We start from the raw sequence: 134,234 nt of genomic DNA, 5'->3' as shown, positions 1-134,234 counted from the left end.
AGGAGGGTGTGAGGCAGGTGAAGCAGCAAGAGGAGCTTGAAGTTTCAACAGGCTTAATTGCCATAGGCCCAGAGGCCATCACCGAAGTCAAAGTTTGATTGTGTTCATATGTTGAAGTGAAACATCATGATAGGGATCATGGGTCCAGGGCTTGCCAAGCTGCCATGACATCATTTCCAAGTGTTGGGTGGTCTCTGCCATGAAGTCAAAGGGCAGTTCCTGGGGAGACCAGATCATCTAATTGGGCGAAGACTACATGACTAGGATGCCATCACTCAGTGCTGAAGGCTCACTGTCAGGCACCCTGACCCTTGACCAGTTGTAGAAGGTGGAAGCTTATGCACCTTCAAGGCTGGGAAGACTGAGCACATGGCTCCTGTCTCTCTTGTCTGTGGTTCTCCCCTGTGGTAAGCATGGGGTGCAAGAAGGAGATGAAGCTGGATGTGACATCAGCGGGCAGAATGTCTGTGAGCTTCTGGGGACCATAGAAATGAGGGGTGGCTCCAACCAGGAAGATGCAGTGCTGCCACTCAGCAGGGCCCTCTGCCCCAGTGGCACCAGGACTCTATAAGCAGGGCAGGCATCAAGGCTGTGGCTTCCCATGGAGGCTGGTGTGGGAGCATGGAAGCTGGAGTCCTCCACAGGGTCCTCCACAGGGTCCATCACAGGATTCCTCTGTGGGCGCCTGTGCCCTAGGCTCCAGGTTCTCCTGCCAGCTGGGTGGGAACCTTGAGGTTAGAGCAGGAAGATGGTGCTTTGACCCTGATGCCTTTGTGCTCCCATGGGTAAGAGGAAAGTGGGGAGTTGAAGGAGTCCTGAAGACCTGGGTCCTCCTCTAGCTTGCAGGGTGGAGGTTCCTTATGTCCTGGATGTTTGGTTGCTTCTGCAGTTTGTGGATAAAGTGTCCAGTGGAAAGAGAAGGGCAGGGTGCCTGCAAACCTGGACACCTATGTTTGTCAGCCATTTGTGGAAGTAAAGTCCAGGAGTTAAAGCAGGGAACAAGTCCTAATGCCTTGGTGGCCTGCATTCTCCCCAGGGCTCTGGATATCTGGGTCCTCTTCTAGCCAATCAGCAAGTCGCACCTCCCTCTGAGAAAGGCATACTCTGATTAGCATCGTAAGAGTAGGGGCTAATAGGGCATTTGAGGAGATCCTGAGGAGAAGCATGCCGTTATTATATAGAAGTGTTGGGAATCCCCTGCCATAGCAGAGAGGATGCCTGTGAGAGCACACTCACCTGAAAATCCAGTTGCTGCTCCTCTTGGCTGCTCTCTGGGGACAGTGTTCCCTTTCCCTTCTCTCCTTCTCCCTCTCCCTCTCCTTCTTCTTCTCCCTCTCCCTGTCCTTTTGTTCTGGTTTCCCACCCCCAACATAACTTTTGCTTAAATTTACAGCCAATGTCTGACATCAGCTGTAGATATCAGCTGCAGGTCACTATTTCTGAAGGTGATTTTGAAATCAGCTCTTACAAAAAAAAAACCAAAACAACCAAACATTCTCCACCACCCACCCATCTTTAAAACGCCGTTCCCAATATCTTTTTTCACCACACCCTTTTTTTTTTTTTTTTTTTGCTTTTAACAATTGCAAACTATAGGTTTAGGTTTTGTTTGCAATGAGTAAACTTTCCTTCTGCTCTCCCTTTTCTTCTTCATTGAATTTATAGTGTGGAGACTCAAACAGAGTTTAAAGTTTTAACCAGACAGGAAGTATCTCGTTACCAGGAAATGAAACTGCTGATTCTGTCCTAAAAGGACAGTTTATTCAAACCTCAGAATAGCCAAACAGGAAGCAGCTGTACTCAAGACAAAGACAGAGTGTGACCTTTGTCTCGACTGTTCTTGAGACTTCCCAAGAACTTTTTAGACTCTGATGTGTAAAACAGATCTACACTGAATTGCTTGATGGGAGAAGAAGCCCTGTTGGCTAATGGAAAGGACCACGGGAAGCCCTCTACCTGGGAAGAGGCCTTCTAGTAAGGCTTCACTGAGCACTTCTTCAGGGTCAGTCTTCTAATTGATTGTCCTTTTAATAAGTGATTTATACATTCACATCAGCTCTGGAAAGAAGAGAGAATGCCTTTATTACAAAAACATAAAAGTAGCCTGCTGACCAAATAGGAAGTCAGCAGTGCCAGGAAAAAAGAGCATAAAGAATTTGGATTATCATTAAGATAATTGCAAAAAAACCTCTCATTTGCACAATCCAGGGAAAGTCATTAATAGTGTTTGTGTTCCCAGCAAAAGCCAGGAAGGAAAGATAACATGTTAGAGAGTGCTGGGTGCTGTAACTCTGACAGTCTCTCTCTCCAATGGGAGAGGAGGGGGCTTTTGTAGGCTTAAGATAGGTGGTTGAGAGTAAGGATTCCTGGCACCCCTTAGTCCAGCCCATTTCTCCAGCCTGTTAAGGTCCGTCTGAATTGTAGCCCTGCCCTTTGGTGTACTGACCAGTCCCTCCCCTTTTTCATGCTGACTGTGACTTTGGTGAGCGTGTGATCTGTCCTGTCATCCACATCATTAATAAACAGCAATATTGGCTCCAGTGCTGAACCCTGAAGGCTGCCACTAGGGACTGGGCCACTTCATACAACTGATCCACCAGTACTGAGCCCGCTGGTTCAGTCAGTGTTCCACTCACTTCACCATTCACTTGTTCAGTCCGTATCTCACCAGCCTGGCTATAAGGAGACTATGTGGCTGTTGAATGTTTTGCTAATGTCAGCTAAACAGCATCACTGACCTCCCATTATTCACAGAGCCATTCATTTCATTGCAGAAGTCAATCAGGTTGGTCAGCCATGATTTCCGCTTGGTAAATCTATGCTGGCTGTTCCCAATCCCCTTCCCTCGTAGGTGCCTGAAAGTCTGTTCCAGGAGGATTTGTTCCATCACCCTCCCAGGGACTGCAATGGAGTTGACTAGCCTGTAGTTCCTCAGACTCTCCTTTGTCCCCATCTTGAAGACTGGTATAATGCTCTTTCCAGTTCTCAGGAGCCACCCTCTATTGCCATGATTTTTCAAAGGTGATTGTCGTGGTTTAGCTTCAGTCAGCAACTAAGCACTACACAGCTGCTCGCTCACCCTCCCCCACCCCCAACGGGGGGAGAGAGACGGGATGGGTGAGAGAATCGGAAGAGCAAAAGTAAGAAACCTCGTGGGCTGAGATAAGAACAGCTTAATAAATTAAATAAAATATTAATAAAAATAATAATAAATTGTAATGAAAAGGAAAATAATAAGAGAGGGAGAGAGGGAGGATCAAAACCCAGGGGAAAACAAAAAAACCCCCAAGTGATGCAGCCACTCACCCCCCACCCACCGACGCCCAGCCAGGCCCCGAGCAGCGATCGCTGCCCCCCGGCCAACTCCCCCCAGTTTCTGTACTGAGCATGACGCCCTATGGGGTGGAATAGCCCTTTGGCCAGCTTGGATCAACTATCCTGGCTGTGCCCCCTCCCAGGTCTTGTGCGCCCGGCAGAGCATGGGGAGCTGAAAAGTCCTTGACCAGTGTAAACACCACTTAGCAACAGCCAAAACATCAGCGTGTTATCAATATTATTCTCATACTAAAAGCCAAACTGCAGCACTCTACCAGCTGCTAGGAAGAAAATTAACTCTGTCCCAGCCGAAACCAGGGCAGCGGGGCAAGAGAGTGGGGTTTTTTTCCTTCCTTCCTTCCTTCCTTCCACACTTCAGCACAAAAAGCGCTGGTACTCTCCCGAGATGCTTTGCTTTCCACTTTGTTGCTGCCACAGCCAGCCTGAGGGACAGCTTGGTTGTTCTCAAAAGGGCCTTAGTACCAAGCTCCAGCCCTGTCAAAGACGGAGGCATCGGATGGGACGGGGAGGATGTCGAACCGAGTGAAAACTGCTCTCTACCAGCAGCTTGGCCTTGGTATCAAGCCCTTTCCAGCTAACCGATCTGGGCACAGCCAGCGTCTCTCGGGTGCCCTTCAGAGGCCCGGGGCCGTTGGCAGGGGGGGTGAGAAGAGGGCGAGGCGGCAGCGAGGCCCTTCGGGCCCCGGAGGAGACCGGGAGCCCCAGCCCCTCCCCGCCAGCCCCCTCGGCCGGCTTCGAGCCGCGCTGCCCGGCGGGCCGGGGCCTTCCCCAAGACCCGGGAAGACTTTCGGGTCAAGACGTGCGGGGGCGCGCTGGGTGAGCGGGCGGGGTGAGGGCGGCCGGGGGCCGGCGGGCGGGCCGGCGCTCGGCGGCGCTCGGCGGCGGCTCGGGGCGGCGGCTCGGGGCGGCGGCGGGCGGGCTGAGGCGGGGCCGAGGCGGGGCTGAGGGGGAGCTGAGGCGGGGCTGAGGCGGGGCCGAGGGGGAGCTGAGGCGGGGCTGAGGCGGGGCCGAGGGGGAGCTGAGGCGGGGCCGAGGCGTGGCTGAGGCGGGGCCGAGGGGGAGCTGAGGCGGGGCTGAGGCGGGGCCGAGGCGGGGCTGAGGCGGGGCCGAGGGGGAGCCGAGGCGGGGCCGAGGGGGAGCCGAGGCGGGGCTGAGGCGGGGCCGAGGCGCGGCTGAGGCGGGGCCGAGGGGGAGCTGAGGCGGGGCCGAGGCGCGGCTGAGGCGGGGCCGAGGGGGAGCTGAGGCGGGGCCGAGGCGGGGCTGGGGCGGGGCCGAGGGGGAGCTGAGGCGGGGCCGAGGCGGGGCCGAGGCGGGGCGGGCGGGCGCGACCGTCGGGGCTGGCGGCGGTTCTCGGCTCCCCGGCAGTGACGGCTGTCAGCGGGCTCATCATGGGGCTGCTTTTCTTCTCGGAGCTGCAGTACTACCTCACCAAGGAGGTGCCTGGTGCTTCCGAGTGCTGCGCTGCTGCTTGGGCCACGGACAGGGAGGAGTTGGTGATCCCGTGTGGTTACGCAGGGATTCCAGCCAGGCCCGCTGGGCGCTTAAACCAGCGCTTCCAGTCAGGCAGTCTTGTTTTTCTAGATTATAAATGAAGCTAAAGAGTAAATCCACTTGCACTCCTGTGCGGTGGTGCGCTTTGTCAGAGACCTCGGTGATACTGAAAAAGCCGGCACAGAGTTCCTTGGGACTCGAGGTTTGACCGTAGTGTTGTTGACAAACTGCAGAGTCTCCTTCGGAAGTTACTTGAGAAGGGAGGGCTTTTCTGTGGTTTTTGTACTTACGTTCTGACTGTAATGCCAATGCCGCGCGATAGCCTTTCTCCGAAATGTTGAAAATCGGAAGGATTACCTTTTAACCAAATTCAACATAAAGTTGCAGGATGAAGCGATGGAAGCGATTGTGCAAGTCTTACTGGGCATTACTGCTGTGCACGTTATCCGACTGCCCACTAATCTTCCCTGCCTCTTGTTCCCTTGTAGTCATTCCTTTGGGTAATGCATTGGGCTCTAAATGTAGCGAATCTGGCTTCTTTCTGGCCACCCAAGTAGAGTTAATTCCTCCTTCTTCCCATTTTTATGTCCACTAAAATAATTTGCATAGAAGGGTTATTATCAACATCAGTATGTAACTATGGCTTTCCACATGACCGCCTGCGAGGATCAGGGAAATTCATACGTCTTTTAGGACAACATCTGCTTCCATTGTGACCCTTCCTTCCTGTTGCTGATCTCTGGAGCTTAGCAGGCTCTGTGCTTTCCGTGCCTGCAGCAGTCCTTGCCTCCTCAGCCGCAGGACTTAGGTTCTATTGCCTTCCTACTGCCCTTCGCTCTGTTACCTGGCGCTCTCAGCCTCTCTCTCAGCTTACGCCCAATTGCCAACTGCCTGTTCTTTCCACCTGCCCTACTAGTCCGATTTACCTGCCCATTCTCTTGCTGCTCTTTCACCTCCTGCCTGAGCTGCTCTAGCTGCTGCCAGGCTTCTCTTAGCTCTCCCTGAGTTTGCAGTAGCGTCTCTCATAAAGCAGCCTTCTCACTCTCCTTTTCCAGCGGGACCTGCACAGCAATAGAGAGAAGACAGCTTTAAGCTTCCCATAGAGAATTAGCGTGACAAGACTCAAAGACCGATGGGCTCACACGTGCCCAAAGCACTGTGCTGCTGGTCTCCTAGGTCCTCATCTGCCCACTTGGAGGCACAGGTTCCTAAGTGAGACTGGCTTCAGGATGAACATGCTCCATCCCCGGTCCATCCGTGATTGACTCTCCAACAAACTCTTAGTCATCTAACAGGAAAAGGTGTGGCATTTCTCAAGTGTCTCGCCTTGCTGGGGAGGGTACGTGTCCCTCGTCTTCTGCTGTGTCCTGTTTGTCTTTCAGTAGCGACTCTTGCGCCTAGTTAGCAGTTGAGATGTCTGTGTTTATCGCTTACCTGGCCGTGTTGAAAGCATGCAGGACCAAGCGTTACCTGATTACGAACCGTGAAGCCGGACTTCAGTGAAAGTGCTCAAAACCTTCCCCTACCCTCACCCCTGGCGAGGCAAGAGGAGTAACAGTACCGCCACTCACCAAGGCAATGGCTTTGCTCGATGTTTGGTCTAGCCAAGGTCTAGAACAAGGTCTACACCAAGGGGTGGGTGTGACGGTTCACTCAGCTCCTGCTCACGTTTTGGCTAACCCAGCTCATGCTAAGGCCTGATGTATGCTGGGAGCAGCACCACAAGGTTGAAGCGAGAGCACCAGCTAGGCAGCACAGGTGGCCAGAAAGAGCTAAAGGGCCATGATGCAGCCATCGTCACCTGCAGCTGGCTGTCTCCTGCAGCCATCATCTTTGTCTGGCAGTATTGTCAGAATCTGCTGGCTTTTGGAAATGGTATAGACCAGACTTCCAAGCTGGAAGGTATAAAACATCCGCTTACCCAAAAGCCTTTGAAGCGGATCCAACAGCAGCTGGACTGCTGAGGCTTTCGTGCTTCCCAGAGTGATACAGGGGACACCCGCACCGTGATGGAGGAGGAAGGATGAGCATTCTCACCAGGGAACTAATATTTCTTTTTGCTCATAAGTGCATGAATTAAGTGTTACAGGTTGTAAGTTATGAAACCTCATGACCTGAGTGGTGAGTCAGTGAATTCATGTGAGAGCCTAGTCTGGGCAAAGGGGACTGAGCCCTGTTTGTTTGTTGTGTTTCTTCACGCGCTCAGGAAATAAAGCTTAATTGGCAGAGTACGCTGTCCTGTAGATTTGAAGTTCTCTCTCCCATACCGGTTTTTCTCCACCTGCTCGCAGTCTGTCCCGTTCATGCTGCAAAACAGGGAGAAAAAGATTCAGTAATTCCATCTAGGTCTGTTTGCTTTTCGTACTCGATGGGAACTCCTGCTGCAGTGGCAGTCAAGGGCTGAAGTCTGAGCTTTTAGTAGAAAGCTCTAGCTGTTCGGTTGCCTTCCCCGTGCGATGGACCTTTCCTACTGTCGCTGGGGTCCCCCCCTTCTCGCCCCAGTGTCCCCATAGCCCCCACCCGACGCTGTGGTGTCAGGGACCGTTTCCTCCCGCTCCTTCTCTCCCAGATTCCACGGGGAGCGGTTTTTGCCCCCAGCGTTCTGCGGGGCCGTTAACGGTCTCTGAGCAGAACTCGCTGGAGCAAACGGCTGCCGGGCGGCCTCTCCGCCGCGGCAGCACCGCAGCCCGGCGCGGCACCGTCAGCGAGGAGCGAGAAGGGACCCGCTGCCACAGAGCGGCCCCGAGCGAGCCCGGCTCTCCCGCCCCGCGGCCCGGCTCCCGGTCGCGCCCGGCGGGCAGGGGGAGCCGCTCCGCCCGCCCCGGCAGGCGCCAGGCCGCGGCCCGGGGCCGCCTGAGCGCGGTCCGCCGGGGCAGGCCGCGGGGCAGCCCCCGCCGCGGGGCCCGTCAGGCGGCGGAGCCCCGCGGGCGGCGGGCCCGGCTGGCGAGCGGGGGCATGGCGGCGGCGAGCCAGGCCTCCCTGCGGCGCCGGCTGCAGAGCTCGCAGGAGGCGCAGCACCGGCAAGCGGTGCTGGTGCGGAAGCTACAGGCGAAGGTGAGGAGCGGGGGCGCCTGCCCGGGGGGAGCTGCCCGGGGACGGGCCGCGGTGGCGGGGCGCCCGGGCCGCCCGCGCCGCGCTGAGGGGGACTCGGCGGCGGAGATCCCGGGGGGCGAACGAGGGGCCCTCCCCGGCGCTGCCGCGGGCGGGACGGCGCCGAGGCCAGAGCTCGGGGGAGGCCCCGGCACCCGCCCTGCTCCGCCCGGCCCGGCCCGGCCCGGCCCCGCCCAGCGAGGTGTGCTAGGCGCCGAGCCCTGCCGCCGTCCCCCTCCCGCGCCCCTCTCTCGGTCGCTCCTTTCCGTGCTTAAACCGAGATGCCGGGCTTGCAAACGCCTTTGTTTGGCCACGGGAGCGGGGGGCTGTCCCAGAGGCAGGAGTCGAGCCGGCGGGGGGGTTCGGGCGGCCCCGGGCAGAGGCAGGCAGCTCTGGCCGGGTTCGCCCGGAGCGCTGGCAGCGGGGAGGGTGCCAGGCCTGGGCGGAGGGTCGGGGCAGGCCGTGCCCTGCCCGGCCCCGTGCCCGACGGTGGTCGCGGCGCTGCTGGCGGTAAGGCCGTCCTGCTTTTCTTGCCGTGCTTGTCTTCTGCAGCGGCACCGAAATCCGCAGTCTGCAGGGGCTGAGCAGGCCTGCGGTCAGAACCGACTTGACGCGCTAAATGCTGCAAAGCAATTCTGAAGGCTCGTTTCTCTGACTTCAGGGACCCGCTGGGCTTTGAGCCCGTTGGCCATACTGATTTGGGGCACGTGGTGGCCATGGGCCAGGCATGGCTGTCTCGGTCTGTCCCATCCTTCTGCTTGCCAAGGCTGCCTCAGGATGAGCAGACAGCACTACGTGTGAAAGAAACCCCGTCTCACTTCCTTTAATGTTAGATAAAGTGAAGCTTCCCTGGTATTGTAACGACGTCTTGTTGACTGTATCGGCAGCACTGTGAAACGTGCTGTGCTTGGACGTAGAGAAAAGCTAATGCAGGAGGAGCCGAGCCTCTCCCAAGCTGCATTCGCTCATCTTCCTTCTGTGTATCCACCCAGGTACTGCAGTACCGGACCTGGTGCCGAGAGCTGCAGCAGCAACTGGAAGCAGGAGGGGTGAGTGTGCAGGTTGCTAACTAAAGATTGTGGACGTAGCATTTGTTAACGCAGACCAAACAAGCCCCCCAAAGCAACGACAGAGGAAATGACGGAGTTTGCTGCCTGAGGGTTTCAAGAAGCGCTGTAAGTTTGCCCCTCAGTGTTTTGTCCGGTTGCCATTCTCAGAGCAGCCAGTAGTCCCAGAAATGCCAGTCCAGAAATCCCTGTCGGGAAGGAGTTTAGGTTTGTGACAGAGTGCTTTATTGCCGGAGTAACATGTGTCCTAGGTCTCAGGAGAGGGCTAGACCGCCCGTTACATTAGATGGCTGTCTCGGAAAAAGAATCGGTAGAAACAACAGCGTTTTGGAGGGCAAGAACGCTGGCGCTCAACATACAGAGCTGGCTCTGTGCTTTTCTTTCTGCTTCGCGGCTGAAGTAAACCTCGGAAACGAAGGGTAGGAGGGTGGGAGAGCGTTCCCAGGCTTCAAGTCGAAGTGAGCGCTCGCCGTCGGGAGCTGAGGGTACCTAGCTGTGAGAGTGCAACAGTGGGAGACTGAGGAGAGCTACTCGCATTGAGCAACGCCCTTCCCCTCCCTTCCTCTCCGTAGTCACGACACTGTCGTGCCTGGAAGAAGGCACGAGCTCCTGAGATACCCAGCAAATGGAGGGGAAAGCGATGGATGCCACAGTAGTGAAGGGAGCACGAGAATTTGACTAAGCATTTCCTTTCTTCTGAAGGGACCCCTTCCAGGCAGGTGGGAAGCCGCAGAAGACCACAGCCTGGAGAAAGCACTGCTTCAGTTGGAAGAGGAACAGCAAAGGTAAAAGGAAGAAGCGTTCCCTCATACTTGGTATCCTGGGTGCTCATGGAAGTGAGGGAAAACCTGTCAGTGCTGCCTAGTGTCCCCAGGGGAAGCGGTTCGGCAAGCCGCTTTGAAAGGAGAAAGGTCCACAGTCTGTTTTCCGTGGTGCAGTAATAGCGTTGTGTGCTGAATGGCTCTGTTTTGAGCGGGGGGTTATTCCGGGTGACCTCCCGCCTAAAGGCCCCTTTCCCGCCTAAATGATTCTGTGGTTGAGGAGGTGAGGGACTCGGGAGAATGCTAGAGAAAGATGATGCATCCAGGGATCAGACAGCACGAAGGGGAGGCAAGACGTTAACTGTGGGCATCATCGAAGTTGAGGAGGAAGGGGAAACCGCAACTGTAGATGGAAATTGAAGGCTTAAAGCAAGGAGAAGCAAATGAGTTTGCCACCACAGAGAGATCTTAGGTAATCCTAGAAAGCACTCGTACTGCCCCTCCGTTTGACAGCAAAGTCAGTGTTGAGGGAGCTGGAAAATCACGGGGATGCTGCTTGCGGACAGCAGTTGTTCAGTGAGCTCATTGCTGTTTCTCCCTTTCCAAGGTGTGAGAATCTGGCAGAAGTGAACAGCCTCCTGCGGGAGCAGCTCGGTAAAGCGAATGAGGTTAATTCAGCCCTTAAAGAAGATGTTGGAAAACTGACGGCGGATTGGATGAGGGCCCGGGAGGAGCTGGAATTGAAGGAGAGTGAGTGGCGCAATGAACGTGAGGTAAGGGTAGGCTACGGGAATGTCAGATGTGATGCCAGAGTGGAATGAGAATGCATTTTATTCCTGTCAGAGAGAACTTGCTGTGTGAAAGTTGTGGCTACGTTGAGGGTGTGTTGGTGTTGACTAGCAGAAGACAGGGGTGTGAGATGGAGGAGTGTCAGCAAATTGTGGTGATGGAAGATGCCCGCCTGCTGTGACCATAGTACTCGGGCTTATGGGCAAAGGCTTGCCGTTGCTGGGCACTGCAGGGCAGTCACACATGAACGCTCGTCTTTTTAAGAGTTCTTACCTCTCCGCCTGGGGCAGTGGAGACCAGAGAGGTCTGTGTGTTTTCACATGCAGAGTAGCCAACAGAAGAACAAGACAGGCCTCCCTTACCAGTAGCCTGTTGTGAGCAAATCTGACACTGCTCTTGGAGGGGCTTGGTTTTGTCTTCCTCCACCAAGACCGCTAGACACCTCTGCAAGGCGAGATGATGAATCGGGATCAGTTTGCTTTGCTGATATCCACTCCTGCGGGGAGAAGCGTGGACGTTCCCTTCTTTGAAGTCAGGTGGCAGGTCTACGGAGGATGCTTCCGTGGTGGCTCTTCAGCCCTTGATGCCCCTGTTGCAACAGTTATTAAAGGAGACCTGGTGATGGTGGTTGTACTCTCTCCTATCTGAAAGACTTGTACGGTGACAGCGAAGGCTGAATTGGCATTTCTTTTTGTCTTTGCACGTTTAGCTTTATGACAGCTACGTAAGGGGTGAACATAACAGTCTACTCAGCCTATGGCGCCAGGTGGTAACCTTCCGCCGTCATTTCCTGGAAATGAAGACTGCCACTGACCGGTGAGTAGAAGTGAAGGCTGGATCTCTTGCAGAGAAAATGTAGCTTCCCTTCACACCTGCTTTTGGAGCCTCGATGTTACGTTAGTTGCAGCTAAAGATACGATTTCTCCTTTGAGAGTCTGAAGCAATGCCGTTAAGCATGCTTTAGGCTATTTTCAGAATCATGTTGTGTGATGCTGGTTTTCAGGTAAAACTGAGGGGCTCGGCTATAAGCAATGCCGAGGCCCCGAACAGATAACTTGACTGTGGTGATGTTTGGGCGTATTGACACAGACACAGGCATACGTGGACTCATTGGAAGAGACTCACCAAAGCTATGCCTGCAGCATGTAGAGCAGTCCATTTCATAGAATGATGAAAGTCTGCCTGAAATCTCCCTGAGTTTCTTTTCCCACTGCTCCTGATGGAAAGATCATTCATGAATATATACATATATATATATATATGTATATATATATACTTTTTCCTTCTCATTTCCCGCTTACGTTTATTGCGGTCAGTTTGTATCCGCTCGTTTATTCCGGTCAGTTGGTACCCGCTTATTCCTGTACCAACGTTGCTGAGAGAAAGAATAGCTTCTCCACCCTGTTACTGCACTTATCCAATGTATTTTGCTTAGTTCGATACCTCTTTTTATGATTGTTGTCTTGTTCTTGGACTCCCCGAGGTTTCTTTCTCACAGTTGCCTTCTAGACAAACAAAAATAGTGTAGCCTTAATAGTACATTCTTCTGGTGCCAGCATGCAATTTCTGACAGCAACAGCTGGGTTGCTGTCAGCCATTTATCTGCTTGGATTAGAAGCTTTCCTTGATGTGAGAGTATGCCTGGCGTACTATTTAATTCTTGTATTATTTGTGCTTTTTTGTTACAACATTCTAGGCTTATTCTCACACCACCTTGCTGAAACGTTTCTTATGTAGATATTGCCACGAGCCTCTTAGCAGTCCAAGTGCTGATAATAATAGGTCGCTTAAGGCCGATCCCCGAGGTGTAAAAGCTGGGGACCTTGGTAAAATTCCTGACATCTGTTACTGATAATTAGAGTCCGTTAATAGGATAGAGCAGGAGCAACCATTCATAAGAGTAATTAGAGGTCCTTGAAGCCTTCTGGCTGTGCCATACGTTTCTTCTTCTCTCTGAGGAGAGAACAGACTCATTCCTCAGCTGTCCAGTAGACTCCTTGCTCAACTCTCCAGGTGTGTCCTGATCCCAAAGTGTCAGGTGAACGACTCGTCCCCAAGGGAGATGTCGTCTTTCCTGCCAGCTTTTAGTGTTGCGCAATTACGCGCTTCAGAAGCGAGTCAGCGGATAAAGGTGGTGGTGTGAACATTAGCTCCTTCTGTATTCTTCTTCAGAGATTTGTCAGAGCTGAAGGCAGAGCAAATGAGGCTTTCTGGGTCTATACTTGTAAACTGCTCCCACCTACACTCCCGTGGACAGCTCTGGGAGTCCGTCGCTCTGGGTAGCCCTGTCCTGAAGGATCTGGCACAGCAGCAGGCGGAACAGGAAACAAACCAGAAGGCTCGGGAAGCGATGTGCTTACAAGCCAAGGGGGACCTGGAGAAGAAGGAGCTTCAAGACAGGTAAAGGTGTTTTAAACTTTGCTAGTACCAACATTATGGCTTTTGTGGCTGCTTCTGGGATTCCTAGATGAGCGGCTGTGTTCACGTTTAAAACACACCCCTTGTGCACAGCCTTGTTTCTGTCCCTAGTGAAACTCTTGCCTTCAACAGAAAGGACAGAAAAAAGAGACTGACTGACAGAAGCTCTTCTGAGTAAGACAAGGCTGGAAAAGAGATTGCATATGACGATGTTTTTGCTGTTAACTGATTCTTGGTGAGAAACTGAGAGCAGCATAAAGAGAGCTCCGTCTCTTGGACGGCCCTTTTGCTACCCAGGCCTGTGCTAAAGGACTTGGCAGGAATTTGCCCAGGGCCATCATAAGCAACGTAGCACCTCTGTCCTGACAATTCCTTGCAAGACTGGGCGCAGGAGGCCTTTGGGGCAAGAAGTGCCATTTTGCAACGTCAAGCACGTTAACCTGTAGAGGTGAACGCTGCCTTTGCTGTATTTTCTGGGTTGAACTTTCTCTGCTATGCTTCTGGGAGCTGCTCAGCTCTTTAACAGGTGATGGTGTGCAATGCTTTTGGAATGGCACGTGGACCTTCTCTTCTCAGGGTGATGGAGCTCTCAGCCTTGCTCGTAGAGTCTCAGAGGCAGAACGAGGAGAAGGAGAAGACCGTGAAAACGCTTAACGACACCGTGGAGATTCTAGTATGTTTTACCTTTAGAGCTGGGCGATAGCCCAGTGTCTGCTCCCCGGCCTTAGCACAAAGAGGTGTGGCTTCCTCAAGAGAAGGAGCGGTCAAGATGCTAACTGTATGGGAACATCAGGCACATTGCCAAAATATTCCTTGTGTGTTCGGCACGTGTGGAGTCAGTCCAGGTGCAGGCAGTGGCAGGGGAGCTGCAGACAACTCGGGTGTCTTCCTCAGGGGGGTTGCACCAATGCTGTTCTGCCTGTGACTTTAAGTCTCTAGGGGTCAAAGTTCCTTGGAATTGGCAGCTTCATAGCAGTCTATAAAAACTAGCTGTTGGTCTTTCTCTTCTTAGTTTTAGCAAAGAAGAAGTGGAATAGATAGGGGAAGGAAGATACTGGAATCACTAGGGCTGAGGCTTATCGGCATGACAGTGCCACTGAGGATGGGACTGGTACAGAGGGGAGCAGCTCTTCCCTGCCCAGCCTTTCCTTATTCTGTGTACCTAATTCCTCCTCAATTCTGTTCTCAGGAAGCAAGTCGGTTAGAGAAAGAATATGAAGCTTCCTTGACTAAAAGCACCAAAGAAGAGAATCTTTCTCTCCAAAAGCTGATAAAAGATATAACGGAGGTGAGTACAAAGTTGGGACCACATCCCTGTAAATTGGATTTAACTGTACTTGAGGAAGGCAACAGGCTAGCCCAGGGAACAGACAGGTATGTTGTGTACTGTCCACGTTAGCTGCTACTGGCTGTTTAATTTTTATACCGCTTTTCTGACATAAAACCTGTTATGACTTCCGAGTTGGCTGTCCTGTGACACTGCAGCTGAGTCGCTAGAAGTTTCAGTACCTTTGCCTTCACCGTCTCGCTAAGGTCTCTCTTGGACTGTGCTTTCTGAGTTGGCCACTTGACATCTGTATTGCAGTGTTGCTTGGAGGCTTCCCCCACCCTCCTTGAGCAATGACTCTGTTGTTCTTCAGATTTTTATAAAAGGTCACTGACTCAGTCGATGCACTTGCCAACTCTGCTCCTTCACTCTACCTTCAGTGACCATTATTATTTCCCCAGAATCAGAACTGGTCCAAGTGTTTTGGGGCAGCTTTAACTTACTCCTAAACTTCACTCTATGGAGGGGGGGTTTAATCATCAGATCTTTTACACAGCCTCTCACAAAGTCAGTTCTTTCCCCTTATGTAGTCATTTTTACCCTCTGGTGCTGCTGCTCAGAGTCATTACAAACAGTAGGTTTTTGATGGCCGTTTTCCAGTGTTCCTCAGCTTCCTTCTTCCCTGGGCAGTGTTAATGTTTCCTTCTGTTGCTGTTTCCAGTGTTGGTCTGGGGCTCGTGTACGTGGCTCTGAGAAGCTGAAGGAGACCAAAATAATTCCTGAGAGCTTCAAGACACTGAGCGTTCAGGCAGCCTCCAGGCACTGCACGCTTGTTTCGTCTTGTTTCTAGTAGCTGTATTCAGAAATCCCTGGAGTCCTTGTGGCCACAGGGACAAAACTTCTTTGCCGACTGAAGAAATGAGAGGCTTGAGTTTTTAATGACTCGAGGGTGAAGTCGGGGGGGGGGAAGGAGAAATAGGTAAAGAAAACCAAGCAGCGTGAGCAAGGAGTAACAGCTTGATGTGGGCTTTCAGGTGGTGTTAGATGACAGTGACAGCACGGTCAGCATTATCTGCACCGACAGTTCCCAGCATGCAGAGTCTAGCAACATCCTCTCTTGCCTGAGCTCCGTTGACGCAGAGCATGCCTTTGTATTGGTTCAGGAAGCACTGGCAAGGAGGCGAGGAGCAACACAGGTGAGAATTGCTGCTTGTCTTCACCACTGGCCACAGGCTCAGCTGCTGATGCCTTCCTTAGCTTGAAACCTTTCCATTTCCTGAGCCAGTTTAGCCAGTTTCTTTCTAGCCTTCCCGCTCTTGGTACCGTATTGCCTTGCCAGTCTCACCAGCTCTGTGTTCTACTGCTTTTCTCTCCTTGATCTCCACCCCCTCATCACAGCTTTTGCCTTCAGGTGAGCTGTGTCTCTGCTGGCTGCTTCTCCCAGCTACCTGGAGCCGTCTTCCCTGCTCCTTATTGCTTGTTTGTGCTCTTTCCCTGCCCATTGCTTGCAGGCCCTAAAAGAAGAGCTTTCTGCCAGGCAGGACTCTCTTGATTTCCTGCAGCACCAGCACAGACAGCAAGAAGAGAAGTGCAGCAAGCTGCAGCAAAGGCTTGAGCAACTGGAGGAGGAATGCAAGACGTCCAGCAGCCACCGGCAGCACCTCCAGTCTCTGGTAGAAGCACTCAGAAGGTGCGTGTTTCCTCCTTCTCCTGCGTCCTAGAGGCAATCTGCTTCCAGTTCTGGGAGTTCAGAGGTGTTACGGGCAAAGACTTTGCCTGCCCTACTGCGGGTATGCCTCTGTTGGGCACTTTGGCATCCTCCTGTCCCTGCTTTTTGTGCTCTGCTGTGAATCCTGAGGCTGTCTTGGAGATCGGGAGCGATGTTGGAATAGAAGGTGCCTCCCTCTCGACATGCTGCTTCTCTGAATTCTGTTCTTTGGGTGCCCTTTCCTAGCCACTGCTTCTCACTGAATGAAGGCAAAAGCCTGCCTTCCTTTCTCCTTCCCTCTTCAGTCACTTTGTGAGGGGAAGAGCAAGTTCTTCCTTACCGTGCTCCCCACAGCTCCGTCCTGGAATGATGAAACTGGGCTCCGTGACTCTTCAGGCCGCTTCATTCTTCTAACCGAGCCTTGTCTCTGCAGCGACTGTGCAAGCCTCGAGAAGACCAGGGAAGAGCTACAGCAACAGCTGGAAGTAACGCAGCAAGAAGCCTCGCGCCTGCGTCAAAGTAACACTGAGCTGCAGCTGAAGGCAGATTCAGCCCAGGGGGAAAAGGTGGAGCAGCAACAGACGATGGAGAGAGCGCGTCGTGACCAGGAGCTCCTGTGAGTGTTCAAGCTTTCTCTGGGCAGGGGTGGGCGTTGCTGGACTTTAGGAGGCCCACCGTAAAAGAATGAATTTTGCATGCTCATCGTTTGTAGCATAGAAGGGCGCAGGGAGCACGTGGGCAGCTCTGGCTGCCTACTGACATACAGCGTAGCTGCCTCCTTGTACTTTCTTTATGACCCTTTAAAAAAGTCATTCCAAACCTGCCCAGAGTAGTTGATGACAGGCTTAAGCTGAAACAAGAGAGGCTCAGCCCGGATTTAAGGAGAACAAAAATTGAACCGTGAAGGCAATCGTGCAGCAGAACAGGTTGCTCCGAGAGGTTGCGTAGAGTCCATCCCTGGAAAGCTGGAAGCCCCAACTGGACAGAGCCTTGAGCAACCTGGACTGATCCCATAGCTGAGCCCAGCTGCTTTGAGCTGAAGATTGGGCTGGAGGCCTCCTGGGGTCCCTGCCAGCCTGATTCATCCGGTGACCCTCTGATTATTGGACTGGAAATTCATACACATCTCCTCCCCAGCTAGATTGCAGGCTCTTTCATCGTTTCACTGCTGAAGGCAAGAGTAATTGTGGGAATATTAATCTGGGCTTCAAAAGTCTGTCTGACCCAAAGAAGAACTTTGGGAAGTCTTGTATGCAATGTATGAAAAAGGAGAGAGAGAACTAACAGGCAGGAAGCTGTTAAGTTGAGAGCACCTGAGCTTTTTGGAAACCTTCTGCGGTTTCTGGAAGCTTGTTTGACCTTCCCGACGACGCACGTTTCACCTACATCGATGACGTAGTGAGTGATGCAGCCCTAGCCAGGAAATTCCAGCATTCGTTAGGTGTCAACAGAAAGCTGTTGGAAAGCATGCAAACTGCCGTACCTGGGACATAGTCTGTAGTCTTGGCTTTGGAAATGAGGATGTTTTTACATTAAAAACTTGTTTGTCCTTCCTTCCCCTTCTCACAGACTGCAGGACTTAGCTGCACTTGAAGGAAAACACTCATTATTACAGAGCGAGTTGGTAGTCGCGAGAGAGACACTGGAGGAATCGCAGCTTCAGAGGGGTCTGCTGAAGCAAGAGAAACAGGCGCTTACCATGGCACTGGAGAAGGTACGGTCACCTTATTGCTAGGTAGCACTTGTGGGAGAGGGAGTAGTGATAGCAAGACCACCACAGATGCTGTTTCTGGCAGTAGAAGACAGGGACAACGTTGTCCTCCTCCTTCTTGGAAAATGGCGATCAGACCACACAGGCTCTTTGGGGTAGTTAGTCCCCACGTGCTTATTGGGAGCGCTGAACTGGGAGTATGTCAGAGACACACAGGGGATGTGGAGTTGCTGCTTGGAGTCAGGGATTTTCCTGCCTTTGTTGTCACGTTGTTCTTTTGTCTCTTCAGGCAGAGCAGTCAGTAGCAGAGTTGGCAGGGGCTCAGAATAAGCTGAGTGCTGAAATAGCGGATCTACGTGTTGCAGCAGCGAACATGAGCAGTATCAATGAAGCTCTTGGCTTGGATAAAGTGCAACTGAACAAACTTGTGCTGCAGGTGAGCAGGGTTGCCAAAGATCTTGCCAGGCGTTGGTCTCCAGCTGCTGCTGCTTCTCAGACTTCTTGCCTTCTGACAGTATGACTGACCAAAGATGGAAATGTTGTTCCTTTTTCTGTCCAAGCCAAACCTCCTACAGAGTAAATCTTACTGTACGTTATTTCCTCTGTGCTTCTGTGATTGTAGCTGGAGCAAGAGAATGAAGTTCTGTCAGGTAAAGTGGACGAGATGGAGAGAGCAAAGATCTCTGAGCAGGAGGAGCGGAACTTGTATAAAAGAACAAATGAAGAGCTCTGCGCAGAGAAAGCCCACCTGGAGCAGCTGCTGAAGAAGGCAGAGGAGCAGCAGGAGGGGCTGCGGGTAGAGCTGACGATACTGGCCGAGGAGAAGGAAGAAACCCAAGAGAAACTTAGTCAGGTGAGGCCAAAAACCTGGTGCTTCTGGGTGGGCTTTTGGCTGCTTGGCTCAGGGAAGCTGTGACCTGTGGGATTCTGCAGTGTTGTTGCCAAGGAGACACTTGGTAGTGCTGGAGGTCAGAAGGCTTGGTTTGCTCGTTTTTGGAAGCGTGTGGATGGCTTGCAGAGCCGTTCTGCAATTCTCTGAGTTGTCTTCTGCTTCTACAGATTCTTTGAATCCGCCTGTCTGTGTTGGCCTCTTTTCTGGCTTTGGATAAGCTGCAGAGAGATGATTGTGTTGTCCGTGAATCTGAGTGGGGCTGCTGCTCTCACATGTGGCAAAGGAAACAAACTGTGTAGCTCCGAATCCTTTTTCTGAGGCAAAAACCAGGGCTGCTTGTTTCTACTTATGCTTCTTGGTGTGAAGTCTGCAACTTTCAAAACTCCGTTTGTTTGAGCCTAGAGAGAGGGACAAAGCGGCAAGTCAATGTCTGCTGTCTTGTATTGCTAAGAATGGGAATGACATCTTGAAACTGTTGACATTGTATTTTAAGACATACAGGCAAGTTTGTGGCTGGAAGGCTGCCTGGGGGAAAAGGACCTGAATATCAGCCAGCAGTGTGCCCAGGTAGCCAAGGCAGCCAGGAGCATCCTGGCTTGTGCCAGAAATAGCGTGGCCAGCAGGAGGAGGGCAGTGATCGTGCCCCTGTACTCGGCGCTGGTGAGGCCGCACCTCGAATACTGTGTTCAGTGTTGGGTCCCTCGCTACAAGAAAGACATTGAGGTGCTGGAGCGTGTCCAGAGAAGGGCAAGGAAGCTGGTGAAGGGTCTGGAGCACAAGTCTGATGAGGAGCGGCTGAGGGAACTGGGGTTGTTTAGCCTGGAGAAAAGGAGCCTGAGGGGAGACCTTCTCGCTCTCTACAGCTCCCTGAAAGGAGGGTGTAGGGAGGTGGGTGGTGGTCTCTTTTCCCAAGTAACAAGTGATAGGACGAGAGGAAGCGGCCTCAAGTTGCGCCAGGGGAGGCTTAGGTTGGGTATTGGGCAAAATTTCTTCACCGGAAGGGTTGTCAAGCGTTGGAACAGGCTGCCCAGGGAAGTGGTTGAGTCACCGTCCCTGGAGGTATTTAAAAGACGTGTAGATGTGGCGCTTAGGGACACGGTGTAGTGATGGACTTGGCAGTGTTAAGTTTATGGTTGGACTTGATGGTCTTAAAGGTCTTTTCCAACCTCAGTGATGTGATGATTCTATGAATTGTTAGAGCCTCTTTAGGCTTTGAGGAAGAAGGTGAGAAACAGGGGATCACACAAGACTCTTCACTCTGGACGAACTGATTTTGGTACCCTGGCAAAAGAGCTTGGGAGAATCGTGTCGCTGGAGGAGACTGGGGAGTTTGTCATCATTTAACTGTCAGTTACATAATGTACAATCTTGGGTGTTGTGGGATAACTTTGAGAGAATTGTTTGTTTCTGATGGTCTGTTCTCCGTTGGAGAGTCTTAGTTTTGGAGTACGTGGTATGTTTGGCAAGTAGCCAGCAGAGGTGTTGCACTGAAGAAAAAAACTAAAAATCACGGTGAAGCTTCAAGCTTGAATACCGGCAAGGTCTAGTAGGCAACTTCTTTGTGTCAGACAAGTAAACAGTGTTGTTGACATGAAGTACCGTACAAACAGAGTCTACCATCTCTTTGGCCACATCAGCCAGGCTTTCATCACTCACTAAATGGCACCGCTCACCACAAGGGCTAAGCATCCCCTCATTGCATCCAACTGCTTTACACACTGAAGTAGGTGAGACTTTGATCTTTTTTTTTTCCTAGAAGGAGAAACCACGTGTATTTTCACTCTCTTCAGCGAGCAAAGTTGCTTTTGCTCACCCTTCCCTGAAAATTTCCAGCACTGGACTAGATTCTGATAGAATTTTAGTTGGCAAGGTGGCAGTTCTGGCAAATGCAGTGTTTTTGCATGAAAACACGGAGTCCGGGGTATGTGTGTTTGTCGTGAAGGAGCCGTCTGGTCCCAGGCAACCCAGCAGGGCCTTACACATCCCTTGCAAGTTAACAGTGCCAGTGCCTTTGGGCAGCCCAGGGCATGAGTGTGGTATACAGCAGATGCTCTTAAACTTTCAGCCCACAGCACGGGAGCTCTTTCTCCTCTAGCTGATTCAGAAGTGGCACTGTCTGGCTCTGCACAGAACTCCAGAGAAAGGACTCTAACTGCATTTTGTCCCGCTTTCAGGTTTCCCGCCAGCAAGAGTCGGCTAGCAGTGGCCTGGAGCAGTTGCGCCAGGAGTCCTCTCGCCAAGGGCACGCACTGGCCGAGGCGTCCAAAGAGAAGGAACTGCTGGCGCATGAGAAGGCTGCCCTGGAGGTGCGACTGGCAGCCACGGAGCGGGACAGACAAGGCCTTTCAGAGCAGCTGGCAGAGGCCAGGTAAAGGCAGGGAGGAGACCCTAGGCAGGACATTATTTAAGGTCTGTAATTATAAAGGTGGTAATGGTTACACGAGGATGTATTGCATCCTGTGTGCTTTTCAGATGTTTTCACCTTCCATGGACAGAAAAGGGAAGAATCTCGAGCAAAAAAAAAACCCCAGTATACCATGATTTGAATGTTATTTTTCTGACAGCTAAAGCTAGCAAAGCTCTCCTGAGCCTTGGGCTCATGTTTATGCCCCCTTGCACATTCCTGTGTGAAGTCCAAAGCAAGCCAACTTGGCTCTGAACTGAGTAATAATTAAACCATGCAGATGTTTACTGAAATCTGGAGTTTCTCTCTGGTTTTGGTTCTGCTTTGGACAAGTTCTGCTTTTCCCGGAAAAAAAAAAAAAAAAGGGAAAAAAAAAAGAAAAGAAAAAAAAGTATCGAGATGTTTGTCCTCCTCTTAGGTGTTTTTTAGAAGACTCCTGAACTTGCAGAGCTCTACAAATGGTATTTTGGAGATTGTTTGTCATGCTTCTTGACTTTTACCCTTTACCACTCCAGAGGATGGTGTTAGCAAGGCTGATGAACACCAGTTTGACTCGGTGTGTTTCTTGAGAGCTGCTGCTTCTTCTGAGCTCCAGCTTCTCTGATGTGATCCAGCTGAATTATGTTTGGTCAGCTGTTGGGCTGTTATTAAATTATTAAATGTTCAGCTCCTTTTTTTTTTTCTACATATTTACTTTGGACTGCCAGAGATTGGCGTAATTAGAAAGATGTGCTTGTTCTCCATCTTGAAGATACATCCTCCATTGTCCATCGAAGTAGGGAAGTCCTTCTGTTGTGGGTTTTATTGCTGTACCACTCAGGTGCCCCTTTACCTTGAAGGATGTTATCCTGATTGCATCCCTGCACTAGTGAGGCAGTGCTGTGTATTGTAGGCACCTGGCACACCGGACGCTGTGCTGGGTCAGGGAGGTAACTGCAGCTCCTGGTTCCAGAAGCCTGTGTGTCATACGCAGCAGCAGTTGGTTGAAGTCTACGGATGCAACAATTTGCCTCTGCGGTACTACAACTTCCCTTTTCAAGAGCGACGAGTCATTTGGCTCCTGCCTACTTAGTTAGCAGCACTGAAATAAAGGTAGCAAGTTTTTCTCTTGAACTTCCAACAGTTTAAACTGAAGGATACCTGTCTCTCCTTTCAGGCAGGGCTTGTTCAGATAAAATCTACTTCTGATTTCTTACAAATGCTGCTACAAGCATGAGATTTTGCTGTATCATCTGCTGTCTTTCTTTAGTCCCTTTGAAACGTAGGGAGTCTGGAAAATGACCTACCTATACCTGCACTAGGAACAGCATTAAAAAGTCACAAGTCAGCCAGGGAAATACTCTTACTCTGTCCCCCTGCAGAGCAACTTGGAAGTGCTGATGAGATACGGGCTGTGAGCAGAGGCTGGGCTTTTGCTTGCTGGCACAGGCTTTGTGGGCACAGCTACCTGCACGTCATAGATCAGACAACAGCGATTTAAGATGTGGCTACTGAGATCAAATTTGGCTGGCCTTCCTGTGTTAGGCTAGGTCATAAGGAAAGCCGGGGCATTCCCTCGGAGGGGCCTGCGTTGCTATTTTAAATGGCAGAAATACATTTTCTGTATACGCGTTTCCATGCAACCCATTTTCCATACTCAGGTGTAGGGATCTTGAACGACTCCTTACCGGAATAGCTCCCTGTGGGTGTCAGGAGCAAGAAACTAATTTCTCTCCGTATTCACAACTTGCAGGTCAGCGAAGGAGACCCTGGAATCCAGCCTGTTTGAGGCTCAGCAGCACGTATCTCAGCTGGAGATCACCAGGAGTCAGCTTGAAATCCGACTTCACACAGTTACGCAGGCCAAGGAGGTGATACGAGGTGAGAGCCTCGTGTGCTTTGTTTCCGGTGATCCCCCTACCTAGAGAAGGTGGCATAAAAACAGCTCTCTGTCCGCAGTGCTTCTGAGGAGCGAAGGAGCTGGAGGCAGATCCCTCCTACACTGAAATTCAAATGGCTTAAGGTCAGTAAGTCAGAAGCACTGTTTGCGTAGACTCTGAAGCTTGCCATTTGTCGTGTTTGCAGCGGAAGCGAAGTGCCTTCAATGTGAGCTGGAAGCAGAGAGATCTCTCATGAAGCAGGAACGGGAAAACATGGCGCAACAGCTCTCGCGGACAGAACAGCAGCATAACACCACCCTCAAACTTCGGGAAAGTGATCATGAAGTGGAAATAAACAAGCTCCTGCAAGACCTGGTAGGAAACATTATGCTTCGGAATTCTTCAAGCAAGCTTTGTGGGCTGGCTTTAGAAGAATAATAGCCTGAGCGTGTGAAATGGCAGCAATCGTCTGTCATAGGCCACACATTGCTAGGCCAGGCAGCAGAGCCGATGGCTCGTACTTGAAGGCACGTGAAGACCCCCAGGACTGTGCTGGGACGGTAAATGCAGGCACGGATTCAGTGTGGGCGTAAGACGAGGTCAACAGAGGGTTGGGTGGTCCCCACCCAAAGCATGGCAGCAAAGGGCTGGGATCTTACCAGACTCCCGTCTACCATGAAGTAGACTCCGGCCATTGCTGGCAACTGCAGTCACAGAAACTTTGTTCCTTCCTTTCCGCCCTTTCACGGTTGACAGAGGTATTCCCTTTGGGCTTGGCGCATATGGAACAGGCCCCTTGTTCCTGGTACTTGAGTTGGTGGCCTGTCTCGTGCCTAGGGCATGAGGGTACTGGTCTCTTCCTCACCCTGCAGTCCATCTGCAGCTTTTCAGTGATGAAAAGGGAGGTGAGCTTTGAACCTAGAGCCTCTGAGAATAGAGAGAAACCCTGAGGAGGGAGGTGCTAGGAAACGGGCAGCCATCAGAGAGGGGAAGGTAACATCTCCTTTTCTTCCACCTGCTGACCCTCCTTTTAAGTTCCTTGACAGGACATGATTTATGGAGGGCACAAAGCCACTGCTGTGCCCTCTTGGGGTGGGGGGTTGTGGGAGGGATGAAGCTTCACATTTCTTTGAGGAGCTTGGCTGGGACGTCATCTTGAAGTCTCTTCCTCCCCTCATCAGGCAAGCGAGCGGGAAGGGCACCATTCAGAGCTGCAGAGGATGCTGGAGCAATGGGAAAAGGAGAAGGCAGAGACCGAAGGGGAGCACGAGAAGCAGCTGTTTGATATGAAGCAGACAGTTGCTACCATGCAAGCTCAACAAGAGGAGGAACGAACCAGAGTCGAAAACGCCAAGCAAGAGGTAAAGACTGTGAAAGGAGAATTTGTGCGGTTTTCTTCAAGGCTAGAGCTGTGGGAGTTGGCTGGATATCGGGCTGCGTGGAGCGTGCCCTACCTGTTTTCTACGTGGAATGTGGTGAGGTGAAAGGCGTGCAGGGCTATCTTTGGGACTAGGAATGAGACCTCTCATAGGAAGCCAGGCAGAAACGTCACCTTTCGTTTTCGATTTTCGTGCTGCTATTGTATTGTGGTTTTTGTAAGACTTACCTCAGAGTATCTTCACTGTTCTCTTAGTGGTCCTCTTTTGATGTTTCCTGATATGCGTTTATAGCCTTAACTCCATGAAAGACCAAACTGAGTCTGCAGGACCGAATCCCCACGAGGATGGGGTTTTTGTCTGGGGGGGGACAGGGAGGGGCGCAGCAGGATTGTCGGCAAAAGAAAAATCTTATTAAAGACTCCTCTGAAGTATTTCTGAGCAGTAACGCAGAGGTGTCTTCTGGGCTGTGTTTTAAGTCACTTGCCGGTAAGCTGTTTTGTGCCCAGATCTCCTGTGCCAAAGCAACCCTGTCCCACACTGAGAGTCCTCCTTGTGTCCTACGCAAAGTCCTCTTTATGCAGACTGCCTAGGGACAGCAGTACCCCCAGCTGTGTCTACGGGTATTGAAATGACAGGGCAGCGCTCAGAGATGACAGTGTGTCCCTGTCATGCCAGTACTTTCCCAAAGTCTACTGAATACCTGAACACTGAAGTAATTTTCACCAAACCCCACTTAGAATACTTGAGTTTTCTGAAGGAGCTGCTAGCTTCAGCCCTCTGGCAGCCTTGCACTTTCTCAACTGCTAACTAGGCGCAAGAGTCGCTACTGAAAGACAAACAGGACACAGCAGAAGACGAGGGACACGTACCCTCCCCAGCAAGGCGAGACACTTGAGAAATGCCACACCTTTTCCTGTTAGATGACTAAGAGTTTGTTGGAGAGTCAATCACGGATGGACCGGGGATGGAGCATGTTCATCCTGAAGCCAGTCTCACTTAGGAACCTGTGCCTCCAAGTGGGCAGATGAGGACCTAGGAGACCAGCAGCACAGTGCTTTGGGCACGTGTGAGCCCATCGGTCTTTGAGTCTTGTCACGCTAATTCTCTATGGGAAGCTTAAAGCCGTCTTCTCTCTATTGCTGTGCAGGTCCTGCTGGAAAAGGAGAGTGAGAAGGCTGCTTTATTAGAGACGCTACTGCAAACTCAGGGAGAGCTAAGAGAAGCCTGGCAGCAGCTAGAGCAGCTCAGGCAGGAGGTGAAAGAGCAGCAAGAGAATGGGCAGGTAAATCGGACTAGTAGGGCAGGTGGAAAGAACAGGCAGTTGGCAATTGGGCGTAAGCTGAGAGAGAGGCTGAGAGCGCCAGGTAACAGAGCGAAGGGCAGTAGGAAGGCAATAGAACCTAAGTCCTGCGGCTGAGGAGGCAAGGACTGCTGCAGGCACGGAAAGCACAGAGCCTGCTAAGCTCCAGAGATCAGCAACAGGAAGGAAGGGTCACAATGGAAGCAGAGCTGGGTAGAAAAGCAGCAAGAAGTGGCTGAATGAATGTGATTTTGAGACAGACAGTGGAAAAGGCTGGGCCTGATGGCAGGTGCCAGTAACTTGCTCTCCATTTGCGTCTGCAGAACATCACAGAAAAGCTGCAAGCAGAGCTGCAGGAAACTCAGAGTAAGATGAAGGCAGTGGAGAAGAGGCACAAGGGAGAAATCAAAACCATCAAAGAGGAACTGAATATCCTTCTTCAGCAGAGGGATGCTCTACAGAAGCAGGTGACTGAAACAGCAGTAGCTACTCCAGCCGTCAACCAGGTGGTCTCTTCCCCTTCTTGCCTTTCCCTTGCAGAGCAGCAGGCTGATGGGCTAATCCCTCTGACTGCCGTCATACTGTGGCCTCCAGCTCAGCTGGTCTGAAGGAGACTTACTGGTCAGCTGAATCTCAGCTGCTGCCCTGGCCAGATGGGCTAGTCCTTTTGCTTGTTTGCCAGCAATCATCAGAATGGGCTTCTGCTGGCCTGTTACTGCTAGCCTTGTTTTTTAAGGTGGTTTTTCAGATGAACATGGTGACCCACTTAGATTTTTAAACAAGTCCGCTGTATCCATTGTGAACCTGCTACTCTCATGAGGGGGTGAAATTTAAAGTGGTTCTTTCCCTTTCCTGACAGTATATGAAATGGCTGACAGTGACAAGCTGTAGTCTTTGACTGCTTTGCTATGTTTTACTTGAGGTGGAAGAGTTGACGTCTCAGCTAGCAGCCTCCAAAGAGTCTCTAAAGGAGGAGGCTATGACTCTGCATCAGGAGGTGGCGTCTTTGGAAAGGAAACTCGAGAGCACCGAGGAGCAAAGAAAGGATGTCCTGGTGAGGCTGGCAGATGCCGTGAAGGGCCATTTCTTACATATTTTTTTGGCCTTCTGTTAATAAGTCTAAGGAGCAACTTGGTTTTTGGTTTAACTTTTCCAGTTGCATTCTTCCAAATAAGTAGGAAAAGATGCCATAGCCACATAAAACTCCGTTATGATTCAGGGTGCTTATTTTCCTTAGCTCCGAAGATTTCTGCCCGTGAAGCTTCAGTCCAAGTAATTGTCAACCTTGTCTCTATTTACATTGCATGGTTTTGGCAATTAATTGTGTCCGAATCCATAGTTAGATTTCTAAATACCTGGGTCTGGAAAAAGGGGTGAGAAGAAAAGGTTTGCTAAGGATAGAAAGCTGTTCACCATTGCCCATCTGTGAGCAGACAGTGGGGAAAGAAGAGAGACATTTGCGAAACAAAAGTGCTGATCCAGCTAAATATGTATGTCTGCAAGGGGAAAACTAGTCCTGATTTGAAACACAGAATGACAGGCTGTCATCTGACCGTGACTCCTTCAAGAGGGGATGTGGGGTTCTAGAGGATGGTACCATGAAAATTCTACACAGTAGGGCTCCAAAAAAGAAAGAAAAAAGGTAAATGAAATGTTGGCTTTGTTCTCAAAAAAAAAAGGGGGGGGGTGGCAGGGGGGGCTGATCCAATGTCGGGGTTGTTCTCTCTTCCCTTCCTCCCTACTAGAGAGAACATCATCATGCCACTGCCTAAATCGTGCTTAGTCTGGACTTGAAATCCTGGCTGCAGTTCTGGCAGCTCCTCCCCAAAAGCACACACCAGAGCCAGAAGGGGTTCAGAGAAGGGCAAAAAGGAAGATGGGACTGGCTGAGTAAGCTGGGAAAGGCGCAACCTAAAGGGTGGCGCAGGAAAGGTCTACAGCATCCCGAGAGGCAGGGAGAGAGGGGGCAGCGGCCGGTCACTCTCTTTTCCAAGAGATGAAGAGGAGCCATCTGACAAAGGCAGCGAGAGCCACGCTGCAAGCAAATGACAGGAGGTGCTATACTTACAGCAGAGCAGACCTGTTGAACTCCTTGACAACGGGTGTTTTAAATACAGCAGGTCTATATGGGGTCAGGAGGAGGCTGTGAAAGTTCTCACAAGCTGGAACAGCGCTGGGGTTGGGGAGGGGAGGTATCGTGTACATCTACCCCCCGCTCTTCGGCTTTCTTCCCTGCCTATGCGCTTACAGGCACCGTTACATACAGGATACTAGCCTAGACATTTGAGCCAGAGCAGCTCTCCTTACGTGATCAATATTTTCCCACTTTTGGAGTCATTTACAATGCCTCCAAAAATCAGTTATGGACACGGTTTGATAAATACAGGACAGTTCTCAAATCTTTTTCGAGGGACAGTAGAAAATTTACATCGAACGGGAAAACCAACTGAATAGCTCGAATTTTCTACTAAAAGCTCAAACTTCAGCCCTTGACTGCCACCGGAGCAGGAGTTCCAATCTAGTACGAAAAGCAAGCATACCTAGATGGAATTACTGAATCTTTTCCTCCCTGTTTTGCAGCGTGAACGGGACGGACTGCAAGCACTTAATGAAAAACTGGTAGGGGAGATAAAACTTCTTCAGGAATCTGTCACAGCCTCTGAAACCCGAGCAAACACAGCAACAGATATGAATCACTGCCTTGAACAAGAACTGCAAACTACATTGTCTATCTTAAAAATTAAAAGTGAGGAAGTGGAAACGCAGTGGGAGAAAATGCAGATGCTACAGAAGGAGGCAGCAGAGGTAAAAGCTTTGCAGGAGAATCTCACTCATATGACTGCCATCCTGTCAGAGAGGGAGGGAGAAATGAAGTTATACCAGGAACAGATGAGAATGTTGGAAAAGCAGAAAGAAATGCATAAAACTCCTCTCAATCAGGGTATTAAGGACATAAGAGAGAAAAAACAGGAGACGGAATCCCAGCAAGAACACATCCAGGAGCTGGAGAAGCAGCAAGAAAAACAAAGGATTGCTGTCAGCAAAATGAACACAGAGCTGGAAGAGAGAGACTGGGAGATCAGATGCCAGCAAGAACACATACGGGAGCAAGAGGAGCTCCTGGAAGAAGCCTTGCCTGAGAGGGAACGAGAGACCAAGGCTCAAAGTGAGCAAAAAGAGCTAGAAGAGGAAATCGGAGGTCTTCGGGAAGATCTCCAGCATGTTCGGCAGACTCTGACAAAGAAGGATGAAGAGATCAAGCACCAGAGAGACAGAGTCGGGTATTTAGAGAAGACTCTGGCAGGGAGAGAACAGGAGCTGAGGAGGCAGAGTGGGCTCCTGAAACAATTAACATCAGCTTTGCGATGGAAAGATGAAGAGACCCTAAAGAAACAAATCCAGAGACTCCAAAAATGGGAGGAAGAGGAAGCAGAGAAGAGGAAAGTTCTCCAGGAGAGGGACCGTCTCTTGAAAAGGCAGGGGGAGCTAACCCAACGGCTGGAAGATGAGAGGAAAGCAAAGGCGGAAGAATTGGAGCGTGTGATTGCTATTTTGAAGCAGACCGAAAGCAGAGAAATCGAATGGAAAGCGAAGGCACAAGCACTGACTCTTGCCCTTACCAAGAGTGAAACGGCCAATGGGACTCTGAGGGAAGCGATAGCCGTCCTGCAGGGTGTGGTTCCAGAGAGGGACAAGGACCGGTTTCATCTTCCGGTAAGCACCGTGATCGATCATCAGTCAACTCACATGTCTATAAAGGCTCCTAAAGATGTTTCCCGTAAAGATATGGGAATATACATTCCCATAAACAGATGACCTGCTTGGCCAAAGAAACCGTGACTGCAGCCAGCAGGCTTGCCTGTCTGTGTAGCTCTGGCCAGAGACCATTCACCTGCTAGAATGTTTTCTGTCAAGCCCAGAACTACTGAAAGAATACCCAGCTTGCCGTTAAAATTACATCAAGTCCAAAATTTGGGGGTGGGTAACGGGTTCTCTCCTATCTAGGCAAGCTTAGCCAACGTGTCGTGGTTAGGCGTTGGCATGGAAAGGAAAAAGGGCGCAGGTGACCAGACTAAAGTACTAAACTTAGTTGAATTTTGTAACGATGGCTGAACAGCAGCCACACTGATGGTGCTTAGAGGATGCTTTCAGAGATGTAGATTTGTGAGGTACAGCTTTTCCAGTGGACTAAAAAGAACGGAATTCGCACCGTTGCCTGATCAGGTTGAAGGCTTTGTTGCACATTCAGGATGTACTTGTGCCGCAGTCCAAAAAGCGCAAAGGCAAATTTGTGTGGATTTCTCCAAGGCGACCTGACTCAGGTACTGCTAGTGGAACAGCTGCGACAGCCTGTGCTGCAAACTTGCCTGGGGCTCTGCCAGCACTTTCAGCATTCCGTTAGTCTACAGGCATATAAAAAATGCTGCTAATAAAAGACTGTGTTTATGCATTATACATTTATACCTTACTTGAGAAATATTACTACCAGCCCGATGGGGATGGTGACAGGTATTGTGATCTGTTGATGGGAAGCAGAGAAGTGACAAGGGCAGGCAACGTGAAAACAATGGGAGATTTCAGTTGCATCCATGTAGATCAGGTGTGCGACAGCATTAGAGCAGGTAATGCAGGTGCATCCGTAGAGATCGGTATAGTGCTGATATCAAGACTACGTGTACAGATGCTGTCCGAGCTTGCTTCAAGGAGCAGTTCATCAAGAAACCCACGAGGGGGGGTGGCTCTGGACTCGGTTCAGAGCAGTGCACAGGGCTTGGGTGATAATGTGTATTTTTTCAAAGAGCAGTTCTGTAACGATGATGTAACAGTAGAGGGAATAGAGAACGAAACCGTAGTGTCTTATCACTGCAGAACTACATGCTTCACCCACATGTTGCGTATTGTTTGGTTGTCCAAGGACAGGGAGTAGCACTATAGATAGGAGAATATACAGTGAAGGTCAAAGAGGATGACCAAAGATGTGAAGAAGCTTCCCTAAGAGGAAGACGTCAATGTGGAAGTCTTCCTGATGGGCAAGAAATGGCTGAGCGAGAGGGAGCGGGAAATGCTACAGACCTTTGTAAAACCGTTCAGTGGCTGAATAGGAAAGGAATGTTTCCAGTCTCTCTCAAAAGCAGAACGGGGCACGCTGAACAAAACTAGCAGGAAGCATGTCCAGAACAAACAGGTCCGTTTCTCCAAGGTGATCTGGAGGAGGGCCCCTAGGAAAAAAGTGTGTTGTTTGGGCCTGTGGACCAGGAGGAGAAGAAGGGCCTTGGCACTGTCCATTCCTGAGTCCGGTCACTCTCCCCCACGTGTTGATTCTGGCCCTCCTAACCTTTGTGCGGCACCAGCTCACATCATCTCCTCTCTGAATACCCAGCAGGCTATTGCAGAAGGGGAGCAGCTATCGTGGCTCTCGGAGAAGAGACTCCTGTTGCAGCGGCTGGAATCTCTGCAGCGAGCAGTTGCAAGGCTGGAACTGGAGAAGACTGAGCTGAAGCAACTCAATGCTGAGCTCAGGAGGACTCTTGAGCAGGTAAAAGAGGCGTTCGCTGCCTCTGCACAGCCTTGCGGTCCTCTGGAATGCAACACAGACAGCACTTTGGAGTCCTCTGCTTGTTTCCTTCCCTCTCCCACTTTCCCCCGTGGACACACACGTTTGTATTTTCTCTCTCTTCTGGCACCTCATTGCCTTCACAAATGCAATTCACTCCGGTACCACCCTTCTTGCCCCAGGGTCCCCAGACACACGCATTTGACTCCCTTGTGTCAGGAACTCTTTCCTCTTGCTCTTTCCCTTCCACAGCCTACATGGCGTGCTTTTTGCCCCCAACGTTCTCTGGGGCCATTAACGGTCTCTGAGCAGACATCTCCTTGCCGTGATGTCCAGCGGTCCTTTTGCTCCTTGTTTGGTGGCCGGTTTCTGTGACCCTTTCTCCTGTCCAACGTGCAGGTGGAACGTGAACGGAGGAGACTGAAGAGACAGTGTCGTGGTCGGTCACTGCCAGATGCACGTGGATTTTCTCTCTCTGAGTCCGACCAGCACAAGATGCCTGCTTCTAGCCAGGTGAGAACAGAATCCTACTTGGTGGGAGGAGGCTCTGGCCATACGGAGGAACGATGGCAAATCCCAGTGGCAGCAGCCCCTCAGTATAAACCTAATCCAAGTCCCATATAGACCATGGCCCTGACCAAACTGGAGACTAAAAAGAAATCCTTGCGTTTTCTTCACAGGAGGAGCCTCACACTCGCTGCAGTCGATTAGCTGAGTTGCAGAAGCAGGTGAGGAGTAGGAAAGCTCTCATCAAAAGCCGCCGTGGCTGTACTGATGGGCGCAACTTTGCACGATGCTACAGCCCGAGTTTGGTTTGGCTGTCAGGAAGCGAGTACACCGGGCAGTGTCGGAGACACCTGTTGGCCACGGCCTAACAACATCATTCACCTAGGTCTAGTCTCTGACTTGCCTAGAGGTCAGGCAGGGTGGGAGAGGGATTGGAGGAAGTTCAGAAAACTGGAACTTGCCTGAAAATAGAGACTATTCTAAGGATGCTCCCCTTGAGTCTTACTCATCGTGTTGACTGTTTCCATTTTCCCTTGACTCTGTTAGCAGTGGAGCTTGCGTCGTATCAGAGCGCCAGGGGTGTCAGGCAGTGCCAGAGCTTATAGCCTTCAGGCAAGCGTTAGTCTCATATTGCTATGCTGTGCTAATCGTGATCCCAGCATCAGACCGAGTCAGAGACCTAAGCACTGTATGGCCATTTGTTTTATCAGAGTAAGAATGTACATTCCAGCTGCTGAACCCTGTTGCGTCCTTTGACAGTGGTATTGGCGGTAGCAGCGGTCGGCAGACTTCTCTTCCGTGTACGTGTATGGGTCTGGTACACCCTGGCCTCCCTGAGGAGGCGAATCTTCACAGGCGTTCAGGGCAAAATGCATACAATATTTATGTCAGTCAAGTACGTGATGCTTGGCTCTGGCAAGCGAGCCAGGGATTCTGCTGAAGCCATCGAGGTGAATCTTAAGGGTGTTTTCACCAGGAAGCCTCCGTGTCTGAAGGTCTCTTGCTACAGATAACTCACTGAACCCCTTCCCCTTGTGACTGTTGTGTCTGCCTGCACTGTGGACCTGCTTCCGCAGTTCAGCAGGAAAAGAGAGGTGCTCTGCTCAAAGCATAGTCCTCGGCTGGCTAGTTAGGGCACTCCTCCGGGTCTGGGCAACAGCGGACCTGGAACTCCATCTCCCACTTCCTGGCAGATGCTCCCAGATGGCCGCTTCTCCCACTCGTACCTCTGGGTTACCTACCAGAGCGTGGGAGGGTTTTTCAGGCTTCCAAGCCCAGTTTCACACAGGTGCCCTTATTATTTCAGAGAGGAGGTCAGCTCTGTCCCTCTCTTCAGCGGTGGTGGTCCCTAGCCTATGCACAGTGTTTGCTGTGAAGTGCCTTTGACGTCTTCCTTTCCGTGTGCGTCTCCTCCACTCCAGAGCAGGCAGAGGGCAACCTGCCAGAGCTGCTGTGGCTGCACTGCACTGCAGACCTAACAGGAGGTGAGAGCAGCTGGGTCTCTCCCACCAAAAAGCCCAGCAGGCCCAACTCCGTGTTGCCAGGAAAGAGTAGAGTTGGAGGAGTTTCGAGGCCTCGGCAGTCCTTTAAGGCTCATTTTCCCCCCTGGGCGTTGTTCAGCAAAGTATGCTCTGCTCAGTTGTGAAATGCTCCAAAGTTAGGAAAAAGGAGAGTTTGCTCCCTTTTCAGGTGCTGGCTGTCAAGTTTTTAAACCAGATCGTAACAGAACAGCTCTTCAGTACCTTGTGTAACCAGTAGTCCTCCTGCTGAGGAAAAAGCATGTGCAACTGAGGTGTCAGTAGCCCAACTCTCTCTCTGGAAAAAAAGAGTTGGGCTACCAAATCCTGTAGGAACCTCTCTCTTTAAGATACCTGTCACGTCTCGGTGCTGTAGGTGTGAGTGGTATGCCAGCAAGCAACTCAAATTGTTGCTGATGCGAGTTCAGGTCAGGGCGACTCTGGGAACCTGTTCCTTCCCATTGCACGAGGACAAAGAGTTTGTCAGGGCTGGAGCTAGAGGGTGCGTCTTCCCTGACAGCCGGTGCCGTGGAGCTACGGATGGTCCTAAGAGCGTGGGCTTGTCTGAGCTCGGCCTTTTGCCTCTTTCAGGTGTCCCTTCTGCAGACGCAGCTGGCACGAGAACGGAAGGACAAGCAGGACTATATAGAGTGCTGTGCAAAGACCAGCCAGGAGCTGTCAGCCCTTCACCAAGAGCTGTCTCCCTCCTTAGCAGCTGTGGTCAGGGAGCCCAAAGCTGCTGTTCTGGAGGCAGAGACCCGGAAGCTGGATCGGTCTCTGAACCTTCTTTTCCTGTAGAAGAACAGCTGCAGCGTCACGGAGTTCCCGTCTTGTGCCCTTCCCAGAAATGTACATGTTTTGCTGTGGGAAATGGGGGTGCCTTTGTTCTGTTTGCATTGGGAAGCAGCTCCTGGTGCCAGTGATTTTTTAGGGTTTTTTTAATAAAAGAAATCTTGCAGAACTGCACTCTTGTAGGAAGAAAAGCAAGTGGTAGGTAAATATGTGGCTTAGGAAAAGATTATGCTAGTTCTTTACTTGCACAAGTAAGCTATGACAAGCTGTTGTCTGATTTAGCCTCTTGAGTTCATAGCCGTTCCCTGTGTCGAGGGAGGGCAAGGGAGGCGTTATTCAAATGAGGGGTGAAGAGTACACGCCAGGGATGGAAGGTGGTGTTGGGGTTTAGCCCCAGTCAGTAATTGAGTACCACCCAGCCCCTCGCTCCCCCTCCCCCCCCCCGGCGGGATGGGGGAGAGAATCGGAAGAGCAAAAGTAAGAAAACTCGTGGGTTGAGATAAGAACAGGTTAATAATTGGAACAAAATAATCATAATGATAATAAATTGTAATGAGAAGGAAAACAACAAGAGAATGAGACAGGAACAAAACCCAGGGGAAACAAACAAGCAGTGATGCAGCCGCTCACCCCCCACCCACCGACGCCCAGCCAGGCCCCGAGCAGCGATCGCTGCCCCCCGGCCAACTCCCCCCAGTTTCTGTACTGAGCATGACGCCCTATGGGGTGGAATAGCCCTTTGGCCAGCTTGGATCAACTATCCTGGCTGTGCCCCCTCCCAGGTCTTGTGCGCCCGGCAGAGCATGGGGAGCTGAAAAGTCCTTGACCAGTGTAAACACCACTTAGCAACAGCCAAAACATCAGCGTGTTATCAATATTATTCTCATACTAAAAGCCAAACTGCAGCACTCTACCAGCTGCTAGGAAGAAAATTAACTCTGTCCCAGCCGAAACCAGGGCAGCGGGGCAAGAGAGTGGGGTTTTTTTCCTTCCTTCCTTCCTTCCTTCCTTCCACACTTCAGCACAAAAAGCGCTGGTACTCTCCCGAGATGCTTTGCTTTCCACTTTGTTGCTGCCACAGCCAGCCTGAGGGACAGCTTGGTTGTTCTCAAAAGGGCCTTAGTACCAAGCTCCAGCCCTGTCAAAGACGGAGGCATCGGATGGGACGGGAGGATGTCGAACCGAGTGAAAACTGCTCTCTACCAGCAGCTTGGCCTTGGTATCAAGCCCTTTCCAGCTAACCGATCTGGGCACAGCCAGCGTCTCTCGGGTGCCCTTCAGAGGCCCGGGGCCGTTGGCAGGGGGGGTGAGAAGAGGGCGAGGCGGCAGCGAGGCCCTTCGGGCCCCGGAGGAGACCGGGAGCCCCAGCCCCTCCCCGCCAGCCCCCTCGGCCGGCTTCGAGCCGCGCTGCCCGGCGGGCCGGGGCCTTCCCCAAGACCCGGGAAGACTTTCGGGTCAAGACGTGCGGGGGCGCGCTGGGTGAGCGGGCGGGGTGAGGGCGGCCGGGGGCCGGCGGGCGGGCCGGCGCTCGGCGGCGCTCGGCGGCGGCTCGGGGCGGTGGCGGGCGGGCTGAGGCGGGGCTGAGGGGGAGCTGAGGCGGGGCCGAGGCGGGGCTGAGGGGGAGCTGAGGCGGGGCCGAGGCGGGGCCGGGGCGGGGCCGAGGCGGGGCCGGGGCGGGGCTGAGGGGGAGCTGAGGCGGGGCCGAGGCGGGGCTGAGGCGGGGCTGAGGCGGGGCCGAGGCGGGGCGAGGGGGAGCTGAGGCGGGGCCGAGGGGGAGCTGAGGCGGGGCCGAGGCGTGGCTGAGGCGGGGCCGAGGGGGAGCCGAGGCGGGGCCGAGGGGGAGCCGAGGCGGGGCTGAGGCGGGGCCGAGGCGCGGCTGAGGCGGGGCCGAGGGGGAGCTGAGGCGGGGCCGAGGCGGGGCTGGGGCGGGGCCGAGGGGGAGCTGAGGCGGGGCCGAGGGGGAGCTGAGGCGGGGCCGAGGCGGGGCCGAGGGGGAGCTGAGGCGGGGCCGAGGCGGGGCGGGCGGGCGCGACCGTCGGGGCTGGCGGCGGTTCTCGGCTCCCCGGCAGTGACGGCTGTCAGCGGGCTCATCATGGGGCTGCTTTTCTTCTTGGAGCTGCAGTACTACCTCACCAAGGAGGTGCCTGGTGCTTCCGAGTGCTGCGCTGCTGCTTGGGCCACGGACAGGGAGGAGTTGGTGATCCCGTGTGGTTACGCAGGGATTCCAGCCAGGCCCGCTGGGCGCTTAAACCAGCGCTTCCAGTCAGGCAGTCTTGTTTTTCTAGATTATAAATGAAGCTAAAGAGTAAATCCACTTGCACTCCTGTGCGGTGGTGCGCTTTGTCAGAGACCTCGGTGATACTGAAAAAGCCGGCACAGAGTTCCTTGGGACTCGAGGTTTGACCGTAGTGTTGTTGACAAACTGCAGAGTCTCCTTCGGAAGTTACTTGAGAAGGGAGGGCTTTTCTGTGGTTTTTGTACTTACGTTCTGACTGTAATGCCAATGCCGCGCGATAGCCTTTCTCCGAAATGTTGAAAATCGGAAGGATTACCTTTTAACCAAATTCAACATAAAGTTGCAGGATGAAGCGATGGAAGCGATTGTGCAAGTCTTACTGGGCATTACTGCTGTGCACGTTATCCGACTGCCCACTAATCTTCCCTGCCTCTTGTTCCCTTGTAGTCATTCCTTTGGGTAATGCATTGGGCTCTAAATGTAGCGAATCTGGCTTCTTTCTGGCCACCCAAGTAGAGTTAATTCCTCCTTCTTCCCATTTTTATGTCCACTAAAATAATTTGCATAGAAGGGTTATTATCAACATCAGTATGTAACTATGGCTTTCCACATGACCGCCTGCGAGGATCAGGGGAAATTCATACGTCTTTTAGGACAACATCTGCTTCCATTGTGACCCTTCCTTCCTGTTGCTGATCTCTGGAGCTTAGCAGGCTCTGTGCTTTCCGTGCCTGCAGCAGTCCTTGCCTCCTCAGCCGCAGGACTTAGGTTCTATTGCCTTCCTACTGCCCTTCGCTCTGTTACCTGGCGCTCTCAGCCTCTCTCTCAGCTTACGCCCAATTGCCAACTGCCTGTTCTTTCCACCTGCCCTACTAGTCCGATTTACCTGCCCATTCTCTTGCTGCTCTTTCACCTCCTGCCTGAGCTGCTCTAGCTGCTGCCAGGCTTCTCTTAGCTCTCCCTGAGTTTGCAGTAGCGTCTCTCATAAAGCAGCCTTCTCACTCTCCTTTTCCAGCGGGACCTGCACAGCAATAGAGAGAAGACAGCTTTAAGCTTCCCATAGAGAATTAGCGTGACAAGACTCAAAGACCGATGGGCTCACACGTGCCCAAAGCACTGTGCTGCTGGTCTCCTAGGTCCTCATCTGCCCACTTGGAGGCACAGGTTCCTAAGTGAGACTGGCTTCAGGATGAACATGCTCCATCCCCGGTCCATCCGTGATTGACTCTCCAACAAACTCTTAGTCATCTAACAGGAAAAGGTGTGGCATTTCTCAAGTGTCTCGCCTTGCTGGGGAGGGTACGTGTCCCTCGTCTTCTGCTGTGTCCTGTTTGTCTTTCAGTAGCGACTCTTGCGCCTAGTTAGCAGTTGAGATGTCTGTGTTTATCGCTTACCTGGCCGTGTTGAAAGCATGCAGGACCAAGCGTTACCTGATTACGAACCGTGAAGCCGGACTTCAGTGAAAGTGCTCAAAACCTTCCCCTACCCTCACCCCTGGCGAGGCAAGAGGAGTAACAGTACCGCCACTCACCAAGGCAATGGCTTTGCTCGATGTTTGGTCTAGCCAAGGTCTAGAACAAGGTCTACACCAAGGGGTGGGTGTGACGGTTCACTCAGCTCCTGCTCACGTTTTGGCTAACCCAGCTCATGCTAAGGCCTGATGTATGCTGGGAGCAGCACCACAAGGTTGAAGCGAGAGCACCAGCTAGGCAGCACAGGTGGCCAGAAAGAGCTAAAGGGCCATGATGCAGCCATCGTCACCTGCAGCTGGCTGTCTCCTGCAGCCATCATCTTTGTCTGGCAGTATTGTCAGAATCTGCTGGCTTTTGGAAATGGTATAGACCAGACTTCCAAGCTGGAAGGTATAAAACATCCGCTTACCCAAAAAGCCTTTGAAGCGGATCCAACAGCAGCTGGACTGCTGAGGCTTTCGTGCTTCCCAGAGTGATACAGGGGACACCCGCACCGTGATGGAGGAGGAAGGATGAGCATTCTCACCAGGGAACTAATATTTCTTTTTGCTCATAAGTGCATGAATTAAGTGTTACAGGTTGTAAGTTATGAAACCTCATGACCTGAGTGGTGAGTCAGTGAATTCATGTGAGAGCCTAGTCTGGGCAAAGGGGACTGAGCCCTGTTTGTTTGTTGTGTTTCTTCACGCGCTCAGGAAATAAAGCTTAATTGGCAGAGTACGCTGTCCTGTAGATTTGAAGTTCTCTCTCCCATACCGGTTTTTCTCCACCTGCTCGCAGTCTGTCCCGTTCATGCTGCAAAACAGGGAGAAAAAGATTCAGTAATTCCATCTAGGTCTGTTTGCTTTTCGTACTCGATGGGAACTCCTGCTGCAGTGGCAGTCAAGGGCTGAAGTCTGAGCTTTTAGTAGAAAGCTCTAGCTGTTCGGTTGCCTTCCCCGTGCGATGGACCTTTCCTACTGTCGCTGGGGTCCCCCCCTTCTCGCCCCAGTGTCCCCATAGCCCCCACCCGACGCTGTGGTGTCAGGGACCGTTTCCTCCCGCTCCTTCTCTCCCAGATTCCACGGGGAGCGGTTTTTGCCCCAGCGTTCTGCGGGGCCGTTAACGGTCTCTGAGCAGAACTCGCTGGAGCAAACGGCTGCCGGGCGGCCTCTCCGCCGCGGCAGCACCGCAGCCCGGCGCGGCACCGTCAGCGAGGAGCGAGAAGGGACCCGCTGCCACAGAGCGGCCCCGAGCGAGCCCGGCTCTCCCGCCCCGCGGCCCGGCTCCCGGTCGCGCCCGGCGGGCAGGGGAGCCGCCCCGCCCGCCCCGGCAGGCGCCAGGCCGCGGCCCGGGGCCGCCTGAGCGCGGTCCGCCGGGGCAGGCCGCGGGGCAGCCCCCGCCGCGGGGCCCGTCAGGCGGCGGAGCCCCGCGGGCGGCGGGCCCGGCTGGCGAGCGGGGGCATGGCGGCGGCGAGCCAGGCCTCCCTGCGGCGCCGGCTGCAGAGCTCGCAGGAGGCGCAGCACCGGCAAGCGGTGCTGGTGCGGAAGCTACAGGCGAAGGTGAGGAGCGGGGGCGCCTGCCCGGGGGGAGCTGCCCGGGGACGGGCCGCGGTGGCGGGGCGCCCGGGCCGCCCGCGCCGCGCTGAGGGGGACTCGGCGGCGGAGATCCCGGGGGCGAACGAGGGCCCTCCCCGGCGCTGCCGCGGGCGGGACGGCGCCGAGGCCAGAGCTCGGGGGAGGCCCCGGCACCCGCCCTGCTCCGCCCGGCCCGGCCCGGCCCGGCCCCGCCCAGCGAGGTGTGCTAGGCGCCGAGCCCTGCCGCCGTCCCCCTCCCGCGCCCCTCTCTCGGTCGCTCCTTTCCGTGCTTAAACCGAGATGCCGGGCTTGCAAACGCCTTTGTTTGGCCACGGGAGCGGGGGGCTGTCCCAGAGGCAGGAGTCGAGCCGGCGGGGCGTTCGGGCGGCCCCGGGCAGAGGCAGGCAGCTCTGGCCGGGTTCGCCCGGAGCGCTGGCAGCGGGGAGGGTGCCAGGCCTGGGCGGAGGGTCGGGGCAGGCCGTGCCCTGCCCGGCCCCGTGCCCGACGGTGGTCGCGGCGCTGCTGGCGGTAAGGCCGTCCTGCTTTTCTTGCCGTGCTTGTCTTCTGCGGCGGCACCGAAATCCGCAGTCTGCAGGGGCTGAGCAGGCCTGCGGTCAGAACCGACTTGACGCGCTAAATGCTGCAAAGCAATTCTGAAGGCTCGTTTCTCTGACTTCAGGGACCCGCTGGGCTTTGAGCCCGTTGGCCATACTGATTTGGGGCACGTGGTGGCCATGGGCCAGGCATGGCTGTCTCGGTCTGTCCCATCCTTCTGCTTGCCAAGGCTGCCTCAGGATGAGCAGACAGCACTACGTGTGAAAGAAACCCCGTCTCACTTCCTTTAATGTTAGATAAAGTGAAGCTTCCCTGGTATTGTAACGACGTCTTGTTGACTGTATCGGCAGCACTGTGAAACGTGCTGTGCTTGGACGTAGAGAAAAGCTAATGCAGGAGGAGCCGAGCCTCTCCCAAGCTGCATTCGCTCATCTTCCTTCTGTGTATCCACCCAGGTACTGCAGTACCGGACCTGGTGCCGAGAGCTGCAGCAGCAACTGGAAGCAGGAGGGGTGAGTGTGCAGGTTGCTAACTAAAGATTGTGGACGTAGCATTTGTTAACGCAGACCAAAAAAAGCCCCCCAAAGCAACGACAGAGGAAATGACGGAGTTTGCTGCCTGAGGGTTTCAAGAAGCGCTGTAAGTTTGCCCCTCAGTGTTTTGTCCGGTTGCCATTCTCAGAGCAGCCAGTAGTCCCAGAAATGCCAGTCCAGAAATCCCTGTCGGGAAGGAGTTTAGGTTTGTGACAGAGTGCTTTATTGCCGGAGTAACATGTGTCCTAGGTCTCAGGAGAGGGCTAGACCGCCCGTTACATTAGATGGCTGTCTCGGAAAAAGAATCGGTAGAAACAACAGCGTTTTGGAGGGCAAGAACGCTGGCGCTCAACATACAGAGCTGGCTCTGTGCTTTTCTTTCTGCTTCGCGGCTGAAGTAAACCTCGGAAACGAAGGGTAGGAGGGTGGGAGAGCGTTCCCAGGCTTCAAGTCGAAGTGAGCGCTCGCCGTCGGGAGCTGAGGGTACCTAGCTGTGAGAGTGCAACAGTGGGAGACTGAGGAGAGCTACTCGCATTGAGCAACGCCCTTCCCTCCCTTCCTCTCCGTAGTCACGACACTGTCGTGCCTGGAAGAAGGCACGAGCTCCTGAGATACCCAGCAAATGGAGGGGAAAGCGATGGATGCCACAGTAGTGAAGGGAGCACGAGAATTTGACTAAGCATTTCCTTTCTTCTGAAGGGACCCCTTCCAGGCAGGTGGGAAGCCGCAGAAGACCACAGCCTGGAGAAAGCACTGCTTCAGTTGGAAGAGGAACAGCAAAGGTAAAAGGAAGAAGCGTTCCCTCATACTTGGTATCCTGGGTGCTCATGGAAGTGAGGGAAAACCTGTCAGTGCTGCCTAGTGTCCCCAGGGGAAGCGGTTCGGCAAGCCGCTTTGAAAGGAGAAAGGTCCACAGTCTGTTTTCCGTGGTGCAGTAATAGCGTTGTGTGCTGAATGGCTCTGTTTTGAGCGGGGGGTTATTCCGGGTGACCTCCCGCCTAAAGGCCTCTTTCCCGCCTAAATGATTCTGTGGTTGAGGAGGTGAGGGACTCGGGAGAATGCTAGAGAAAGATGATGCATCCAGGGATCAGACAGCACGAAGGGGAGGCAAGACGTTAACTGTGGGCATCATCGAAGTTGAGGAGGAAGGGGAAACCGCAACTGTAGATGGAAATTGAAGGCTTAAAGCAAGGAGAAGCAAATGAGTTTGCCACCACAGAGAGATCTTAGGTAATCCTAGAAAGCACTCGTACTGCCCCTCCGTTTGACAGCAAAGTCAGTGTTGAGGGAGCTGGAAAATCACGGGGATGCTGCTTGCGGACAGCAGTTGTTCAGTGAGCTCATTGCTGTTTCTCCCTTTCCAAGGTGTGAGAATCTGGCAGAAGTGAACAGCCTCCTGCGGGAGCAGCTCGGTAAAGCGAATGAGGTTAATTCAGCCCTTAAAGAAGATGTTGGAAAACTGACGGCGGATTGGATGAGGGCCCGGGAGGAGCTGGAATTGAAGGAGAGTGAGTGGCGCAATGAACGTGAGGTAAGGGTAGGCTACGGGAATGTCAGATGTGATGCCAGAGTGGAATGAGAATGCATTTTATTCCTGTCAGAGAGAACTTGCTGTGTGAAAGTTGTGGCTACGTTGAGGGTGTGTTGGTGTTGACTAGCAGAAGACAGGGGTGTGAGATGGAGGAGTGTCAGCAAATTGTGGTGATGGAAGATGCCCGCCTGCTGTGACCATAGTACTCGGGCTTATGGGCAAAGGCTTGCCGTTGCTGGGCACTGCAGGGCAGTCACACATGAACGCTCGTCTTTTTAAGAGTTCTTACCTCTCCGCCTGGGGCAGTGGAGACCAGAGAGGTCTGTGTGTTTTCACATGCAGAGTAGCCAACAGAAGAACAAGACAGGCCTCCCTTACCAGTAGCCTGTTGTGAGCAAATCTGACACTGCTCTTGGAGGGGCTTGGTTTTGTCTTCCTCCACCAAGACCGCTAGACACCTCTGCAAGGCGAGATGATGAATCGGGATCAGTTTGCTTTGCTGATATCCACTCCTGCGGGGAGAAGCGTGGACGTTCCCTTCTTTGAAGTCAGGTGGCAGGTCTACGGAGGATGCTTCCGTGGTGGCTCTTCAGCCCTTGATGCCCCTGTTGCAACAGTTATTAAAGGAGACCTGGTGATGGTGGTTGTACTCTCTCCTATCTGAAAGACTTGTACGGTGACGGCGAAGGCTGAATTGGCATTTCTTTTTGTCTTTGCACGTTTAGCTTTATGACAGCTACGTAAGGGGTGAACATAACAGTCTACTCAGCCTATGGCGCCAGGTGGTAACCTTCCGCCGTCATTTCCTGGAAATGAAGACTGCCACTGACCGGTGAGTAGAAGTGAAGGCTGGATCTCTTGCAGAGAAAATGTAGCTTCCCTTCACACCTGCTTTTGGAGCCTCGATGTTACGTTAGTTGCAGCTAAAGATACGATTTCTCCTTTGAGAGTCTGAAGCAATGCCGTTAAGCATGCTTTAGGCTATTTTCAGAATCATGTTGTGTGATGCTGGTTTTCAGGTAAAACTGAGGGGCTCGGCTATAAGCAATGCCGAGGCCCCGAACAGATAACTTGACTGTGGTGATGTTTGGGCGTATTGACACAGACACAGGCATACGTGGACTCATTGGAAGAGACTCACCAAAGCTATGCCTGCAGCATGTAGAGCAGTCCATTTCATAGAATGATGAAAGTCTGCCTGAAATCTCCCTGAGTTTCTTTTCCCACTGCTCCTGATGGAAAGATCATTCATGAATATATACATATATATATATATATGTATATATATATACTTTTTCCTTCTCATTTCCCGCTTACGTTTATTGCGGTCAGTTTGTATCCGCTCGTTTATTCCGGTCAGTTGGTACCCGCTTATTCCTGTACCAACGTTGCTGAGAGAAAGAATAGCTTCTCCACCCTGTTACTGCACTTATCCAATGTATTTTGCTTAGTTCGATACCTCTTTTTATGATTGTTGTCTTGTTCTTGGACTCCCCGAGGTTTCTTTCTCACAGTTGCCTTCTAGACAAACAAAAATAGTGTAGCCTTAATAGTACATTCTTCTGGTGCCAGCATGCAATTTCTGACAGCAACAGCTGGGTTGCTGTCAGCCATTTATCTGCTTGGATTAGAAGCTTTCCTTGATGTGAGAGTATGCCTGGCGTACTATTTAATTCTTGTATTATTTGTGCTTTTTTGTTACAACATTCTAGGCTTATTCTCACACCACCTTGCTGAAACGTTTCTTATGTAGATATTGCCACGAGCCTCTTAGCAGTCCAAGTGCTGATAATAATAGGTCGCTTAAGGCCGATCCCCGAGGTGTAAAAGCTGGGGACCTTGGTAAAATTCCTGACATCTGTTACTGATAATTAGAGTCCGTTAATAGGATAGAGCAGGAGCAACCATTCATAAGAGTAATTAGAGGTCCTTGAAGCCTTCTGGCTGTGCCATACGTTTCTTCTTCTCTCTGAGGAGAGAACAGACTCATTCCTCAGCTGTCCAGTAGACTCCTTGCTCAAGTCTCCAGGTGTGTCCTGATCCCAAAGTGTCAGGTGAACGACTCGTCCCCAAGGGAGATGTCGTCTTTCCTGCCAGCTTTTAGTGTTGCGCAATTACGCGCTTCAGAAGCGAGTCAGCGGATAAAGGTGGTGGTGTGAACATTAGCTCCTTCTGTATTCTTCTTCAGAGATTTGTCAGAGCTGAAGGCAGAGCAAATGAGGCTTTCTGGGTCTATACTTGTAAACTGCTCCCACCTACACTCCCGTGGACAGCTCTGGGAGTCCGTCGCTCTGGGTAGCCCTGTCCTGAAGGATCTGGCACAGCAGCAGGCGGAACAGGAAACAAACCAGAAGGCTCGGGAAGCGATGTGCTTACAAGCCAAGGGGGACCTGGAGAAGAAGGAGCTTCAAGACAGGTAAAGGTGTTTTAAACTTTGCTAGTACCAACATTATGGCTTTTGTGGCTGCTTCTGGGATTCCTAGATGAGCGGCTGTGTTCACGTTTAAAACACACCCCTTGTGCACAGCCTTGTTTCTGTCCCTAGTGAAACTCTTGCCTTCAACAGAAAGGACAGAAAAAAGAGACTGACTGACAGAAGCTCTTCTGAGTAAGACAAGGCTGGAAAAGAGATTGCATATGACGATGTTTTTGCTGTTAACTGATTCTTGGTGAGAAACTGAGAGCAGCATAAAGAGAGCTCCGTCTCTTGGACGGCCCTTTTGCTACCCAGGCCTGTGCTAAAGGACTTGGCAGGAATTTGCCCAGGGCCATCATAAGCAACGTAGCACCTCTGTCCTGACAATTCCTTGCAAGACTGGGCGCAGGAGGCCTTTGGGGCAAGAAGTGCCATTTTGCAACGTCAAGCACGTTAACCTGTAGAGGTGAACGCTGCCTTTGCTGTATTTTCTGGGTTGAACTTTCTCTGCTATGCTTCTGGGAGCTGCTCAGCTCTTTAACAGGTGATGGTGTGCAATGCTTTTGGAATGGCACGTGGACCTTCTCTTCTCAGGGTGATGGAGCTCTCAGCCTTGCTCGTAGAGTCTCAGAGGCAGAACGAGGAGAAGGAGAAGACCGTGAAAACGCTTAACGACACCGTGGAGATTCTAGTATGTTTTACCTTTAGAGCTGGGCGATAGCCCAGTGTCTGCTCCCCAGCCTTAGCACAAAGAGGTGTGGCTTCCTCAAGAGAAGGAGCGGTCAAGATGCTAACTGTATGGGAACATCAGGCACATTGCCAAAATATTCCTTGTGTGTTCGGCACGTGTGGAGTCAGTCCAGGTGCAGGCAGTGGCAGGGGAGCTGCAGACAACTCGGGTGTCTTCCTCAGGGGGGTTGCACCAATGCTGTTCTGCCTGTGACTTTAAGTCTCTAGGGGTCAAAGTTCCTTGGAATTGGCAGCTTCATAGCAGTCTATAAAAACTAGCTGTTGGTCTTTCTCTTCTTAGTTTTAGCAAAGAAGAAGTGGAATAGATAGGGGAAGGAAGATACTGGAATCACTAGGGCTGAGGCTTATCGGCATGACAGTGCCACTGAGGATGGGACTGGTACAGAGGGGAGCAGCTCTTCCCTGCCCAGCCTTTCCTTATTCTGTGTACCTAATTCCTCCTCAATTCTGTTCTCAGGAAGCAAGTCGGTTAGAGAAAGAATATGAAGCTTCCTTGACTAAAAGCACCAAAGAAGAGAATCTTTCTCTCCAAAAGCTGATAAAAGATATAACGGAGGTGAGTACAGAGTTGGGACCGCATCCCTGTAAATTGGATTTAACTGTACTTGAGGAAGGCAACAGGCTAGCCCAGGGAACAGACAGGTATGTTGTGTACTGTCCACGTTAGCTGCTACTGGCTGTTTAATTTTTATACTGCTTTTCTGACATAAAACCTGTTATGACTTCCGAGTTGGCTGTCCTGTGACACTGCAGCTGAGTCGCTAGAAGTTTCAGTACCTTTGCCTTCACCGTCTCGCTAAGGTCTCTCTTGGACTGTGCTTTCTGAGTTGGCCACTTGACATCTGTATTGCAGTGTTGCTTGGAGGCTTCCCCCACCCTCCTTGAGCAATGACTCTGTTGTTCTTCAGATTTTTATAAAAGGTCACTGACTCAGTCGATGCACTTGCCAACTCTGCTCCTTCACTCTGCCTTCAGTGACCATTATTATTTCCCCAGAATCAGAACTGGTCCAAGTGTTTTGGGGCAGCTTTAACTTACTCCTAAACTTCACTCTATGGAGGGGGGGTTTAATCATCAGATCTTTTACACAGCCTCTCACAAAGTCAGTTCTTTCCCCTTATGTAGTCATTTTTACCCTCTGGTGCTGCTGCTCAGAGTCATTACAAACAGTAGGTTTTTGATGGCCGTTTTCCAGTGTTCCTCAGCTTCCTTCTTCCCTGGGCAGTGTTAATGTTTCCTTCTGTTGCTGTTTCCAGTGTTGGTCTGGGGCTCGTGTACGTGGCTCTGAGAAGCTGAAGGAGACCAAAATAATTCCTGAGAGCTTCAAGACACTGAGCGTTCAGGCAGCCTCCAGGCACTGCACGCTTGTTTCGTCTTGTTTCTAGTAGCTGTATTCAGAAATCCCTGGAGTCCTTGTGGCCACAGGGACAAAACTTCTTTGCCGACTGAAGAAATGAGAGGCTTGAGTTTTTAATGACTCGAGGGTGAAGTCGGGGGGGGGGAAGGAGAAATAGGTAAAGAAAACCAAGCAGCGTGAGCAAGGAGTAACAGCTTGATGTGGGCTTTCAGGTGGTGTTAGATGACAGTGACAGCATGGTCAGCATTATCTGCACCGACAGTTCCCAGCATGCAGAGTCTAGCAACATCCTCTCTTGCCTGAGCTCCATTGACGCAGAGCATGCCTTTGTATTGGTTCAGGAAGCACTGGCAAGGAGGCGAGGAGCAACACAGGTGAGAATTGCTGCTTGTCTTCACCACTGGCCACAGGCTCAGCTGCTGATGCCTTCCTTAGCTTGAAACCTTTCCATTTCCTGAGCCAGTTTAGCCAGTTTCTTTCTAGCCTTCCCGCTCTTGGTACCGTATTGCCTTGCCAGTCTCACCAGCTCTGTGTTCTACTGCTTTTCTCTCCTTGATCTCCACCCCCTCATCACAGCTTTTGCCTTCAGGTGAGCTGTGTCTCTGCTGGCTGCTTCTCCCAGCTACCTGGAGCCGTCTTCCCTGCTCCTTATTGCTTGTTTGTGCTCTTTCCCTGCCCATTGCTTGCAGGCCCTAAAAGAAGAGCTTTCTGCCAGGCAGGACTCTCTTGATTTCCTGCAGCACCAGCACAGACAGCAAGAAGAGAAGTGCAGCAAGCTGCAGCAAAGGCTTGAGCAACTGGAGGAGGAATGCAAGACGTCCAGCAGCCACCGGCAGCACCTCCAGTCTCTGGTAGAAGCACTCAGAAGGTGCGTGTTTCCTCCTTCTCCTGCGTCCTAGAGGCAATCTGCTTCCAGTTCTGGGAGTTCAGAGGTGTTACGGGCAAAGACTTTGCCTGCCCTACTGCGGGTATGCCTCTGTTGGGCACTTTGGCATCCTCCTGTCCCTGCTTTTTGTGCTCTGCTGTGAATCCTGAGGCTGTCTTGGAGATCGGGAGCGATGTTGGAATAGAAGGTGCCTCCCTCTCGACATGCTGCTTCTCTGAATTCTGTTCTTTGGGTGCCCTTTCCTAGCCACTGCTTCTCACTGAATGAAGGCAAAAGCCTGCCTTCCTTTCTCCTTCCCTCTTCAGTCACTTTGTGAGGGGAAGAGCAAGTTCTTCCTTACCGTGCTCCCCACAGCTCCGTCCTGGAATGATGAAACTGGGCTCCGTGACTCTTCAGGCCGCTTCATTCTTCTAACCGAGCCTTGTCTCTGCAGCGACTGTGCAAGCCTCGAGAAGACCAGGGAAGAGCTACAGCAACAGCTGGAAGTAACGCAGCAAGAAGCCTCGTGCCTGCGTCAAAGTAACACTGAGCTGCAGCTGAAGGCAGATTCAGCCCAGGGGGAAAAGGTGGAGCAGCAACAGACGATGGAGAGAGCGCGTCGTGACCAGGAGCTCCTGTGAGTGTTCAAGCTTTCTCTGGGCAGGGGTGGGCGTTGCTGGACTTTAGGAGGCCCACCGTAAAAGAATGAATTTTGCATGCTCATCGTTTGTAGCATAGAAGGGCGCAGGGAGCACGTGGGCAGCTCTGGCTGCCTACTGACATACAGCGTAGCTGCCTCCTTGTACTTTCTTTATGACCCTTTAAAAAAGTCATTCCAAACCTGCCCAGAGTAGTTGATGACAGGCTTAAGCTGAAACAAGAGAGGCTCAGCCCGGATTTAAGGAGAACAAAAAATTGAACCGTGAAGGCAATCGTGCAGCAGAACAGGTTGCTCCGAGAGGTTGCGTAGAGTCCATCCCTGGAAAGCTGGAAGCCCCAACTGGACAGAGCCTTGAGCAACCTGGACTGATCCCATAGCTGAGCCCAGCTGCTTTGAGCTGAAGATTGGGCTGGAGGCCTCCTGGGGTCCCTGCCAGCCTGATTCATCCGGTGACCCTCTGATTATTGGACTGGAAATTCATACACATCTCCTCCCCAGCTAGATTGCAGGCTCTTTCATCGTTTCACTGCTGAAGGCAAGAGTAATTGTGGGAATATTAATCTGGGCTTCAAAAGTCTGTCTGACCCAAAGAAGAACTTTGGGAAGTCTTGTATGCAATGTATGAAAAAGGAGAGAGAGAACTAACAGGCAGGAAGCTGTTAAGTTGAGAGCACCTGAGCTTTTTGGAAACCTTCTGCGGTTTCTGGAAGCTTGTTTGACCTTCCCGACGACGCACGTTTCACCTACATCGATGACGTAGTGAGTGATGCAGCCCTAGCCAGGAAATTCCAGCATTCGTTAGGTGTCAACAGAAAGCTGTTGGAAAGCATGCAAACTGCCGTACCTGGGACATAGTCTGTAGTCTTGGCTTTGGAAATGAGGATGTTTTTACATTAAAAACTTGTTTGTCCTTCCTTCCCCTTCTCACAGACTGCAGGACTTAGCTGCACTTGAAGGAAAACACTCATTATTACAGAGCGAGTTGGTAGTCGCGAGAGAGACACTGGAGGAATCGCAGCTTCAGAGGGGTCTGCTGAAGCAAGAGAAACAGGCGCTTACCATGGCACTGGAGAAGGTACGGTCACCTTATTGCTAGGTAGCACTTGTGGGAGAGGGAGTAGTGATAGCAAGACCACCACAGATGCTGTTTCTGGCAGTAGAAGACAGGGACAACGTTGTCCTCCTCCTTCTTGGAAAATGGCGATCAGACCACACAGGCTCTTTGGGGTAGTTAGTCCCCACGTGCTTATTGGGAGCGCTGAACTGGGAGTATGTCAGAGACACACAGGGGATGTGGAGTTGCTGCTTGGAGTCAGGGATTTTCCTGCCTTTGTTGTCACGTTGTTCTTTTGTCTCTTCAGGCAGAGCAGTCAGTAGCAGAGTTGGCAGGGGCTCAGAATAAGCTGAGTGCTGAAATAGCGGATCTACGTGTTGCAGCAGCCAACGTGAGCAGTATCAATGAAGCTCTTGGCTTGGATAAAGTGCAACTGAACAAACTTGTGCTGCAGGTGAGCAGGGTTGCCAAAGATCTTGCCAGGCGTTGGTCTCCAGCTGCTGCTGCTTCTCAGACTTCTTGCCTTCTGACAGTATGACTGACCAAAGATGGAAATGTTGTTCCTTTTTCTGTCCAAGCCAAACCTCCTACAGAGTAAATCTTACTGTACGTTATTTCCTCTGTGCTTCTGTGATTGTAGCTGGAGCAAGAGAATGAAGTTCTGTCAGGTAAAGTGGACGAGATGGAGAGAGCAAAGATCTCTGAGCAGGAGGAGCGGAACTTGTATAAAAGAACAAATGAAGAGCTCTGCGCAGAGAAAGCCCACCTGGAGCAGCTGCTGAAGGCGGCAGAGGAGCAGCAGGAGGGGCTGCGGGTAGAGCTGACGATACTGGCCGAGGAGAAGGAAGAAACCCAAGAGAAACTTAGTCAGGTGAGGCCAAAAACCTGGTGCTTCTGGGTGGGCTTTTGGCTGCTTGGCTCAGGAAAGCTGTGACCTGTGGGATTCTGCAGTGTTGTTGCCAAGGAGACACTTGGTAGTGCTGGAGGTCAGAAGGCTTGGTTTGCTCGTTTTTGGAAGCGTGTGGATGGCTTGCAGAGCCGTTCTGTAATTCTCTGAGTTGTCTTCTGCTTCTACAGATTCTTTGAATCCGCCTGTCTGTGTTGGCCTCTTTTCTGGCTTTGGATAAGCTGCAGAGAGATGATTGTGTTGTCCGTGAATCTGAGTGGGGCTGCTGCTCTCACATGTGGCAAAGGAAACAAACTGTGTAGCTCCGAATCCTTTTTCTGAGGCAAAAACCAGGGCTGCGTGTTTCTACTTATGCTTCTTGGTGTGAAGTCTGCAACTTTCAAAACTCCGTTTGTTTGAGCCTAGAGAGAGGGACAAAGCGGCAAGTCAATGTCTGCTGTCTTGTATTGCTAAGAATGGGAATGACATCTTGAAACTGTTGACATTGTATTTTAAGACATACAGGCAAGTTTGTGGCTGGAAGGCTGCCTGGGGGAAAAGGACCTGAATATCAGCCAGCAGTGTGCCCAGGTAGCCAAGGCAGCCAGGAGCATCCTGGCTTGTGCCAGAAATAGCGTGGCCAGCAGGAGGAGGGCAGTGATCGTGCCCCTGTACTCGGTGCTGGTGAGGCCGCACCTCGAATACTGTGTTCAGTGTTGGGTCCCTCGCTACAAGAAAGACATTGAGGTGCTGGAGCGTGTCCAGAGAGGGGCAAGGAAGCTGGTGAAGGGTCTGGAGCACAAGTCTGATGAGGAGCGGCTGAGGGAACTGGGGTTGTTTAGCCTGGAGAAAAGGAGCCTGAGGGGAGACCTTCTCGCTCTCTACAGCTCCCTGAAAGGAGGGTGTAGGGAGGTGGGTGGTGGTCTCTTTTCCCAAGTAACAAGTGATAGGACGAGAGGAAGCGGCCTCAAGTTGCGCCAGGGGAGGCTTAGGTTGGGTATTGGGCAAAATTTCTTCACCGGAAGGGTTGTCAAGCGTTGGAACAGGCTGCCCAGGGAAGTGGTTGAGTCACCGTCCCTGGAGGTATTTAAAAGACGTGTAGATGTGGCGCTTAGGGACACGGTGTAGTGATGGACTTGGCAGTGTTAGGTTTATGGTTGGACTTGATGGTCTTAAAGGTCTTTTCCAACCTCAGTGATGTGATGATTCTATGAATTGTTAGAGCCTCTTTAGGCTTTGAGGAAGAAGGTGAGAAACAGGGGATCACACAAGACTCTTCACTCTGGACGAACTGATTTTGGTACCCTGGCAAAAGAGCTTGGGAGAATCGTGTCACTGGAGGAGACTGGGGAGTTTGTCATCATTTAACTGTCAGTTACATAATGTACAATCTTGGGTGTTGTGGGATAACTTTGAGAGAATTGTTTGTTTCTGATGGTCTGTTCTCCGTTGGAGAGTCTTAGTTTTGGAGTACGTGGTATGTTTGGCAAGTAGCCAGCAGAGGTGTTGCACTGAAGAAAAAAACTAAAAAATCACGGTGAAGCTTCAAGCTTGAATACCGGCAAGGTCTAGTAGGCAACTTCTTTGTGTCAGACAAGTAAACAGTGTTGTTGACATGAAGTACCGTACAAACAGAGTCTACCATCTCTTTGGCCACATCAGCCAGGCTTTCATCACTCACTAAATGGCACCGCTCACCACAAGGGCTAAGCATCCCCTCATTGCATCCAACTGCTTTACACACTGAAGTAGGTGAGACTTTGATCTTTTTTTTTTCCTAGAAGGAGAAACCACGTGTATTTTCACTCTCTTCAGCGAGCAAAGTTGCTTTTGCTCACCCTTCCCTGAAAATTTCCAGCACTGGACTAGATTCTGATAGAATTTTAGTTGGCAAGGTGGCAGTTCTGGCAAATGCAGTGTTTTTGCATGAAAACACGGAGTCCGGGGTATGTGTGTTTGTCGTGAAGGAGCCGTCTGGTCCCAGGCAACCCAGCAGGGCCTTACACATCCCTTGCAAGTTAACAGTGCCAGTGCCTTTGGGCAGCCCAGGGCATGAGTGTGGTATACAGCAGATGCTCTTAAACTTTCAGCCCACAGCACGGGAGCTCTTTCTCCTCTAGCTGATTCAGAAGTGGCACTGTCTGGCTCTGCACAGAACTCCAGAGAAAGGACTCTAACTGCATTTTGTCCCGCTTTCAGGTTTCCCGCCAGCAAGAGTCGGCTAGCAGTGGCCTGGAGCAGTTGCGCCAGGAGTCCTCTCGCCAAGGGCACGCACTGGCCGAGGCGTCCAAAGAGAAGGAACTGCTGGCGCATGAGAAGGCTGCCCTGGAGGTGCGACTGGCAGCCACGGAGCGGGACAGACAAGGCCTTTCAGAGCAGCTGGCAGAGGCCAGGTAAAGGCAGGGAGGAGACCCTAGGCAGGACATTATTTAAGGTCTGTAATTATAAAGGTGGTAATGGTTACACGAGGATGTATTGCATCCTGTGTGCTTTTCAGATGTTTTCACCTTCCATGGACAGAAAAGGGAAGAATCTCGAGCAAAAAAAAAAACCCCAGTATACCATGATTTGAATGTTATTTTTCTGACAGCTAAAGCTAGCAAAGCTCTCCTGAGCCTTGGGCTCATGTTTATGCCCCCTTGCACATTCCTGTGTGAAGTCCAAAGCAAGCCAACTTGGCTCTGAACTGAGTAATAATTAAACCATGCAGATGTTTACTGAAATCTGGAGTTTCTCTCTGGTTTTGGTTCTGCTTTGGACAAGTTCTGCTTTTCCCGGAAAAAAAAAAAAAAAAGGGAAAAAAAAAAGAAAAGAAAAAAAAGTATCGAGATGTTTGTCCTCCTCTTAGGTGTTTTTTAGAAGACTCCTGAACTTGCAGAGCTCTACAAATGGTATTTTGGAGATTGTTTGTCATGCTTCTTGACTTTTACCCTTTACCACTCCAGAGGATGGTGTTAGCAAGGCTGATGAACACCAGTTTGACTCGGTGTGTTTCTTGAGAGCTGCTGCTTCTTCTGAGCTCCAGCTTCTCTGATGTGATCCAGCTGAATTATGTTTGGTCAGCTGTTGGGCTGTTATTAAATTATTAAATGTTCAGCTCCTTTTTTTTTTCCTACATATTTACTTTGGACTGCCAGAGATTGGCGTAATTAGAAAGATGTGCTTGTTCTCCATCTTGAAGATACATCCTCCATTGTCCATCGAAGTAGGGAAGTCCTTCTGTTGTGGGTTTTATTGCTGTACCACTCAGGTGCCCCTTTACCTTGAAGGATGTTATCCTGATTGCATCCCTGCACTAGTGAGGCAGTGCTGTGTATTGTAGGCACCTGGCACACCGGACGCTGTGCTGGGTCAGGGAGGTAACTGCAGCTCCTGGTTCCAGAAGCCTGTGTGTCATACGCAGCAGCAGTTGGTTGAAGTCTACGGATGCAACAATTTGCCTCTGCGGTACTACAACTTCCCTTTTCAAGAGCGACGAGTCATTTGGCTCCTGCCTACTTAGTTAGCAGCACTGAAATAAAGGTAGCAAGTTTTTCTCTTGAACTTCCAACAGTTTAAACTGAAGGATACCTGTCTCTCCTTTCAGGCAGGGCTTGTTCAGATAAAATCTACTTCTGATTTCTTACAAATGCTGCTACAAGCATGAGATTTTGCTGTATCATCTGCTGTCTTTCTTTAGTCCCTTTGAAACGTAGGGAGTCTGGAAAATGACCTACCTATACCTGCACTAGGAACAGCATTAAAAAGTCACAAGTCAGCCAGGGAAATACTCTTACTCTGTCCCCCTGCAGAGCAACTTGGAAGTGCTGATGAGATACGGGCTGTGAGCAGAGGCTGGGCTTTTGCTTGCTGGCACAGGCTTTGTGGGCACAGCTACCTGCACGTCATAGATCAGACAACAGCGATTTAAGATGTGGCTACTGAGATCAAATTTGGCTGGCCTTCCTGTGTTAGGCTAGGTCATAAGGAAAGCCGGGGCATTCCCTCGGAGGGCCTGCGTTGCTATTTTAAATGGCAGAAATACATTTTCTGTATACGCGTTTCCATGCAACCCATTTTCCATACTCAGGTGTAGGGATCTTGAACGACTCCTTACCGGAATAGCTCCCTGTGGGTGTCAGGAGCAAGAAACTAATTTCTCTCCGTATTCACAACTTGCAGGTCAGCGAAGGAGACCCTGGAATCCAGCCTGTTTGAGGCTCAGCAGCACGTATCTCAGCTGGAGATCACCAGGAGTCAGCTTGAAATCCGACTTCACACAGTTACGCAGGCCAAGGAGGTGATACGAGGTGAGAGCCTCGTGTGCTTTGTTTCCGGTGATCCCCTACCTAGAGAAGGTGGCATAAAAACAGCTCTCTGTCCGCAGTGCTTCTGAGGAGCGAAGGAGCTGGAGGCAGATCCCTCCTACACTGAAATTCAAATGGCTTAAGGTCAGTAAGTCAGAAGCACTGTTTGCGTAGACTCTGAAGCTTGCCATTTGTCGTGTTTGCAGCGGAAGCGAAGTGCCTTCAATGTGAGCTGGAAGCAGAGAGATCTCTCATGAAGCAGGAACGGGAAAACATGGCGCAACAGCTCTCGCGGACAGAACAGCAGCATAACACCACCCTCAAACTTCGGGAAAGTGATCATGAAGTGGAAATAAACAAGCTCCTGCAAGACCTGGTAGGAAACATTATGCTTCGGAATTCTTCAAGCAAGCTTTGTGGGCTGGCTTTAGAAGAATAATAGCCTGAGCGTGTGAAATGGCAGCAATCGTCTGTCATAGGCCACACATTGCTAGGCCAGGCAGCAGAGCCGATGGCTCGTACTTGAAGGCACGTGAAGACCCCCAGGACTGTGCTGGGACGGTAAATGCAGGCACGGATTCAGTGTGGGCGTAAGACGAGGTCAACAGAGGGTTGGGTGGTCCCCACCCAAAGCATGGCAGCAAAGGGCTGGGATCTTACCAGACTCCCGTCTACCATGAAGTAGACTCCGGCCATTGCTGGCAACTGCAGTCACAGAAACTTTGTTCCTTCCTTTCCGCCCTTTCACGGTTGACAGAGGTATTCCCTTTGGGCTTGGCGCATATGGAACAGGCCCCTTGTTCCTGGTACTTGAGTTGGTGGCCTGTCTCGTGCCTAGGGCATGAGGGTACTGGTCTCTTCCTCACCCTGCAGTCCATCTGCAGCTTTTCAGTGATGAAAAGGGAGGTGAGCTTTGAACCTAGAGCCTCTGAGAATAGAGAGAAACCCTGAGGAGGGAGGTGCTAGGAAACGGGCAGCCATCAGAGAGGGGAAGGTAACATCTCCTTTTCTTCCACCTGCTGACCCTCCTTTTAAGTTCCTTGACAGGACATGATTTATGGAGGGCACAAAGCCACTGCTGTGCCCTCTTGGGGTGGGGGGTTGTGGGAGGGATGAAGCTTCACATTTCTTTGAGGAGCTTGGCTGGGACGTCATCTTGAAGTCTCTTCCTCCCCTCATCAGGCAAGCGAGCGGGAAGGGCACCATTCAGAGCTGCAGAGGATGCTGGAGCAATGGGAAAAGGAGAAGGCAGAGACCGAAGGGGAGCACGAGAAGCAGCTGTTTGATATGAAGCAGACAGTTGCTACCATGCAAGCTCAACAAGAGGAGGAACGAACCAGAGTCGAAAACGCCAAGCAAGAGGTAAAGACTGTGAAAGGAGAATTTGTGCGGTTTTCTTCAAGGCTAGAGCTGTGGGAGCTGGCTGGATATCGGGCTGCGTGGAGCGTGCCCTACCTGTTTTCTACGTGGAATGTGGTGAGGTGAAAGGCGTGCAGGGCTATCTTTGGGACTAGGAATGAGACCTCTCATAGGAAGCCAGGCAGAAACGTCACCTTTCGTTTTCGATTTTCGTGCTGCTATTGTATTGTGGTTTTTGTAAGACTTACCTCAGAGTATCTTCACTGTTCTCTTAGTGGTCCTCTTTTGATGTTTCCTGATATGCGTTTATAGCCTTAACTCCATGAAAGACCAAACTGAGTCTGCAGGACCGAATCCCCACGAGGATGGGGTTTTTGTCTGGGGGGGGACAGGGAGGGGCGCAGCAGGATTGTCGGCAAAAGAAAAATCTTATTAAAGACTCCTCTGAAGTATTTCTGAGCAGTAACGCAGAGGTGTCTTCTGGGCTGTGTTTTAAGTCACTTGCCGGTAAGCTGTTTTGTGCCCAGATCTCCTGTGCCAAAGCAACCCTGTCCCACACTGAGAGTCCTCCTTGTGTCCTACGCAAAGTCCTCTTTATGCAGACTGCCTAGGGACAGCAGTACCCCCAGCTGTGTCTACGGGTATTGAAATGACAGGGCAGCGCTCAGAGATGACAGTGTGTCCCTGTCATGCCAGTACTTTCCCAAAGTCTACTGAATACCTGAACACTGAAGTAATTTTCACCAAACCCCACTTAGAATACTTGGGTTTTCTGAAGGAGCTGCTAGCTTCAGCCCTCTGGCAGCCTTGCACTTTCTCAACTGCTAACTAGGCGCAAGAGTCGCTACTGAAAGACAAACAGGACACAGCAGAAGACGAGGGACACGTACCCTCCCCAGCAAGGCGAGACACTTGAGAAATGCCACACCTTTTCCTGTTAGATGACTAAGAGTTTGTTGGAGAGTCAATCACGGATGGACCGGGGATGGAGCATGTTCATCCTGAAGCCAGTCTCACTTAGGAACCTGTGCCTCCAAGTGGGCAGATGAGGACCTAGGAGACCAGCAGCACAGTGCTTTGGGCACGTGTGAGCCCATCGGTCTTTGAGTCTTGTCACGCTAATTCTCTATGGGAAGCTTAAAGCCGTCTTCTCTCTATTGCTGTGCAGGTCCTGCTGGAAAAGGAGAGTGAGAAGGCTGCTTTATTAGAGACGCTACTGCAAACTCAGGGAGAGCTAAGAGAAGCCTGGCAGCAGCTAGAGCAGCTCAGGCAGGAGGTGAAAGAGCAGCAAGAGAATGGGCAGGTAAATCGGACTAGTAGGGCAGGTGGAAAGAACAGGCAGTTGGCAATTGGGCGTAAGCTGAGAGAGAGGCTGAGAGCGCCAGGTAACAGAGCGAAGGGCAGTAGGAAGGCAATAGAACCTAAGTCCTGCGGCTGAGGAGGCAAGGACTGCTGCAGGCACGGAAAGCACAGAGCCTGCTAAGCTCCAGAGATCAGCAACAGGAAGGAAGGGTCACAATGGAAGCAGAGCTGGGTAGAAAAGCAGCAAGAAGTGGCTGAATGAATGTGATTTTGAGACAGAAAGTGGAAAAGGCTGGGCCTGATGGCAGGTGCCAGTAACTTGCTCTCCATTTGCGTCTGCAGAACATCACAGAAAAGCTGCAAGCAGAGCTGCAGGAAACTCAGAGTAAGATGAAGGCAGTGGAGAAGAGGCACAAGGGAGAAATCAAAACCATCAAAGAGGAACTGAATATCCTTCTTCAGCAGAGGGATGCTCTACAGAAGCAGGTGACTGAAACAGCAGTAGCTACTCCAGCCGTCAACCAGGTGGTCTCTTCCCCTTCTTGCCTTTCCCTTGCAGAGCAGCAGGCTGATGGGCTAATCCCTCTGACTGCCGTCATACTGTGGCCTCCAGCTCAGCTGGTCTGAAGGAGACTTACTGGTCAGCTGAATCTCAGCTGCTGCCCTGGCCAGATGGGCTAGTCCTTTTGCTTGTTTGCCAGCAATCATCAGAATGGGCTTCTGCTGGCCTGTTACTGCTAGCCTTGTTTTTTAAGGTGGTTTTTCAGATGAACATGGTGACCCACTTAGATTTTTAAACAAGTCCGCTGTATCCATTGTGAACCTGCTACTCTCATGAGGGGGTGAAATTTAAAGTGGTTCTTTCCCTTTCCTGACAGTATATGAAATGGCTGACAGTGACAAGCTGTAGTCTTTGACTGCTTTGCTATGTTTTACTTGAGGTGGAAGAGTTGACGTCTCAGCTAGCAGCCTCCAAAGAGTCTCTAAAGGAGGAGGCTATGACTCTGCATCAGGAGGTGGCGTCTTTGGAAAGGAAACTCGAGAGCACCGAGGAGCAAAGAAAGGATGTCCTGGTGAGGCTGGCAGATGCCGTGAAGGGCCATTTCTTACATATTTTTTTGGCCTTCTGTTAATAAGTCTAAGGAGCAACTTGGTTTTTGGTTTAACTTTTCCAGTTGCATTCTTCCAAATAAGTAGGAAAAGATGCCATAGCCACATAAAACTCCGTTATGATTCAGGGTGCTTATTTTCCTTAGCTCCGAAGATTTCTGCCCGTGAAGCTTCAGTCCAAGTAATTGTCAACCTTGTCTCTATTTACATTGCATGGTTTTGGCAATTAATTGTGTCCGAATCCATAGTTAGATTTCTAAATACCTGGGTCTGGAAAAAGGGGTGAGAAGAAAAGGTTTGCTAAGGATAGAAAGCTGTTCACCATTGCCCATCTGTGAGCAGACAGTGGGGAAAGAAGAGAGACATTTGCGAAACAAAAGTGCTGATCCAGCTAAATATGTATGTCTGCAAGGGGAAAACTAGTCCTGATTTGAAACACAGAATGACAGGCTGTCATCTGACCGTGACTCCTTCAAGAGGGGATGTGGGGTTCTAGAGGATGGTACCATGAAAATTCTACACAGTAGGGCTCCAAAAAAGAAAGAAAAAAGGTAAATGAAATGTTGGCTTTGTTCTCAAAAAAAAAAGGGGGGGGGTGGTGGGGGGGGCTGATCCAATGTCGGGGTTGTTCTCTCTTCCCTTCCTCCCTACTAGAGAGAACATCATCATGCCACTGCCTAAATCGTGCTTAGTCTGGACTTGAAATCCTGGCTGCAGTTCTGGCAGCTCCTCCCCAAAAGCACACACCAGAGCCAGAAGGGGTTCAGAGAAGGGCAAAAAGGAAGATGGGACTGGCTGAGTAAGCTGGGAAAGGCGCAACCTAAAGGGTGGCGCAGGAAAGGTCTACAGCATCCCGAGAGGCAGGGAGAGAGGGGGCAGCGGCCGGTCACTCTCTTTTCCAAGAGATGAAGAGGAGCCATCTGACAAAGGCAGCGAGAGCCACGCTGCAAGCAAATGACAGGAGGTGCTATACTTACAGCAGAGCAGACCTGTTGAACTCCTTGACAACGGGTGTTTTAAATACAGCAGGTCTATATGGGGTCAGGAGGAGGCTGTGAAAGTTCTCACAAGCTGGAACAGCGCTGGGGTTGGGGAGGGGAGGTATCGTGTACATCTACCCCCCGCTCTTCGGCTTTCTTCCCTGCCTATGCGCTTACAGGCACCATTACATACAGGATACTAGCCTAGACATTTGAGCCAGAGCAGCTCTCCTTACGTGATCAATATTTTCCCACTTTTGGAGTCATTTACAATGCCTCCAAAAATCAGTTATGGACACGGTTTGATAAATACAGGACAGTTCTCAAATCTTTTTCGAGGGACAGTAGAAAATTTACATCGAACGGGAAAACCAACTGAATAGCTCGAATTTTCTACTAAAAGCTCAAACTTCAGCCCTTGACTGCCACCGGAGCAGGAGTTCCAATCTAGTACGAAAAGCAAGCATACCTAGATGGAATTACTGAATCTTTTCCTCCCTGTTTTGCAGCGTGAACGGGACGGACTGCAAGCACTTAATGAAAAACTGGTAGGGGAGATAAAACTTCTTCAGGAATCTGTCACAGCCTCTGAAACCCGAGCAAACACAGCAACAGATATGAATCACTGCCTTGAACAAGAACTGCAAACTACATTGTCTATCTTAAAAATTAAAAGTGAGGAAGTGGAAACGCAGTGGGAGAAAATGCAGATGCTACAGAAGGAGGCAGCAGAGGTAAAAGCTTTGCAGGAGAATCTCACTCATATGACTGCCATCCTGTCAGAGAGGGAGGGAGAAATGAAGTTATACCAGGAACAGATGAGAATGTTGGAAAAGCAGAAAGAAATGCATAAAACTCCTCTCAATCAGGGTATTAAGGACATAAGAGAGAAAAAACAGGAGACGGAATCCCAGCAAGAACACATCCAGGAGCTGGAGAAGCAGCAAGAAAAACAAAGGATTGCTGTCAGCAAAATGAACACAGAGCTGGAAGAGAGAGACTGGGAGATCAGATGCCAGCAAGAACACATACGGGAGCAAGAGGAGCTCCTGGAAGAAGCCTTGCCTGAGAGGGAACGAGAGACCAAGGCTCAAAGTGAGCAAAAAGAGCTAGAAGAGGAAATCGGAGGTCTTCGGGAAGATCTCCAGCATGTTCGGCAGACTCTGACAAAGAAGGATGAAGAGATCAAGCACCAGAGAGACAGAGTCGGGTATTTAGAGAAGACTCTGGCAGGGAGAGAACAGGAGCTGAGGAGGCAGAGTGGGCTCCTGAAACAATTAACATCAGCTTTGCGATGGAAAGATGAAGAGACCCTAAAGAAACAAATCCAGAGACTCCAAAAATGGGAGGAAGAGGAAGCAGAGAAGAGGAAAGTTCTCCAGGAGAGGGACCGTCTCTTGAAAAGGCAGGGGGAGCTAACCCAACGGCTGGAAGATGAGAGGAAAGCAAAGGCGGAAGAATTGGAGCGTGTGATTGCTATTTTGAAGCAGACCGAAAGCAGAGAAATCGAATGGAAAGCGAAGGCACAAGCACTGACTCTTGCCCTTACCAAGAGTGAAACGGCCAATGGGACTCTGAGGGAAGCGATAGCCGTCCTGCAGGGTGTGGTTCCAGAGAGGGACAAGGACCGGTTTCATCTTCCGGTAAGCACCGTGATCGATCATCAGTCAACTCACATGTCTATAAAGGCTCCTAAAGATGTTTCCCGTAAAGATATGGGAATATACATTCCCATAAACAGATGACCTGCTTGGCCAAAGAAACCGTGACTGCAGCCAGCAGGCTTGCCTGTCTGTGTAGCTCTGGCCAGAGACCATTCACCTGCTAGAATGTTTTCTGTCAAGCCCAGAACTACTGAAAGAATACCCAGCTTGCCGTTAAAATTACATCAAGTCCAAAATTTGGGGGTGGGTAACGGGTTCTCTCCTATCTAGGAGAGCTTATCTCCTAGATAGGAGAGCTCTCCTATCTAGGCAAGCTTAGCCAACGTGTCGTGGTTAGGCGTTGGCATGGAAAGGAAAAAGGGCGCAGGTGACCAGACTAAAGTACTAAACTTAGTTGAATTTTGTAACGATGGCTGAACAGCAGCCACACTGATGGTGCTTAGAGGATGCTTTCAGAGATGTAGATTTGTGAGGTACAGCTTTTCCAGTGGACTAAAAAGAACGGAATTCGCACCGTTGCCTGATCAGGTTGAAGGCTTTGTTGCACATTCAGGATGTACTTGTGCCGCAGTCCAAAAAGCGCAAAGGCAAATTTGTGTGGATTTCTCCAAGGCGACCTGACTCAGGTACTGCTAGTGGAACAGCTGCGACAGCCTGTGCTGCAAACTTGCCTGGGGCTCTGCCAGCACTTTCAGCATTCCGTTAGTCTACAGGCATATAAAAAATGCTGCTAATAAAAGACTGTGTTTATGCATTATACATTTATACCTTACTTGAGAAATATTACTACCAGCCCGATGGGGATGGTGACAGGTATTGTGATCTGTTGATGGGAAGCAGAGAAGTGACAAGGGCAGGCAACGTGAAAACAATGGGAGATTTCAGTTGCATCCATGTAGATCAGGTGTGCGACAGCATTAGAGCAGGTAATGCAGGTGCATCCGTAGAGATCGGTATAGTGCTGATATCAAGACTACGTGTACAGATGCTGTCCGAGCTTGCTTCAAGGAGCAGTTCATCAAGAAACCCACGAGAGGGGGGGTGGCTCTGGACTCGGTTCAGAGCAGTGCACAGGGCTTGGGTGATAATGTGATTTTTTTCAAAGAGCAGTTCTGTAACGATGATGTAACAGTAGAGGGAATAGAGAACGAAACCGTAGTGTCTTATCACTGCAGAACTACATGCTTCACCCACATGTTGCGTATTGTTTGGTTGTCCAAGGACAGGGAGTAGCACTATAGATAGGAGAATATACAGTGAAGGTCAAAGAGGATGACCAAAGATGTGAAGAAGCTTCCCTAAGAGGAAGACGTCAATGTGGAAGTCTTCCTGATGGGCAAGAAATGGCTGAGCGAGAGGGAGCGGGAAATGCTACAGACCTTTGTAAAACCGTTCAGTGGCTGAATAGGAAAGGAATGTTTCCAGTCTCTCTCAAAAGCAGAACGGGGCACGCTGAACAAAACTAGCAGGAAGCATGTCCAGAACAAACAGGTCCGTTTCTCCAAGGTGATCTGGAGGAGGGCCCCTAGGAAAAAAGTGTGTTGTTTGGGCCTGTGGACCAGGAGGAGAAGAAGGGCCTTGGCACTGTCCATTCCTGAGTCCGGTCACTCTCCCCCACGTGTTGATTCTGGCCCTCCTAACCTTTGTGCGGCACCAGCTCACATCATCTCCTCTCTGAATACCCAGCAGGCTATTGCAGAAGGGGAGCAGCTATCGTGGCTCTCGGAGAAGAGACTCCTGTTGCAGCGGCTGGAATCTCTGCAGCGAGCAGTTGCAAGGCTGGAACTGGAGAAGACTGAGCTGAAGCAACTCAATGCTGAGCTCAGGAGGACTCTTGAGCAGGTAAAAGAGGCGTTCGCTGCCTCTGCACAGCCTTGCGGTCCTCTGGAATGCAACACAGACAGCACTTTGGAGTCCTCTGCTTGTTTCCTTCCCTCTCCCACTTTCCCCCGTGGACACACACGTTTGTATTTTCTCTCTCTTCTGGCACCCCATTGCCTTCACAAATGCAATTCACTCCGGTACCACCCTTCTTGCCCCAGGGTCCCCAGACACACGCATTTGACTCCCTTGTGTCAGGAACTCTTTCCTCTTGCTCTTTCCCTTCCACAGCCTACATGGCGTGCTTTTTGCCCCCAACGTTCTCTGGGGCCATTAACGGTCTCTGAGCAGACATCTCCTTGCCGTGATGTCCAGCGGTCCTTTTGCTCCTTGTTTGGTGGCCGGTTTCTGTGACCCTTTCTCCTGTCCAACGTGCAGGTGGAACGTGAACGGAGGAGACTGAAGAGACAGTGTCGTGGTCGGTCACTGCCAGATGCACGTGGATTTTCTCTCTCTGAGTCCGACCAGCACAAGATGCCTGCTTCTAGCCAGGTGAGAACAGAATCCTACTTGGTGGGAGGAGGCTCTGGCCATACGGAGGAACGATGGCAAATCCCAGTGGCAGCAGCCCCTCAGTATAAACCTAATCCAAGTCCCATATAGACCATGGCCCTGACCAAACTGGAGACTAAAAAGAAATCCTTGCGTTTTCTTCACAGGAGGAGCCTCACACTCGCTGCAGTCGATTAGCTGAGTTGCAGAAGCAGGTGAGGAGTAGGAAAGCTCTCATCAAAAGCCGCCGTGGCTGTACTGATGGGCGCAACTTTGCACGATGCTACAGCCCGAGTTTGGTTTGGCTGTCAGGAAGCGAGTACACCGGGCAGTGTCGGAGACACCTGTTGGCCACGGCCTAACAACATCATTCACCTAGGTCTAGTCTCTGACTTGCCTAGAGGTCAGGCAGGGTGGGAGAGGGATTGGAGGAAGTTCAGAAAACTGGAACTTGCCTGAAAATAGAGACTATTCTAAGGATGCTCCCCTTGAGTCTTACTCATCGTGTTGACTGTTTCCATTTTCCCTTGACTCTGTTAGCAGTGGAGCTTGCGTCGTATCAGAGCGCCAGGGGTGTCAGGCAGTGCCAGAGCTTATAGCCTTCAGGCAAGCGTTAGTCTCATATTGCTATGCTGTGCTAATCGTGATCCCAGCATCAGACCGAGTCAGAGACCTAAGCACTGTATGGCCATTTGTTTTATCAGAGTAAGAATGTACATTCCAGCTGCTGAACCCTGTTGCGTCCTTTGACAGTGGTATTGGCGGTAGCAGCGGTCGGCAGACTTCTCTTCCGTGTACGTGTATGGGTCTGGTACACCCTGGCCTCCCTGAGGAGGCGAATCTTCACAGGCGTTCAGGGCAAAATGCATACAATATTTATGTCAGTCAAGTACGTGATGCTTGGCTCTGGCAAGCGAGCCAGGGATTCTGCTGAAGCCATCGAGGTGAATCTTAAGGGTGTTTTCACCAGGAAGCCTCCGTGTCTGAAGGTCTCTTGCTACAGATAACTCACTGAACCCCCTTCCCCTTGTGACTGTTGTGTCTGCCTGCACTGTGGACCTGCTTCCGCAGTTCAGCAGGAAAAGAGAGGTGCTCTGCTCAAAGCATAGTCCTCGGCTGGCTAGTTAGGGCACTCCTCCGGGTCTGGGCAACAGCGGACCTGGAACTCCATCTCCCACTTCCTGGCAGATGCTCCCAGATGGCCGCTTCTCCCACTCGTACCTCTGGGTTACCTACCAGAGCGTGGGAGGGTTTTTCAGGCTTCCAAGCCCAGTTTCACACAGGTGCCCTTATTATTTCAGAGAGGAGGTCAGCTCTGTCCCTCTCTTCAGCGGTGGTGGTCCCTAGCCTATGCACAGTGTTTGCTGTGAAGTGCCTTTGACGTCTTCCTTTCCGTGTGCGTCTCCTCCACTCCAGAGCAGGCAGAGGGCAACCTGCCAGAGCTGCTGTGGCTGCACTGCACTGCAGACCTAACAGGAGGTGAGAGCAGCTGGGTCTCTCCCACCAAAAAGCCCAGCAGGCCCAACTCCGTGTTGCCAGGAAAGAGTAGAGTTGGAGGAGTTTCGAGGCCTCGGCAGTCCTTTAAGGCTCATTTTCCCCCCTGGGCGTTGTTCAGCAAAGTATGCTCTGCTCAGTTGTGAAATGCTCCAAAGTTAGGAAAAAGGAGAGTTTGCTCCCTTTTCAGGTGCTGGCTGTCAAGTTTTTAAACCAGATCGTAACAGAACAGCTCTTCAGTACCTTGTGTAACCAGTAGTCCTCCTGCTGAGGAAAAAGCATGTGCAACTGAGGTGTCAGTAGCCCAACTCTCTCTCTGGAAAAAAAGAGTTGGGCTACCAAATCCTGTAGGAACCTCTCTCTTTAAGATACCTGTCACGTCTCGGTGCTGTAGGTGTGAGTGGTATGCCAGCAAGCAACTCAAATTGTTGCTGATGCGAGTTCAGGTCAGGGCGACTCTGGGAACCTGTTCCTTCCCATTGCACGAGGACAAAGAGTTTGTCAGGGCTGGAGCTAGAGGGTGCGTCTTCCCTGACAGCCGGTGCCGTGGAGCTACGGATGGTCCTAAGAGCGTGGGCTTGTCTGAGCTCGGCCTTTTGCCTCTTTCAGGTGTCCCTTCTGCAGACGCAGCTGGCACGAGAACGGAAGGACAAGCAGGACTATATAGAGTGCTGTGCAAAGACCAGCCAGGAGCTGTCAGCCCTTCACCAAGAGCTGTCTCCCTCCTTAGCAGCTGTGGTCAGGGAGCCCAAAGCTGCTGTTCTGGAGGCAGAGACCCGGAAGCTGGATCGGTCTCTGAACCTTCTTTTCCTGTAGAGGAACAGCTGCAGCGTCACGGAGTTCCCGTCTTGTGCCCTTCCCAGAAATGTACATGTTTTGCTGTGGGAAATGGGGGTGCCTTTGTTCTGTTTGCATTGGGAAGCAGCTCCTGGTGCCAGTGATTTTTTAGGGTTTTTTTAATAAAAGAAATCTTGCAGAACTGCACTCTTGTAGGAAGAAAAGCAAGTGGTAGGTAAATATGTGGCTTAGGAAAAGATTATGCTAGTTCTTTACTTGCACAAGTAAGCTATGACAAGCTGTTGTCTGATTTAGCCTCTTGAGTTCATAGCCGTTCCCTGTGTCGAGGGAGGGCAAGGGAGGCGTTATTCAAATGAGGGGTGAAGAGTACACGCCAGGGATGGAAGGTGGTGTTGGGGTTTAGCCCCAGTCAGTAATTGAGTACCACCCAGCCCCTCGCTCCCCCCCCCCCCCCGGCGGGATGGGGGAGAGAATCGGAAGAGCAAAAGTAAGAAAACTTGTGGGTTGAGATAAGAACAGGTTAATAATTGGAACAAAATAATCATAATGATAATAAATTGTAATGAGAAGGAAAACAACAAGAGAATGAGACAGGAACAAAACCCAGGGAAACAAACAAGCAGTGATGCAGCCGCTCACCCCCCACCCACCGACGCCCAGCCAGGCCCCGAGCAGCGATCGCTGCCCCCCGGCCAACTCCCCCCAGTTTCTGTACTGAGCATGACGCCCTATGGGGTGGAATAGCCCTTTGGCCAGCTTGGATCAACTATCCTGGCTGTGCCCCCTCCCAGGTCTTGTGCGCCCGGCAGAGCATGGGGAGCTGAAAAGTCCTTGACCAGTGTAAACACCACTTAGCAACAGCCAAAACATCAGCGTGTTATCAATATTATTCTCATACTAAAAGCCAAACTGCAGCACTCTACCAGCTGCTAGGAAGAAAATTAACTCTGTCCCAGCCGAAACCAGGGCAGCGGGGCAAGAGAGTGGGGTTTTTTTCCTTCCTTCCTTCCTTCCTTCCTTCCACACTTCAGCACAAAAAGCGCTGGTACTCTCCCGAGATGCTTTGCTTTCCACTTTGTTGCTGCCACAGCCAGCCTGAGGGACAGCTTGGTTGTTCTCAAAAGGGCCTTAGTACCAAGCTCCAGCCCTGTCAAAGACGGAGGCATCGGATGGGACGGGGAGGATGTCGAACCGAGTGAAAACTGCTCTCTACCAGCAGCTTGGCCTTGGTATCAAGCCCTTTCCAGCTAACCGATCTGGGCACAGCCAGCGTCTCTCGGGTGCCCTTCAGAGGCCCGGGGCCGTTGGCAGGGGGGGTGAGAAGAGGGCGAGGCGGCAGCGAGGCCCTTCGGGCCCCGGAGGAGACCGGGAGCCCCAGCCCCTCCCCGCCAGCCCCCTCGGCCGGCTTCGAGCCGCGCTGCCCGGCGGGCCGGGGCCTTCCCCAAGACCCGGGAAGACTTTCGGGTCAAGACGTGCGGGGGCGCGCTGGGTGAGCGGGCGGGGTGAGGGCGGCCGGGGGCCGGCGGGCGGGCCGGCGCTCGGCGGCGCTCGGCGGCGGCTCGGGGCGGCGGCTCGGGGCGGCGGCGGGCGGGCTGAGGCGGGGCCGAGGCGGGGCTGAGCCGGGGCTGAGGGGGAGCTGAGGCGGGGCCGAGGCGGGGCTGAAGCGGGGCCGAGGCGGGGCCGAGGGGGAGCTGAGGCGGGGCCGAGGCGGGGCTGAAGCGGGGCCGAGGGGGAGCTGAGGCGGGGCTGAGGCGGGGCCGAGGCGGGGCGAGGGGGAGCTGAGGCGGGGCCGAGGGGGAGCTGAGGCGGGGCCGAGGCGGGGCCGGGGCGGGGCCGAGGCGGGGCCGGGGCGGGGCTGAGGCGGGGCCGAGGGGGAGCTGAGGCGGGGCCGAGGCGGGGCTGGGGCGGGGCCGAGGGGGAGCTGAGGCGGGGCCGAGGGGGAGCTGAGGCGGGGCCGAGGCGGGGCCGAGGGGGAGCTGAGGCGGGGCCGAGGCGGGGCGGGCGGGCGCGACCGTCGGGGCTGGCGGCGGTTCTCGGCTCCCCGGCAGTGACGGCTGTCAGCGGGCTCATCATGGGGCTGCTTTTCTTCTTGGAGCTGCAGTACTACCTCACCAAGGAGGTGCCTGGTGCTTCCGAGTGCTGCGCTGCTGCTTGGGCCACGGACAGGGAGGAGTTGGTGATCCCGTGTGGTTACGCAGGGATTCCAGCCAGGCCCGCTGGGCGCTTAAACCAGCGCTTCCAGTCAGGCAGTCTTGTTTTTCTAGATTATAAATGAAGCTAAAGAGTAAATCCACTTGCACTCCTGTGCGGTGGTGCGCTTTGTCAGAGACCTCGGTGATACTGAAAAAGCCGGCACAGAGTTCCTTGGGACTCGAGGTTTGACCGTAGTGTTGTTGACAAACTGCAGAGTCTCCTTCGGAAGTTACTTGAGAAGGGAGGGCTTTTCTGTGGTTTTTGTACTTACGTTCTGACTGTAATGCCAATGCCGCGCGATAGCCTTTCTCCGAAATGTTGAAAATCGGAAGGATTACCTTTTAACCAAATTCAACATAAAGTTGCAGGATGAAGCGATGGAAGCGATTGTGCAAGTCTTACTGGGCATTACTGCTGTGCACGTTATCCGACTGCCCACTAATCTTCCCTGCCTCTTGTTCCCTTGTAGTCATTCCTTTGGGTAATGCATTGGGCTCTAAATGTAGCGAATCTGGCTTCTTTCTGGCCACCCAAGTAGAGTTAATTCCTCCTTCTTCCCATTTTTATGTCCACTAAAATAATTTGCATAGAAGGGTTATTATCAACATCAGTATGTAACTATGGCTTTCCACATGACCGCCTGCGAGGATCAGGGGAAATTCATACGTCTTTTAGGACAACATCTGCTTCCATTGTGACCCTTCCTTCCTGTTGCTGATCTCTGGAGCTTAGCAGGCTCTGTGCTTTCCGTGCCTGCAGCAGTCCTTGCCTCCTCAGCCGCAGGACTTAGGTTCTATTGCCTTCCTACTGCCCTTCGCTCTGTTACCTGGCGCTCTCAGCCTCTCTCTCAGCTTACGCCCAATTGCCAACTGCCTGTTCTTTCCACCTGCCCTACTAGTCCGATTTACCTGCCCATTCTCTTGCTGCTCTTTCACCTCCTGCCTGAGCTGCTCTAGCTGCTGCCAGGCTTCTCTTAGCTCTCCCTGAGTTTGCAGTAGCGTCTCTCATAAAGCAGCCTTCTCACTCTCCTTTTCCAGCGGGACCTGCACAGCAATAGAGAGAAGACAGCTTTAAGCTTCCCATAGAGAATTAGCGTGACAAGACTCAAAGACCGATGGGCTCACACGTGCCCAAAGCACTGTGCTGCTGGTCTCCTAGGTCCTCATCTGCCCACTTGGAGGCACAGGTTCCTAAGTGAGACTGGCTTCAGGATGAACATGCTCCATCCCCGGTCCATCCGTGATTGACTCTCCAACAAACTCTTAGTCATCTAACAGGAAAAGGTGTGGCATTTCTCAAGTGTCTCGCCTTGCTGGGGAGGGTACGTGTCCCTCGTCTTCTGCTGTGTCCTGTTTGTCTTTCAGTAGCGACTCTTGCGCCTAGTTAGCAGTTGAGATGTCTGTGTTTATCGCTTACCTGGCCGTGTTGAAAGCATGCAGGACCAAGCGTTACCTGATTACGAACCGTGAAGCCGGACTTCAGTGAAAGTGCTCAAAACCTTCCCCTACCCTCACCCCTGGCGAGGCAAGAGGAGTAACAGTACCGCCACTCACCAAGGCAATGGCTTTGCTCGATGTTTGGTCTAGCCAAGGTCTAGAACAAGGTCTACACCAAGGGGTGGGTGTGACGGTTCACTCAGCTCCTGCTCACGTTTTGGCTAACCCAGCTCATGCTAAGGCCTGATGTATGCTGGGAGCAGCACCACAAGGTTGAAGCGAGAGCACCAGCTAGGCAGCACAGGTGGCCAGAAAGAGCTAAAGGGCCATGATGCAGCCATCGTCACCTGCAGCTGGCTGTCTCCTGCAGCCATCATCTTTGTCTGGCAGTATTGTCAGAATCTGCTGGCTTTTGGAAATGGTATAGACCAGACTTCCAAGCTGGAAGGTATAAAACATCCGCTTACCCAAAAAGCCTTTGAAGCGGATCCAACAGCAGCTGGACTGCTGAGGCTTTCGTGCTTCCCAGAGTGATACAGGGGACACCCGCACCGTGATGGAGGAGGAAGGATGAGCATTCTCACCAGGGAACTAATATTTCTTTTTGCTCATAAGTGCATGAATTAAGTGTTACAGGTTGTAAGTTATGAAACCTCATGACCTGAGTGGTGAGTCAGTGAATTCATGTGAGAGCCTAGTCTGGGCAAAGGGGACTGAGCCCTGTTTGTTTGTTGTGTTTCTTCACGCGCTCAGGAAATAAAGCTTAATTGGCAGAGTACGCTGTCCTGTAGATTTGAAGTTCTCTCTCCCATACCGGTTTTTCTCCACCTGCTCGCAGTCTGTCCCGTTCATGCTGCAAAACAGGGAGAAAAAGATTCAGTAGTTCCATCTAGGTCTGTTTGCTTTTCGTACTCGATGGGAACTCCTGCTGCAGTGGCAGTCAAGGGCTGAAGTCTGAGCTTTTAGTAGAAAGCTCTAGCTGTTCGGTTGCCTTCCCCGTGCGATGGACCTTTCCTACTGTCGCTGGGGTCCCCCCCTTCTCGCCCCAGTGTCCCCATAGCCCCCACCCGACGCTGTGGTGTCAGGGACCGTTTCCTCCCGCTCCTTCTCTCCCAGATTCCACGGGGAGCGGTTTTGCCCCAGCGTTCTGCGGGGCCGTTAACGGTCTCTGAGCAGAACTCGCTGGAGCAAACGGCTGCCGGGCGGCCTCTCCGCCGCGGCAGCACCGCAGCCCGGCGCGGCACCGTCAGCGAGGAGCGAGAAGGGACCCGCTGCCACAGAGCGGCCCCGAGCGAGCCCGGCTCTCCCGCCCCGCGGCCCGGCTCCCGGTCGCGCCCGGCGGGCAGGGGGAGCCGCTCCGCCCGCCCCGGCAGGCGCCAGGCCGCGGCCCGGGGCCGCCTGAGCGCGGTCCGCCGGGGCAGGCCGCGGGGCAGCCCCCGCCGCGGGGCCCGTCAGGCGGCGGAGCCCCGCGGGCGGCGGGCCCGGCTGGCGAGCGGGGGCATGGCGGCGGCGAGCCAGGCCTCCCTGCGGCGCCGGCTGCAGAGCTCGCAGGAGGCGCAGCACCGGCAAGCGGTGCTGGTGCGGAAGCTACAGGCGAAGGTGAGGAGCGGGGGCGCCTGCCCGGGGGGAGCTGCCCGGGGACGGGCCGCGGTGGCGGGGCGCCCGGGCCGCCCGCGCCGCGCTGAGGGGGGACTCGGCGGCGGAGATCCCGGGGGGCGAACGAGGGGCCCTCCCCGGCGCTGCCGCGGGCGGGACGGCGCCGAGGCCAGAGCTCGGGGGAGGCCCCGGCACCCGCCCTGCTCCGCCCGGCCCGGCCCGGCCCGGCCCCGCCCAGCGAGGTGTGCTAGGCGCCGAGCCCTGCCGCCGTCCCCCTCCCGCGCCCCTCTCTCGGTCGCTCCTTTCCGTGCTTAAACCGAGATGCCGGGCTTGCAAACGCCTTTGTTTGGCCACGGGAGCGGGGGGCTGTCCCAGAGGCAGGAGTCGAGCCGGCGGGGGGGTTCGGGCGGCCCCGGGCAGAGGCAGGCAGCTCTGGCCGGGTTCGCCCGGAGCGCTGGCAGCGGGGAGGGTGCCAGGCCTGGGCGGAGGGTCGGGGCAGGCCGTGCCCTGCCCGGCCCCGTGCCCGACGGTGGTCGCGGCGCTGCTGGCGGTAAGGCCGTCCTGCTTTTCTTGCCGTGCTTGTCTTCTGCGGCGGCACCGAAATCCGCAGTCTGCAGGGGCTGAGCAGGCCTGCGGTCAGAACCGACTTGACGCGCTAAATGCTGCAAAGCAATTCTGAAGGCTCGTTTCTCTGACTTCAGGGACCCGCTGGGCTTTGAGCCCGTTGGCCATACTGATTTGGGGCACGTGGTGGCCATGGGCCAGGCATGGCTGTCTCGGTCTGTCCCATCCTTCTGCTTGCCAAGGCTGCCTCAGGATGAGCAGACAGCACTACGTGTGAAAGAAACCCCGTCTCACTTCCTTTAATGTTAGATAAAGTGAAGCTTCCCTGGTATTGTAACGACGTCTTGTTGACTGTATCGGCAGCACTGTGAAACGTGCTGTGCTTGGACGTAGAGAAGAGCTAATGCAGGAGGAGCCGAGCCTCTCCCAAGCTGCATTCGCTCATCTTCCTTCTGTGTATCCACCCAGGTACTGCAGTACCGGACCTGGTGCCGAGAGCTGCAGCAGCAACTGGAAGCAGGAGGGGTGAGTGTGCAGGTTGCTAACTAAAGATTGTGGACGTAGCATTTGTTAACGCAGACCAAAAAAAGCCCCCCAAAGCAACGACAGAGGAAATGACGGAGTTTGCTGCCTGAGGGTTTCAAGAAGCGCTGTAAGTTTGCCCCTCAGTGTTTTGTCCGGTTGCCATTCTCAGAGCAGCCAGTAGTCCCAGAAATGCCAGTCCAGAAATCCCTGTCGGGAAGGAGTTTAGGTTTGTGACAGAGTGCTTTATTGCCGGAGTAACATGTGTCCTAGGTCTCAGGAGAGGGCTAGACCGCCCGTTACATTAGATGGCTGTCTCGGAAAAAGAATCGGTAGAAACAACAGCGTTTTGGAGGGCAAGAACGCTGGCGCTCAACATACAGAGCTGGCTCTGTGCTTTTCTTTCTGCTTCGCGGCTGAAGTAAACCTCGGAAACGAAGGGTAGGAGGGTGGGAGAGCGTTCCCAGGCTTCAAGTCGAAGTGAGCGCTCGCCGTCGGGAGCTGAGGGTACCTAGCTGTGAGAGTGCAACAGTGGGAGACTGAGGAGAGCTACTCGCATTGAGCAACGCCCTTCCCCTCCCTTCCTCTCCGTAGTCACGACACTGTCGTGCCTGGAAGAAGGCACGAGCTCCTGAGATACCCAGCAAATGGAGGGGAAAGCGATGGATGCCACAGTAGTGAAGGGAGCACGAGAATTTGACTAAGCATTTCCTTTCTTCTGAAGGGACCCCTTCCAGGCAGGTGGGAAGCCGCAGAAGACCACAGCCTGGAGAAAGCACTGCTTCAGTTGGAAGAGGAACAGCAAAGGTAAAAGGAAGAAGCGTTCCCTCATACTTGGTATCCTGGGTGCTCATGGAAGTGAGGGAAAACCTGTCAGTGCTGCCTAGTGTCCCCAGGGGAAGCGGTTCGGCAAGCCGCTTTGAAAGGAGAAAGGTCCACAGTCTGTTTTCCGTGGTGCAGTAATAGCGTTGTGTGCTGAATGGCTCTGTTTTGAGCGGGGGGTTATTCCGGGTGACCTCCCGCCTAAAGGCCTCTTTCCCGCCTAAATGATTCTGTGGTTGAGGAGGTGAGGGACTCGGGAGAATGCTAGAGAAAGATGATGCATCCAGGGATCAGACAGCACGAAGGGGAGGCAAGACGTTAACTGTGGGCATCATCGAAGTTGAGGAGGAAGGGGAAACCGCAACTGTAGATGGAAATTGAAGGCTTAAAGCAAGGAGAAGCAAATGAGTTTGCCACCACAGAGAGATCTTAGGTAATCCTAGAAAGCACTCGTACTGCCCCTCCGTTTGACAGCAAAGTCAGTGTTGAGGGAGCTGGAAAATCACGGGGATGCTGCTTGCGGACAGCAGTTGTTCAGTGAGCTCATTGCTGTTTCTCCCTTTCCAAGGTGTGAGAATCTGGCAGAAGTGAACAGCCTCCTGCGGGAGCAGCTCGGTAAAGCGAATGAGGTTAATTCAGCCCTTAAAGAAGATGTTGGAAAACTGACGGCGGATTGGATGAGGGCCCGGGAGGAGCTGGAATTGAAGGAGAGTGAGTGGCGCAATGAACGTGAGGTAAGGGTAGGCTACGGGAATGTCAGATGTGATGCCAGAGTGGAATGAGAATGCATTTTATTCCTGTCAGAGAGAACTTGCTGTGTGAAAGTTGTGGCTACGTTGAGGGTGTGTTGGTGTTGACTAGCAGAAGACAGGGGTGTGAGATGGAGGAGTGTCAGCAAATTGTGGTGATGGAAGATGCCCGCCTGCTGTGACCATAGTACTCGGGCTTATGGGCAAAGGCTTGCCGTTGCTGGGCACTGCAGGGCAGTCACACATGAACGCTCGTCTTTTTAAGAGTTCTTACCTCTCCGCCTGGGGCAGTGGAGACCAGAGAGGTCTGTGTGTTTTCACATGCAGAGTAGCCAACAGAAGAACAAGACAGGCCTCCCTTACCAGTAGCCTGTTGTGAGCAAATCTGACACTGCTCTTGGAGGGGCTTGGTTTTGTCTTCCTCCACCAAGACCGCTAGACACCTCTGCAAGGCGAGATGATGAATCGGGATCAGTTTGCTTTGCTGATATCCACTCCTGCGGGGAGAAGCGTGGACGTTCCCTTCTTTGAAGTCAGGTGGCAGGTCTACGGAGGATGCTTCCGTGGTGGCTCTTCAGCCCTTGATGCCCCTGTTGCAACAGTTATTAAAGGAGACCTGGTGATGGTGGTTGTACTCTCTCCTATCTGAAAGACTTGTACGGTGACAGCGAAGGCTGAATTGGCATTTCTTTTTGTCTTTGCACGTTTAGCTTTATGACAGCTACGTAAGGGGTGAACATAACAGTCTACTCAGCCTATGGCGCCAGGTGGTAACCTTCCGCCGTCATTTCCTGGAAATGAAGACTGCCACTGACCGGTGAGTAGAAGTGAAGGCTGGATCTCTTGCAGAGAAAATGTAGCTTCCCTTCACACCTGCTTTTGGAGCCTCGATGTTACGTTAGTTGCAGCTAAAGATACGATTTCTCCTTTGAGAGTCTGAAGCAATGCCATTAAGCATGCTTTAGGCTATTTTCAGAATCACGTTGTGTGATGCTGGTTTTCAGGTAAAACTGAGGGGCTCGGCTATAAGCAATGCCGAGGCCCCGAACAGATAACTTGACTGTGGTGATGTTTGGGCGTATTGACACAGACACAGGCATACGTGGACTCATTGGAAGAGACTCACCAAAGCTATGCCTGCAGCATGTAGAGCAGTCCATTTCATAGAATGATGAAAGTCTGCCTGAAATCTCCCTGAGTTTCTTTTCCCACTGCTCCTGATGGAAAGATCATTCATGAATATATACATATATATATATATATGTATATATATATACTTTTTCCTTCTCATTTCCCGCTTACGTTTATTGCGGTCAGTTTGTATCCGCTCGTTTATTCCGGTCAGTTGGTACCCGCTTATTCCTGTACCAACGTTGCTGAGAGAAAGAATAGCTTCTCCACCCTGTTACTGCACTTATCCAATGTATTTTGCTTAGTTCGATACCTCTTTTTATGATTGTTGTCTTGTTCTTGGACTCCCCGAGGTTTCTTTCTCACAGTTGCCTTCTAGACAAACAAAAATAGTGTAGCCTTAATAGTACATTCTTCTGGTGCCAGCATGCAATTTCTGACAGCAACAGCTGGGTTGCTGTCAGCCATTTATCTGCTTGGATTAGAAGCTTTCCTTGATGTGAGAGTATGCCTGGCGTACTATTTAATTCTTGTATTATTTGTGCTTTTTTGTTACAACATTCTAGGCTTATTCTCACACCACCTTGCTGAAACGTTTCTTATGTAGATATTGCCACGAGCCTCTTAGCAGTCCAAGTGCTGATAATAATAGGTCGCTTAAGGCCGATCCCCGAGGTGTAAAAGCTGGGGACCTTGGTAAAATTCCTGACATCTGTTACTGATAATTAGAGTCCGTTAATAGGATAGAGCAGGAGCAACCATTCATAAGAGTAATTAGAGGTCCTTGAAGCCTTCTGGCTGTGCCATACGTTTCTTCTTCTCTCTGAGGAGAGAACAGACTCATTCCTCAGCTGTCCAGTAGACTCCTTGCTCAAGTCTCCAGGTGTGTCCTGATCCCAAAGTGTCAGGTGAACGACTCGTCCCCAAGGGAGATGTCGTCTTTCCTGCCAGCTTTTAGTGTTGCGCAATTACGCGCTTCAGAAGCGAGTCAGCGGATAAAGGTGGTGGTGTGAACATTAGCTCCTTCTGTATTCTTCTTCAGAGATTTGTCAGAGCTGAAGGCAGAGCAAATGAGGCTTTCTGGGTCTATACTTGTAAACTGCTCCCACCTACACTCCCGTGGACAGCTCTGGGAGTCCGTCGCTCTGGGTAGCCCTGTCCTGAAGGATCTGGCACAGCAGCAGGCGGAACAGGAAACAAACCAGAAGGCTCGGGAAGCGATGTGCTTACAAGCCAAGGGGGACCTGGAGAAGAAGGAGCTTCAAGACAGGTAAAGGTGTTTTAAACTTTGCTAGTACCAACATTATGGCTTTTGTGGCTGCTTCTGGGATTCCTAGATGAGCGGCTGTGTTCACGTTTAAAACACACCCCTTGTGCACAGCCTTGTTTCTGTCCCTAGTGAAACTCTTGCCTTCAACAGAAAGGACAGAAAAAAGAGACTGACTGACAGAAGCTCTTCTGAGTAAGACAAGGCTGGAAAAGAGATTGCATATGACGATGTTTTTGCTGTTAACTGATTCTTGGTGAGAAACTGAGAGCAGCATAAAGAGAGCTCCGTCTCTTGGACGGCCCTTTTGCTACCCAGGCCTGTGCTAAAGGACTTGGCAGGAATTTGCCCAGGGCCATCATAAGCAACGTAGCACCTCTGTCCTGACAATTCCTTGCAAGACTGGGCGCAGGAGGCCTTTGGGGCAAGAAGTGCCATTTTGCAACGTCAAGCACGTTAACCTGTAGAGGTGAACGCTGCCTTTGCTGTATTTTCTGGGTTGAACTTTCTCTGCTATGCTTCTGGGAGCTGCTCAGCTCTTTAACAGGTGATGGTGTGCAATGCTTTTGGAATGGCACGTGGACCTTCTCTTCTCAGGGTGATGGAGCTCTCAGCCTTGCTCGTAGAGTCTCAGAGGCAGAACGAGGAGAAGGAGAAGACCGTGAAAACGCTTAACGACACCGTGGAGATTCTAGTATGTTTTACCTTTAGAGCTGGGCGATAGCCCAGTGTCTGCTCCCCGGCCTTAGCACAAAGAGGTGTGGCTTCCTCAAGAGAAGGAGCGGTCAAGATGCTAACTGTATGGGAACATCAGGCACATTGCCAAAATATTCCTTGTGTGTTCGGCACGTGTGGAGTCAGTCCAGGTGCAGGCAGTGGCAGGGGAGCTGCAGACAACTCGGGTGTCTTCCTCAGGCGGGTTGCACCAATGCTGTTCTGCCTGTGACTTTAAGTCTCTAGGGGTCAAAGTTCCTTGGAATTGGCAGCTTCATAGCAGTCTATAAAAACTAGCTGTTGGTCTTTCTCTTCTTAGTTTTAGCAAAGAAGAAGTGGAATAGATAGGGGAAGGAAGATACTGGAATCACTAGGGCTGAGGCTTATCGGCATGACAGTGCCACTGAGGATGGGACTGGTACAGAGGGGAGCAGCTCTTCCCTGCCCAGCCTTTCCTTATTCTGTGTACCTAATTCCTCCTCAATTCTGTTCTCAGGAAGCAAGTCGGTTAGAGAAAGAATATGAAGCTTCCTTGACTAAAAGCACCAAAGAAGAGAATCTTTCTCTCCAAAAGCTGATAAAAGATATAACGGAGGTGAGTACAGAGTTGGGACCGCATCCCTGTAAATTGGATTTAACTGTACTTGAGGAAGGCAACAGGCTAGCCCAGGGAATAGACAGGTATGTTGTGTACTGTCCACGTTAGCTGCTACTGGCTGTTTAATTTTTATACCGCTTTTCTGACATAAAACCTGTTATGACTTCCGAGTTGGCTGTCCTGTGACACTGCAGCTGAGTCGCTAGAAGTTTCAGTACCTTTGCCTTCACCGTCTCGCTAAGGTCTCTCTTGGACTGTGCTTTCTGAGTTGGCCACTTGACATCTGTATTGCAGTGTTGCTTGGAGGCTTCCCCCACCCTCCTTGAGCAATGACTCTGTTGTTCTTCAGATTTTTATAAAAGGTCACTGACTCAGTCGATGCACTTGCCAACTCTGCTCCTTCACTCTGCCTTCAGTGACCATTATTATTTCCCCAGAATCAGAACTGGTCCAAGTGTTTTGGGGCAGCTTTAACTTACTCCTAAACTTCACTCTATGGAGGGGGGGTTTAATCATCAGATCTTTTACACAGCCTCTCACAAAGTCAGTTCTTTCCCCTTATGTAGTCATTTTTACCCTCTGGTGCTGCTGCTCAGAGTCATTACAAACAGTAGGTTTTTGATGGCCGTTTTCCAGTGTTCCTCAGCTTCCTTCTTCCCTGGGCAGTGTTAATGTTTCCTTCTGTTGCTGTTTCCAGTGTTGGTCTGGGGCTCGTGTACGTGGCTCTGAGAAGCTGAAGGAGACCAAAATAATTCCTGAGAGCTTCAAGACACTGAGCGTTCAGGCAGCCTCCAGGCACTGCACGCTTGTTTCGTCTTGTTTCTAGTAGCTGTATTCAGAAATCCCTGGAGTCCTTGTGGCCACAGGGACAAAACTTCTTTGCCGACTGAAGAAACGAGAGGCTTGAGTTTTTAATGACTCGAGGGTGAAGGGGGGGGGGGAAGGAGAAATAGGTAAAGAAAACCAAGCAGCGTGAGCAAGGAGTAACAGCTTGATGTGGGCTTTCAGGTGGTGTTAGATGACAGTGACAGCACGGTCAGCATTATCTGCACTGACAGTTCCCAGCATGCAGAGTCTAGCAACATCCTCTCTTGCCTGAGCTCCGTTGATGCAGAGCATGCCTTTGTATTGGTTCAGGAAGCACTGGCAAGGAGGCGAGGAGCAACACAGGTGAGAATTGCTGCTTGTCTTCACCACTGGCCACAGGCTCAGCTGCTGATGCCTTCCTTAGCTTGAAACCTTTCCATTTCCTGAGCCAGTTTAGCCAGTTTCTTTCTAGCCTTCCCGCTCTTGGTACCGTATTGCCTTGCCAGTCTCACCAGCTCTGTGTTCTACTGCTTTTCTCTCCTTGATCTCCACCCCCTCATCACAGCTTTTGCCTTCAGGTGAGCTGTGTCTCTGCTGGCTGCTTCTCCCAGCTATCTGGAGCCATCTTCCCTGCTCCTTATTGCTTGTTTGTGCTCTTTCCCTGCCCATTGCTTGCAGGCCCTAAAAGAAGAGCTTTCTGCCAGGCAGGACTCTCTTGATTTCCTGCAGCACCAGCACAGACAGCAAGAAGAGAAGTGCAGCAAGCTGCAGCAAAGGCTTGAGCAACTGGAGGAGGAATGCAAGACGTCCAGCAGCCACCGGCAGCGCCTCCAGTCTCTGGCAGAAGCACTCAGAAGGTGCGTGTTTCCTCCTTCTCCTGTGTCCTAGAGGCAATCTGCTTCCAGTTCTGGGAGTTCAGAGGTGTTACGGGCAAAGACTTTGCCTGCTCTACTGCGGGTATGCCTCTGTTGGGCACTTTGGCATCCTCCTGTCCCTGCTTTTCGTGCTCTGCTGTGAATCCTGAGGCTGTCTTGGAGATCGAGAGCGATGTTGGAATAGAAGGTGCCTCCCTCTCGACATGCTGCTTCTCTGAATTCTGTTCTTTGGGTGCCCTTTCCTAGCCACTGCTTCTCACTGAATGAAGGCAAAAGCCTGCCTTCCTTTCTCTTTCCCTCTTCAGTCACTTTGTGAGGGGAAGAGCAAGTTCTTCCTTACCGTGCTCCCCACAGCTCCGTCCTGGAATGATGAAACTGGGCTCCGTGACTCTTCAGGCCGCTTCATTCTTCTAACCGAGCCTTGTCTCTGCAGCGACTGTGCAAGCCTCGAGAAGACCAGGGAAGAGCTACAGCAACAGCTGGAAGTAACGCAGCAAGAAGCCTCGCGCCTGCGTCAAAGTAACACTGAGCTGCAGCTGAAGGCAGATTCAGCCCAGGGGGAAAAGGTGGAGCAGCAACAGACGATGGAGAGAGCGCGTCGTGACCAGGAGCTCCTGTGAGTGTTCAAGCTTTCTCTGGGCAGGGGTGGGCGTTGCTGGACTTTAGGAGGCCCACCGTAAAAGAATGAATTTTGCATGCTCATCGTTTGTAGCATAGAAGGGCGCAGGGAGCACGTGGGCAGCTCTGGCTGCCTACTGACATACAGCGTAGCTGCCTCCTTGTACTTTCTTTATGACCCTTTAAAAAAGTCATTCCAAACCTGCCCAGAGTAGTTGATGACAGGCTTAAGCTGAAACAAGAGAGGCTCAGCCCGGATTTAAGGAGAACAAAAAATTGAACCGTGAAGGCAATCGTGCAGCAGAACAGGTTGCTCCGAGAGGTTGCGTAGAGTCCATCCCTGGAAAGCTGGAAGCCCCAACTGGACAGAGCCTTGAGCAACCTGGACTGATCCCATAGCTGAGCCCAGCTGCTTTGAGCTGAAGATTGGGCTGGAGGCCTCCTGGGGTCCCTGCCAGCCTGATTCATCCGGTGACCCTCTGATTATTGGACTGGAAATTCATACACATCTCCTCCCCAGCTAGATTGCAGGCTCTTTCATCGTTTCACTGCTGAAGGCAAGAGTAATTGTGGGAATATTAATCTGGGCTTCAAAAGTCTGTCTGACCCAAAGAAGAACTTTGGGAAGTCTTGTATGCAATGTATGAAAAAGGAGAGAGAGAACTAACAGGCAGGAAGCTGTTAAGTTGAGAGCACCTGAGCTTTTTGGAAACCTTCTGCGGTTTCTGGAAGCTTGTTTGACCTTCCCGACGACGCACGTTTCACCTACATCGATGACGTAGTGAGTGATGCAGCCCTAGCCAGGAAATTCCAGCATTCGTTAGGTGTCAACAGAAAGCTGTTGGAAAGCATGCAAACTGCCGTACCTGGGACATAGTCTGTAGTCTTGGCTTTGGAAATGAGGATGTTTTTACATTAAAAACTTGTTTGTCCTTCCTTCCCCTTCTCATAGACTGCAGGACTTAGCTGCACTTGAAGGAAAACACTCATTATTACAGAGCGAGTTGGTAGTCGCGAGAGAGACACTGGAGGAATCGCAGCTTCAGAGGGGTCTGCTGAAGCAAGAGAAACAGGCGCTTACCATGGCACTGGAGAAGGTACGGTCACCTTATTGCTAGGTAGCACTTGTGGGAGAGGGAGTAGTGATAGCAAGACCACCACAGATGCTGTTTCTGGCAGTAGAAGACAGGGACAACGTTGTCCTCCTCCTTCTTGGAAAATGGCGATCAGACCACACAGGCTCTTTGGGGTAGTTAGTCCCCACGTGCTTATTGGGAGCGCTGAACTGGGAGTATGTCAGAGACACACAGGGGACGTGGAGTTGCTGCTTGGAGTCAGGGATTTTCCTGCCTTTGTTGTCACGTTGTTCTTTTGTCTCTTCAGGCAGAGCAGTCAGTAGCAGAGTTGGCAGGGGCTCAGAATAAGCTGAGTGCTGAAATAGCGGATCTATGTGTTGCAGCAGCCAACGTGAGCAGTATCAATGAAGCTCTTGGCTTGGATAAAGTGCAACTGAACAAACTTGTGCTGCAGGTGAGCAGGGTTGCCAAAGATCTTGCCAGGCGTTGGTCTCCAGCTGCTGCTGCTTCTCAGACTTCTTGCCTTCTGACAGTATGACTGACCAAAGATGGAAATGTTGTTCCTTTTTCTGTCCAAGCCAAACCTCCTACAGAGTAAATCTTACTGTATGTTATTTCCTCTGTGCTTCTGTGATGGTAGCTGGAGCAAGAGAATGAAGTTCTGTCAGGTAAAGTGGATGAGATGGAGGGAGCAAAGATCTCTGAGCAGGAGGAGCGGAACTTGTATAAAAGAACAAATGAAGAGCTCTGCGCAGAGAAAGCCCACCTGGAGCAGCTGCTGAAGAAAGCAGAGGAGCAACAGGACATCACTGCAAGGAGATTTCAGCTCAGAGCCTATGCAGTGTTTTGGAGAAATAAGTTTATTGAAAAAATAAAACCAGACAAAAAGTCTTTGTATACAGTACAGAAATTGACAAGAACAACCTATTGTGGAGGGCTGTGTGGAGACTGACGAGGCATGCTGTGATGGAGTGCTTTGGAAAAGGACGAAATTTTACCTGCTCATCAGGTTCATCCTACTTTTCCAGGCCTACGACTGACCCCATTTGCACAAGCCAGCGCCAGTTTTGTCCCACTACTGCTTCTGCTGGGGAACCTGCAGTGAACACTGTACTCTGAACTTTTATGTTACTTTGGGACTCATGCCTTGAACCAAGCCCCCTGCCACAGTTCACCTGCTGCAGCAGGCCCCCGACTTGGCTCCTACTGAGGCCTTTTGCTGTACACTGGTCTTGTTACCTTGGGTCATCGCTTCTGGCAGATGTGGCTGATGAATGCAATGGCTGTCTCTCGGGAGACTGATGGTGCAGAGATAGTAGTGCCAAGTAAAGGTTCAAAGACCGATCCAGCTTCCGGGTCTCTGCCTCCAGAACAGCAGCTTTGGGCTCCCTGACCACAGCTGCTAAGGAGGGAGACAGCTCTTGGTGAAGGGCTGACAGCTCCTGGCTGGTCTTTGCACAGCACTCTATATAGTCCTGCTTGTCCTTCCGTTCTCGTGCCAGCTGCGTCTGCAGAAGGGACACCTGAAAGAGGCAAAAGGCCGAGCTCAGACAAGCCCACGCTCTTAGGACCATCCGTAGCTCCACGGCACCGGCTGTCAGGGAAGACGCACCCTCTAGCTCCAGCCCTGACAAACTCTTTGTCCTCGTGCAATGGGAAGGAACAGGTTCCCAGAGTCGCCCTGACCTGAACTCGCATCAGCAACAATTTGAGTTGCTTGCTGGCATACCACTCACACCTACAGCACCGAGACATGACAGGTATCTTAAAGAGAGAGGTTCCTACAGGATTTGGTAGCCCAACTCTTTTTTTCCAGAGAGAGAGTTGGGCTACTGACACCTCAGTTGCACATGCTTTTTCCTCAGCAGGAGGACTACTGGTTACACAAGGTACTGAAGAGCTGTTCTGTTACGATCTGGTTTAAAAACTTGACAGCCAGCACCTGAAAAGGGAGCAAACTCTCCTTTTTCCTAACTTTGGAGCATTTCACAACTGAGCAGAGCATACTTTGCTGAACAACGCCCAGGGGGGAAAATGAGCCTTAAAGGACTGCCGAGGCCTCGAAACTCCTCCAACTCTACTCTTTCCTGGCAACACGGAGTTGGGCCTGCTGGGCTTTTGGTGGGAGAGACCCAGCTGCTCTCACCTCCTGTTAGGTCTGCAGTGCAGTGCAGCCACAGCAGCTCTGGCAGGTTGCCCTCTGCCTGCTCTGGAGTGGAGGAGACGCACACGGAAAGGAAGACGTCAAAGGCACTTCACAGCAAACACTGTGCATAGGCTAGGGACCACCACCGCTGAAGAGAGGGACAGAGCTGACCTCCTCTCTGAAATAATAAGGGCACCTGTGTGAAACTGGGCTTGGAAGCCTGAAAAACCCTCCCACGCTCTGGTAGGTAACCCAGAGGTACGAGTGGGAGAAGCGGCCATCTGGGAGCATCTGCCAGGCAGTGGGAGATGGAGTTCCAGGTCCGCTGTTGCCCAGACCCGGAGGAGTGCCCTAACTAGCCAGCCGAGGACTATGCTTTGAGCAGAGCACCTCTCTTTTCCTGCTGAACTGCGGAAGCAGGTCCACAGTGCAGGCAGACACAACAGTCACAAGGGGAAGGGGTTCAGTGAGTTATCTGTAGCAAGAGACCTTCAGACACGGAGGCTTCCTGGTGAAAACACCCTTAAGATTCACCTCGATGGCTTCAGCAGAATCCCTGGCTCGCTTGCCAGAGCCAAGCATCACGTACTTGACTGACATAAATATTGTATGCATTTTGCCCTGAACGCCTGTGAAGATTCGCCTCCTCAGGGAGGCCAGGGTGTACCAGACCCATACACGTACACGGAAGAGAAGTCTGCCGACCGCTGCTACCGCCAATACCACTGTCAAAGGACGCAACAGGGTTCAGCAGCTGGAATGTACATTCTTACTCTGATAAAACAAATGGCCATACAGTGCTTAGGTCTCTGACTCGGTCTGATGCTGGGATCACGATTAGCACAGCATAGCAATATGAGACTAACGCTTGCCTGAAGGCTATAAGCTCTGGCACTGCCTGACACCCCTGGCGCTCTGATACGACGCAAGCTCCACTGCTAACAGAGTCAAGGGAAAATGGAAACAGTCAACACGATGAGTAAGACTCAAGGGGAGCATCCTTAGAATAGTCTCTATTTTCAGGCAAGTTCCAGTTTTCTGAACTTCCTCCAATCCCTCTCCCACCCTGCCTGACCTCTAGGCAAGTCAGAGACTAGACCTAGGTGAATGATGTTGTTAGGCCGTGGCCAACAGGTGTCTCCGACACTGCCCGGTGTACTCGCTTCCTGACAGCCAAACCAAACTCGGGCTGTAGCATCGTGCAAAGTTGCGCCCATCAGTACAGCCACGGCGGCTTTTGATGAGAGCTTTCCTACTCCTCACCTGCTTCTGCAACTCAGCTAATCGACTGCAGCGAGTGTGAGGCTCCTCCTGTGAAGAAAACGCAAGGATTTCTTTTTAGTCTCCAGTTTGGTCAGGGCCATGGTCTATATGGGACTTGGATTAGGTTTATACTGAGGGGCTGCTGCCACTGGGATTTGCCATCGTTCCTCCGTATGGCCAGAGCCTCCTCCCACCAAGTAGGATTCTGTTCTCACCTGGCTAGAAGCAGGCATCTTGTGCTGGTCGGACTCAGAGAGAGAAAATCCACGTGCATCTGGCAGTGACCGACCACGACACTGTCTCTTCAGTCTCCTCCGTTCACGTTCCACCTGCACGTTGGACAGGAGAAAGGGTCACAGAAACCGGCCACCAAACAAGGAGCAAAAGGACCGCTGGACATCACGGCAAGGAGATGTCTGCTCAGAGACCGTTAATGGCCCCAGAGAACGTTGGGGGCAAAAAGCACGCCATGTAGGCTGTGGAAGGGAAAGAGCAAGAGGAAAGAGTTCCTGACACAAGGGAGTCAAATGCGTGTGTCTGGGGACCCTGGGGCAAGAAGGGTGGTACCGGAGTGAATTGCATTTGTGAAGGCAATGGGGTGCCAGAAGAGAGAGAAAATACAAACGTGTGTGTCCACGGGGAAAGTGGGAGAGGGAAGGAAACAAGCAGAGGACTCCAAAGTGCTGTCTGTGTTGCATTCCAGAGGACCGCAAGGCTGTGCAGAGGCAGCGAACGCCTCTTTTACCTGCTCAAGAGTCCTCCTGAGCTCAGCATTGAGTTGCTTCAGCTCAGTCTTCTCCAGTTCCAGCCTTGCAACTGCTCGCTGCAGAGATTCCAGCCGCTGCAACAGGAGTCTCTTCTCCGAGAGCCACGATAGCTGCTCCCCTTCTGCAATAGCCTGCTGGGTATTCAGAGAGGAGATGATGTGAGCTGGTGCCGCACAAAGGTTAGGAGGGCCAGAATCAACACGTGGGGAGAGTGACCGGACTCAGGAATGGACAGTGCCAAGGCCCTTCTTCTCCTCCTGGTCCACAGGCCCAAACAACACACTTTTTTCCTAGGGGCCCTCCTCCAGATCACCTTGGAGAAACGGACCTGTTTGTTCTGGACATGCTTCCTGCTAGTTTTGTTCAGCGTGCCCCGTTCTGCTTTTGAGAGAGACTGGAAACATTCCTTTCCTATTCAGCCACTGAACGGTTTTACAAAGGTCTGTAGCATTTCCCGCTCCCTCTCGCTCAGCCATTTCTTGCCCATCAGGAAGACTTCCACATTGACGTCTTCCTCTTAGGGAAGCTTCTTCACATCTTTGGTCATCCTCTTTGACCTTCACTGTATATTCTCCTATCTATAGTGCTACTCCCTGTCCTTGGACAACCAAACAATACGCAACATGTGGGTGAAGCATGTAGTTCTGCAGTGATAAGACACTACGGTTTCGTTCTCTATTCCCTCTACTGTTACATCATCGTTACAGAACTGCTCTTTGAAAAAAATCACATTATCACCCAAGCCCTGTGCACTGCTCTGAACCGAGTCCAGAGCCAACGTCCCTCTCGTGGGTTTCTTGATGAACTGCTCCTTGAAGCAAGCTCGGACAGCATCTGTACACGTAGTCTTGATATCAGCACTATACCGATCTCTACGGATGCACCTGCATTACCTGCTCTAATGCTGTCGCACACCTGATCTACATGGATGCAACTGAAATCTCCCATTGTTTTCACGTTGCCTGCCCTTGTCACTTCTCTGCTTCCCATCAACAGATCACAATACCTGTCACCATCCCCATCGGGCTGGTAGTAATATTTCTCAAGTAAGGTATAAATGTATAATGCATAAACACAGTCTTTTATTAGCAGCATTTTTTATATGCCTGTAGACTAACGGAATGCTGAAAGTGCTGGCAGAGCCCCAGGCAAGTTTGCAGCACAGGCTGTCGCAGCTGTTCCACTAGCAGTACCTGAGTCAGGTCGCCTTGGAGAAATCCACACAAATTTGCCTTTGCGCTTTTTGGACTGCGGCACAAGTACATCCTGAATGTGCAACAAAGCCTTCAACCTGATCAGGCAACGGTGCGAATTCCGTTCTTTTTAGTCCACTGGAAAAGCTGTACCTCACAAATCTACATCTCTGAAAGCATCCTCTAAGCACCATCAGTGTGGCTGCTGTTCAGCCATCGTTACAAAATTCAACTAAGTTTAGTACTTTAGTCTGGTCACCTGCGCCCTTTTTCCTTTCCATGCCAACGCCTAACCACGACACGTTGGCTAAGCTTGCCTAGATAGGAGAGCTCTCCTATCTAGGAGATAAGCTCTCCTAGATAGGAGAGAACCCGTTACCCACCCCCAAATTTTGGACTTGATGTAATTTTAACGGCAAGCTGGGTATTCTTTCAGTAGTTCTGGGCTTGACAGAAAACATTCTAGCAGGTGAATGGTCTCTGGCCAGAGCTACACAGACAGGCAAGCCTGCTGGCTGCAGTCACGGTTTCTTTGGCCAAGCAGGTCATCTGTTTATGGGAATGTATATTCCCATATCTTTACGGGAAACATCTTTAGGAGCCTTTATAGACATGTGAGTTGACTGATGATCGATCACGGTGCTTACCGGAAGATGAAACCAGTCCTTGTCCCTCTCTGGAACCACACCCTGCAGGACGGCTATCGCTTCCCTCAGAGTCCCATTGGCCGTTTCACTCTTGGTAAGGGCAAGAGTCAGTGCTTGTGCCTTCGCTTTCCATTCGATTTCTCTGCTTTCGGTCTGCTTCAAAATAGCAATCACACGCTCCAATTCTTCCGCCTTTGCTTTCCTCTCATCTTCCAGCCGTTGGGTTAGCTCCCCCTGCCTTTTCAAGAGACGGTCCCTCTCCTGGAGAACTTTCCTCTTCTCTGCTTCCTCTTCCTCCCATTTTTGGAGTCTCTGGATTTGTTTCTTTAGGGTCTCTTCATCTTTCCATCGCAAAGCTGATGTTAATTGTTTCAGGAGCCCACTCTGCCTCCTCAGCTCCTGTTCTCTCCCTGCCAGAGTCTTCTCTAAATACCCGACTCTGTCTCTCTGGTGCTTGATCTCTTCATCCTTCTTTGTCAGAGTCTGCCGAACATGCTGGAGATCTTCCCGAAGACCTCCGATTTCCTCTTCTAGCTCTTTTTGCTCACTTTGAGCCTTGGTCTCTCGTTCCCTCTCAGGCAAGGCTTCTTCCAGGGGCTCCTCTTGCTGTCTCTGGTGTCTACCATCTTCAGTCTTCTTGGTTAGCCTAAGCTGGAGATTCTGCAAGGTCTTCAGTTCTTCTTCTTGGCACTGGAGTTTTTGCGTAAGGGTTTCATCATCTTCATCTCTCTTCCTCACCACTTCCTCAAGCAGATTCATTTGCTTCTGGCATGATGTTAGTGCTACTTTCATGCTTTCTTCACAAAGCTGGAACACGTTCTTTTGCTCTGTCTGCCTGAGGAACTCCAAATGGTTCTTCTTCACTGTTTGGCTCATTTCATCTAGATCCTGCTCTAGACTCTTGGCCTGCTTGCCTTCTAACTCCTTCTGCTCTCGGAGGTCCTGGACCTGCTCTTGCAAAGACACTATCTCTTGATCTCTAGCTTCTAGAGAAGATTCAGCATACTCTAGTTTTTGCAATATGGCTTTAGTCTGCATCGCTGCCTCCTCCTTTTGCTGTTGAAGCTTCAAGATAGCCTCCTCCAGAACCTCTATCTTTTTGTCTCTTTCTTTCAGAGTCAGTTTTGTTGCTTGAAGATTTGTTTGCTCAGCTTCATGCTTTTCCTCCTTTTCCTTGCATGCTTCATGTTGCTTTCTAAGGGATAACATTTCTTGCTCTTGTTCCTTTAGTGCCACTTGAAGATGCTGCAGAATTGCCTTCTGCTGTTCAGCATCTTGTTCTTGTTTTCGGAAGGTCTCAATTACTTCCTTCTGAGATTCAATCATGAAATCCTTTTCTTTCAGGATTGCCTTAGTGCACTCCAAGTCTCTGTGTAAGACATTCATCCGTTCTTCTGCTTTTTCCTCATAGTTCCGTGTTTGTTGCTTTTGGATGTCTATGAGTCTGTCCTTTTCTTTTAAGGTTTCTAAGGTCTGCTCCAGCTGGTCACGGACAGTCCTGAACTGCATTCCCATGACTTCTTCAGCTTCCTGGATTTGCTTTTGTTGTGACTCAAGCTCTTGATCTTTTTCAGATAAAGAAAGTGTCATCTGTTCTACTTTACCACGAAGCTCTTGCAGGTGCCCCTCTTGCTGTTCCTTGTACTGCTGCAAGAGTCTTAACTGATCCCTTTGAGAATCACACTCACTCTCTCTGTCCCTAAGAAGTGCCCTCAGGTGTTCAAGGCTTGTATGCAGAGATTTCACATGTTCTCTCTCCTTTTCCAGTTCTTGGATCTGCTGAGTCAGAGACATAAGTTCTAAGTTTTTCTCCTTCAAGTTTCCTTTCATATGATCAAGATCCATGAGCAGATTTCTCACTTGTGAGGCACCGTGTTGTTCTAGAATCATTATTTTCCCCTCCTGGCATTTGATCTCCTGCTCCCTCTCCTCCAGCTCTTGGCTCACCTTGCTGACAGCAGTCCTCTGCAATTCTAACTGCTTCTCCAGCTCCGCTATCAGTTCTTGCTGGTGCCTGATCTCCTGGTTCCTCTCTTCCAGCTCTTTGCTCACCTTGCTGACAGCAGTCCTCTGCATTTCTTGCTGCTTCTCCATCTCCTGTATGTGTTCTTGCTGGGATCTGACCTCCTCGTCTCTGTCTTCCAGCTCTTTGCTCACCTTGCTGACAGCAGTCCTCTGCATTTCTTGCTGTTTCTCCAGCTCCATTATCAGTTCTTGCTGGTGCCTGATCTCCTGGTCCCTCTCTTCCAGCTCTTGGCTCGCCTTGCTGACAGCAGTCCTCTGCAATTCTAACTGCTTCTCCAGTTCCACTATCAGTTCTTGCTGGTGCCTGATCTCCTGGTACTTCTCCTCCAACTCTTTGCTCACCTTGCTGACAGCAGTCCTCTGCATTTCTTGCTGCTTCTCCAGCTCCCGTATGTGTTCTTGCTGGGATCTGATCTCCCAGTCTCTCTCTTCCAGCTCTGTGTTCATTTTGCTGACAGCAATCCTTTGTTTTTCTTGCTGCTTCTCCAGCTCCTGGATGTGTTCTTGCTGGGATTCCATCTCCTGTTTTTTCTCTCTTATGTCCTTAAGAACCCGACTGAGAGTAGTTTTATGCATTTCTTTCTGCTTTTCCAACATTCTCATCTGTTCCTGGTATAACTTCATTTCTCCCTCCCTCTCTGACAGGATGGCAGTCATATGAGTGAGATTCTCCTGCAAAGCTTTTACCTCTGCTGCCTCCTTCTGTAGCATCTGCATTTTCTCCCACTGTGTTTCCACTTCCTCACTTTTAATTTTTAAGATAGACAATGTAGTTTGCAGTTCTTGTTCAAGGGAGTGATTCATATCTGTTGCTGTGTTTGCTCGGGTTTCAGAGGCTGTGACAGATTCCTGAAGAAGTTTTATCTCCCCTACCAGTTTTTCTTTAAGTGCTTGCAGTCTGTCCCGTTCACGCTGCAAAACAAGGAGGAAAAGATTCAGTAATTCCATCTAGGTATGCTTGCTTTTCGTACTAGATTGGAACTCCTGCTCCAGTGGCAGTCAAGGGCTGAGGTTCGAGCTTTTTCAGGTCCAGACTAAGCACGATTTAGGCAGTGGCATGATGATGTTCTCTCTAGTAGGGAGGAAGGGAAGAGAGAACAACCCCAACATTGGATCAGCCCCCGCTGCCTTTTTTTTTAAGAACAACGCCAACATTTCATTTACCTTTTTTTTTCTTTTTTGGAGTCATGGTCAGATGACAGCCTGTCATTCTGTGTTTCAAATCAGGACTAGTTTTCCCCTTGCAGACATACATATTTAGCTGGATCAGCACTTTTGTTTCGCAAATGTCTCTCTTCTTTCCCCACTGTCTGCTCACAGATGGGCAATGGTGAACAGCTTTCTATCCTTAGCAAACCTTTTCTTCTCACCCCTTTTTCCAGACCCAGGTATTTAGAAATCTAACTATGGATTCGGACACAATTAATTGCCAAAACCATGCAATGTAAATAGAGACAAGGTTGACAATTACTTAGACTGAAGCTTCACGGGCAGAAATCTTCGGAGCTAAGGAAAATAAGCACCCTGAATCATAACGGAGTTTTATGTGGCTATGGCATCTTTTCCTACTTATTTGGAAGAATGCAACTGGAAAAGTTAAACCAAAAACCAAGTTGCTCCTTAGACTTATTAACAGAAGGCCAAAAAAATATGTAAGAAATGGCCCTTCACGGCATCTGCCAGCCTCACCAGGACATCCTTTCTTTGCTCCTCGGTGCTCTCGAGTTTCCTTTCCAAAGACGCCACCTCCTGATGCAGAGTCATAGCCTCCTCCTTTAGAGACTCTTTGGAGGCTGCTAGCTGAGACGTCAACTCTTCCACCTCAAGTAAAACATAGCAAAGCAGTCAAAGACTACAGCTTGTCACTGTCAGCCATTTCATATACTGTCAGGAAAGGGAAAGAACCACTTTAAATTTCACCCCCTCATGAGAGTAGCAGGTTCACAATGGATACAGCGGACTTGTTTAAAAATCTAAGTGGGTCACCATGTTCATCTGAAAAACCACCTTAAAAAACAAGGCTAGCAGTAACAGGCCAGCAGAAGCCCATTCTGATGATTGCTGGCAAACAAGCAAAAGGACTAGCCCATCTGGCCAGGGCAGCAGCTGAGATTCAGCTGACCAGTAAGTCTCCTTCAGACCAGCTGAGCTGGAGGCCACAGTATGACGGCAGTCAGAGGGATTAGCCCATCAGCCTGCTGCTCTGCAAGGGAAAGGCAAGAAGGGGAAGAGACCACCTGGTTGACGGCTGGAGTAGCTACTGCTGTTTCAGTCACCTGCTTCTGTAGAGCATCCCTCTGCTGAAGAAGGATATTCAGTTCCTCTTTGATGGTTTTGATTTCTTCCTTGTGCCTCTTCTCCACTGCCTTCATCTTACTCTGAGTTTCCTGCAGCTCTGCTTGCAGCTTTTCTGTGATGTTCTGCAGACGCAAATGGAGAGCAAGTTACTGGCACCTGCCATCAGGCCCAGCCTTTTCCACTTTCTGTCTCAAAATCACATTCATTCAGCCACTTCTTGCTGCTTTTCTACCCAGCTCTGCTTCCATTGTGACCCTTCCTTCCTGTTGCTGATCTCTGGAGCTTAGCAGGCTCTGTGCTTTCCGTGCCTGCAGCAGTCCTTGCCTCCTCAGCCGCAGGACTTAGGTTCTATTGCCTTCCTACTGCCCTTCGCTCTGTTACCTGGCGCTCTCAGCCTCTCTCTCAGCTTACGCCCAATTGCCAACTGCCTGTTCTTTCCACCTGCCCTACTAGTCCGATTTACCTGCCCATTCTCTTGCTGCTCTTTCACCTCCTGCCTGAGCTGCTCTAGCTGCTGCCAGGCTTCTCTTAGCTCTCCCTGAGTTTGCAGTAGCGTCTCTAATAAAGCAGCCTTCTCACTCTCCTTTTCCAGCAGGACCTGCACAGCAATAGAGAGAAGACGGCTTTAAGCTTCCCATAGAGAATTAGCGTGACAAGACTCAAAGACCGATGGGCTCACACGTGCCCAAAGCACTGTGCTGCTGGTCTCCTAGGTCCTCATCTGCCCACTTGGAGGCACAGGTTCCTAAGTGAGACTGGCTTCAGGATGAACATGCTCCATCCCCGGTCCATCCGTGATTGACTCTCCAACAAACTCTTAGTCATCTAACAGGAAAAGGTGTGGCATTTCTCAAGTGTCTCGCCTTGCTGGGGAGGGTACGTGTCCCTCGTCTTCTGCTGTGTCCTGTTTGTCTTTCAGTAGCGACTCTTGCGCCTAGTTAGCAGTTGAGAAAGTGCAAGGCTGCCAGAGGGCTGAAGCTAGCAGCTCCTTCAGAAAACTCAAGTATTCTAAGTGGGGTTTGGTGAAAATTACTTCAGTGTTCAGGTATTCAGTAGACTTTGGGAAAGTACTGGCATGACAGGGACACACTGTCATCTCTGAGCGCTGCCCTGTCATTTCAATACCCGTAGACACAGCTGGGGGTACTGCTGTCCCTAGGCAGTCTGCATAAAGAGGACTTTGCGTAGGACACAAGGAGGACTCTCAGTGTGGGACAGGGTTGCTTTGGCACAGGAGATCTGGGCACAAAACAGCTTACTGGCAAGTGACTTAAAACACAGCCCAGAAGACACCTCTGCGTTACTGCTCAGAAATACTTCAGAGGAGTCTTTAATAAGATTTTTCTTTTGCCGACAATCCTGCTGCGCCCCTCCCTGTCCCCCCCCAGACAAAAACCCCATCCTCGTGGGGATTCGGTCCTGCAGACTCAGTTTGGTCTTTCATGGAGTTAAGGCTATAAACGCATATCAGGAAACATCAAAAGAGGACCACTAAGAGAACAGTGAAGATACTCTGAGGTAAGTCTTACAAAAACCACAATACAATAGCAGCACGAAAATCGAAAACGAAAGGTGACGTTTCTGCCTGGCTTCCTATGAGAGGTCTCATTCCTAGTCCCAAAGATAGCCCTGCACGCCTTTCACCTCACCACATTCCACGTAGAAAACAGGTAGGGCACGCTCCACGCAGCCCGATATCCAGCCAACTCCCACAGCTCTAGCCTTGAAGAAAACCGCACAAATTCTCCTTTCACAGTCTTTACCTCTTGCTTGGCATTTTCGACTCTGGTTCGTTCCTCCTCTTGTTGAGCTTGCATGGTAGCAACTGTCTGCTTCATATCAAACAGCTGCTTCTCGTGCTCCCCTTTGGTCTCTGCCTTCTCCTTTTCCCATTGCTCCAGCATCCTCTGCAGCTCTGAATGGTGCCCTTCCCGCTCGCTTGCCTGATGAGGGGAGGAAGAGACTTCAAGATGACGTCCCAGCCAAGCTCCTCAAAGAAATGTGAAGCTTCATCCCTCCCACAACCCCCCACCTCAAGAGGGCACAGCAGTGGCTTTGTGCCCTCCATAAATCATGTCCTGTCAAGGAACTTAAAAGGAGGGTCAGCAGGTGGAAGAAAAGGAGATGTTACCTTCCCCTCTCTGATGGCTGCCCGTTTCCTAGCACCTCCCTCCTCAGGGTTTCTCTCTATTCTCAGAGGCTCTAGGTTCAAAGCTCACCTCCCTTTTCATCACTGAAAAGCTGCAGATGGACTGCAGGGTGAGGAAGAGACCAGTACCCTCATGCCCTAGGCACGAGACAGGCCACCAACTCAAGTACCAGGAACAAGGGGCCTGTTCCATATGCGCCAAGCCCAAAGGGAATACCTCTGTCAACCGTGAAAGGGCGGAAAGGAAGGAACAAAGTTTCTGTGACTGCAGTTGCCAGCAATGGCCGGAGTCTACTTCATGGTAGACGGGAGTCTGGTAAGATCCCAGCCCTTTGCTGCCATGCTTTGGGTGGGGACCACCCAACCCTCTGTTGACCTCGTCTTACGCCCACACTGAATCCGTGCCTGCATTTACCGTCCCAGCACAGTCCTGGGGGTCTTCACGTGCCTTCAAGTACGAGCCATCGGCTCTGCTGCCTGGCCTAGCAATGTGTGGCCTATGACAGACGATTGCTGCCATTTCACACGCTCAGGCTATTATTCTTCTAAAGCCAGCCCACAAAGCTTGCTTGAAGAATTCCGAAGCATAATGTTTCCTACCAGGTCTTGCAGGAGCTTGTTTATTTCCACTTCATGATCACTTTCCCGAAGTTTGAGGGTGGTGTTATACTGCTGTTCTGTCCGCGAGAGCTGTTGCGCCATGTTTTCCCGTTCCTGCTTCATGAGAGATCTCTCTGCTTCCAGCTCACATTGAAGGCACTTCACTTCCGCTGCAAACACGACAAATGGCAAGCTTCAGAGTCTACGCAAACAGTGCTTCTGACTTACTGACCTTAAGCCATTTGAATTTCAGTGTAGGAGGGATCTGCCTCCAGCTCCTTCGCTCCTCAGAAGCACTGCGGACAGAGAGCTGTTTTTATGCCACCTTCTCTAGGTAGGGGGATCACCGGAAACAAAGCACACGAGGCTCTCACCTTGTATCACCTCCTTGGCCTGCGTAACTGTGTGAAGTCGGATTTCAAGCTGACTCCTGGTGATCTCCAGCTGAGATAAGTGCTGCTGAGCCTCAAACAGGCTGGATTCCAGGGTCTCCTTCGCTGACCTGCAAGTTGTGAATACGGAGAGAAATTAGTTTCTTGCTCCTGACACCCACAGGGAGCTATTCCGGTAAGGAGTCATTCAAGATCCCTACACCTGAGTATGGAAAATGGGTTGCATGGAAACGCGTATACAGAAAATGTATTTCTGCCATTTAAAATAGCAACGCAGGCCCCTCCGAGGGAATGCCCCGGCTTTCCTTATGACCTAGCCTAACACAGGAAGGCCAGCCAAATTTGATCTCAGTAGCCACATCTTAAATCGCTGTTGTCTGATCTATGATGTGCAGGTAGCTGTGCCCACAAAGCCTGTGCCAGCAAGCAAAAGCCCAGCCTCTGCTCACAGCCCGTATCTCATCAGCACTTCCAAGTTGCTCTGCAGGGGGACAGAGTAAGAGTATTTCCCTGGCTGACTTGTGACTTTTTAATGCTGTTCCTAGTGCAGGTATAGGTAGGTCATTTTCCAGACTCCCTACGTTTCAAAGGGACTAAAGAAAGACAGCAGATGATACAGCAAAATCTCATGCTTGTAGCAGCATTTGTAAGAAATCAGAAGTAGATTTTATCTGAACAAGCCCTGCCTGAAAGGAGAGACAGGTATCCTTCAGTTTAAACTGTTGGAAGTTCAAGAGAAAAACTTGCTACCTTTATTTCAGTGCTGCTAACTAAGTAGGCAGGAGCCAAATGACTCGTCGCTCTTGAAAAGGGAAGTTGTAGTACCGCAGAGGCAAATTGTTGCATCCGTAGACTTCAACCAACTGCTGCTGCGTATGACACACAGGCTTCTGGAACCAGGAGCTGCAGTTACCTCCCTGACCCAGCACAGCGTCCGGTGTGCCAGGTGCCTACAATACACAGCACTGCCTCACTAGTGCAGGGATGCAATCAGGATAACATCCTTCAAGGTAAAGGGGCACCTGAGTGGTACAGCAATAAAACCCACAACAGAAGGACTTCCCTACTTCGATGGACAATGGAGGATGTATCTTCAAGATGGAGAACAAGCACATCTTTCTAATTACGCCAATCTCTGGCAGTCCAAAGTAAATATGTAGGAAAAAAAAAAGGAGCTGAACATTTAATAATTTAATAACAGCCCAACAGCTGACCAAACATAATTCAGCTGGATCACATCAGAGAAGCTGGAGCTCAGAAGAAGCAGCAGCTCTCAAGAAACACACCGAGTCAAACTGGTGTTCATCAGCCTTGCTAACACCATCCTCTGGAGTGGTAAAGGGTAAAAGTCAAGAAGCATGACAAACAATCTCCAAAATACCATTTGTAGAGCTCTGCAAGTTCAGGAGTCTTCTAAAAAACACCTAAGAGGAGGACAAACATCTCGATACTTTTTTTTCTTTTCTTTTCTTTTCCCTTTTTTTTTTTTTTTTTTCCGGGAAAAGCAGAACTTGTCCAAAGCAGAACCAAAACCAGAGAGAAACTCCAGATTTCAGTAAACATCTGCATGGTTTAATTATTACTCAGTTCAGAGCCAAGTTGGCTTGCTTTGGACTTCACACAGGAATGTGCAAGGGGGCATAAACATGAGCCCAAGGCTCAGGAGAGCTTTGCTAGCTTTAGCTGTCAGAAAAATAACATTCAAATCATGGTATACTGGGGGGTTTTTTTGCTCAAGATTCTTCCCTTTTCTGTCCATGGAAGGTGAAAACATCTGAAAAGCACACAGGATGCAATACATCCTCGTGTAACCATTACCACCTTTATAATTACAGACCTTAAATAATGTCCTGCCTAGGGTCTCCTCCCTGCCTTTACCTGGCCTCTGCCAGCTGCTCTGAAAGGCCTTGTCTGTCCCGCTCCGTGGCTGCCAGTCGCACCTCCAGGGCAGCCTTCTCATGCGCCAGCAGTTCCTTCTCTTTGGACGCCTTGGCCAGTGCGTGCCCTTGGCGAGAGGACTCCTGGCGCAACTGCTCCAGGCCACTGCTAGCCGACTCTTGCTGGCGGGAAACCTGAAAGCGGGACAAAATGCAGTTAGAGTCCTCTCTCTGGAGTTCTGTGCAGAGCCAGACAGTGCCACTTCTGAATCAGCTAGAGGAGAAAGAGCTCCCGTGCTGTGGGCTGAAAGTTTAAGAGCGTCTGCTGTATACCACACTCATGCCCTGGGCTGCCCAAAGGCACTGGCACTGTTAACTTGCAAGGGATGTGTAAGGCCCTGCTGGGTTGCCTGGGACCAGACGGCTCCTTCACGACAAACACACATACCCCAGACTCCGTGTTTTCATGCAAAAACACTGCATTTGCCAGAACTGCCACCTTGCCAACTAAAATTCTATCAGAATCTAGTCCAGTGCTGGAAATTTTCAGGGAAGGGTGAGCAAAAGCAACTTTGCTCGCTGAAGAGAGTGAAAATACACGTGGTTTCTCCTTCTAGGAAAAAAAAAAGATCAAAGTCTCACCTACTTCAGTGTGTAAAGCAGTTGGATGCAATGAGGGGATGCTTAGCCCTTGTGGTGAGCGGTGCCATTTAGTGAGTGATGAAAGCCTGGCTGATGTGGCCAAAGAGATGGTAGACTCTGTTTGTACGGTACTTCATGTCAACAACACTGTTTACTTGTCTGACACAAAGAAGTTGCCTACTAGACCTTGCCGGTATTCAAGCTTGAAGCTTCACCGTGATTTTTTAGTTTTTCTTCAGTGCAACACCTCTGCTGGCTACTTGCCAAACATACCACGTACTCCAAAACTAAGACTCTCCAACGGAGAACAGACCATCAGAAACAAACAATTCTCTCAGAGTTATCCCACAACACCCAAGATTGTACATTATGTAACTGACAGTTAAATGATGACAAACTCCCCAGTCTCCTCCAGTGACACGATTCTCCCAAGCTCTTTTGCCAGGGTACCAAAATCAGTTCGTCCAGAGTGAAGAGTCTTGTGTGATCCCCTGTTTCTCACCTTCTTCCTCAAAGCCTAAAGAGGCTCTAACAATTCATAGAATCATCACATCACTGAGGTTGGAAAAGACCTTTAAGACCATCAAGTCCAACCATAAACCTAACACTGCCAAGTCCATCACTACACCGTGTCCCTAAGCGCCACATCTACACGTCTTTTAAATACCTCCAGGGACGGTGACTCAACCACTTCCCTGGGCAGCCTGTTCCAACGCTTGACAACCCTTCCGGTGAAGAAATTTTGCCCAATACCCAACCTAAGCCTCCCCTGGCGCAACTTGAGGCCGCTTCCTCTCGTCCTATCACTTGTTACTTGGGAAAAGAGACCACCACCCACCTCCCTACACCCTCCTTTCAGGGAGCTGTAGAGAGCGAGAAGGTCTCCCCTCAGGCTCCTTTTCTCCAGGCTAAACAACCCCAGTTCCCTCAGCCGCTCCTCATCAGACTTGTGCTCCAGACCCTTCACCAGCTTCCTTGCCCTTCTCTGGACACGCTCCAGCACCTCAATGTCTTTCTTGTAGCGAGGGACCCAACACTGAACACAGTATTCGAGGTGCGGCCTCACCAGCGCCGAGTACAGGGGCACGATCACTGCCCTCCTCCTGCTGGCCACGCTATTTCTGGCACAAGCCAGGATGCTCCTGGCTGCCTTGGCTACCTGGGCACACTGCTGGCTGATATTCAGGTCCTTTTCCCCCAGGCAGCCTTCCAGCCACAAACTTGCCTGTATGTCTTAAAATACAATGTCAACAGTTTCAAGATGTCATTCCCATTCTTAGCAATACAAGACAGCAGACATTGACTTGCCGCTTTGTCCCTCTCTCTAGGCTCAAACAAACGGAGTTTTGAAAGTTGCAGACTTCACACCAAGAAGCATAAGTAGAAACACGCAGCCCTGGTTTTTGCCTCAGAAAAAGGATTCGGAGCTACACAGTTTGTTTCCTTTGCCACATGTGAGAGCAGCAGCCCCACTCAGATTCACGGACAACACAATCATCTCTCTGCAGCTTATCCAAAGCCAGAAAAGAGGCCAACACAGACAGGCGGATTCAAAGAATCTGTAGAAGCAGAAGACAACTCAGAGAATTGCAGAACGGCTCTGCAAGCCATCCACACGCTTCCAAAAACGAGCAAACCAAGCCTTCTGACCTCCAGCACTACCAAGTGTCTCCTTGGCAACAACACTGCAGAATCCCACAGGTCACAGCTTCCCTGAGCCAAGCAGCCAAAAGCCCACCCAGAAGCACCAGGTTTTTGGCCTCACCTGACTAAGTTTCTCTTGGGTTTCTTCCTTCTCCTCGGCCAGTATCGTCAGCTCTACCCGCAGCCCCTCCTGCTGCTCCTCTGCCTTCTTCAGCAGCTGCTCCAGGTGGGCTTTCTCTGCGCAGAGCTCTTCATTTGTTCTTTTATACAAGTTCCGCTCCTCCTGCTCAGAGATCTTTGCTCTCTCCATCTCGTCCACTTTACCTGACAGAACTTCATTCTCTTGCTCCAGCTACAATCACAGAAGCACAGAGGAAATAACGTACAGTAAGATTTACTCTGTAGGAGGTTTGGCTTGGACAGAAAAAGGAACAACATTTCCATCTTTGGTCAGTCATACTGTCAGAAGGCAAGAAGTCTGAGAAGCACTAGCAGCTGGAGACCAACGCCTGGCAAGATCTTTGGCAACTCTGCTCACCTGCAGCACAAGTTTGTTCAGTTGCACTTTATCCAAGCCAAGAGCTTCATTGATACTGCTCATGTTCGCTGCTGCAACACGTAGATCCGCTATTTCAGCACTCAGCTTATTCTGAGCCCCTGCCAACTCTGCTACTGACTGCTCTGCCTGAAGAGACAAAAGAACAACGTGACAACAAAGGCAGGAAAATCCCTGACTCCAAGCAGCAACTCCACATCCCCTGTGTGTCTCTGACATACTCCCAGTTCAGCGCTCCCAATAAGCACGTGGGGACTAACTACCCCAAAGAGCCTGTGTGGTCTGATCGCCATTTTCCAAGAAGGAGGAGGACAACGTTGTCCCTGTCTTCTACTGCCAGAAACAGCATCTGTGGTGGTCTTGCTATCACTACTCCCTCTCCCACAAGTGCTACCTAGCAATAAGGTGACCGTACCTTCTCCAGTGCCATGGTAAGCGCCTGTTTCTCTTGCTTCAGCAGATCCCTCTGAAGCTGCGATTCCTCCAGTGTCTCTCTCGCAACTACCAACTCGCTCTGTAATAATGAGTGTTTTCCTTCAAGTGCAGCTAAGTCCTGCAGTCTGTGAGAAGGGGAAGGAAGGACAAACAAGTTTTTAATGTAAAAACATCCTCATTTCCAAAGCCAAGACTACAGACTATGTCCCAGGTACGGCAGTTTGCATGCTTTCCAACAGCTTTCTGTTGACACCTAACGAATGCTGGAATTTCCTGGCTAGGGCTGCATCACTCACTACGTCATCGATGTAGGTGAAACGTGCGTCGTCGGGAAGGTCAAACAAGCTTCCAGAAACCACAGAAGGTTTCCAAAAAGCTCAGGTGCTCTCAACTTAACAGCTTCCTGCCTGTTAGTTCTCTCTCTCCTTTTTCATACATTGCATACAAGACTTCCCAAAGTTCTTCTTTGGGTCAGACAGACTTTTGAAGCCCAGATTAATATTCCCACAATTACTCTTGCCTTCAGCAGTGAAACGATGAAAGAGCCTGCAATCTAGCTGGGGAGGAGATGTGTATGAATTTCCAGTCCAATAATCAGAGGGTCACCGGATGAATCAGGCTGGCAGGGACCCCAGGAGGCCTCCAGCCCAATCTTCAGCTCAAAGCAGCTGGGCTCAGCTATGGGATCAGTCCAGGTTGCTCAAGGCTCTGTCCAGTTGGGGCTTCCAGCTTTCCAGGGATGGACTCTACGCAACCTCTCGGAGCAACCTGTTCTGCTGCACGATTGCCTTCACGGTTCAATTTTTGTTCTCCTTAAATCCGGGCTGAGCCTCTCTTGTTTCAGCTTAAGCCTGTCATCAACTACTCTGGGCAGGTTTGGAATGACTTTTTTAAAGGGTCATAAAGAAAGTACAAGGAGGCAGCTACGCTGTATGTCAGTAGGCAGCCAGAGCTGCCCACGTGCTCCCTGCGCCCTTCTATGCTACAAACGATGAGCATGCAAAATTCATTCTTTTACGGTGGGCCTCCTAAAGTCCAGCAACGCCCACCCCTGCCCAGAGAAAGCTTGAACACTCACAGGAGCTCCTGGTCACGACGCGCTCTCTCCATCGTCTGTTGCTGCTCCACCTTTTCCCCCTGGGCTGAATCTGCCTTCAGCTGCAGCTCAGTGTTACTTTGACGCAGGCGCGAGGCTTCTTGCTGCGTTACTTCCAGCTGTTGCTGTAGCTCTTCCCTGGTCTTCTCGAGGCTTGCACAGTCGCTGCAGAGACAAGGCTCGGTTAGAAGAATGAAGCGGCCTGAAGAGTCACGGAGCCCAGTTTCATCATTCCAGGACGGAGCTGTGGGGAGCACGGTAAGGAAGAACTTGCTCTTCCCCTCACAAAGTGACTGAAGAGGGAAAGAGAAAGGAAGGCAGGCTTTTGCCTTCATTCAGTGAGAAGCAGTGGCTAGGAAAGGGCACCCAAAGAACAGAATTCAGAGAAGCAGCATGTCGAGAGGGAGGCACCTTCTATTCCAACATCGCTCTCGATCTCCAAGACAGCCTCAGGATTCACAGCAGAGCACGAAAAGCAGGGACAGGAGGATGCCAAAGTGCCCAACAGAGGCATACCCGCAGTAGGGCAGGCAAAGTCTTTGCCCGTAACACCTCTGAACTCCCAGAACTGGAAGCAGATTGCCTCTAGGACGCAGGAGAAGGAGGAAACACGCACCTTCTGAGTGCTTCTACCAGAGACTGGAGGTGCTGCCGGTGGCTGCTGGACGTCTTGCATTCCTCCTCCAGTTGCTCAAGCCTTTGCTGCAGCTTGCTGCACTTCTCTTCTTGCTGTCTGTGCTGGTGCTGCAGGAAATCAAGAGAGTCCTGCCTGGCAGAAAGCTCTTCTTTTAGGGCCTGCAAGGAATGGGCAGGGAAAGAGCACAAACAAGCAATAAGGAGCAGGGAAGACGGCTCCAGGTAGCTGGGAGAAGCAGCCAGCAGAGACACAGCTCACCTGAAGGCAAAAGCTGTGATGAGGGGGTGGAGATCAAGGAGAGAAAAGCAGTAGAACACAGAGCTGGTGAGACTGGCAAGGCAATACGGTACCAAGAGCGGGAAGGCTAGAAAGAAACTGGCTAAACTGGCTCAGGAAATGGAAAGGTTTCAAGCTAAGGAAGGCATCAGCAGCTGAGCCTGTGGCCAGTGGTGAAGACAAGCAGCAATTCTCACCTGTGTTGCTCCTCGCCTCCTTGCCAGTGCTTCCTGAACCAATACAAAGGCATGCTCTGCGTCAACGGAGCTCAGGCAAGAGAGGATGTTGCTAGACTCTGCATGCTGGGAACTGTCGGTGCAGATAATGCTGACCGTGCTGTCACTGTCATCTAACACCACCTGAAAGCCCACATCAAGCTGTTACTCCTTGCTCACGCTGCTTGGTTTTCTTTACCTATTTCTCCTTCCCCCCCCCGACTTCACCCTCGAGTCATTAAAAACTCAAGCCTCTCATTTCTTCAGTCGGCAAAGAAGTTTTGTCCCTGTGGCCACAAGGACTCCAGGGATTTCTGAATACAGCTACTAGAAACAAGACGAAACAAGCGTGCAGTGCCTGGAGGCTGCCTGAACGCTCAGTGTCTTGAAGCTCTCAGGAATTATTTTAGTCTCCTTCAGCTTCTCAGAGCCACGTACACGAGCCCCAGACCAACACTGGAAACAGCAACAGAAGGAAACATTAACACTGCCCAGGGAAGAAGGAAGCTGAGGAACACTGGAAAATGGCCATCAAAAACCTACTGTTTGTAATGACTCTGAGCAGCAGCACCAGAGGGTAAAAATGACTACATAAGGGGAAAGAACTGACTTTGTGAGAGGCTGTGTAAAAGATCTGATGATTAAACCCCCCCTCCATAGAGTGAAGTTTAGGAGTAAGTTAAAGCTGCCCCAAAACACTTGGACCAGTTCTGATTCTGGGGAAATAATAATGGTCACTGAAGGTAGAGTGAAGGAGCAGAGTTGGCAAGTGCATCGACTGAGTCAGTGACCTTTTATAAAAATCCGAAGAACAACAGAGTCATTGCTCAAGGAGGGTGGGGGAAGCCTCCAAGCAACACTGCAATACAGATGTCAAGTGGCCAACTCAGAAAGCACAGTCCAAGAGAGACCTTAGCGAGACGGTGAAGGCAAAGGTACTGAAACTTCTAGCGACTCAGCTGCAGTGTCACAGGACAGCCAACTCGGAAGTCATAACAGGTTTTATGTCAGAAAAGCGGTATAAAAATTAAACAGCCAGTAGCAGCTAACGTGGACAGTACACAACATACCTGTCTATTCCCTGGGCTAGCCTGTTGCCTTCCTCAAGTACAGTTAAATCCAATTTACAGGGATGCGGTCCCAACTCTGTACTCACCTCCGTTATATCTTTTATCAGCTTTTGGAGAGAAAGATTCTCTTCTTTGGTGCTTTTAGTCAAGGAAGCTTCATATTCTTTCTCTAACCGACTTGCTTCCTGAGAACAGAATTGAGGAGGAATTAGGTACACAGAATAAGGAAAGGCTGGGCAGGGAAGAGCTGCTCCCCTCTGTACCAGTCCCATCCTCAGTGGCACTGTCATGCCGATAAGCCTCAGCCCTAGTGATTCCAGTATCTTCCTTCCCCTATCTATTCCACTTCTTCTTTGCTAAAACTAAGAAGAGAAAGACCAACAGCTAGTTTTTATAGACTGCTATGAAGCTGCCAATTCCAAGGAACTTTGACCCCTAGAGACTTAAAGTCACAGGCAGAACAGCATTGGTGCAACCCCCCTGAGGAAGACACCCGAGTTGTCTGCAGCTCCCCTGCCACTGCCTGCACCTGGACTGACTCCACACGTGCCGAACACACAAGGAATATTTTGGCAATGTGCCTGATGTTCCCATACAGTTAGCATCTTGACCGCTCCTTCTCTTGAGGAAGCCACACCTCTTTGTGCTAAGGCCGGGGAGCAGACACTGGGCTATCGCCCAGCTCTAAAGGTAAAACATACTAGAATCTCCACGGTGTCGTTAAGCGTTTTCACGGTCTTCTCCTTCTCCTCGTTCTGCCTCTGAGACTCTACGAGCAAGGCTGAGAGCTCCATCACCCTGAGAAGAGAAGGTCCACGTGCCATTCCAAAAGCATTGCACACCATCACCTGTTAAAGAGCTGAGCAGCTCCCAGAAGCATAGCAGAGAAAGTTCAACCCAGAAAATACAGCAAAGGCAGCGTTCACCTCTACAGGTTAACGTGCTTGACGTTGCAAAATGGCACTTCTTGCCCCAAAGGCCTCCTGCGCCCAGTCTTGCAAGGAATTGTCAGGACAGAGGTGCTATGTTGCTTATGATGGCCCTGGGCAAATTCCTGCCAAGTCCTTTAGCACAGGCCTGGGTAGCAAAAGGGCCGTCCAAGAGACAGAGCTCTCTTTATGCTGCTCTCAGTTTCTCACCAAGAATCAGTTAACAGCAAAAACATCGTCATATGCAATCTCTTTTCCAGCCTTGTCTTACTCAGAAGAGCTTCTGTCAGTCAGTCGTTTTTTCTGTCCTTTCTGTTGAAGGCAAGAGTTTCACTAGGGACAGAAACAAGGCTGTGCACAAGGGGTGTGTTTTAAACGTGAACACAGCCGCTCATCTAGGAATCCCAGAAGCAGCCACAAAAGCCATAATGTTGGTACTAGCAAAGTTTAAAACACCTTTACCTGTCTTGAAGCTCCTTCTTCTCCAGGTCCCCCTTGGCTTGTAAGCACATCGCTTCCCGAGCCTTCTGGTTTGTTTCCTGTTCCGCCTGCTGCTGTGCCAGATCCTTCAGGACAGGTCTACCCAGAGCGACGGACTCCCAGAGCTGTACACGAGAGCGTAGACGGGAGCAGTTTACAAGTATAGATCCAGAAAGCCTCATTTGCTCTGCCTTCAGCTCTGACAAATCTCTGAAGAAGAATACAGAAGGAGCTAATGTTCACACCACCACCTTTATCAGCTGACTCGCTTCTGAAGCGCGTAATTGCGCAACACTAAAAGCTGGCAGGAAAGACGACATCTCCCTTGGGGACGAGTCGTTCACCTGACACTTTGGGATCAGGACACACCTGGAGAGTTGAGCAAGGAGTCTACTGGACAGCTGAGGAATGAGTCTGTTCTCTCCTCAGAGAGAAGAAGAAACGTATGGCACAGCCAGAAGGCTTCAAGGACCTCTAATTACTCTTATGAATGGTTGCTCCTGCTCTATCCTATTAATGGACTCTAATTATCAGTAACAGATGTCAGGAATTTTACCAAGGTCCCCAGCTTTTACACCTCGGGGATCGGCCTTAAGCGACCTATTATTATCAGCACTTGGACTGCTAAGAGGCTCGTGACAATATCTACATAAGAAACGTTTCAGCAAGGTGGTGTGAGAATAAGCCTAGAATGTTGTAACAAAAAAGCACAAATAATACAAGAATTAAATAGTAGGCCAGGCATACTCTCACATCAAGGAAAGCTTCTAATCCAAGCAGATAAATGGCTGACAGCAACCCAGCGTCTGAAATTGCATGCTGGCACCAGAAGAATGTACTATTAAGGCTACACTATTTTTGTTTGTCTAGAAGGCAACTGTGAGAAAGAAACCTCGGGGAGTCCAAGAACAAGACAACAATCATAAAAAGAGGTATCGAACTAAGCAAAATACATTGGATAAGTGCAGTAACAGGGTGGAGAAGCTATTCTTTCTCTCAGCAACGTTGGTACAGGAATAAGCGGGTACCAACTGACCGGAATAAACGAGCGGATACAAACTGACCGCAATAAACGTAAGCGGGAAATGAGAAGGAAAAAGTATATATATATACATATATATATATATATGTATATATTCATGAATGATCTTTCCATCAGGAGCAGTGGGAAAAGAAACTCAGGGAGATTTCAGGCAGACTTTCATCATTCTATGAAATGGACTGCTCTACATGCTGCAGGCATAGCTTTGGTGAGTCTCTTCCAATGAGTCCACGTATGCCTGTGTCTGTGTCAATACGCCCAAACATCACCACAGTCAAGTTATCTGTTCGGGGCCTCGGCATTGCTTATAGCCGAGCCCCTCAGTTTTACCTGAAAACCAGCATCACACAACATGATTCTGAAAATAGCCTAAAGCATGCTTAACGGCATTGCTTCAGACTCTCAAAGGAGAAATCGTATCTTTAGCTGCAACTAACGTAACATCGAGGCTCCAAAAGCAGGTGTGAAGGGAAGCTACATTTTCTCTGCAAGAGATCCAGCCTTCACTTCTACTCACCGGTCAGTGGCAGTCTTCATTTCCAGGAAATGACGGCGGAAGGTTACCACCTGGCGCCATAGGCTGAGTAGACTGTTATGTTCACCCCTTACGTAGCTGTCATAAAGCTAAACGTGCAAAGACAAAAAGAAATGCCAATTCAGCCTTCGCTGTCACCGTACAAGTCTTTCAGATAGGAGAGAGTACAACCACCATCACCAGGTCTCCTTTAATAACTGTTGCAACAGGGGCATCAAGGGCTGAAGAGCCACCACGGAAGCATCCTCCGTAGACCTGCCACCTGACTTCAAAGAAGGGAACGTCCACGCTTCTCCCCGCAGGAGTGGATATCAGCAAAGCAAACTGATCCCGATTCATCATCTCGCCTTGCAGAGGTGTCTAGCGGTCTTGGTGGAGGAAGACAAAACCAAGCCCCTCCAAGAGCAGTGTCAGATTTGCTCACAACAGGCTACTGGTAAGGGAGGCCTGTCTTGTTCTTCTGTTGGCTACTCTGCATGTGAAAACACACAGACCTCTCTGGTCTCCACTGCCCCAGGCGGAGAGGTAAGAACTCTTAAAAAGACGAGCGTTCATGTGTGACTGCCCTGCAGTGCCCAGCAACGGCAAGCCTTTGCCCATAAGCCCGAGTACTATGGTCACAGCAGGCGGGCATCTTCCATCACCACAATTTGCTGACACTCCTCCATCTCACACCCCTGTCTTCTGCTAGTCAACACCAACACACCCTCAACGTAGCCACAACTTTCACACAGCAAGTTCTCTCTGACAGGAATAAAATGCATTCTCATTCCACTCTGGCATCACATCTGACATTCCCGTAGCCTACCCTTACCTCACGTTCATTGCGCCACTCACTCTCCTTCAATTCCAGCTCCTCCCGGGCCCTCATCCAATCCGCCGTCAGTTTTCCAACATCTTCTTTAAGGGCTGAATTAACCTCATTCGCTTTACCGAGCTGCTCCCGCAGGAGGCTGTTCACTTCTGCCAGATTCTCACACCTTGGAAAGGGAGAAACAGCAATGAGCTCACTGAACAACTGCTGTCCGCAAGCAGCATCCCCGTGATTTTCCAGCTCCCTCAACACTGACTTTGCTGTCAAACGGAGGGGCAGTACGAGTGCTTTCTAGGATTAACTAAGATCTCTCTGTGGTGGCAAACTCATTTGCTTCTCCTTGCTTTAAGCCTTCAATTTCCATCTACAGTTGCGGTTTCCCCTTCCTCCTCAACTTCGATGATGCCCACAGTTAACGTCTTGCCTCCCCTTCGTGCTGTCTGATCCCTGGATGCATCATCTTTCTCTAGCATTCTCCCGAGTCCCTCACCTCCTCAACCACAGAATCATTTAGGCGGGAAAGGGGCCTTTAGGCGGGAGGTCACCCGGAATAACCCCCCGCTCAAAACAGAGCCATTCAGCACACAACGCTATTACTGCACCACGGAAAACAGACTGTGGACCTTTCTCCTTTCAAAGCGGCTTGCCGAACCGCTTCCCCTGGGGACACTAGGCAGCACTGACAGGTTTTCCCTCACTTCCATGAGCACCCAGGATACCAAGTATGAGGGAACGCTTCTTCCTTTTACCTTTGCTGTTCCTCTTCCAACTGAAGCAGTGCTTTCTCCAGGCTGTGGTCTTCTGCGGCTTCCCACCTGCCTGGAAGGGGTCCCTTCAGAAGAAAGGAAATGCTTAGTCAAATTCTCATGCTCCCTTCACTACTGTGGCATCCATCGCTTTCCCCTCCATTTGCTGGGTATCTCAGGAGCTCGTGCCTTCTTCCAGGCACGACAGTGTCGTGACTACGGAGAGGAAGGGAGTTGCTCAATGCGAGTAGCTCTCCTCAGTCTCCCACTGTTGCACTCTCACAGCTAGGTACCCTCAGCTCCCGACGGCGAGTGCTCACTTCGACTTGAAGCCTGGGAACGCTCTCCCACCCTCCTACCCTTCGTTTCCGAGGTTTACTTCAGCCGCGAAGCAGAAAGAAAAGCACAGAGCCAGCTCTGTATGTTGAGCGCCAGCGTTCTTGCCCTCCAAAACGCTGTTGTTTCTACCGATTCTTTTTCCGAGACAGCCATATAATGTAACGGGCGGTCTAGCCCTCTCCTGAGACCTAGGACAAATGTTACTCCGGCAATAAAGCACTCTGTCACAAACCTAAACTCCTTCCTGACAGGGATTTCTGGACTGGCATTTCTGGGACTACTGGCTGCTCTGAGAATGGCAACCGGACAAAACACTGAGGGGCAAACTTACAGCGCTTCTTGAAACCCTCAGGCAGCAAACTCTGTCATTTCCTCTGTCGTTGCTTTGGGGGGCTTTTTTTGGTCTGCGTTAACAAATGCTACGTCCACAATCTTTAGTTAGCAACCTGCACACTCACCCCTCCTGCTTCCAGTTGCTGCTGCAGCTCTCGGCACCAGGTCCGGTACTGCAGTACCTGGGTGGATACACAGAAGGAAGATGAGCGAATGCAGCTTGTGAGAGGCTCGGCTCCTCCTGCATTAGCTTTTCTCTACGTCCAAGCACAGCACGTTTCACAGTGCTGCCAATACAGTCAACAAGACGTCATTACAATACCAGGGAAGCTTCACTTTATCTAACATTAAAGGAAGTGAGACGGGGTTTCTTTCACACGTAGTGCTGTCTGCTCATCCTGAGGCAGCCTTGGCAAGCAGAAGGATGGGACAGACCGAGACAGCCATGCCTGGCCCATGGCCACCACGTGCCCCAAATCAGTACGGCCAACGGGCTCAAAGCCCAGCGGGTCCCTGAAGTCAGAGAAACGAGCCTTCAGAATTGCTTTGCAGCATTTAGCGCGTCAAGTCGGTTCTGACCGCAGGCCTGCTCAGCCCCTGCAGACTGCGGATTTCGGTGCCGCTGCAGAAGACAAGCACGGCAAGAAAAGCAGGACGGCCTTACCGCCAGCAGCGCCGCGACCACCGTCGGGCACGGGGCCGGGCAGGGCACGGCCTGCCCCGACCCTCCGCCCAGGCCTGGCACCCTCCCCGCTGCCAGCGCTCCGGGCGAACCCGGCCAGAGCTGCCTGCCTCTGCCCGGGGCCGCCCGAACCCCCCCGCCGGCTCGACTCCTGCCTCTGGGACAGCCCCCCGCTCCCGTGGCCAAACAAAGGCGTTTGCAAGCCCGGCATCTCGGTTTAAGCACGGAAAGGAGCGACCGAGAGAGGGGCGCGGGAGGGGGACGGCGGCAGGGCTCGGCGCCTAGCACACCTCGCTGGGCCGGGCCGGGCCGGGCGGAGCAGGGCGGGTGCCGGGGCCTCCCCCGAGCTCTGGCCTCGGCGCCGTCCCGCCCGCGGCAGCGCCGGGGAGGGCCCCTCGTTCGCCCCCCGGGATCTCCGCCGCCGAGTCCCCCCTCAGCGCGGCGCGGGCGGCCCGGGCGCCCCGCCACCGCGGCCCGTCCCCGGGCAGCTCCCCCCGGGCAGGCGCCCCCGCTCCTCACCTTCGCCTGTAGCTTCCGCACCAGCACCGCTTGCCGGTGCTGCGCCTCCTGCGAGCTCTTCAGCTGGCTCTGCAGGGAGGCCTGGCTCCGCGTCGCCTCCCTGGCCCCCGTCGCCATGACCTGCTCGCCAGCCGGGCCCGCCGCCCGCGCGGCTCCTCCCCGCCGCGGCCGCAGCCCGCCGCCTTACAGGCCCCGCGGCGGGGGCTGCCCCGCGGCCTGCCCCGGCGGACCGCGCTCAGGCGGCCCCGGGCCGCGGCCTGGCGCCTGCCGGGGCGGGCGGAGCGGCTCCCCCTGCCCGCCGGGCGCGACCGGGAGCCGGGCCGCGGGGCGGGAGAGCCGGGCTCGCTCGGGGCCGCTCTGTGGCAGCGGGTCCCTTCTCGCTCCTCGCTGACGGTGCCGCGCCGGGCTGCGGTGCTGCCGCGGCGGAGAGGCCGCCCGGCAGCCGTTTGCTGCAGGGTGGGTGTCTGCGCCAGCCTGACCGCCATGAGCCGTGCCAGGCACACATGGTAAATCGGGAGGGGCGGGCACCCATCGCAGGGGGGGTTTCTGCTGGGCACGAGGAAATACTCTTGAATGGTCTGGGATTCTGTAAGTTCTTCTGAATGCAAAGATACCTGCACGCCCTCCTCTCACCCAGTGAATAGGACGAGTACCAATAGCAATTCCTGTGAGAAGGACAAAAGTTCCTGAACTGCAGAAGGCGTCGCTAAGCCAAGAGCTCCCAGAGCTTTTCCAGCAAAAGCCAGTAAATAGCAGCAAAGGTAGCCACAACTGCCAGAGCCTTCACAGTGATTTGTGTGGAAGACATTTTTACTTGCACGTAGCAGCCAGTTGGAAGTGTGGCAGCGTGCAAATGGTGCAAGGTGGCGAAGCAATTACCAGATCATTACTGCTAAGTGTGACTTTCTATACTTCTAGTTTGTATCTTATTTTTGTCTCTTGACTATTAAGGCTGTCTAGATAATTATCTCCAATACAGTGGAAGCCTAAATATAATTGAGATGGATTCATCTCCATGTATTTTAACATAGCTGAAGCATCATTAGAAATGTAGGCAAAACAGAAAATATTCACAACTAGGGGTAGCGTCTTGTGAAGCAGTGATTTCAAAAAAGGGTTTAGGGAATGAGCTCTGAAAACCTGCTTCATATGAAGCGGTTGAAAGAGCTCTAGCTTATTGAGTAGAAGGTGAAGAGAAAGGTTAATTGAAAGCTATAAATTCCTGTCAAATGAGACAAAGATAGAAAATAAATCAAATTTCTGAAACTGCAGGTAGACAAATTCAATCTGTAAATATGATGTCCTTCCATATACAGCACTGCTGCTGGGTGAGTGGATCATCTTACGCTGTCTCAAGTTTTCATATCTTCCTGAACTGAAGTGCTGCTCTGTAAAAGTTCAGAGCCTCTGCTTGTGTCTAAGCACCACGTCAGACTCCGTCTCCAAAGGGACTCACTGTCAGAGTCACAGCAAGCAGCTGGATGCCTCCAACCACGCGCTCCCTCACACCCCTCCCAGCCTGCTGTGCCTGGGGTGTGGGCAGCTCTGAGCACTCTAAGGCACCTGTGCCCTTGGATCTACAGTGGAAACAGTCCTCCAGCCTTGCTAGCAAAGCACTGTGGCCTCAGCTGGACTGTCATTGTGGGGCTTGATTCCCAGTGGCCCGGCTTCATTCTTGCCTGTAGTGTTTCAGGTGAACTTCTTGCATAAGGTCTCCTGAGATTCTTTCTTGTTCCGAATCTTCATCGTTTTGAGACTACTCAGATCCCAAGACAACTGGCTTTCCATTGATTCCAAGTGACATCCACAAATGCTGTTTCCTTTTTCACACTGTGCCTGGCTTTCTGGACCTACCACATATGCATCATTGCAGCAGACAGGTACTTTTTAGTACTAGTGTTCTTGAGACAGGACATGTAGTGGATAGTACCCCTGTGCTTTCCTCTAGGCTTGTCCCATCCGTAGCTCACTACTGTTCAGAGGTGTAGCCAAGTCTTTTGATAACCAATGATACTATTCTTTCTTTGGACTTCCAATTTTTTATTTATCATCACATCATTGTAGCACAGCCTTTTGAAATGATGCCACAATTTCCCATGTTAGTAGGAACTTTATTATCTTTGTTTTGCTCTGGCCCAAGACAATAACAATTTTTAATTATAGCACCTCTGAGTTTTCTGTAATTCTTTCCTTTCAAAAAGCACAGAGCTGTTAAGTTCCTCCTAAAATTATCTTTTTGTACTTTTAAAAATCAGTCCCTAAAAAGCTATGGTGCAGAGGTCTCAATTCTCACAGAAACAGAATGTTAATTAGTTTCAATAAGCAAAAGCAATGTGACAGCAAGTGGCTTAATATATAGAGCTTACTCAACTCAATCCTGTAAGTCCTTTCTAGAAATTAGTTCACCTGGGAAAGGACAATGAAATTCCTGATAGATTACTAGAATAAAGATTTCCATGTGCAGCTCAAACTGCAAGTTCGCAGTAGTGAACAAATTCTGACTCTTGACATCACATATCCAACGGAACATCCTTGGAGCCATGTTGGGGTGACCAACTGTATATGGTATATTTTAGAGTGCACCCAGGGAGTTCTGGGCTCTGTGGGCAAGCTTGGCGTTTTCTGCTTGGCTCAGCCCCTGCCTTTATTCCGCAGTGTCATCTGACAGATCAAGCAGGTGATCTGAGCTTTCCCTGAGCCTACCCTGCTGCTGCCTGTGGCAACACTGGGTAGGACTTCAGTTGGCTGGAGTTCAGCAGCAGTCCTGCTTCCAAATGACAAACATCTACAGGTGGCAATATGATCACAAGGTGTGTGCTTCAGGGAGCACATCAGGTATTAGTGTGTGCCTGTGCCCAAGCATTAAAGGGGAGTATAGACAGAAGCCTGTATCCTGGAAGGGGCTCGTGCACTGTGACTCCAGGGTCTACCTCATTGTCGCATGGAACATGTAAATATGTTGACCTGGGTAGCGCCTTTTATCCTCAGGGAATGGCAACTTTTTCAACACTGTGAAATGTTCCTTTGGCTCCCCAGAGTGATCCCTTCCTCTAGCCCACTCTGGATGTCCAGAGGGATTCACTGAAATTATCTGTTTGAGAAGGTGGCACAGCTCATGTAGGCATAACCTTAGCATCTGGAGAAGAGGAGGCAATGCACTTCCAAGGAGCAGGGACCTAGGTAGTCCTCCCTTTTCAAATCCCTACACACACTGTGTGAGGAGCTGCCTTTCCAGAATGGGCCAAGAAGGGCAAGTGGGCTGTATGAACCAAGCCACTCGAGTCATAAACTTGGCCAGTGGTGAGAAGTAATTGAACATCTTGAACATCTTGAAGCCTTGAACATCTCTTCCACTGTCTCCTATATCTGATCTAAAGCCTGCGCCCAAGTGAGGGTTTCCATCTACATATTGAAGATACCAGTTGAGTTTGAGCTTAGCCAGCTGGAATAACTCCGCATTAGTGTAGGGCCATAATAGGACACCCTAATCTGTGGGTCTTATTCAATACCAACATTTCATTCTGGGGGCCATGGGGATCAGTGCACTCTGTACAGCAACCTTGCTTCCATGGTTCCAAGCACCTAGATGGAGAGTGCCTCAAGAGAGCCTCTTTTAAAGAGAAAGAATAGTTTGCACAGCTTTCTTTGCTTGCTTTTGCTCTTTTTTTTCTGTCTAAGTCTGTCCAGCCCACTAAGATACATTACTCTCAGACATGTAAATATTGTTTGAACATATGATTGATTGTGCTTTTAATCTGATTTACTAAGAGACAAGGCCCATGTAATCACATTGTCTTACCTCCTGCTCTTTCGTGTCTATCTCTTAAATCATTTGTAAATCTGTTGGCAAATCTCAGCCAAATCAGATAGAGCAATAGAGCTCTTAAAGATATTATGAGAACTGGAAGCTGGATAGATTAAAAGTGGGAACTCAACATTTAGTTGTTTTTGTGGCCTGCTGGCAAGCTAATCAATACCCCCATAGTGCAGAACCAAACATGGCACACTGCCTCCTGCCCAGCAGGAAGGTGGGCAATATGGGAAGGATAGAAGGATGGCATGGTTGGGAGGGCCATGGGGACAGTGTGGAGTGACTGCCGGAGAATGATTTCATCAGAAGTAACTCAGTGAAAAGCTGCTTTATTTTGATGGGGAATATCAAAACTACAACTGACATCAGAGGAAGGGCCATTAGATCAAAATCAGGAGGGTGGGTTTTTGGATCTACCTTATTTGTGACATCTGTGAAACCACTGAACTCTTCTTCAGTTCCTCCATCAAAACAAGGTAAAGCATTCAGAGCTCCTCATGTAGAAAGGTCTGCAGGTTGTTATTTATGAAAGTAGTTTGTTGTTTCTGATACTAGTCAGGGTGGGAAATGCTACAGCACACACAAATCAAGCTAAAAACTGTTGTATCTTTTCCCTTTCTTCTTGCCTCAGAAATAAAAACAGAGGGAGGAGGACCGGGCTTAGCGTCAGTGCAAGATGAGAGAAGGGTCCCATTGATCTCCGTTCAGTCCAGCCCAGTGCCTCATTTCCCGAAGGCTCATTTAGAACAACAGTTCATTTTTTGCAGCTTATGAAAGACACGCTTGCTCCACACTCTCTTTTGTACGGCTGAAAGCAGCAGGATAGCCTTGACACGTAAGTAATGCTGGTTTCTAACTACCAGCCTTCTTGCGGCCGTGGGGTAGGCGGCTCTTGAAAATTTTGCACCTAACTTTAAAACAACGGCTGGCGTTCAGCAGCCTCTGGAGGAAAGACTGGGGTTTCGGGATGTCTCCAGCCCCCGAGGGCTGGGGCCGGAGGAGGAGGCCGGCTGCCTGCAGGGTGCACTGCTGCCCCGCACTGCGCCGCCGCCCACCCCGCAGGGCATCCCCGCCGGCAGAAGCTTCTTCTCCAGCTGGGCTCACAGGGATTTTTTTTAAAGCATAGTAATAACTACACGAAAATACACTGACTGCGGGCATGGCCGTGTTGTGTTTGTGAAAACTTTACCCTTGTTAAGCGCCTGAGTTACCAGCTCGGCTTTTCAGTCACCGGATGACGAAGTGAAGCCACTGTTGCAGTTCTCTGGAAACAGAGCTAAACGAATGATACTTTGATATTTCAATGTATGTGCCCAGTGGACTGTATGACAGGTCTCAGTTGTTGATTTTGCAGTTTGTCCCGTTTAAACGTGAAGTTCATCGAAGGCTAAGGTAGAGGTCGTATTGCCACTTGAAAAGGCATCCTCTGGAGTTTTGAGCCTGTGGAGCTGTTTCACATGAGGCAGAGTATGACTCATGCTAATGAAAAGGGTAAAGAAGATTTTTTTAAAGAAATATATCGCAGTTAAATTAGTTTAGACAGCATGACATCAGAGAGTAATTAAATAGGTTTGTTGGAATTCCGTTTCCAATTCCTGAGTTCAGGTTTGTAAAAGATTTCTGAGCACCTGCAGGTCTCTGTGTGTGAAATATTTTCACTGGAAAGGATTCAAAACTTTAAAAAAAACTTTTAACACAGAGGCAGCATTACGCCATTCTTCCTTCTTGGAAAAAAAACCCCTTGGATTTAAACAGGACTCCTTCAAGTTTTCAGTCAGTTTTACAGAAGAAAACGAGGTGGTAAACTTTCTCTTTTCAAGAACAAGTTCTTTATAGCTGCTAACTGAAGTCAGGGGAGATCGTATCTGAATACATGAGCATTTCCACTATGGGACTGGATACAAGTATTGAACAACGAGATTTGAAATGTTTTAATCTCAAACGAAAACCATTTTTGCTGACTTTGGTTTTTAATTTCTTTCATGTTTTCTTCTGCCAAACTGGAGGAACCTTTTCTGATTTTTTCTTCAGTGGCATTCAGAGGAAGACCAGAGGATGAAAATCCTGCATTTTCTCACTTTACTGCTTTGGCATTTGACTTGGCTGTCTCTGGATCTAGTTCCTGGAGCGCTGAGTAATTCTGAAGCAGGCCAGAGTAATCCAGGATCTAAACTAGTTTTTTTAAAAGCAGAAGGAAAAGAGAGGAATCCCTCAGCACGGGCAGGTACACTGAGGACTGCAAGCCATGGATATAGTACTGGGACCTCAAAGGCTAGGACTAAAAGCAATGCTGTTCAGGCTGGAGCTCTGCTGGCCAAGAACGATGAATCAAAGAAGGTTCTCTCAAGAACAGCAGCCACGGATGGCAAGGTAGGACATCTTGCCAGCAGACCTTCTGGAGTAAGGACAGTGACTCCAAAGGTTCAAAATCTTAGCAGCAAGGTGGCTTTGAAAAAAACTGGCACAAGCAGTACTGACACTGATTCTTTCAAAACCAAAAAGACTAAAGAGCCTGTAACCCAGAGGGAAACTAAGGAAACTTTCAGACATCCCCCTATAACGCCACATGAATACATGCTCTCTTTGTACAGGACTCTCTCAGATGCAGAAAGAAAAGGTGTTAATGGAAGTGTAAAACTGGAGGCTGGACTTGCCAATACAATAACCAGCTTTATAGACAAAGGACAAGGTAAGAACGGAGCTCGTGTGTGTGTGTGTGTGTGTGGACAGAGAGAGATGTCTGTGTTCATACAGGTAGAGAGTATTAGAAAGTAATCATACTTTGTTAAAGTCAAATAGCTCTTTTTAATGTAAATGAAATCATACAACTTTGCTGCAGATTTTGTCTTCCTGCCTTATCTTGGAAAATTCACTTAGAGACAGAACTAGATGGTTGTGTGGCAGCCAGACAAAACATTTAGAAAATATTTTAGATGCATATTGTTGAAAATCAATCAGTCTTTGCATGCTTAGGTGTTTAAAAACCTTTTAAATTTTTGTCTTATTTTCTTTCCATACCTAACTCCTGGAAACTGCTAACATTAGATTTTATTGTAAAGTATGTCTAGAAACGCATGATATGCTAAGAACAGGGCTATTCCATGAAAAAAACACAAGTTTCAGTATCAAAGGGTCAGCCTGATTTGTTCAAGGTAGTATTGTGAGGAACTGCACTGTAGACCCAGGAGTCATTATAGCGTAGGGTGGCTATATCTGTACTAGCTCAAAGCTCATGCTTTCAGGTACCACCAACCTTCTATCCACAGAAGCCCACAGCTAAGCACAGACTAACGAGAATAAGTAACTTCCAGGACTCCAGAACTTGCGGTTCAACATTCTGGTTCCAAACTTTTTTTGAAATTTGAACTAGTGTCTGCTTTCGCACAAGAAATAACCAGGCTCCCAAAGAATGATGTTCACCTTACCGCTCTGGTTGGAGAGCCCCATGTTGCTTCTAGTGATGTTAGTAAGAGTTTGTCATGTACTTAAGGAAGCAACACAGGCTACAGCTGATAAGGTAATGGCGATGGAAGACTCAGCCAGGACTGGATTTGTTTGCCATTTAATTATGGATAGCTTGGCTTCTGGGAAGGGATGATACGCTGCTCACAAGTACTGCATTCAGGTTCTCAGCTCGCCACTGGAAGGCATTGTTAATGTAACATTGCTAAAACGTTGGTTCAGCCATATTCCTTGTTAGTGCTGCTCATAAGCTTAACCAAGCAAATGTAATGTCAGGTTAAAGGGAGGTATGTTTTTCTGCCCAATTTGAAAAAGTCGTGAATCATGTGGAGTTAAGTTAATAAGGCAATTATCCTTGTGTCTGGCAGTTCCTGAGGGATGTTGGTTTTAAAGGACTAATTCACTATTGTATCGTCTAAGGGTAAATTTGCTCATGTTTGGAGCCAGCATGAGGCCTGGGCACCACTGAAGCTCTGTTTCGGTAATTTAAGTAGGATATAAGTGGTGAATAGGCCCTGTGAGTGCTCAGCCCTGAAAAAGGACTATTTTTCAATTGGCTAATTGCTACTTTGAAGCTAGAAAATGCCCGCTGGTGAAAGAAATGAGATTTCTACAAGGCAAACTCAGAAACTCATTTCCCTGTTGAGTCACTGAGTTCTTCTGGGTCCCTGCACAGAGCTGATCCCTTAGACAAAAATTGCTCTTTTTGTTTTGTGGGCTAATTAAGGAAACTTCTAGGCTTATGAGCAAACTTCAGGAAAACCATTAAGAACTGAATAACTGATGTTGATCTGTGCTTGATATACATTTAAAAATGTGTGTGCTTTTTTTAGACGAGCGAGCGCCAACTATAAGAAAACAAAAATATATTTTTGACATCAGTGCATTAGAAAAAGATGGTTTGCTGGGAGCAGAGCTTCGAATATTGAGGAAAAAGCCTTCTGATACATGGAAGTCTCATTCTTCTGGAAAAACTTCCCAAGTGAAATTATTTAGTTGCTCTACAAACAGACAAGCAGCAACACTCCTGGACTCTCGTACTGTCAGTATCACAGATACACCAAAGTGGGAAGTGTTTGACATCTGGAAACTTTTCAGGAACTTTAAAAACTTGGTTAACTTGTGTTTTGAACTGGAAACGTTTGACAGGGGGAGAGCTGTTGATCTCAGGAGTGTGGGATTTAATAGAACAGGAAGACAGGTCAATGAAAAGGCTCTCTTCTTGGTATTTGGGAGGACAAAAAAAAGAGACTTATTCTTCAATGAAATCAAAGCTAGATCCGGTCAAGATGACAAAACTGTTTATGAGTACTTATTCAATCAGAGGCGGAAGAGAAGAGCTCCTCTAGCAACACGGCAAGGGAAGAGGCCCACTAAGAATCTGAAGGCAAGGTGTAGCAGAAAAGCCCTCCACGTGAATTTTAAGGATATGGGCTGGGATGACTGGATAATAGCCCCTCTAGAGTATGAAGCATATCACTGTGAAGGGCTTTGTGAATTCCCCCTTCGATCTCATCTGGAGCCCACCAATCATGCAGTTATCCAAACATTAATGAACTCAATGGACCCAGAATCGACACCCCCGACTTGCTGTGTCCCAACCAGGCTGAGTCCTATTAGCATTCTTTTCATTGACTCTGCAAACAACGTGGTCTACAAGCAGTATGAGGACATGGTGGTGGAGTCATGTGGTTGTAGGTAGCAGAACAGTTGCTCACATGAATATGTTATGAAAGGTAATATGACACACTGAACATAACCTCTCCTCAAACAAGGTTAACTAGATTTCTTACCTCTAGGGTAAATATGTTTACAAGGATGTAGCAATAAATCCAGTGCTTCTGTATGTCTCTCCACCCTGGGCATATTTCAGCAGCATTTGGATGCTGTCATGCAGCCTGATATAAGGCCTTGTGTCAGTGACATGAGACTGGCTCTAACTGAAGGCCACAATAGAGAAGATTATACCTCCACACCTCTAGATTGCCTGCTTTTAGCCTTAAGGCAGTGGGTAAAGATGGTATCAGTGAGCTGTGGACATGACCTGTTTGATCCTTTGAACAATGTTCTTGAGACTGAATTTATGTCTGAGTCCCATGTGCTTTGTCCATTAAGAAATGCAAGATAAGATTCCTGATGCCTAGAAGAGAAGGTTGTGTTGTGGTGTGCTCCCATCTTGGTGTAAATAGTTACACTGTAATACGATTTCTTTCTGATTAGCTCTTGAAACTATGCATATATAAAAAAGGAGTCATTAAATATAATATGTTGATTTAGTTTTAAGTTTTACATGGAGATAGGTGATGCAGGAGGTATTTGCTTCCTTGTATGTTTTCCTCCAAGCTACTTATCTTTCTTAAGTATCCACTTTTCCATTATTATGTAGCAAGATATATTACTCTGTATAAGGTCCAAGTTGTTCTCAAATGCTCATAGTAAAAGTGTTCAATTATGGCATAAGATGTAATAAATTATTGACACAGTGCTACATTGTGTCTAGCTGTCCAACTCTGCATAATTATAATGCTATTAATAGATTGTTTTTAATGTTTTTGTACAATAAATACAAGTGAAAGGGACTTTTCAGTGCAGCAGAGTAACAGTGGTATGCAAAACATGGCCACGTATTTTGCTTGCCTTTAACTCTGCTGCCGCAAAGAGAAACTGGAAACATTGGAAGAAAGATCTGAAAGCATGGCATGGTTTGATCTGGTGGGGAATTACACTATCACTTGATGTATCTGGGGCAAAAATGAGTTATGCAGATGATTGCAAAAGAGCTCTGGTATCCTTTTGTTCCACCCTCCACGGGCTGTGTGTTTGCATATCCCCTTTATCTATTCTAGACATGGATTATAAATTTATTGTGGGATTACTCTGTGTATGTTTCCACCTAAAAAACTAGGTACCAGATGTTCAACTGTAGACAGATCAGAAAGGCCGTAAGAACCATCAGAAATTACTGAAGTAGCTTATCAATAGTATAAAATACAAATGCTAAATTTTGATATTGCTTCATCACAGTTTGAACCATCAAGTCACATGATTTCCTGGATCTGAACTCTCCTTTGCACAGCATCACTGGTGCGGGTAGTGGCAGGGAGCTGAATATGGCCCCTGAGATCCTCCTGGTCAGTACCCCAGACTGGACATGCTCTAGCTCACACTAGCAGCAAACCATCCTAAATTCCTGGTCAATGGCCATAGAGAAACAGTGACAAAAAGCTCTGCCCTTCCTCCTGCACTCTCTAGGTGGCTGAGCTTAAAATACCTGGCTGAGCGGCCTTGCTGCCAGACACACGGGGTTCCCCCATGCAGGCAAACCTGTCATGTACCATAACCTACAGCATGGTGATACAGAAAAAGCACTGCAGGGAGCTTTCATATGTATGATCGCTTTGTAATAGCTTAGCGCTGTGATTTCTACCTGCAGGAATTGATATTGCTTGGTGCAGGCCATGCGATAACACAAAACGAGGTGGGTCAGAATGCTGTACTTGACAGGAGGGCGAATCACTAACTAGCAGGTTAACAGGCATGTAGAATGACGAGCACTTGAAGCTACTTCGTAACATGTGCATGAGAAATTCTGGCATCTTATGGATCTATTTTGTGCGTCAGGGCCGTCCCCAGGGCTCCTCTGTCTCCCTTCTGGACTCTCAGTGTGTGTGCTTCCCAGGTCCTGCTCTTCCTCGTCCTGATGGAGTCTTAGGCCAGGACCAACAGTTGCTGTCCCCTGCACTAACTGCTTATCACCAGCCAGTCTCATATGACTTTCAAAACAACAAGGAGTTTTTAATTCTAAGCTTTACTACAAGCTTATTTAGATATGATTTACTATTGCTACAGTAGGAGAGAAAACATTCTGCTGCCAAGTCAACAGCCAAGAGGGCATCTCAGACTTATTTTGCCCATTCTGTTCAAGCAGTTCTTTTCTTGCTCCTGGCTGTTTTCTAGGTGACAGGCTTGCAGCTTTTAAGGATCCTTTCTCTAGCACTGACCACAGCTACCTTCTGGAGGGGTTGGCTGGATGACCATGAGAAAGGGATGTCTCCTTTCTTCCTTGTGTGGAAGAGTGCTGCTCCCCATGCATATGCCTGTTGGCACATTCCCAGTGAAATCTCTGTTCTCACATACGACAGACACAGCTGTGCCATGCCATTTATTAACCACACATTCCTCAATGGCTCAGGGTGATCAGTTTAAAATAGCAAATACTGCCTATTTAAATTCACTTGAAGCAAATCTAAGTTGTCTTAACAGGCAAGTTATCTCCTGGGATTATAACTGCCTGCAAAGGGCAGTTTGCTTCAGTTCCAGCTGGATTTGTGAGATGCTGCAACAGCTTTGGAGGAAAGTAGCATTGGTGTTACATGCAATGCATGATAGTTTGGAAATCTGAGGAGGAAAATTGCTATACACTTCACACTGCAGAGCTGTTGATCAGCCTGATGATCCTGGTGAGGCTGGTCATGATAAAAAGTTTTAAAAACCTAGTAGGTATCTCTCTGAGGTTCTTGTTTCCTGTCCTTGTATGAATTTCTCAATACATGAATAAAGCAAGATAAAGATTCAGGTAAATAGTAATTAAATTGAGTATGTATCAGCACCTAAATAGAAAAAAAAAAAGCTAAGATTTTGCAATTATCCCAAAGCAAACAGTATGAACTGAGGAAAAATTAAAAGAAATACTGACATACTAAAGTCTTAAAAAACACCCTTTGGTAATGGTTCAAAACCCATTACCCAAAATTCTGCTAGGTAGTAGTTATACCTTGAAGGGAAAAGAAAAAAAACCCCACTAGTAGGTCTTTAATATCAGTTTAAACAAATTCAGACACTAAAATGCTAGAATTATAATGGATTATTACCACATCAAAATTGCCAGATACTGCATTTGGCCTAAACAGAAGCAATTTCAGCCCAAGTGTTCAGGTTAGGAGGTAACATGACATTCACTTTGCTTAGTTGGTAGCTCATATGTGGTGACATCCAGAAGGGACAGTCCTGGCACTACTCAAGTTTCATCCACCTCAGAGTGAGGAGTTTATAATGGTGGACATAGTAGATGGCAGGATTAGGGCAGTTTTTTCACTTTTAACTCTCAGATTGAATATCCTTGGTTTATAACACCGGTTATAAACCAGTGCTGCGATGTCTGGAGTATCCTTTTGCATTTACGTTACTGAAATTGTTTGATAAATCTGGGAATTCCAGTTCAATGCTATTTTATTCTGGAGTGGTCTACTGACTTTCACCATGGTGTAAATGTATACTAGTCTATAGGTGCTTTATTGGTGTATTGTTTGAGCCATTGGGATCATCTGGCACAGACTTCTGTCTCTGTAATTAATTATAAGATACTTACTGAATGGTTATGATCACTTAAATCTACAGTGTTGAAGGGAGTGACCTCTTTCACTGCTCTTCTCAAAGCAGTTTCTGTTATTCTTCATTCACCTAAAATTTCAATAGCAACAAAAAGATGCTGACACAGTGACCCATCAATTTTTTTCTGAGTTCCACATATCCATTCAATTTCTACTCACAAACCATTGCAAATCTTGTCAAGACTTTACATGGATACCTGCAGTTTCAGTTATCTGCTGTGAGAACAGAAACACGTATCGAAACTTCCCAAGATATGTGAATGGTGGCCGTTACAAACACTCATTGTCACCGATAAGCACAACCCAGGTGGACTTCACTCAACCCTCTTTCCTCTCTGAAGACAGAGGTTTAGGGATAGGGCACAGTCTAGGGCTGACACACAGCAAAGAAGCTGGAAAGAAACAGAGGACCTTGAAATTGCAGAAGTTTGGCACTACTTTCTTGAGCCTGGTCATTATATAACGTGCAAAGATAGACACCCTAAATTATTGTTACGGCTTTCTTCCCAAGGGTGAATTGGTGTTAGCAACTGGATGGTAGAAACGCACAGAAACCTGAGCTGTAAAGCAATACAGGTTAAAAGTTCAACTTTCCACCTTTATGATGGCAGGTTTCACTCTCTCACTGAGAATGCCTCATTTGTATTTACTTTTTAGGGTCATTATCTGTCCCACGAGAGTCTTTGTGAAGGTCCAAATTTCAAATAAACAGTACACTATAAGACAGGTATGTGTGGATAATTTTTGTTGTATTTGGCTAAAATATGGGTACTAAGCTCAATAGGTAAACATAAAAGTATGCCATTTAAAACAATGCATTCCCATTAGTGTTTGAATATGTGCCTAAACTCCATGTACACTTTTACATGGTTATGTCATTTCCTGTGTAAAATGTGCTTGTTTATACAGCAGCCATATGAAAGATGCAGTAACCCGCTATGTGGGCTATTTGAAACTTTCTTTAAGAAACATAAAAACCCCTTGACCCTTGTATAATAAAAGGTGTTAAAAGATACTGCTTTTATAACATCTTAGCCAAGACTAATAAGAATGTACAAAGCAAACAATTTTTTTTCACTCCATAGTCCTGGTCAATCACGTGTTATTTCATGAATTTACTGTTGCTGTTGGGTAGTAAAATGATATTTAAAAATAAAATTGCATGAGATTTCATTGCTTCTCAACAAATTTAATAAACAAGGAAATCTTAACATTTTTTGAAAAACAGTAAATACAGTGCAGTGAATACACTTTGCTGAGTGCTCAGAATAGCCCATTTACTTTGTCATTCCGAGTTCACTGATGTGATTTTGCTGGGCTTTTTTTTTCAGAACTAGTTTCAACTTTCTGCAATGATTTGGCTAGCTGAAGTAATGCAAATGGATTCAGTTTTCCCTGATGTCATTTTGAAGGGCACAGCTGTCAAGAAAAAATGACTCCGTTAATAATAATAGTGATTAATTGGCTGACCCTCTGCTAGGGGACAGAAAATGCTCTTTTCACTGTTTTTTCTCTAAGAGGCTCTTTGCTATAATATCTTGTGCCAGGCTTTGCCATCCAGGAAGCCAGGCTGAGCAGACTCTGCCCATTGTACTGCCAGAGAAATGCCATTAAAATGAAAGTATTGCTTCTGCATGTTCAGTTACTGTCTGCCTGTTTTTCACAAGATGCCATTTATCATGGCATAAAGTCAGAAATAAGCCTTTTATTGATAAAACCAGACACATTTCATTTTGCTCGTGCAAACGGCTTCAAAACATTAATCTTTCTCCAGAAATGTTGAAAGAGAAACACAACTTGGGTCCTCCACAGGCTTAGAGAAGGAGCTGTATATCTTCACGGGAGCTCTCTTTTCTGCAAAGGTGCAATAAGACTCATAAACTTTAGATGGCAAAAAAGTCATTAACTCATATGGTTAGTGCTCAGATTACAGGAACCCAGCTAGAGAGGATAAAAGGCTAATGGTAGCGTGGGGAGAAGCACATGCCGCAGGAGGAGGTGCTCTGAAGAAACACTCGAGGGAATGTGGCTTGGGAGAAAGGACTCAAGGAGAAGTGGCTTTCGGGGGAGGCAGACAGACAGTCCCACAGCAGTGGAGGACAGCAGGGGCTGAGGACTGGGTGAAAGATTGTATAATAAGATGGACTGAATGCAGGAGCAACTGTAGAGTGAACGTACACCCTAATGGAACAAGAGATGGGTTGGGTGGCAGTGTTGCTGGTGGGAATTGACTTGTCTACTTGCCTACCAGGAAAAAAACCCCTTTTTCTGAGGGTTTGGTGTGAGTAATTCTTCTTTCTTTCCACTTGCCTGTCCTTCTCATGCTAGTGGCTTTCAGGGCTTTACTTGGACCTCTGGCCCAGAAGCTGCTGAACGCTTAGAGCAAGAGCAGGCTGCTGAAGCCCAGCAAAGGCAAATAGCTTCTGACAGTGGCACTGAACAGCCAGAACTAGCGGTAGCTTTAGCACAATACTGACTGTGGCCATGTGTGCTATTGTGGGAGGTCCAAAGCAACAGAGCAGAGAAACCTGAGTCTGGATGATGAGACACTTTCATTTATGAGATTTTCAGATGGATCACGAATTTCACTGCTGGGCCACAGGCAGACAAGCAGTCTGTCTTCTCCAAGCCATGTGCAGCCTGAGGTTAGAAAGACTGATCGTGCAGCTCTGGACAGTTACTTTGAGTGCCTAACTTCTGCATTTTGGTGCTTTTCATGACAGCCCTTGGCTCCAGCGGGCTGATTGAGAGCACTAAAGTACGTGGCTTCCCAGACAGTCAGAGGGAAGATCCAGGCCCTGGGAGAGCGAACTGAAGCATCTGTGTGCTGAGCAGGGAGCTGATGGGTGACGCCAGGCACGGTGCCCCAAGTGAGTCTCCTCTCTGGGGACAGGTAGCTGCAGATGGGGTGCCTCTGTCCTTTTGGGATTCAGCTGCAGGCATGAGAGGATCTTACTGCCTAGGAAAAATAAACAGTGGAGAGGCTCCTATTAAACATAGTAGTCCCTGGTTTGGGTTTTTTTTTTTACTTGCCCAGGGTGTGGAGGGCTTTGGCCCAGTTCCTTCTCCCTGCTGCTCTTCTACCTGGCTGGAGGCACCAGGAGGGAACTCTCTGTGTCTCCCGCTGCACAGCTGCATTCAGACTGCTACTTGGGAAAGTGACATTCCTACCTTCAACCTACAGTATGAAGCCAGACAGCTTGCAAAGGAAGGCTGAGATAGACATCTACCCCAGCACACCTTGCAGGGAGCGCACCTTTTGGGGAACAGGTGATCTGACCTAGATTTCTGATATAAATCACACAGAGGAAGGACTTGTACTAAATGCTTCCACATTCAACCGATTCCTTTTACTGCTGGGTCCTTAGGTAAACTGCTGTATTACAGCCTGATATTTTAGGTACACTGTGAGAACAGCTGCTGGATGAGCCCTACAGGCAAGAAATATCGAGTGTGAGGCGGGAGGGAGGAAAGAAAGAAAGAAAGGACTTGAGCGATTGGCAGCAGCATAGCTGATACTCAGCCGCTGGGCATGCATCCAAACAGCTACTCTAGCACATGAGCGCGTTTGCAAGAAGGTGTCACTGACACCAGTGATGATACATGTCACAGTATTTTTATAGATCCCTGAGGTATCCCTGGTGCCCAGGCTCGGTCAAGGCTGAGATGTTTGAACATCTAGTGTGTACAGTCCACGCATCTTCACTGCGTAGCATCGATACTGGAATTTAAACCCACTTGGTGTGGGTCAGTGATAGAAGACGAACCTCAGATATATGCAGAAATATTACAGAAATGGGACAAGTTTATTGATGACTTAATTTTTTTTCCTATGGAATAATGTTGTGTGAATAATATTTGATCAATAAGTTCCAGAAAATGTAAGCTGGAATCTTTCTGAGGCATAGATTCATTCATAGATTAAAAACAGATTGATGCTTTGGAGTTCTAAGAAAAATTACCTGCTATTTATCTCAAAATATAAACACAGTGGAGCTATCTGTCTCCCAAAACATTATAATGTTTTTGGTAAGAGAAAAAGCCATAAGGAATAATTTACTTCTTGCAACAGTAATGAAATATTCCCCATGCCAGTAAGATAAGAAAGTGATGAGGAGCATGTGCTGGCGTTGTCAGAGTTTTAAAACATTTAACCTGCACCAATAAGCCTACTGATTTTTAATAAATCTTGGAATTCTGGGGAAATTCCAGGGGTTTGGGAGACTCAGGAGAAAAGGAATTTAATTCAGTACTATAAAGGGTCACTGTGCTGACCTGGCAATTATAAGCAAATTATGGGACTGTTGATACTGACTGAATCTTATAATGTGATTGAAGGACGGTAGTTTAATTCATAGCAATAAGGGCAAGAAGAACAATTAAGATCATTTAGCCTGACGAGTCCTGCTTACCCTAGGTAAAAAATTTTACCTCTGAGTCCCTGAAATGTCAGCTCAGATTTTACAGCATTCAAAGCAGCAAACGCAACCTTAGGAATGACTGGGAGAGAAATAGAGAACAAATGAGAAAACAAGATGCAGGCACTCCAGGGATTTACATGATTCTTGAACACTTTGTGATACAGTAGAGCTGGAGAAGGGCAATAAGAATGACTGGAATTATGAAACAGCTTCTGTGAGAGGAGTAATTTGATAGACTGGAGCCCTTCGGTGAGAGGTGACTGGGGCAAGAAGGAAAAGTGATGAGGGCTAAGAATGTGAAAAGGAGCAAGTTTTCTCCCAGACAAGAAACACAATGCACCAAATGAAACTGGTCCAGGACAGGTTTGAAACAAGCAGAAAGATACTGATTCCTGCAGTGTAGCCCAGCTGCAGAACTGACCACACCTTGTTTTGGATGCTAAAAGCCTACATACGTTTAAAAAAACTAAGTAAGTTCACGGAAGAAAAGCTGCTGAACATGAGTCCATGGGACTTTCTGAGCCACTGGTAGCTGGAAGCTGAGAAGCCGTGCCAGGAAAACCTCACTGCACACTTGTCCTGTCCTTATTTTCTTTTTAAGGATCTGCTGTTGCCTATAGGAGATGGGCTAGATGGGTCCATGGTCTGACTTGGCAAGACCATTCTTATGTTCTGTATGAAGCCCAAAACTTGCAGTGAACTAGTACAGTGGGACCTCCTGGCTTAATCTATTGAGTAGGACTTAAAAGGGCTTTGGCCACTGTCCTGTTAGGGAAGCATGGCTTTCTGATGTGGTCTCTCTTTTCGCACCAATTTTTTTTTTTAAAGAAAGCCTATTTTTAAAGTTCCTTGGAATTAGATGACGCTACGTAATAGCTGGGTATTTGGAAAGAGAGATCCAGGATTGATTTAAAGACCGAAAGTTTTAAAAAGCTCACCACATTCAGCTCTAAGCTAATTCTGTGAATATTAGCACTTCATTTTTTAATAAGCTGCTATTTCTACCTACTGTCCAGTTTCCACTTTGAATCAGTGAATTGGCTTCTTTGTCTGCTACATGAAAAAACTTACTCCCATGGGCATTGTTCTACCTATGGAGACTGTGATGAATTTTTTCTTTTATTTTCTATGGAAGAGCTAGATCAACTTGGTTATGCTTTTGCTGTGCACCTTCCTTACCAGATTTTTTTCTTCTTGTGTTTTTTTTCTTTAGACTCTCACTTCTCCAAATACTTGTTGCAGTGTGAACACCAGAACTCATTTAATGTTGCAGCCAGAGACATTACTAACTCTGTACTTTTACTGGATTTTGACCTTCATTATAGTCCAGGGTTCAGCTTTCCCTCTCAGCTACAGCGTCACATTAGGAGTTCAAACTCAGCCTTCTATTGTGACCAACACTGCTTTTCCTTAATCACTGCTTTCTAATGAAAAACTTTCAATTTTATAAGTTCTTGCCTCATAGTTGAAAATCCTTGTTTACAGCTGAGTTAAAAAGCAGTTTAGTCCCACTAAAAAGTTCCTGCTTGACAAGATTTATGTAATTCCTGTTATTCATTATGAAGTAAAAGTTACTTTGCTTTTTAGGGTGAGGCACTGAGACAAGTAAAGGCGCAACCTCACGAGCCCTGTCAGTGCTAGCCTCAGGAGCAGAGACCTGTGTCCCAGGCTGGAGGGCTCACCAACTTCCTGTGCCTCCAGGAGGAGTGAGCTCTTCAAGAAGTAATGGAAGAAAGATGCTGACAGCAATCTGCACTTTCCTGAATGTTGAAGTGCTGGGCTTCCAGAGCTGGACTGACAGACCCTCTGCTGCTCACACATACTTGCTAAAACCCTCTCTCTCAGGACATTCTCCAGACATCCTGAGAATGTGAAGATCAAGATGTGCTCTCTTTGGCATGGATTTAAAGGTTACTTGAAAGCTGCTCTGGAACAGATGCCTGATTCATACAGATTTTGTTCTGCTGTCAGCCCTGAGAAGCATGTGCTTTCTGATCGCTGAAGGAGGTTTGCATCTCTTGCTGTGAGTCCCAGAGGGCACCTCCGTAACTTGCTTCTAACCCCTTACTCCTGGCCAGATTGTACATGGCATGCAAAAGTTCTCACCAGTGCCCTGCTCTCCCTGCACAGTGCCGGCTGTCTTGAGGAGGTTTTAATTCTGGACATTGGGCTGTTTTTTTCCAGTGGTCTCCAGCGCAGACAATACAGAAGCTCAACAGCAGTGCTCGCTTCCCTGGCCCGGCAGGAGTGGTGTGAGGCCCACCGAGGACTGCTGTGCTGCTCCTGTTCACCAGCCTCTGAGAAGCTGTGGGAGTGCACCGCTGGACACAGCCCCTCTAAATGAGGCTGGGCCTTCTGCTTGTTTTTTTGGGCTATAGGCAATACATTGACACTGCATGAGCCATCCTGTTGCTCAGTCCCTCAAGGATTCTTCAGAGCAGCAGGAGCCTCTTGCTGCCACAGGAGAGGGCCACTATTCTGCCCTATTCACAGCACGTGGCCAGCTCCTGTGGCTCTTGTTGGGAGCCACGTGAAGGCAGGGAAGAGGGAATGACTGCTGGAAGGTGGTGGGGTGAGGGATGATGGGGACATTTCTTAGTGAAAATTGCTCAGTCTTTGCTAGGAGGGACTGACAGCATGCCTCTCATAGATTATCCCGGATAGCCAAACCTTGCCCCATATTATATGGTTTTCATCACAAACATAAATGTACTTGGTATAAAACAGAAGGTCAGGAACGTTTAAGACATGGTATATGAGAAAACATTTTCCAGATTTCAGCTTCCTCCAAGGTAATATGCAAGTGTAATTAAAACAGAACCTGGAAATATAGAGTACAGTACCCTATTGAAAGTGTGTTGTATGAGCTGAACTCCCTTCATTGATAGTTTTCCAAAACACACAGCTGCAATAATCTTTATCCAGGAGAAGGGAATAAATTAAGTCTGAACACCTCTGCATATAGTACGGTACAGTGTATAGCACTGCACCCCATATAACCTCTTAGTGGTAATGGAAAGCTGAAGGAGGCGCAAGTGGAAAACCTCTCTGACCAGCAAACACTTTCTTCCTCAGAAAGCATACAGATGGGACGAAAGCTCATGAAGCAGAGGCTGCTTAAGTACTGGGATGTCTTGTTTCTGAAGCGGTCTGCTCAAGTCGTTGAGACTCTGCAATGGCAGGGTGCCAAAGCACACTCCAAGTTTGACAGGTGGGGAGGGAAACATCCTGGGCTTGCCCCAGCAAACAGTGAGTACTGATGGCAAGCTAAAGTGAACACACAAGAGTTTATCATATTTAACAGTAGCAGCAGCCACTAGGATATAGAAGCTCAGAAAAAGTAATCAGGTCCTATTTCTACTTCCCCTGAACAGTTCGGTCATGGAGTTCAGGTTTTGCTTGCTAGGCTTCATCACCAAACTCAGTGAGGTGCAGCACTGACGAGCCTGTTCTGCTTCACGTCTGCTTTTCCTCCTGCAGCACTGGTGCAGTAGAGGGGTAACTCCCTCCTGGAGACCAGAGCAAGAACCACTTTGCACCCCTAGCCAAGGAATTCCAGATCAGGGAATTGATCTCCATACTTGCCAAACCTTTCAAGGTCCATAATGCATTGTAAGGATTGTACTTTTATTGAAAAATTCTCTTGTTTTCATATCTTTAAATAGCACTTATCCTGGGAAACAGCAGTAGCAAAGGTATGCACACTGACACCCCAAACTGAGTATTCAGTCTTATGGAGAGGACTAAGCATCTTTCAGTTGCTAAAAATATAATTAGCTTCCATTAAAAGTCCTTTTTCAGCTTGCAATGTCATCCTAAGGGTGGACTTGGTCTCAAAGTGTCCAGATTTACTCTGTAAGCAAAGCAGAAAAATTTTGCAAAAGCGAAGTATGACAAATTCGTTATAAACTACCAGTCCAACCTTAGAAATGCCATTTTCCTTCAGCACACAGCCAGAGCTAGAAATCCAGTGGAACTTGGGTTTCCCCATGCGGTCAGATGGCCCCTCACTGCATTTCTGGAACTCGGAGTTCTGGTAAGAGCAGTGCAGAGACATCCAAGTAAGCTCTGGAAGAAGTCAATCCACATATACCAGGGCTCCAAGGGCCTGTTATCACTGATCTATGCTTCACGTCCTAAAAGGGTGCATTAGACAGGATGTAGTGCCAGACCTGCACTGGCTCTGTTGGTACATACAAGGCCCTTTCAGAACCTGGAGCACCGGGAAAGTATGCTGCAAAGACACTCAAATAGCTGCAAGGGCCAGCTGGCAGTCTTGCAGTATTGGCACTGAACCAGAGTTAATAAGACCTGCTGGACCTGAACTGAGTTTTTGCAATTGGTTTTCTCTTTATCATGATCTCCAGAGCGTCCTGGAATACCCATATGGACTATTTTCCCTCTTGTTATCTGGAGTGCCCCAGCCCTGCTTGTCCCAGGTAACATGGAGAGATCCTGTTTCCCCATATGATTATGAGATTTCCTTTGACTGTTCTTCTGCAGAAGCAGGAGCAGGTGGTTAAGAGGGAAAATGAATATAATTTTAAATCTGTACTTAGACAGGAATTCTAGACTGAGCAGAGGAAAGACTGAAGTTGAAAGATCTGTACTTTTGCCCTAGTCTAAAGGATGCTTGTTTTTCAGAAGGAGGGAGCTCTCCCCAGCAAATGCTGGGCTAACAATTGCCTTATCAAGTTGATTTTGATCCTTCACGTGACTGAGAAGAGAAAAATACAAGAAGTTCTTATGGGACTTTATATATTTAGAATATTTCACAATGGTTGATTAACCTGCATAGCTACGTTTTAAAATATAAAAACACAGGCCTACATGATCAGTCTGCTTTTCTGTGTGAAAACAGAGAAAGCATGGTCTATGATAACATTTGAAATAAAATTATGTGCTGATAGGAAATTAGGAAGGTAGCAACAGCAAATATTTTTAAATGCCTTTGTTTAAAAGTTTTTTATCATTCCTTGTTAATTAAGTAAAAAAATAAATAGAATTGTCGTAATGACCACTGAATCAGCTTGGGAGAGGTTAAATGCATATGTAATCTCAGGACTGCAATAGCCCAAGGACCTCTGTGCAGCGTATGGAGAATCTTTTGAAAGTGGACAGAAATACACAGATTAAAAAAACCCACAGAAAATCTGTATCCTGGTGAGTTACACACAGAAGGTCTGACTGCAGAGTGGTCCGCATAGAACATCATCACTGCTGGAGAGGAGGAAATGTGGCAAGTAAAAAATACCAGAACATGTCATAGAGGTGCCTGTCTCTGAAGTCCCAAAAGTGGAAAATTCAGGAAAGATTTAACCTGGAGATTCCAGCTTGGCAGATCAGGCAGTTCTCACTGTGCCAAATTCTTGGGTGCTAAATTCAGACTAAACTTGTCTTTTTAGTACTGTATTGCTCACTCTGAAAGACATAAGGATTCCTGAAGGCAGAGATAAGTAGAGGCCACACAGGACCTGGACTGCTGGCTCACCATACTATGTCTTGTATTTTTGACAATATAGTCTCCACATGCCCATTTGTGCTTCTTATTTCTGATGGCACTACAACAAGCTACTTTAAAAAAAAACATCAAAAGTGTTTCATTCTCTTTTATTATGAGAAAATATGTGTATAACCATTAACAGGGTGAAAAAACAAGTAATATGATAAAGGTTATACAAGGAAAAACTTGCAGACCTGTGATATGAAGCCTCATCTCCAGAACAGCCAACCAAGAGTTTCTCCACATCTCTACGATGCTTCTCACAGCAAATAGCCTGAGGCTGATTTCTTAAAGTATTAGCCAAACTCTGCTCTTACTTAATACCTTTAGGAATCTGACATCAAAGGGAGAAGAATGGGGCTCACACTGAGCATCTTTATGTTAAAGATGAGAAAACTTTCACAGTGAAAGATTGGAACGAGCTTCATATGGGAACTGGGAGTCCCCTTACTGAAATTTTTAGGTGCAGGTCAGGGCAACATGCACCAGAAAGGTCTAAGTACATTTAGTACTGAAGTGGAGGATGGTCTAGATAATCTTTTTAGCTACATACCTACAAATTTGCAAATGTTTGTAATTAATTATGCCAACCAAAGACCGATAAAGCAACCCAGAATCAAAGTCTCAGTCTATACCATAGCCTAGAACACTCAAGCAAGGGCAAACATTTTAAAACTAGCAAATCATCGAAGCATCATAGCCGGCCTGGAACATTTTGACAACACTTCTTCATGTAAAAATGAGTTTCTCTAAACTGAAGTTTTGGGAGTAGATAAATACCCACATTTTGACATGGTGGCATTCTGAGACCAGCATGGAATCGCTGGGCAAAATACAGAGCCTTTGTCGCACTCTCCCCGTGGAGAACAGCCGGTGACCTAGGCTGGGGTAATAGTTCTGTGCAATACTATCAATCTTCAAGCTTTGCCCTAATTAAGATTAAGGGATTTTAATCTGAATTTTTCACACCAAGGGTGGTCATCACAATTATGCTAGAGAGGCCTCTGCCTCTCTTCCAATCTTTCTTGTGGTACTTTATACCACTAATTAGCAGTTCACTGAATCAGAAAGTCAGATTCTGTTCTGATAAATATTTCATTACCAGGTGTCCCAGTCTCCCAGTTGATAAAACTCAACTCTTCTGTTGCAACTCTTCTTTCCTTACATACTCTGCAAATAGGCTGCCTGCAATTAAATGGGGCTGTGGTCCTGAAAAACAGTTAAGCCAGTAGAAGGCCACCTGAGACTAGATCAAGATAGCAGTAGGAATAAGATAAAAATTCCTATGCTGGCTTACACATGCTAAATGGAATCAAAATTGTTAAAAAGAAATGTTAGGCACAACTTGGATCTGTCAGTTGTTTTGAGGGGCTCGGTTTTGTCAATCATCCACTTGATTTTGGTGTAGTATTTTAACACTGAAGAAATGCCTGTGTGATTTTAACCCCAGCCCTTCACTGCTAGCTCGGTCCTGCTTTTGGGCTAAAAAAATCACAGTCCCTTGTTGTCTCCATTCTTGGCAATAAGGGGATTTGGACCCTTATCCTATCTTCACATATCTGGATAACAGGTGGATATAGAATTTTTCCTCCATGAATTCTTTCAAGTCTGGATAAGCTTCACACTCACCCTTTGTGTTTGGATGCTTGCTGGACTAAGGCTTTAACTAACAGCCTAGAATTATATCCCCCTTCCTGTTCTGCACAGGAGTTGATTTGTCAAAATGAAGCCTTGCCAACCACCATAACAGCCTTAACATAGACCCTGCATGCTCTAGAAAACCTTATGCTCTGCAGAGCCAAAGTTAAACTGAACCCATAGCAGGCCCCAACACAGTGTCTGTTCTTGCACAGCTTCAGGAAGTGTTAGTCATTCTGCACATCTGGGCTAGAATGATCCCAAGAGGGCCTGGGAAGGCATCCTGGGCCTGCCTGGATTCTGCTGTGAAATGCCAGCACAGGATCTCAGCAAGAGCAGTTCAAGTATCCTGGTGTCTCACAACGGCCACCTGGGGAAAAAGTTTTTTCCCTGTGCTTGCCTGTTTGGCGACAGGGCTTCAGGGTGATTGTTACTACTTCTCCCCTTATCCCCTTCTATTACCTGCAGGAAAGGAATCACTACCATCACAAGGACGACTGCTGACAGCAGCCGCAGTCAGGATGGCAGTTTGACAATATGGCTAAGCTGACTGAATAGCTGGCTGCTGCCAAAACAGCCGATCCGCTCTCCCCATTCTGTCCCCAGATACACATTCCTGGCATTCCTCTGGTCCTGAGGAGAGCTGGTTCAGGTAGCTAAGCTCACAGAAAATTAATCCTACTAAACACAAAAGACAATTTTCTGCTGGTGTAGCTCCTTCAACCAGCTTATTGGCTCAGCGTTCATTAGATGAATGCTAGTGCTACCACAGCCAGGGGCAGGACCACTCCTTTCAGCAATTAGTAATTTTATCTGCTTAGTTGTATTGTCAAACTGTACCCTTACTTCATCCACCAGCCCCATCTAACCAGACACGCAGGAGCAAAGGGAGGCCTCTTGCACCATCCTGACATGCGTGGATCATCACTGCACCCATTTGTATGGACGCAGCCTGTAGGACTGCACAGCATGGCCCCAGTCACCAGAAGCAACCATTCCTGCTGTCATCAGGCTTTTCCTCCACCACCAGTGTCCTAAAGAGAGGACTTTGTGGGTAGGTCGTAGAGAGTCATCTCTCCACATGGCTTTCGCTTGGTTTCTGCACACTGCTTCTCTACCTTCAGCACACAGCAGTCCTATATCCCTTCTTGGTCACACTTAAAAAATGGCAAACATCACCTATTTGGAGGATTCTGCAATTCCTCACTCTCTCCCTTCTATGCCTCTGCCCTCCCCCAAACTCTGAGTCTGTGCTCATTGCTGTTTCCACACACTGGTGCCTGATCAGTATCCTCTCTCATTCTCCATGCATGCATACATCCGGTCCCACCGCTGCTGTTCTCCAGCATGTTTTAGTACATTCAGGGAAAGAAGTTTCTCTGTCCCTCTTTGTTTTCCATTTCTCCTTCACTTAAACTCCTCTAGACTACCTTCTCTCAGCCCATGATTTGTGGCCCCTTATCTCCTCCCTCTAACAGCTGCTCCCTCCAGCCACTTAGAGTGGCAAACTCGAAGCCAGCTGCCAGGCCTGCAAGTAAGAGAGAAGACAGGATTGAAGCCAGAGGAGGAAGCCCATTAAATATAATCTTATCAATAAATTAATTATTATAATAA

At 49.9% G+C, this 134,234-nt stretch overlaps 5 protein-coding genes across 10 annotated transcripts; 4 read left to right on the top strand and 1 right to left on the bottom strand.

Moving 5' to 3' along the window:
* The first annotated feature begins 6,527 nt into the window (after positions 1-6,527).
* Positions 6,528-33,871, top strand: LOC140659661 (uncharacterized). The gene is made up of 26 exons (XM_072879538.1): positions 6,528-6,729; positions 7,397-7,881; positions 8,910-8,966; positions 9,687-9,769; positions 10,353-10,518; positions 11,244-11,350; positions 12,707-12,934; positions 13,529-13,625; positions 14,142-14,240; positions 15,254-15,415; positions 15,731-15,909; positions 16,361-16,543; positions 17,497-17,641; positions 17,928-18,074; positions 18,261-18,491; positions 20,705-20,898; positions 22,667-22,794; positions 22,999-23,168; positions 23,975-24,154; positions 25,796-25,939; positions 26,395-26,526; positions 28,053-29,186; positions 30,853-31,008; positions 31,426-31,539; positions 31,707-31,754; positions 33,642-33,871. The coding sequence occupies exons 1-26, from the start codon at positions 6,528-6,530 to the stop codon at positions 33,846-33,848; spliced, it is 5,178 nt and encodes a 1,725-aa protein (XP_072735639.1). The 3' UTR covers positions 33,849-33,871.
* A 3,867-nt stretch (positions 33,872-37,738) lies between these two features.
* LOC140659660 (uncharacterized) lies at positions 37,739-65,098 on the top strand. Its single transcript, XM_072879537.1, has 26 exons — positions 37,739-37,940; positions 38,670-39,091; positions 40,117-40,173; positions 40,894-40,976; positions 41,560-41,725; positions 42,451-42,557; positions 43,914-44,141; positions 44,736-44,832; positions 45,349-45,447; positions 46,461-46,622; positions 46,938-47,116; positions 47,568-47,750; positions 48,705-48,849; positions 49,136-49,282; positions 49,469-49,699; positions 51,914-52,107; positions 53,876-54,003; positions 54,207-54,376; positions 55,183-55,362; positions 57,004-57,147; positions 57,603-57,734; positions 59,261-60,394; positions 62,102-62,257; positions 62,675-62,788; positions 62,956-63,003; positions 64,892-65,098. The coding sequence occupies exons 1-26, from the start codon at positions 37,739-37,741 to the stop codon at positions 65,096-65,098; spliced, it is 5,115 nt and encodes a 1,704-aa protein (XP_072735638.1).
* A 5,111-nt stretch (positions 65,099-70,209) lies between these two features.
* On the top strand, positions 70,210-81,088 carry LOC140659659 (centrosome-associated protein CEP250-like). Its single transcript, XM_072879536.1, has 15 exons — positions 70,210-70,308; positions 71,338-71,394; positions 72,116-72,198; positions 72,782-72,947; positions 73,673-73,779; positions 75,136-75,363; positions 75,958-76,054; positions 76,571-76,669; positions 77,681-77,842; positions 78,158-78,336; positions 78,788-78,970; positions 79,925-80,069; positions 80,356-80,502; positions 80,689-80,859; positions 81,077-81,088. The coding sequence occupies exons 1-15, from the start codon at positions 70,210-70,212 to the stop codon at positions 81,086-81,088; spliced, it is 1,935 nt and encodes a 644-aa protein (XP_072735637.1).
* Positions 80,903-108,882, bottom strand: LOC140659489 (uncharacterized). Of its 4 annotated transcripts, none has more exons than XM_072879212.1 (26): positions 108,396-108,882; positions 107,320-107,376; positions 106,526-106,608; positions 105,777-105,942; positions 104,945-105,051; positions 103,368-103,595; positions 102,678-102,774; positions 102,063-102,161; positions 100,889-101,050; positions 100,395-100,522; positions 99,761-99,943; positions 98,663-98,807; positions 98,230-98,376; positions 97,813-98,043; positions 95,407-95,600; positions 93,511-93,638; positions 93,137-93,306; positions 92,151-92,330; positions 90,851-90,985; positions 90,366-90,509; positions 89,779-89,910; positions 86,065-89,001; positions 84,203-84,358; positions 83,673-83,786; positions 83,458-83,505; positions 80,903-81,571 (listed from the first exon to the last, which is right to left on the bottom strand). In XM_072879212.1, the coding sequence occupies exons 1-26, from the start codon at positions 108,510-108,512 to the stop codon at positions 81,284-81,286; spliced, it is 6,576 nt and encodes a 2,191-aa protein (XP_072735313.1). In that variant the 5' UTR covers positions 108,513-108,882; the 3' UTR covers positions 80,903-81,283. The 4 variants fall into 4 exon arrangements, with proteins under 4 accessions (XP_072735313.1, XP_072735312.1, XP_072735314.1 ...); XM_072879211.1 differs by having other exon boundaries at positions 100,395-100,573; positions 108,396-108,881; XM_072879213.1 differs by lacking the exon at positions 90,851-90,985 and having other exon boundaries at positions 100,395-100,573; positions 108,396-108,880.
* Positions 108,251-118,135, top strand: GDF5 (growth differentiation factor 5). 3 transcript variants are annotated; one of them, XR_012045149.1, is made up of 4 exons: positions 108,251-108,851; positions 112,838-113,041; positions 114,798-114,895; positions 116,502-116,543. XR_012045149.1 is itself a non-coding variant. In XM_072879217.1 (3 exons), the coding sequence occupies exons 1-3, from the start codon at positions 114,569-114,571 to the stop codon at positions 117,368-117,370; spliced, it is 975 nt and encodes a 324-aa protein (XP_072735318.1). In that variant the 5' UTR covers positions 114,546-114,568; the 3' UTR covers positions 117,371-118,135. The 3 variants fall into 3 exon arrangements, 2 of the variants coding, with proteins under 2 accessions (XP_072735316.1, XP_072735318.1); XM_072879217.1 differs by lacking the exons at positions 108,251-108,851; positions 112,838-113,041 and adding an exon at positions 114,546-114,576 and having other exon boundaries at positions 116,502-118,135; XM_072879215.1 differs by lacking the exons at positions 108,251-108,851; positions 112,838-113,041 and having other exon boundaries at positions 114,262-114,895; positions 116,502-118,135.
* Positions 118,136-134,234: the final 16,099 nt, after the last annotated feature.

Source organism: Ciconia boyciana, chromosome 14 (genome assembly GCF_034638445.1).
Source record: "Ciconia boyciana chromosome 14, ASM3463844v1, whole genome shotgun sequence".
NCBI lineage: Eukaryota > Metazoa > Chordata > Aves > Ciconiiformes > Ciconiidae > Ciconia > Ciconia boyciana.
Note: the sequence above shows the minus strand (reverse complement) of the source record. Positions and strands in the feature narration are given on the sequence as shown.

Coding starts and splice junctions, on each gene's coding strand:
- LOC140659661 (XM_072879538.1), top strand. CDS start 6,528: ATGTATGCTGGGAGCAGCACCACAAGGTTGAAGCGAGAGCACCAGCTA. Junction 8,967..9,686: donor AGCAACTGGAAGCAGGAGGG/GTGAGTGTGCAG, acceptor TTTCTTCTGAAG/GGACCCCTTCCAGGCAGGTG. Junction 24,155..25,795: donor TCGAAAACGCCAAGCAAGAG/GTAAAGACTGTG, acceptor TTGCGTCTGCAG/AACATCACAGAAAAGCTGCA.
- LOC140659660 (XM_072879537.1), top strand. CDS start 37,739: ATGTATGCTGGGAGCAGCACCACAAGGTTGAAGCGAGAGCACCAGCTA. Junction 39,092..40,116: donor TGCGGAAGCTACAGGCGAAG/GTGAGGAGCGGG, acceptor GTATCCACCCAG/GTACTGCAGTACCGGACCTG. Junction 47,751..48,704: donor CGTCGTGACCAGGAGCTCCT/GTGAGTGTTCAA, acceptor CCCTTCTCACAG/ACTGCAGGACTTAGCTGCAC.
- LOC140659659 (XM_072879536.1), top strand. CDS start 70,210: ATGGCGGCGGCGAGCCAGGCCTCCCTGCGGCGCCGGCTGCAGAGCTCG. Junction 73,780..75,135: donor ATGAAGACTGCCACTGACCG/GTGAGTAGAAGT, acceptor ATTCTTCTTCAG/AGATTTGTCAGAGCTGAAGG. Junction 78,337..78,787: donor CTGGCAGAAGCACTCAGAAG/GTGCGTGTTTCC, acceptor TTGTCTCTGCAG/CGACTGTGCAAGCCTCGAGA.
- LOC140659489 (XM_072879211.1), bottom strand. CDS start 108,512: ATGGCGACGGGGGCCAGGGAGGCGACGCGGAGCCAGGCCTCCCTGCAG. Junction 101,051..102,062: donor TGATAAAAGATATAACGGAG/GTGAGTACAGAG, acceptor GTGGGCTTTCAG/GTGGTGTTAGATGACAGTGA. Junction 95,601..97,812: donor CCCAAGAGAAACTTAGTCAG/GTGAGGCCAAAA, acceptor TCCCGCTTTCAG/GTTTCCCGCCAGCAAGAGTC.
- GDF5 (XM_072879215.1), top strand. CDS start 114,262: ATGAAAATCCTGCATTTTCTCACTTTACTGCTTTGGCATTTGACTTGG. Junction 114,896..116,501: donor CTTTATAGACAAAGGACAAG/GTAAGAACGGAG, acceptor TGCTTTTTTTAG/ACGAGCGAGCGCCAACTATA.